The sequence below is a fragment of the Toxorhynchites rutilus genome, chromosome 3 (genome assembly GCF_029784135.1).
Source record: "Toxorhynchites rutilus septentrionalis strain SRP chromosome 3, ASM2978413v1, whole genome shotgun sequence".
NCBI classification, from domain to species: domain Eukaryota; kingdom Metazoa; phylum Arthropoda; class Insecta; order Diptera; family Culicidae; genus Toxorhynchites; species Toxorhynchites rutilus.
In genome coordinates, this window is record NC_073746.1 from 177,997,982 (window position 1) to 178,142,160 (window position 144,179).

The window sequence follows — 144,179 nt, forward strand, 5'->3', positions numbered from 1 at the left end:
TATGTTCTTCTCTTTCAATCCCATTTCTTCTCTGCCACCGTACTGAACAGAGGTTATCCCATTACTTTTCTGCCATCGGACTGAATAGTGGAAATCCCATTTCTTCTCTACCACCGGACTGAACCGTGGCAGTCCCATTTATTTTCTGCCGTTGGACTGAACCGTGGCAATCCCATTTATTTTCTGCCACCGGACTGAACAGAGGCAATCCCATTACTTTTCTGCCATCGGACTGAACAGTGGTTTATTAGCCGGTGCCTGCTCGAAAATTAATTTAGTTGCATTTGCAATGTGATAGGAAAATAGTTTCTCTCGCTCGCTCGCCTAAATACTATGTTCTTCTCTCTCAATCCCATTTCTTCTGTGCCACCGGACTGAACAGTGGCAATCCCATTTATTTTCTGCCACCGGACTGAACAGCGCATCGCATCGCATCGCATCGCATCGCATCGCATCGCATCGCATCGCATCGCATCGCATCGCATCGCATCGCATCGCATCGCATCGCATCGCATCGCATCGCATCGCATTCCCCAGGCAGCCTGGTTTTGATGGCTATGTTGGGGAAACCGTGCCAATCAAAACGGGGTTGATAGGGCGTTTATATAACTATATTTTCTCTTTCAATCCCATTTCATCTCTGCCACCGGACTGAACAGTGGCAATCCCATTTATTTTCTGCCACCGGACTGAACAGAGGCAATCCCATTTCTTTTCTGCCATCAGACTAAACAGTGGTTTATTAGCCGGTGCCCGCTCGGAAATTAATTTAGTTGCATTTGCTATGTTATAGGAAAATAGTTTCTCTCGCTCGCTCGCTCGCCTAAATACTATGTTCTTCTCTCTCAATCCCATTTCTTCTCTGCCACCGGACTGAACAGTGGCAATCCCATTTATTTTCTGCCATCGGACTAAACAGTGGTTTATTAGCCGGTGCCCGCTCGGAAATTAATTTAGTTGCATTTGCAATGTGATAGGAAAATAGTTTCTCTCGCTCGCTCGCCTAAATACTATGTTCTTCTCTTTCAATCCCATTTCTTCTCTGCCACCGGACTGAACAGTGGCAATCCCATTTATTTTCTGCAACCGGACTGAACAGAGGCAATCCCATTTTTTTCTGCCATCGGACTGAACAGTGGTTTATTAGCCGGTGCCCGCTCGGAAATTAATTTAATAGCATTTGCAATGTGATAGGAAAATAGTTTCTCTCGCTCGCTCACCTAAATACTATGTTCTTCTCTTTCAATCCCATTTCTTCTCTGCCAACGGACTGAACAGTGGCAATCCCATTTATTTTCTGCAACCGGATTGAACAGAGGCAATCCCATTTTTTTTCTGCCATCGGACTGAACAGTGGTTTATTAGCCGGTGCGCGAGTTAGCAACGATCCCGATCACCTACATTCTTACACCAGCGGCATGACGTACCACATGTTGAAAACATCAACAACCCGGACCACCAACATGCACCGAGTCACCAACCACCACCGAGCCAGCGACACGACGCACCACATGCTGATGTTAGCATTACTGATTTTGGGCAGCATGTGTTTACAAACATGTGTTGTTTTGACGTAGGACTACGTCTTTCATTTCTATACCGGGGTGTAAAATCAAAGTTTCGAAAACGAAAGCGTTACGCCGGAGACCGAGATTTTGAGCGTTAATAACTCCTAAACAACTGAACGAAATGGTATGATAAACACTTCATTCGAAAGATAAAATGTCTACGCGTTATATACTTGTTACTTTTTGATCCAAAAACTTGTTTCAATAGTCTTAAAATTGCTTTCAAAACAGGCTATTGAAATCACCAATCGGTATATAAGCGAGCGGCGCTCGGAAATCCACTCAGTTCTAATTGAACAGCGATTGGAGCATGTTGTTTTATTTATCATGAAAGCGCGGATGAACGGTGTCATCAAGAGCCTATTTGTGCACCCTAGGCCAGTAGGGAATCTATCAGGAGGAGAGTGATGCCACAAACAGTTCCCTTGGAAGACATCGCTACACACACATACACGCGCGGCTATTAACAGGTGGTTATCGAGTTGGCATTAACCACTGGTGGGCTTCCAGTATCGAGGAAAATGTGGAAATATCTAATCGTTACTGAAAATAATCTGCCAGTTCCTTTGGGAATTTTCAAAATATATTCATGTGAAAGAGTTTAATTGAATGTTTTCTATCCATAAAATATCCATATAATACATTTGGGTTTGTGATTTGTCAATCAAGTACAGTTAGCAGGTTAGCTTCTGAATCGTATTTCGTATCCTATATTGGATGCATAAAACCTTGTGCCTCCAACGTAACGCTCTCGTTTTCGAAGTCTCCCAAATATTCATTTATTCATTCATTCAGAATGGATTTAGATTCAACTTCAAACAAATGATCTCTAAATCAACGATAGTCCTACGTCACCCTTGCGGTTATACCATAGATATAACCCACTTCCTGTTTTTCATTCTCAGACCGATCCAGGACAATAGGCCACTTTTTTGAGCATAAATAATCTACATTTGAAAACGAACTGTACCTTTTTAAACTCAGACGAGAAATAAAGAATCAGAGTTGTTCTGTGACCCGAACTGCATAGATGTTTAACTCGCGCTCGGAAATTAATTTAATAGCAATTGCAATGTAATAGGAGCACAGTTTCTCTCACTCACTCCCCTAAATACTATGTTCTTCTCTTTCAATCCCATTTCTTCTCTGCCACCGGACTGAACAGTGGAAATCCCATTTATTTTCTGCCGTCGGACTGAACAGAGGCAATCCCATTTCTTTTCTGCCATCGGACTGAACAGTGGAAATCCCATTTCTTCTCTACCACCGGACTGAACCGTGGCAATCCCATTTATTTTCTGCCGTCGGACTGAACAGAGGCAATCCCATTTCTTTTCTGCCATCGAACTGAACAGTGGTTTATTAGCCGGTGCCTGCTCGGAAATTAATTTAGTTGCATTTGCAATGTGATAGGAAAATAGTTTCTCTCGCTCGCTCCCCTAAATACTATATTCTTCTCTTTCAATCCCATTTCTTCTCTGCCACCGGACTGAACAGAGGCAATCCCATTACTTTTCTGCCATCGGACTGAACAGTGGTTTATTAGCCGGTGCCTGCTCGGAAATTAATTTAGTTGCATTTGCAATGTGATAGGAAAATAGTTTCTCTCGCTCGCTCGCCTAAATACTATGTTCTTCTCTCTCAATCCCATTTCTTCTCTGCCACCGGACTGAACAGTGGCAATCCCATTTATTTTCTGCCATCGGACTAAACAGTGGTTTATTAGCCGGTGCCCGCTCGGAAATTAATTTAGTTGCATTTGCAATGTGATAGGAAAATAGTTTCTCTCGCTCGCTCCCCTAAATACTATATTCTTCTCTTTCAATCCCATTTCTTCTCTGCCACCGGACTGAACAGAGGCAATCCCATTTATTTTCTGCCGTCGGACTGAACAGAGGCAATCCCATTTCTTTTCTGCCATCGAACTGAACAGTGGTTTATTAGCCGGTGCCTGCTCGGAAATTAATTTAGTTGCATTTGCAATGTGATAGGAAAATAGTTTCTCTCGCTCGCTCCCCTAAATACTATATTCTTCTCTTTCAATCCCATTTCTTCTCTGCCACCGGACTGAACAGAGGCAATCCCATTACTTTTCTGCCATCGGACTGAACAGTGGTTTATTAGCCGGTGCCTGCTCGGAAATTAATTTAGTTGCATTTGCAATGTGATAGGAAAATAGTTTCTCTCGCTCGCTCGCCTAAATACTATGTTCTTCTCTTTCAATCCCATTTCTTCTCTGCCACCGGACTGAACCGTGGCAATCCCATTTATTTTCTGCCGTCGGACTGAACAGAGGCAATCCCATTTCTTTTCTGCCATCGAACTGAACAGTGGTTTATTAGCCGGTGCCTGCTCGGAAATTAATTTAGTTGCATTTGCAATGTGATAGGAAAATAGTTTCTCTCGCTCGCTCCCCTAAATACTATATTCTTCTCTTTCAATCCCATTTCTTCTCTGCCACCGGACTGAACAGAGGCAATCCCATTACTTTTCTGCCATCGGACTGAACAGTGGTTTATTAGCCGGTGCCTGCTCGGAAATTAATTTAGTTGCATTTGCAATGTGATAGGAAAATAGTTTCTCTCGCTCGCTCGCCTAAATACTATGTTCTTCTCTTTCAATCCCATTTCTTCTCTGCCACCGGACTGAACAGTGGCAATCCCATTTATTTTCTGCAACCGGACTGAACAGAGGCAATCCCATTTTTTTCTGCCATCGGACTGAACAGTGGTTTATTAGCCGGTGCCCGCTCGGAAATTAATTTAATAGCAATTGCAATGTGATAGGAGCACAGTTTCTCTCACTCGCTCCCCTAAATACTATGTTCTTTTCTTTCAATCCCATTTCTTCTCTGCCAACGGACTGAACAGTGGCAATCCCATTTATTTTCTGCAACCGGACTGAACAGAGGCAATCCCATTTTTTTTTTCTGCCATCGGACTGAACAGTGGTTTATTAGCCGGTGCCCGCTCGGAAATTAATTTAATAGCATTTGCAATGTGATAGGAAAATAGTTTCTCTCACTCGCTCACCTAAATACTATGTTCTTCTCTTTCAATTCCATTTCTTCTCTGCCAACGGACTGAACAGTGGCAATCCCATTTATTTTCTGCAACCGGACTGAACAGAGGCAATCCCATTTTTTTTCTGCCATCGGACTGAACAGTGGTTTATTAGCCGGTGCGCGAGTTAGCAACGATCCCGATCACCTACATTCTTACACCAGCGGCATGACGTACCACATGTTGAAAACATCAACAACCCGGACCACCAACATGCACCGAGTCACCAACCACCACCGAGCCAGCGACACGACGCACCACATGCTGATGTTAGCATTACTGATTTTGGGCAGCATGTGTTTACAAACATGTGTTGTTTTTCATTCTCAGACCGATCCAGGACAATAGGCCACTTTGTTTAGCATAAATAATCTACATTTGAAAACGAACTGTACCTTTTTAAACTCAGACGAGAAATAAAGAATCAGAGTTGTTCTGTGACCCGAACTGCATAGATGTTTAACTCGCGCTCGGAAATTAATTTAATAGCAATTGCAATGTGATATGAGCACAGTTTCTCTCACTCACTCCCCTAAATACTATGTTCTTATTTTCTGCCACCGTACTGAACAGTGGCAATCCCATTTATTTTCTGCAACCGGACTGAACAGAGGCAATCCCATTTCTTTTCTGTCATCGAACTGAACAGTGGTTTATTACGCGGTGCCCGCTCGGAAATTAATTAAGTTGCATTTGCAATGTGATAGGAAAATAGTTTCTCTCGCTCGCTCGCCTAAATACTATGTTCTTCTCTTTCAATCCCATTTCTTCTCTGCCACCGGACTGAACAGTGGCAATCCCATTTATTTTCTGCAACCGGACTGAACAGAGGCAATCCCATTTTTTTTTCTGCCATCGGACTGAACAGTGGTTTATTAGCCGGTGCCCGCTCGGAAATTAATTCAATAGCAATTGCAATGTGATAAGAAAACAGTTTATCTCACTCGCTCGCCTAAATACTATGTTCTTCTCTTTCAATCCCATTTCTTCTCTGCCACCGGACTGAACAGTGGCAATCCCATTCATTTTCTGCCACCGGACTGAACAGTGGAAATCCCATTTATTTTCTGCCGTCGGACTGAACAGAGGCAATCCCATTTCTTTTCTGCCATCGGACTGACAGTGGTTTATTAGCCGGTGCCCGCTCGGAAATTAATTTAATAGCAATTGCAATGTGATAAGAAAACAGTTTCTCTCACTGGCTCGCCTAAATACTATGTTCTTCTCTTTTAATCCCAATTCTACTCTGCCACCGGACTGAACAGTGGCAATCCCATTTATTTTCTGCCACCGGACTGAACAGAGGCAATCCCATTACTTTTCTGCCATCGGACTGAACAGTGGTTTATTAGCCGGTGCCCGCTCGGAAATTAATTTAGTTGCATTTGCAATGTGATAGGAAAATAGTGTCTCTCGCTAGCTCCCCTAAATACTATGTTCTTCTCTTTCAATCCCATTTCTTCTCTGCCACCGGACTGAACAGAGGCAATCCCATTACTTTTCTGCCATCGGACTGAACAGTGGTTTATTAGCCGGTGCCCGCTCGGAAATTAATTTAGTTGCATTTGCAATGTGATAGGAAAATAGTTTCTCTCGCTCGCTCGCCTAAATACTATGTTCTTCTCTTTCAATCCCATTTCTTCTCTGCCACCGGACTGAACAGTGGAAATCCCATTTATTTTCTAATAATAATTTAATAGCAATTGCAATGTGATAAGAAAACAGTTTATCTCACTCGCTCGCCTAAATACTATGTTCTTCTCTTTCAATCCCATTTCTTCTCTGCCACCGCTCGCTAGCTCCCCTAAATACTATGTTCTTCTCTTTCAATCCCATTTCTTCTCAGCCACCGGACTGAACAGTGGCAATCCCATTTATTTTCTGCCACCGTACTGAACAGAGGCAATCCCATTTCTTTTCTGCCATCGGACTGAACAGTGGAAATCCCATTTCTTCTCTACCACCGGACTGAACAGTGGTTTATTAGCCGGTGCCTGCTCGAAAATTAATTTAGTTGCATTTGCAATGTGATAGGAAAATAGTTTCTCTCGCTAGCTCCCCTAAATACTATGTTCTTCTCTTTCAATCCCATTTCTTCTCTGCCACCGGACTGAACAGTGGCAATCCCATTTATTTTCTGCCACCGTACTGAACAGAGGCAATCCCATTTCGTTTCTGCCATCGGACTGAACAGTGGAAATCCCATTTCTTCTCTACCACCGGACTGAACAGTGGTTTATTAGCCGGTGCCTGCTCGAAAATTAATTTAGTTGCATTTGCAATGTGATAGGAAAATAGTTTCTCTCGCTCGCTCGCCTAAATACTATGTTCTTCTCTTTCAATCCCATTTCTTCTCTGCCACCGGACTGAACAGTGGAAATCCCATTTATTTTCTAATAATAATTCAATAGCAATTGCAATGTGATAAGAAAACAGTTTATCTCACTCGCTCGCCTAAATACTATGTTCTTCTCTTTCAATCCCATTTCTTCTCTGCCACCGCTCGCTAGCTCCCCTAAATACTATGTTCTTCTCTTTCAATCCCATTTCTTCTCAGCCACCGGACTGAACAGTGGCAATCCCATTTATTTTCTGCCACCGTACTGAACAGAGGCAATCCCATTTCTTTTCTGCCATCGGACTGAACAGTGGAAATCCCATTTCTTCTCTACCACCGGACTGAACAGTGGTTTATTAGCCGGTGCCTGCTCGAAAATTAATTTAGTTGCATTTGCAATGTGATAGGAAAATAGTTTCTCTCGCTAGCTCCCCTAAATACTATGTTCTTCTCTTTCAATCCCATTTCTTCTCTGCCACCGGACTGAACAGTGGCAATCCCATTTATTTTCTGCCACCGTACTGAACAGAGGCAATCCCATTTCTTTTCTGCCATCGGACTGAACAGTGGAAATCCCATTTCTTCTCTACCACCGGACTGAACAGTGGTTTATTAGCCGGTGCCTGCTCGAAAATGAATTTAGTTGCATTTGCAATGTGATAGGAAAATAGTTTCTCTCGCTCGCTCGCCTAAATACTATGTTCTTCTCTTTCAATCCCATTTCTTCTCTGCCACCGGACTGAACAGTGGCAATCCCATTTATTTTCTGCAACCGGACTGAACAGAGGCAATCCCATTTCTTTTCTGTCATCGAACTGAACAGTTAGCCGGTGCCCGCTCGGAAATTAATTAAGTTGCATTTGCAATGTGATAGGAAAATAGTTTCTCTCGCTCGCTCGCCTAAATACTATGTTCTTCTCTTTCAATCCCATTTCTTCTCTGCCACCGGACTGAACAGTGGCAATACCATTTATTTGCTGCCACCGGACTGAACAGAGGCAATCCCATTACTTTTCTGCCATCGGACTGAACAGTGGTTTATTAGCCGGTGCCCGCTCGGAAATTAATTTAGTTGCATTTGCAATGTGATAGGAAAATAGTTTCTCTCGCTAGCTCCCCTAAATACTATGTTCTTCTCTTTCAATCCCATTTCTTCTCTGCCACCGGACTGAACAGTGGCAATCCCATTTATTTTCTGCCACCGTACTGAACAGAGGCAATCCCATTTCTTTTCTGCCATCGGACTGAACAGTGGTTTATTAGCCGGTGCCCGCTCGGAAATTAATTTAATAGCAATTGCAATGTGATAAGAAAACAGTTTATCTCACTGGCTCGCCTAAATACTATGTTCTTCTCTTTCAATCCCATTTCTTCTCTGCCACCGCTCGCTAGCTCCCCTAAATACTATGTTCTTCTCTTTCAATCCCATTTCTTCTCAGCCACCGGACTGAACAGTGGCAATCCCATTTATTTTCTGCCACCGTACTGAACAGAGGCAATCCCATTTCTTTTCTGCCATCGGACTGAACAGAGGCAATCCCATTACTTTTCTGCCATCGGACTGAACAGTGGTTTATTAGCCGGTGCCCGCTCGGAAATTAATTTAGTTGCATTTGCAATGTGATAGGAAAATAGTTTCTCTCGCTAGCTCCCCTAAATACTATGTTCTTCTCTTTCAATCCCATTTCTTCTCTGCCACCGGACTGAACAGAGGCAATCCCATTTATTTTCTGCAACCGGACTGAACAGAGGCAATCCCATTTTTTTTCTGCCATCGAACTGAACAGTGGTTTATTATCCGGTGCCCGCTCGGAAATTAATTTCATAGCAATTGCAATGTGATAAGAAAACAGTTTATCTCACTCGCTCGCCTAAATACTATGTTCTTCTCTTTCAATCCCATTTCTTCTCTGCCACCGGACTGAACAATGGCAAACCCATTCATTTTCTGCCACCGGACTGAACAGTGGAAATCCCATTTAATTTCTGCCGTCGGACTGAACAGAGGCAATCCCATTTCTTTTCTGCCATCGGACTGAACAGTGGAAATCCCATTTCTTCTCTACCACTGGACTGAACCGTGGCAATCCCATTTATTTTCTGCCGTCGGACTGAACAGAGGCAATCCCATTTCTTTTCTGCCATCGGACTGAACAGCCCATTTCTTCTCTGCCACCGGACTGAACAGTGGCATTCCCATTTATTTTCTGCCACCGGACTGAACAGAGCATCGCATCGCATCGCATCGCATCGCATCGCATCGCATCGCTTCGCATCGCATCGCATCGCATCGCGTCGCATCGCATTTCTTTTCTGCCATCGGACTGAACTGTGGTTTATTAGCCGGTTCCCGCTCGGAAATTAATTTAATAGCAATTGCAATGTGATAAGAAAACAGTTTCTCTCACTCGCTCGCCTAATACTATGTTCTTCTTTTTCAATCCCATTTCTTCTCTGCCACCGGACTGAACAGTGGCAATCCCATTTATTTTCTGCCACCGGACTGAACAGCGCATCGCATCGCATCGCATCGCATCGAATCGCATCGCATCGCATCGCATCGCATCGCATCGCATCGCATCGCATCGCATCGCATCGCATCGCATCGCATCGCATCGCATCGCATTCCCCAGGTAGCTTGGTTTTGATGGCTATGTTGGGGAAACCGTGCCAATCAAAACGGGGTTGATAGGGCGTTTAGATAACTATATTTTCTCTTTCAATCCCATTTCTTCTCTGCCACCGGACTGAACAGTGGCAATCCCATTTATTTTCTGCCACCGTACTGAACAGAGACAATCCCATTTCTTTTCTGCCATCGGACTGAACAGTGGAAATCCCATTTCTTCTCTTCCACCGGACTGAACAGTGGTTTATTAGCCGGTGCCTGCTCGAAAATTAATTTAGTTGCATTTGCAATGTGATAGGAAAATAGTTTCTCTCGCTCGCTCGCCTAAATACTACGTTCTTCTCTCTCAATACCATTTCTTCTCTGCCACCGGACTGAACAGTGGCAATCCAAATTATTTTCTGCCACCGTACTGAACAGTAGCAATCCCATTTCTTTTCTGCCATCGGACTGAACAGTGGAAATCACACTTCTTCTCTACCACCGGACTGAACCGTGGCAATCCCATTTATTTTCTGCCGTCGGACTGAACATAGGCAATCCCATTTATTTTCTGCCACCGGACTGAACAGAGGCAATCCCATTACTTTTCTGCTATCGGACTGAACAGTGGTTTATTAGCCGGTGCCCGCTCGGAAATTAATTTAGTTGCATTTGCAATGTGATAGGAAAATAGTTTCTCTCGCTAGCTCCCCTAAATACTATGTTCTTCTCTTTCAATCCCATTTCTTCTCTGCCACCGGACTGAACAGTGGCAATCCCACTTATTTTTTGCCACCGTACTGAACAGAGGCAATCCCATTTCTTTTCTGCCATCGGACTGAACAGTGGAAATCCCATTTCTTCTCTACCACCGGACTGAACAGTGGATTATTAGCCGGTGCCTGCTCGAAAATTAATTTAGTTGCATTTGCAATGTGATAGGAAAATAGTTTCTCTCGCTCGCTCGCCTAAATACTATGTTCTTCTCTTTCAATCCCATTTCTTCTCTGCCACCGGACTGAACAGAGGCAATCCCATTTATTTTCTGCAACCGGACTGAACAGAGGCAATCCCATTTTGACGTAGGACTACGTCTTTCATTTCTATACCGGGGTGTAAAATCAAAGTTTCGAAAACGAAAGCGTTACGCCGGAGACCGAGATTTTGATCGTTAATAGCTCCTAAACAACTGAACGAAATGGTATGATAAACACTTCATTCGATAGATAAAATGTCTACGCGTTCTATACTTGTTACCTTCTGATCCAAAAACTTGTTTCAATAGTCTTAAAATTGCTTTCAAAACAGGCTATTGAAATCACCAATCGGTATATAAGCGAGCGCCGCTCGGAAATCCACTCAGTTCTAATTGAACAGCGATTGGAGCATGTTGTCGCTGTTGCGGTGAAGCTCTTTATTTATCATGAAAGCGCGGATGAACGGTGTCACCAAGAGCCTGTTTGTGCACCCTAGGCCAGAAGGGAATCTATCAGGAGGAGAGTGATGCCACAAACGGTTCCCTGGGAAGACATCGCTACACACACATACACGCGCGGCTATTAACAGGTGGTTATCGAGTTGGCATTAACCACTGGTGGGCTTCCAGTATCGAGGAAAATGTGGAAATATCTAATCGTTACTGAGAATAATCTGCCAGTTCCTCTGGGAATTTTCAAAATATATTCATGTGAAAGAGTTTAATTGAATGTTTTCTATCCATGTAACACTGTGACCAAATACATTTGGTTTTGTGGTTTTTCAATCAATCGCAATTAACAGGATAGCTTCAGAAGATTATTCTTCCCCATCAGTAGGATATTTCCGTATCCAATATTGTATGCGCCCGCAATCGATTATTGCTCAGTCGCCGAAAGTTCCGAGCTCAGAGAGTTCATTCCCCTCTAGTTTGCCTTCCAAATTGCCATCGTAAACCACACCTTCTCTCGATTCAATCACACACAAAAAGCATACTTAAGCGATATTCTGGTGGTGAGACACATTCATTTTTCGTGAGGACATCGACAAGACAACATCGTTGCCTAACGTGCTGGAGGAGGTGGACGGCGAAGGATCGACACATACACGCGCAGAACTCTTTCCGTTAGGATGCCATTCAGCATCGAGAAAGTTCCGGAAAGATCTAATCATTGCTGGAAAATAATCTGCCAGTTCCTTTGGGAATTTTCGAAATATATTCATGTGAAAGAGTTTAATTGAATGTTTTCTATCAATGTTACACTGTGACCAAATATGTTTCAACCAAGTGCTATTAACAGGTGGTTATCGAGTTGGCATTAACCACTGGTGGGCTTCCAGTATCGAGGAAAATGTGGAAATATCTAATCGTTACTGAAAATAATCTGCCAGTTCCTCTGGGAATTTTCAAAATATATTCATGTGAAAGAGTTTAATTGAATGTTTTCTATCCATGTAACACTGTGACCAAATATGTTTCAATCAAGTGCTATTAACAGGTGGTTATCGAGTTGGCATTAACCACTGGTGGGCTTCCAGTATCGAGGAAAATGTGGAAATATCTAATCGTTACTGAAAATAATCTGCCAGTTCCTCTGGGAATTTTCAAAATATATTCATGTGAAAGAATTTAATTGAATGTTTTCTATCCATGTAACACTGTGACCAAATATGTTTCAATCAAGTGCTATTAACAGGTGGTTATCGAGTTGGCATTAACCACTGGTGGGCTTCCAGTATCGAGGAAAATGTGGAAATAACTAATCGTTACTGAAAATAATCTGCCAGTTCCTCTGGGAATTTTCAAAATATATTCATGTGAAAGAGTTTAATTGAATGTTTTCTATCCATGTACACTGTGACCAAATATGTTTCAATCAAGTGCTATTAACAGGTGGTTATCGAGTTGGTATTAACCACTGGTGGGCTTCCAGTATCGAGGAAAATGTGGAAATAACTAATCGTTACTGAAAATAATCTGCCAATCTCTGGGAATTTTCAAAATATATTCATGTGAAAGAGTTTAATTGAATATTTTCTATCCATGTAACACTGTGACCAAATACATTTGGTTTTGTGGTTTTTCAATCAATCGCAATCAACAGGATAGCTTCTGAAGATTATTCTTCCCCATCAGTAGGATATTTCCGTATCCAATATTGGATGCATAAAACCTTGTGCCTCCAACGTAACGCTCTCGTTTTCGAAGTTCTCCAAATATTCATTCATTCAGAATGAATTCAGATTCAACTTCATACAAATGATCTCTATATCAACGAGAGTCCTACGTCATCCTTGCGGTTATACCATAGATATAACCCACTTCCTGTTTTTTTTCTGCCATCGGACTGAACAGTGGTTTATTATCCGGTGCCCGCTCGGAAATTAATTTAATAGCAATTGCAATGTGATAAGAAAACAGTTTATCTCACTCGCTCGCCTAAATACTATGTTCTTCTCTTTCAATCCCATTTCTTCTCTGCCACCGGACTGAACAGTGGCAATCCCATTCATTTTCTGCCACCGGACTGAACAGTGGAAATCCCATTTATTTTCTGCCGTCGGACTGAACAGAGGCAATCCCATTTCTTTTCTGCCATCGGACTGAACAGTGGAAATCCCATTTCTTCTCTACCACTGGACTGAACCGTGGCAATCCCATTTATTTTCTGCCGTCGGACTGAACAGAGGCAATCCCATTTCTTTTCTGCCATCGGACTGAACAGCCCATTTCTTCTCTGCCACCGGACTGAACAGTGGCAATCCCATTTATTTTCTGCCACCGGACTGAACAGAGCATCGCATCGCATCGCATCGCATCGCATCGCATCGCTTCGCATCGCATCGCATCGCATCGCATCGCATCGCATCGCATCGCATCGTATCGCATCGTATCGCATCGCATCGCATCGCATCGCATCGCATCGCATCGCATCGCATCGCATCGCATCGCATCGCATCGCATCGCATCGCATCGCATCGCATCGCATCGCATTCCCCAGGTAGCTTGGTTTTGATGGCTATGTTGGGGAAACCGTGCCAATCAAAACGGGGTTGATAGGGCGTTTAGATAACTATATTTTCTCTTTCAATCCCATTTCTTCTCTGCCACCGGACTGAACAGTGGCAATCCCATTTATTTTCTGCCACCGTACTGAACAGTAGCAATCCCATTTATTTTCTGCCGTCGGACTGAACAGAGGCAATCCCATTTCTTTTCTGCCATCGGACTGAACAGAGGCAATCCCATTACTTTTCTGCTATCGGACTGAACAGTGGTTTATTAGCCGGTGCCCGCTCGGAAATTAATTTTGTTGCATTTGCAATGTGATAGGAAAATAGTTTCTCTCGCTAGCTCCCCTAAATACTATGTTCTTCTCTTTCAATCCCATTTCTTCTCTGCCACCGGACTGAACAGTGGCAATCCCATTTATTTTTTGCCACCGTACTGAACAGAGGCAATCCCATTTCTTTTCTGCCATCGGACTGAACAGTGGAAATCCCATTTCTTCTCTACCACCGGACTGAACAGTGGATTATTATCCGGTGCCTGCTCGAAAATTAATTTAGTTGCATTTGCAATGTGATAGGAAAATAGTTTCTCTCGCTCGCTCGCCTAAATACTATGTTCTTCTCTTTCAATCCCATTTCTTCTCTGCCACCGGACTGAACAGAGGCAATCCCATTTATTTTCTGCAACCGGACTGAACAGAGGCAATCCCATTTTTTTTCTGCCATCGGACTGAACAGTGGTTTATTATCCGGTGCCCGCTCGGAAATTAATTTAATAGCAATTGCAATGTGATAAGAAAACAGTTTATCTCACTCGCTCGCCTAAATACTATGTTCTTCTCTTTCAATCCCATTTCTTCTCTGCCACCGGACTGAACAGTGGCAATCCCATTCATTTTCTGCCACCGGACTGAACAGTGGAAATCCCATTTATTTTCTGCCGTCGGACTGAACAGAGACAATCCCATTTCTTTTCTGCCATCGGACTGAACAGTGGAAATCCCATTTCTTCTCTTCCACCGGACTGAACAGTGGTTTATTAGCCGGTGCCTGCTCGAAAATTAATTTAGTTGCATTTGCAATGTGATAGGAAAATAGTTTCTCTCGCTCGCTCGCCTAAATACTACGTTCTTCTCTCTCAATACCATTTCTTCTCTGCCACCGGACTGAACAGTGGCAATCCAATTTATTTTCTGCCACCGTACTGAACAGTAGCAATCCCATTTATTTTCTGCCGTCGGACTGAACAGAGGCAATCCCATTTCTTTTCTGCCATCGGACTGAACAGAGGCAATCCCATTACTTTTCTGCTATCGGACTGAACAGTGGTTTATTAGCCGGTGCCCGCTCGGAAATTAATTTAGTTGCATTTGCAATGTGATAGGAAAATAGTTTCTCTCGCTAGCTCCCCTAAATACTATGTTCTTCTCTTTCAATCCCATTTCTTCTCTGCCACCGGACTGAACAGTGGCAATCCCATTTATTTTTTGCCACCGTACTGAACAGAGGCAATCCCATTTCTTTTCTGCCATCGGACTGAACAGAGGCAATCCCATTACTTTTCTGCCATCGGACTGAACAGTGGTTTATTAGCCGGTGCCTGCTCGAAAATTAATTTAGTTGCATTTGCAATGTGATAGGAAAATAGTTTCTCTCGCTCGCTCGCTTAAATACTACGTTCTTCTCTCTCAATCCCATTTCTTCTCTGCCACCGGACTGAACAGTGGAAATCCCATTTCTTCTCTACCACCGGACTGAACAGTGGATTATTATCCGGTGCCTGCTCGAAAATTAATTTAGTTGCATTTGCAATGTGATAGGAAAATAGTTTCTCTCGCTCGCTCGCCTAAATACTATGTTCTTCTCTTTCAATCCCATTTCTTCTCTGCCACCGGACTGAACAGAGGCAATCCCATTTATTTTCTGCAACCGGACTGAACAGAGGCAATCCCATTTTTTTTCTGCCATCGGACTGAACAGTGGTTTATTATCCGGTGCCCGCTCGGAAATTAATTTAATAGCAATTGCAATGTGATAAGAAAACAGTTTATCTCACTCGCTCGCCTAAATACTATGTTCTTCTCTTTCAATCCCATTTCTTCTCTGCCACCGGACTGAACAGTGGCAATCCCATTCATTTTCTGCCACCGGACTGAACAGTGGAAATCCCATTTATTTTCTGCCGTCGGACTGAACAGAGGCAATCCCATTTCTTTTCTGCCATCGGACTGAACAGTGGAAATCCCATTTCTTCTCTACCACTGGACTGAACCGTGGCAATCCCATTTATTTTCTGCCGTCGGACTGAACAGAGGCAATCCCATTTCTTTTCTGCCATCGGACTGAACAGCCCATTTCTTCTCTGCCACCGGACTGAACAGTGGCAATCCCATTTATTTTCTGCCACCGGACTGAACAGAGCATCGCATCGCATCGCATCGCATCGCATCGCTTCGCATCGCATCGCATCGCATCGCGTCGCATCGCATTTCTTTTCTGCCATCGGACTGAACAGTGGTTTATTAGCCGGTGCCCGCTCGGAAATTAATTTAATAGCAATTGCAATGTGATAAGAAAACAGTTTCTCTCACTCGCTCGCCTAATACTATGTTCTTCTTTTTCAATCCCATTTCTTCTCTGCCACCGGACTGAACAGTGGCAATCCCATTTATTTTCTGCCACCGGACTGAACAGAGGCAATCCCATTTCTTTTCTGCCATCGGACTGCCATCGGACTGCGGGGGAAACCGTGCCAATCAAAACGGGGTTGATAGGGCGTTTAGATAACTATATTTTCTCTTTCAATCCCATTTCTTCTCTGCCACCGGACTGAACAGTGGCAATCCCATTTATTTTCTGTCACCGTACCGAACAGAGGCAATCCCATTTATTTTCTGCCACCGTACTGAACAGAGGCAATCCCATTTCTTTTCTGCCACCGTACTGAACAGTGGTAATCCCATTTATTTTCTGCCACCGGACTGAACAGAGCATCGCATCGCATCGCATCGCATCGAATCGCATCGCATCGCATCGCATCGCATCGCATCGCATCGCATCGCATCGCATCGCATCGCATCGCATCCCATCCCATTTCTTTTCTGCCATCGGACTGAACAGTGGTTTATTAGCCGGTGCCCGCTCGGAAAATAATTTAGTTGCATTTGTAATGTGATAGGAAAATAGCTTCTCTCGCTCGCTCGCCTAAATACTATGTTCTTCTCTCTCAATCCCATTTCTTCTCTGCCACCGGACTGAACAGTGGCAATCCCATTTATTTTCTGCCACCGGACTGAACAGCGCATCACATCGCATCGAATCGCATCGCATCGCATCGCATCGCATCGCATCGCATCGCATCGCATCGCATCGCATCGCATCGCATCGCATCGCATCGCATCGCATTCCCCAGGCAGCTTGGTTTTGATGGCTATGTTGGGGAAACCGTGCCAATCAAAACGGGGTTGATAGGGCGTTTAGATAACTATATTTTCTCTTTCAATCCCCTTTCTTCTCTGCCACCGGACTGAACAGTGGCAATCCCATTTATTTTCTGCCACCGTACTGAACAGTGGCAATCCCATTTATTTTCTGCCACCGGACTGAACAGCGCATCGCATCGCATCGCTTCGCATCGAATCGCATCGCATCGCATCGCATCGCATCGCATCGCATCGCATCGCATCGCATCGCATCGCATCGCATCGCATCCCATTTCTTTTCTGCCATCGGACTGAACAGTGGTTTATTAGCCGATGCCCGCTCGGAAAATAATTTAGTTGCATTTGCAATGTGATAGGAAAATAGTTTCTCTCGCTCGCTCACCTAAATACTTTGTTCTTCTCTCTCAATCCCATTTCTTCTCTGCCACCGGACTGAACAGTGGCAATCCCATTTATTTTCTGCCACCGTACTGAACAGTGGCAATCCCATTTATTTTCTGCAACCGGACTGAACAGTGTCAATCATATTTATTTTCTGCCACCGGACTGAACAGCGCATCGCATCGCATCGCATCGCATCGCATCGCTTCGCATCGCATCGCATCGCATCGCATCGCATCGCATCGCATCGCATCGCATCGCATCGCATCGCATCGCATCGCATCGCATCGCATCGCATCGCAGCGCATCGCATCGCATCGCATTCCCCAGGCAGCCTGGTTTTGATGGCTATGTTGGGGAAACCGTGCCAATCAAAACGGGGTTGATAGGGCGTTTATATAACTATATTTTCTCTTTCAATCCCATTTCATCTCTGCCACCGGACTGAACAGTGGCAATCCCATTTATTTTCTGCCACCGGACTGAACAGAGGCAATCCCATTTCTTTTCTGCCATCGGACTAAACAGTGGTTTATTAGCCGGTGCCCGCTCGGAAATTAATTTAGTTGCATTTGCTATGTTATAGGAAAATAGTTTCTCTCGCTCGCTCGCTCGCCTAAATACTATGTTCTTCTCTCTCAATCCCATTTCTTCTCTGCCACCGGACTGAACAGTGGCAATCCCATTTATTTTCTGCCATCGGACTAAACAGTGGTTTATTAGCCGGTGCCCGCTCGGAAATTAATTTAGTTGCATTTGCAATGTGATAGGAAAATAGTTTCTCTCGCTCGCTCGCCTAAATACTATGTTCTTCTCTCTCAATCCCATTTCTTCTCTGCCACCGGACTAAACAGTGGCAATCCCATTTATTTTCTGCCATCGGACTAAACAGTGGTTTATTAGCCGGTGCCCGCTCGGAAATTAATTTAGTTGCATTTGCAATGTGATAGGAAAATAGTTTCTCTCGCTCGCTCGCCTAAATACTATGTTCTTCTCTTTCAATCCCATTTCTTCTCTGCCACCGGACTGAACAGTGGCAATCCCATTTATTTTCTGCAACCGGACTGAACAGAGGCAATCCCATTTTTTTCTGCCATCGGACTGAACAGTGGTTTATTAGCCGGTGCCCGCTCGGAAATTAATTTAATAGCATTTGCAATGTGATAGGAAAATAGTTTCTCTCGCTCGCTCACCTAAATACTATGTTCTTCTCTTTCAATCGCATTTCTTCTCTGCCAACGGACTGAACAGTGGCAATCCCATTTATTTTCTGCAACCGGACTGAACAGAGGCAATCCCATTTTTTTCTGCCATCGGACTGAACAGTGTCAATCCCATTTATTTTCTGCCACCGGACTGAACAGCGCATCGCATCGCATCGCATCGCATCGCATCGCTTCGCATCGCATCGCATCGCATCGCATCGCATCGCATCGCATCGCATCGCATCGCATCGCATCGCATCGCATTCCCCAGGCAGCCTGGTTTTGATGGCTATGTTGGGGAAACCGTGCCAATCAAAACGGGGTTGATAGGGCGTTTATATAACTATATTTTCTCTTTCAATCCCATTTCATCTCTGCCACCGGACTGAACAGTGGCAATCCCATTTATTTTCTGCCACCGGACTGAACAGAGGCAATCCCATTTCTTTTCTGCCATCGGACTAAACAGTGGTTTATTAGCCGGTGCCCGCTCGGAAATTAATTTAGTTGCATTTGCTATGTTATAGGAAAATAGTTTCTCTCGCTCGCTCGCTCGCCTAAATACTATGTTCTTCTCTCTCAATCCCATTTCTTCTCTGCCACCGGACTGAACAGTGGCAATCCCATTTATTTTCTGCCATCGGACTAAACAGTGGTTTATTAGCCGGTGCCCGCTCGGAAATTAATTTAGTTGCATTTGCAATGTGATAGGAAAATAGTTTCTCTCGCTCGCTCGCCTAAATACTATGTTCTTCTCTTTCAATCCCATTTCTTCTCTGCCACCGGACTGAACAGAGGCAATCCCATTTATTTTCTGCCATCGGACTAAACAGTGGTTTATTAGCCGGTGCCCGCTCGGAAATTAATTTAGTTGCATTTGCAATGTGATAGGAAAATAGTTTCTCTCGCTCGCTCGCCTAAATACTATGTTCTTCTCTTTCAATCCCATTTCTTCTCTGCCAACGGACTGAACAGTGGCAATCCCATTTATTTTCTGCAACCGGACTGAACAGAGGCAATCCCATTTTTTTCTGCCATCTGACTGAACAGTGGTTTATTAGCCGGTGCCCGCTCGGAAATTAATTTAATAGCATTTGCAATGTGATAGGAAAATAGTTTCTCTCGCTCGCTCACCTAAATACTATGTTCTTCTCTTTCAATCCCATTTCTTCTCTGCCAACGGACTGAACAGTGGCAATCCCATTTATTTTCTGCAACCGGACTGAACAGAGGCAATCCCATTTTTTTTCTGCCATCGGACTGAACAGTGGTTTATTAGCCGGTGCGCGAGTTAGCAACGATCCCGATCACCTACATTCTTACACCAGCGGCATGACGTACCACATGTTGAAAACATCAACAACCCGGACCACCAACATGCACCGAGTCACCAACCACCACCGAGCCAGCGACACGACGCACCACATGCTGATGTTAGCATTACTGATTTTGGGCAGCATGTGTTTACAAACATGTGTTGTTTTTCATTCTCAGACCGATCCAGGACAATAGGCCACTTTGTTTAGCATAAATAATCTACATTTGAAAACGAACTGTACCTTTTTAAACTCAGACGAGAAATAAAGAATCAGAGTTGTTCTGTGACCCGAACTGCATAGATGTTTAACTCGCGCTCGGAAATTAATTTAATAGCAATTGCAATGTGATAGGAGCACAGTTTCTCTCACTCACTCCCCTAAATACTATGTTCTTCTCTTTCAATCCCATTTCTTCTCTGCCACCGGACTGAACAGTGGAAATCCCATTTATTTTCTGCCGTCGGACTGAACAGAGGCAATTCCATTTCTTTTCTGCCATCGGACTGAACAGTGGAAATCCCATTTCTTCTCTACCACCGGACTGAACCGTGGCAATCCCATTTATTTTCTGCCGTCGGACTGAACAGAGGCAATCCCATTTCTTTTCTGCCATCGAACTGAACAGTGGTTTATTAGCCGGTGCCTGCTCGGAAATTAATTTAGTTGCATTTGCAATGTGATAGGAAAATAGTTTCTCTCGCTCGCTCCCCTAAATACTATATTCTTCTCTTTCAATCCCATTTCTTCTCTGCCACCGGACTGAACAGAGGCAATCCCATTACTTTTCTGCCATCGGACTGAACAGTGGTTTATTAGCCGGTGCCTGCTCGGAAATTAATTTAGTTGCATTTGCAATGTGATAGGAAAATAGTTTCTCTCGCTCGCTCGCCTAAATACTATGTTCTTCTCTCTCAATCCCATTTCTTCTCTGCCACCGGACTGAACAGTGGCAATCCCATTTATTTTCTGCCATCGGACTAAACAGTGGTTTATTAGCCGGTGCCCGCTCGGAAATTAATTTAGTTACATTTGCAATGTGATAGGAAAATAGTTTCTCTCGCTCGCTCGCCTAAATACTATGTTCTTCTCTTTCAATCCCATTTCTTCTCTGCCACCGGACTGAACAGTGGCAATCCCATTTATTTTCTGCAACCGGACTGAACAGAGGCAATCCCATTTTTTTCTGCCATCGGACTGAACAGTGGTTTATTAGCCGGTGCGCGAGTTAGCAACGATCCCGATCACCTACATTCTTACACCAGCGGCATGACGTACCACATGTTGAAAACATCAACAACCCGGACCACCAACATGCACCGAGTCACCAACCACCACCGAGCCAGCGACACGACGCACCACATGCTGATGTTAGCATTACTGATTTTGGGCAGCATGTGTTTACAAACATGTGTTGTTTTTCATTCTCAGACCGATCCAGGACAATAGGCCACTTTGTTTAGCATAAATAATCTACATTTGAAAACGAACTGTACCTTTTTAAACTCAGACGAGAAATAAAGAATCAGAGTTGTTCTGTGACCCGAACTGCATAGATGTTTAACTCGCGCTCGGAAATTAATTTAATAGCAATTGCAATGTGATAGGAGCACAGTTTCTCTCACTCACTCCCCTAAATACTATGTTCTTCTCTTTCAATCCCATTTCTTCTCTGCCACCGGACTGAACAGTGGAAATCCCATTTATTTTCTGCCGTCGGACTGAACAGAGGCAATCCCATTTCTTTTCTGCCATCGGACTGAACAGTGGAAATCCCATTTCTTCTCTACCACCGGACTGAACCGTGGCAATCCCATTTATTTTCTGCCGTCGGACTGAACAGAGGCAATCCCATTTCTTTTCTGCCATCGAACTGAACAGTGGTTTATTAGCCGGTGCCTGCTCGGAAATTAATTTAGTTGCATTTGCAATGTGATAGGAAAATAGTTTCTCTCGCTCGCTCCCCTAAATACTATATTCTTCTCTTTCAATCCCATTTCTTCTCTGCCACCGGACTGAACAGAGGCAATCCCATTACTTTTCTGCCATCGGACTGAACAGTGGTTTATTAGCCGGTGCCTGCTCGGAAATTAATTTAGTTGCATTTGCAATGTGATAGGAAAATAGTTTCTCTCGCTCGCTCGCCTAAATACTATGTTCTTCTCTCTCAATCCCATTTCTTCTCTGCCACCGGACTGAACAGTGGCAATCCCATTTATTTTCTGCAACCGGACTGAACAGAGGCAATCCCATTTTTTTCTGCCATCGGACTGAACAGTGGTTTATTAGCCGGTGCCCGCTCGGAAATTAATTTAATAGCAATTGCAATGTGATAGGAGCACAGTTTCTCTCACTCGCTCCCCTAAATACTATGTTCTTCTCTTTCAATCCCATTTCTTCTCTGCCAACGGACTGAACAGTGGCAATCCCATTTATTTTCTGCAACCGGACTGAACAGAGGCAATCCCATTTTTTTTCTGCCATCGGACTGAACAGTGGTTTATTAGCCGGTGCGCGAGTTAGCAACGATCCCGATCACCTACATTCTTACACCAGCGGCATGACGTACCACATGTTGAAAACATCAACAACCCGGACCACCAACATGCACCGAGTCACCAACCACCACCGAGCCAGCGACACGACGCACCACATGCTGATGTTAGCATTACTGATTTTGGGCAGCATGTGTTTACAAACATGTGTTGTTTTTCATTCTCAGACCGATCCAGGACAATAGGCCACTTTGTTTAGCATAAATAATCTACATTTGAAAACGAACTGTACCTTTTTAAACTCAGACGAGAAATAAAGAATCAGAGTTGTTCTGTGACCCGAACTGCATAGATGTTTAACTCGCGCTCGGAAATTAATTTAATAGCAATTGCAATGTGATAGGAGCACAGTTTCTCTCACTCACTCCCCTAAATACTATGTTCTTATTTTCTGCCACCGTACTGAACAGTGGCAATCCCATTTATTTTCTGCAACCGGACTGAACAGAGGCAATCCCATTTCTTTTCTGTCATCGAACTGAACAGTGGTTTATTACCCGGTGCCCGCTCGGAAATTAATTAAGTTGCATTTGCAATGTGATAGGAAAATAGTTTCTCTCGCTCGCTCGCCTAAATACTATGTTCTTCTCTTTCAATCCCATTTCTTCTCTGCCACCGGACTGAACAGTGGCAATCCCATTTATTTTCTGCAACCGGACTGAACAGAGGCAATCCCATTTTTTTTTCTGCCATCGGACTGAACAGTGGTTTATTAGCCGGTGCCCGCTCGGAAATTAATTTAATAGCAATTGCAATGTGATAAGAAAACAGTTTATCTCACTCGCTCGCCTAAATACTATGTTCTTCTCTTTCAATCCCATTTCTTCTCTGCCACCGGACTGAACAGTGGCAATCCCATTCATTTTCTGCCACCGGACTGAACAGTGGAAATCCCATTTATTTTCTGCCGTCGGACTGAACAGAGGCAATCCCATTTCTTTTCTGCCATCGGACTGAACAGTGGAAATCACATTTCTTCTCTACCACCGGACTGAACCGTGGCAATCCCATTTATTTTCTGCCGTCGGACTGAACAGAGGCAATCCCATTTCTTTTCTGCCATCGGACTGACAGTGGTTTATTAGCCGGTGCCCGCTCGGAAATTAATTTAATAGCAATTGCAATGTGATAAGAAAACAGTTTCTCTCACTCGCTCGCCTAAATACTATGTTCTTCTCTTTTAATCCCAATTCTACTCTGCCACCGGACTGAACAGTGGCAATCCCATTTATTTTCTGCCACCGGACTGAACAGAGGCAATCCCATTACTTTTCTGCCATCGGACTGAACAGTGGTTTATTAGCCGGTGCCCGCTCGGAAATTAATTTAGTTGCATTTGCAATGTGATAGGAAAATAGTTTCTCTCGCTAGCTCCCCTAAATACTATGTTCTTCTCTTTCAATCCCATTTCTTCTCTGCCACCGGACTGAACAGTGGCAATCCCATTTATTTTCTGCCACCGTACTGAACAGAGGCAATCCCATTTCTTTTCTGCCATCGGACTGAACAGTGGAAATCCCATTTCTTCTCTACCACCGGACTGAACAGTGGTTTATTAGCCGGTGCCTGCTCGAAAATTAATTTAGTTGCATTTGCAATGTGATAGGAAAATAGTTTCTCTCGCTCGCTCGCCTAAATACTATGTTCTTCTCTTTCAATCCCATTTCTTCTCTGCCACCGGACTGAACAGTGGCAATCCCATTTATTTTCTGCAACCGGACTGAACAGAGGCAATCCCATTTTTTTTCTGCCATCGGACTGAACAGTGGTTTATTAGCCGGTGCCCGCTCGGAAATTAATTTAATAGCAATTGCAATGTGATAAGAAAACAGTTTATCTCACTCGCTCGCCTAAATACTATGTTCTTCTCTTTCAATCCCATTTCTTCTCTGCCACCGGACTGAACAGTGGCAATCCCAATCATTTTCTGCCACCGGACTGAACAGTGGAAATCCCATTTATTTTCTGCCGTCGGACTGAACAGAGGCAATCCCATTTCTTTTCTGCCATCGGACTGAACAGTGGAAATCCCATTTCTTCTCTACCACTGGACTGAACCGTGGCAATCCCATTTATTTTCTGCCGTCGGACTGAACAGAGGCAATCCCATTTCTTTTCTGCCATCGGACTGAACAGCCCATTTCTTCTCTGCCACCGGACTGAACAGTGGCAATCCCATTTATTTTCTGCCACCGGACTGAACAGAGCATCGCATCGCATCGCTTCGCATCGCATCGCATCGCATCGCATCGCATCGCGTCGCATCGCATCGCATCGCATTGCATCGCATCGCATCGCATCGCATCGCATCGCATCGCATCGCATCGCATCGCATCGCATCGCATCGCATCGCATCGCATCGCATCGCATCGCATCGTATCACATCGCATCGCCTCCCATTTCTTTTCTGCCATCGGACTGAACAGTGGTTTATTAGCCGGTGCCCGCTCGGAAAATAATTTAGTTGCATTTGTAATGTGATAGGAAAATAGTTTCTCTCGCTCGCTCGCCTAAATACTATGTTCTTCTCTCTCAATCCCATTTCTTCTCTGCCACCAGACTGAACAGTGGCAATCCCATTTATTTTCTGCCACCGTACTGAACAGTGGCAATCCCATTTATTTTCTGCCACCGGACTGAACAGCGCATCGCATCGCATCGCATCGCATCGAATCGCATCGCATCGCATCGCATCGCATCGCATCGCATCGCATCGCATCGCATCGCATCGCATTCCCCAGGCAGCTTGGTTTTGATGGCTATGTTGGGGAAACCGTGCCAATCAAAACGGGGTTGATAGGGCGTTTAGATAACTATATTTTCTATTTCAATCCCATTTCTTCTCTTCCACCGGACTGAACAGTGGCAATCCCATTTATTTTCTGCCACCGTACTGAACAGTGGCAATCCCATTTATTTTCTGCCATCGTACTGAACAGTGGTTTATTGGCCGGTGCCCGCTCGGAAATTAATTTAGTTGCATTTGCAATGTGATAGGAAAATAGTTTCGCTCGCTAGCTCCCCTAAATACTATGTTCTTCTCTTTCAATCCCATTTCTTCTCTGCCACCGGACTGAACAGTGGCAATCCCATTTATTTTCTGCCACCGTACTGAACAGAGGCAATCCCATTTCTTTTCTGCCATCGGACTGAACAGAGGCAATCCCATTTCTTTTCTGTCATCGAACTGAACAGTTAGCCGGTGCCCGCTCGGAAATTAATTAAGTTGCATTTGCAATGTGATAGGAAAATAGTTTCTCTCGCTCGCTCGCCTAAATACTATGTTCTTCTCTTTCAATCCCATTTCTTCTCTGCCACCGGACTGAACAGTGGCAATCCCATTTATTTTCTGCCACCGGACTGAACAGAGGCAATCCCATTTCTTTTCTGCCATCGGACTGAACAGAGGCAATCCCATTTCTTTTCTGTCATCGAACTGAACAGTTAGCCGGTGCCCGCTCGGAAATTAATTAAGTTGCATTTGCAATGTGATAGGAAAATAGTTTCTCTCGCTCGCTCGCCTAAATACTATGTTCTTCTCTTTCAATCCCATTTCTTCTCTACCACCGGACTGAACAGTGGTTTATTAGCCGGTGCCTGCTCGAAAATTAATTTAGTTGCATTTGCAATGTGATAGGAAAATAGTTTCTCTCGCTCGCTCGCTCAAATACTACGTTCTTCTCTCTCAATACCATTTCTTCTCTGCCACCGGACTGAACAGTGGCAATCCAATTTATTTTCTGCCACCGTACTGAACAGTGGCAATCCCATTTATTTTCTGCAACCGGACTGAACAGAGGCAATCCCATTTCTTTTCTGTCATCGAACTGAACAGTTAGCCGGTGCCCGCTCGGAAATTAATTAAGTTGCATTTGCAATGTGATAGGAAAATAGTTTCTCTCGCTCGCTCGCCTAAATACTATGTTCTTCTCTTTCAATCCCATTTCTTCTCTGCCACCGGACTGAACAGTGGCAATCCCATTTATTTTCTGCCACCGGACTGAACAGAGGCAATCCCATTACTTTTCTGCCATCGGAATGAACAGTGGTTTATTAGCCGGTGCCCGCTCGGAAATTAATTTAGTTGCATTTGCAATGTGATTGGAAAATAGTTTCTCTCGCTCGCTCCCCTAAATACTATGTTCTTCTCTTTCAATCCCATTTCTTCTCTGCCACCGGACTGAACAGTGGCAATCCCATTTATTTTCTGCCACCGTACTGAACAGAGGCAATCCCATTTCTTTTCTGCCATCGGACTGAACAGTGGTTTATTAGCCGGTGCCCGCTCGGAAATTAATTTAATAGCAATTGCAATGTGATAAGAAAACAGTTTCTCTCACTCGCTCGCCTAAATACTATGTTCTTCTCTTTTAATCCCAATTCTACTCTGCCACCGGACTGAACAGTGGCAATCCCATTTATTTTCTGCCACCGGACTGAACAGAGGCAATCCCATTACTTTTCTGCCATCGGACTGAACAGTGGTTTATTAGCCGGTGCCCGCTCGGAAATTAATTTAGTTGCATTTGCAATGTGATAGGAAAATAGTTTCTCTCGCTAGCTCCCCTAAATACTATGTTCTTCTCTTTCAATCCCATTTCTTCTCTGCCACCGGACTGAACAGAGGCAATCCCATTTATTTTCTGCAACCGGACTGAACAGAGGCAATCCCATTTTTTTTCTGCCATCGGACTGAACAGTGGTTTATTATCCGGTGCCCGCTCGGAAATTAATTTCATAGCAATTGCAATGTGATAAGAAAACAGTTTATCTCACTCGCTCGCCTAAATACTATGTTCTTCTCTTTCAATCCCATTTCTTCTCTGCCACCGGACTGAACAATGGCAAACCCATTCATTTTCTGCCACCGGACTGAACAGTGGAAATCCCATTTAATTTCTGCCGTCGGACTGAACAGAGGCAATCCCATTTCTTTTCTGCCATCGGACTGAACAGTGGAAATCCCATTTCTTCTCTACCACTGGACTGAACCGTGGCAATCCCATTTATTTTCTGCCGTCGGACTGAACAGAGGCAATCCCATTTCTTTTCTGCCATCGGACTGAACAGCCCATTTCTTCTCTGCCACCGGACTGAACAGTGGCAATCCCATTTATTTTCTGCCACCGGACTGAACAGAGCATCGCATCGCATCGCATCGCATCGCATCGCATCGCTTCGCATCGCATCGCATCGCATCGCATCGCATCGCGTCGCATCGCATTTCTTTTCTGCCATCGGACTGAACAGTGGTTTATTAGCCGGTGCCCGCTCGGAAATTAATTTAGTTGCATTTGCAATGTGATAAGAAAACAGTTTCTCTCACTCGCTCGCCTAATACTATGTTCTTCTTTTGACGTAGGACTACGTCTTTCATTTCTATACCGGGGTGTAAAACCAAAGTTTCGAGAACGAAAGCGTTACGCTGGAGACCGAGATTTTGAGCGTTAATAGCTCTTAAACAACTGAACGAAATGGTATGATAAACACATCATTTGAAAGATAAAATGTCTACGCGTCATATACTTGTTACTTTTTGATCCAAAAACTTGTTTCAATAGTCTTAAAATTGCTTTCAAAACAGGCTATTGAAATCACCAATCGGTATATAAGCGAGCGTCGCTCGTAAACCCACTCAGTTATGATTGAACAGCGATTGGAGCATGTTGTCGCTGTTGTTGTGAAGCTAATTTCGTTTATCATGAAAACGCTGATGAACGGTGTCACCAAGAGCCTGTTTGTGCACCTAAGGCCAAAAGGGAATGCATCAGGAGAAGAGTGATGCCACGGTTCCGCTTGAAACATCGGAGCAGCCGCCACACACACACACACACACACATACACGCGCGGAATTCTCGTTGCTATCTACGTTGCTGAAAAATAATCTGCCAGTTCCCCTGGGAATTGAAAAATACATTCATGCGAAAGAGTTTATTTTAATGTTTTCTATCCATATAACACTGCAACCAAATACATTTGGTTTTGTTATTTTTCAATCAATCGCAATTAACAGGAAAGCTTCTGAATATTTTTTTTCCCTATCAGTGGAAATTTTCGTATCCAATATTGGATGCATAACATGAAAAATGGAAAATGTTTCACATCGCGAAAATCAAGTCATTTTCGAGCGATTATTTGCTTTCTAATCATATAATGCTGCGACCAAATACATTTCGTTTTGGATTTTTTCAATCAAGTGCGATCAACGTAAGACCATGTCTTTCGGCAATTTATTAGAGGTGCAATGAATCTGTAGGAATTCCCGCTCTACGCGCACTGGCAAACAATGTTTACTCAACAATTTCTCAAACGAGAAATGGGTGTTGTGAGAAAGGATTAGCGAACGCGAAAACGACAAACGGGAGAAAGATACGTTTGGAGGTTGAAGGAAATTGGCAGAAAACTTCTTCATTCTATCATTCAAATAATGTGATTCATACCACATCGTTTTGCCAGAAAGAGATTATTAATGTTCAAAGGAGGAATCGAGTCCTCCGAGGAAATTACTCAGCGCAAATTAGAGTCGACTATCGATTGCGGCATTCGTACACAAATAATTTTATAATGCAGTTTCAGTGATTTCTTCGGATATATTCACTACATCATGTCATGTATTTCATATTCTTCATTAAGAAATCCATATCCATGGCACCTATCGGTAACGAATTATTATCGAAACCACGATTTTCGCTAAATGCTCCTTTCAGTTCGGCCTGTAAAAAACTTTTCTGTACTCTAATCCATCAAATTTGGAGCCCTGAAAAGGGCCGTTGATTATATGCTAAGCTAATATAGCACGCTCTCCTCGGATACGATGGACCAGCTGGATGTCCTTGGGCATGATGTGACGCGTTTTGCATGGATAGCACACAAATTGGTATCTTCGAATAAGCCTCCTGCAGCGTCATAGCCGCGGAACTTTGGAAGCGCAAGTCGGTTTTGAAGTCCTGAGCAATTCCACGATCCAAATGCTGCAAAGGTAGCTGCGGATCAGCAATTCGGTCGACTTCTGATAGCGATGAATTTCACGCAAAGTTCCCGGTCGATAGCGATGTGGCTTCTCCACCTATCCTGCTACTGGTGCGCTTATCCGAGCTGACTTCGTGTGCCTTACCACCGAATGTCTAACGAGCTGTCTGCGAAAGACTAACGAGCTCGAGTCCTCACGGTGCGAGAGTAGAGTAAGAAATGAACGAAAGCAAAGGAAGCGTCATTTTATAAACCATAAAAGTATAGAATCTAAATCCCACCCTTATTATATTCGTGAGTATACAGTAAGCTTATATAATAAAGAGGGTGGGGTTTACATTCGATTCTTTTATGTTTTATAAACTGACACTTCCCTTGCTTTCGTTCATTTCTTACTCTACTCTCGCACCGTGAGGACTCGTTTCATCGGGACTAAGCAGACAGCTCGTTATTCCTTCGGTGGTAAGGCACCACGAAAGCAGCTCGGATAAGCGCACCAGCCGCAGTATAGGTGAAGAAGCCACATCGCTATCGACCGGGAACTTTGCGTGAAATTCATCGCTATCGGAAGTCGGCCGAATTGCTGATCCGCAAGCTACCTTTGCAGCTTTTGGTTCGTGGAATTGCTCAGGACTTCAAAACCGACTTGCGCTTCCAAAGTTCCGCGGTTATGACACTGCAGGAGGCTTATTCGAAGATACAAATTTGTGTGCTATCCACGTAAAACGCGTCACATAATGCCCAAGGACATTCAGCTGGCCCGTCGAATCCAAGGAGAGGGTGCATATAATCAACGGCCCTTTTCAGGGCTCCAAATTTGATGGATTAGAGTTCAGAAAAGTTTTTTGCAGGCCAAACTGAAATGAGAATTTTCGTTTGGATGCCATACAGCATCGAGAAAATTCCGGAAAGATCTAATCGATGCTGAAAAATAATCTGCCAGTTCCCTGGGAATTGAAGAATACATCCATGCGAAAGAGTTTATTTTAATGTTTTCTAATTATATGGCGAACACAGCGACCAAATACATTTGATTTCGTAATTTTTCAATCAAGTGTAATTAGCTGGAAAGCTTCTGAAGATTATTCTTTCCCATCAGTAGGATATTTTCGTATCCAATAATGGATGCATAACATGAAAAACGGAAAATGTTTCGTATCGCCAAAATTATATAATTTTCAATCGATTATTGCTCAGTCGCCGAAATTTTCATACTCAGAGAGTTCATTCCCCTCTAGTTTGCCTTCCAAATTGCCATCGTAAACCACACCTTCTATCGATTCAATCACACACAAAAAGCATACTTAAGCGATATTCTGGTGGTGAGACACATTCATTTTTCGTGAGGACATCGACAAGACAACATCGTTGCCTAACGTGCTGGAGGAGGTGGACGGCGAAGGATCGACACATACACGCGCAGAACTCTTTCCGTTTGGATGCCATTCAGCATCGAGAAAGTTCCGGAAAGATCTAATCATTGCTGGAAAATAATCTGCCAGTTCCTTTGGGAATTTTCAAAATATATTCATGTGAAAGAGTTTAATTGAATGTTTTCTATCCATGTAACACTGTGACCAAATACATTTGGTTTTGTGGTTTTTCAATCAATCGCAATTAACAGGATAGCTTCAGAAGATTATTCTTCCCCATCAGTAGGATATTTCCGTATCCAATATTGTATGCGCCCGCAATCGATTATTGCTCAGTCGCCGAAAGTTCCGAGCTCAGAGAGTTCATTCCCCTCTAGTTTGCCTTCCAAATTGCCATCGTAAACCACACCTTCTCTCGATTCAATCACACACAAAAAGCATACTTAAGCGATATTCTGGTGGTGAGACACATTCATTTTTCGTGAGGACATCGACAAGACAACATCGTTGCCTAACTGGCTGGAGGAGGTGGACGGCGAAGGATCGACACATACACGCGCAGAACTCTTTCCGTTAGGATGCCATTCAGCATCGAGAAAGTTCCGGAAAGATCTAATCATTGCTGGAAAATAATCTGCCAGTTCCTTTGGGAATTTTCAAAATATATTCATGTGAAAGAGTTTAATTGAATGTTTTCTATCCATGTAACACTGTGACCAAATATGTTTCAATCAAGTGCTATTAACAGGTGGCTATCGAGTTGGCATTAACCACTGGTGGGCTTCGAGTATCGAGGAAAATGTGGAAATAACTAATCGTTACTGAAAATAATCTGCCAGTTCCTCTGGGAATTTTCAAAATATATTCATGTGAAAGAGTTTAATTGAATGTTTTCTATCCATGTAACACTGTGACCAAATATGTTTCAATCAAGTGCTATTAACAGGTGGCTATCGAGTTGGCATTAACCACTGGTGGGCTTCGAGTATCGAGGAAAATGTGGAAATAACTAATCGTTACTGAAAATAATCTGCCAGTTCCTCTGGGAATTTTCAAAATATATTCATATGAAAGAGTTTAATTGAATGTTTTCTATCCATGTAACACTGTGAACAAATATGTTTCAATCATGTGCTATTAACAGGTGGTTATCGAGTTGGCATTAACCACTGGTGGGCTTCCAGTATCGAGGAAAATGTTGAAATAACTAATCGTTACTGAAAATAATCTGCCAGTTCCTCTGGGAATTTTCAAAATATATTCATGTGAAAGAGTTTAATTGAATGTTTTCTATCCATGTAACACTGTGACCAAATACATTTGGTTTTGTGGTTTTTCAATCAATCGCAATTAACAGGATAGCTTCAGAAGATTATTCTTCCCCATCAGTAGGATATTTCCGTATCCAATATTGTATGCGCCCGCAATCGATTATTGCTCAGTCGCCGAAAGTTCCGAGCTCAGAGAGTTCATTCCCCTCTAGTTTGCCTTCCAAATTGCCATCGTAAACCACACCTTCTCTCGATTCAATCACACACAAAAAGCATACTTAAGCGATATTCTGGTGGTGAGACACATTCATTTTTCGTGAGGACATCGACAAGACAACATCGTTGCCTAACGTGCTGGAGGAGGTGGACGGCGAAGCATCGACACATACACGCGCAGAACTCTTTCCTTTTGGATGCCATTCAGCATCGAGAAAGTTCCGGAAAGATCTAATCATTGCTGGAAAATAATCTGCCAGTTCCTTTGGGAATTTTCAAAATATATTCATGTGAAAGAGTTTAATTGAATGTTTTCTATCCATGTAACACTGTGACCAAATATGTTTCAATCAAGTGCTATTAACAGGTGGCTATCGAGTTGGCATTAACCACTGGTGGGCTTCGAGTATCGAGGAAAATGTGGAAATAACTAATCGTTACTGAAAATAATCTGCCAGTTCCTCTGGGAATTTTCAAAATATATTCATATGAAAGAGTTTAATTGAATGTTTTCTATCCATGTAACACTGTGAACAAATATGTTTCAATCATGTGCTATTAACAGGTGGTTATCGAGTTGGCATTAACCACTGGTGGGCTTCCAGTATCGAGGAAAATGTTGAAATAACTAATCGTTACTGAAAATAATCTGCCAGTTCCTCTGGGAATTTTCAAAATATATTCATGTGAAAGAGTTTAATTGAATGTTTTCTATCCATGTAACACTGTGACCAAATACATTTGGTTTTGTGGTTTTTCAATCAATCGCAATTAACAGGATAGCTTCAGAAGATTATTCTTCCCCATCAGTAGGATATTTCCGTATCCAATATTGTATGCGCCCGCAATCGATTATTGCTCAGTCGCCGAAAGTTTCGAGCTCAGAGAGTTCATTCCCCTCTAGTTTGCCTTCCAAATTGCCATCGTAAACCACACCTTCTCTCGATTCAATCACACACAAAAAGCATACTTAAGCGATATTCTGGTGGTGAGACACATTCATTTTTCGTGAGGACATCGACAAGACAACATCGTTGCCTAACGTGCTGGAGGAGGTGGACGGCGAAGCATCGACACATACACGCGCAGAACTCTTTCCTTTTGGATGCCATTCAGCATCGAGAAAGTTCCGGAAAGATCTAATCATTGCTGGAAAATAATCTGCCAGTTCCTTTGGGAATTTTCAAAATATATTCATGTGAAAGAGTTTAATTGAATGTTTTCTATCCATGTAACACTGTGACCAAATATGTTTCAATCAAGTGCTATTAACAGGTGGCTATCGAGTTGGCATTAACCACTGGTGGGCTTCGAGTATCGAGGAAAATGTGGAAATAACTAATCGTTACTGAAAATAATCTGCCAGTTCCTCTGGGAATTTTCAAAATATATTCATATGAAAGAGTTTAATTGAATGTTTTCTATCCATGTAACACTGTGAACAAATATGTTTCAATCATGTGCTATTAACAGGTGGTTATCGAGTTGGCATTAACCACTGGTGGGCTTCCAGTATCGAGGAAAATGTTGAAATAACTAATCGTTACTGAAAATAATCTGCCAGTTCCTCTGGGAATTTTCAAAATATATTCATGTGAAAGAGTTTAATTGAATGTTTTCTATCCATGTAACACTGTGACCAAATACATTTGGTTTTGTGGTTTTTCAATCAATCGCAATTAACAGGATAGCTTCAGAAGATTATTCTTCCCCATCAGTAGGATATTTCCGTATCCAATATTGTATGCGCCCGCAATCGATTATTGCTCAGTCGCCGAAAGTTTCGAGCTCAGAGAGTTCATTCCCCTCTAGTTTGCCTTCCAAATTGCCATCGTAAACCACACCTTCTCTCGATTCAATCACACACAAAAAGCATACTTAAGCGATATTCTGGTGGTGAGACACATTCATTTTTCGTGAGGACATCGACAAGACAACATCGTTGCCTAACGTGCTGGAGGAGGTGGACGGCGAAGCATCGACACATACACGCGCAGAACTCTTTCCTTTTGGATGCCATTCAGCATCGAGAAAGTTCCGGAAAGATCTAATCATTGCTGGAAAATAATCTGCCAGTTCCTTTGGGAATTTTCAAAATATATTCATGTGAAAGAGTTTAATTGAATGTTTTCTATCCATGTAACACTGTGACCAAATACATTTGGTTTTGTGGTTTTTCAATCAATCGCAATTAACAGGATAGCTTCAGAAGATTATTCTTCCCCATCAGTAGGATATTTCCGTATCCAATATTGTATGCGCCCGCAATCGATTATTGCTCAGTCGCCGAAAGTTCCGAGCTCAGAGAGTTCATTCCCCTCTAGTTTGCCTTCCAAATTGCCATCGTAAACCACACCTTCTCTCGATTCAATCACACACAAAAAGCATACTTAAGCGATATTCTGGTGGTGAGACACATTCATTTTTCGTGAGGACATCGACAAGACAACATCGTTGCCTAACGTGCTGGAGGAGGTGGACGGCGAAGGATCGACACATACACGCGCAGAACTCTTTCCGTTAGGATGCCATTCAGCATCGAGAAAGTTCCGGAAAGATCTAATCATTGCTGGAAAATAATCTGCCAGTTCCTTTGGGAATTTTCAAAATATATTCATGTGAAAGAGTTTAATTGAATGTTTTCTATCCATGTAACACTGTGACCAAATATGTTTCAATCAAGTGCTATTAACAGGTGGTTATCGAGTTGGCATTAACCACTGGTGGGCTTCGAGTATCGAGGAAAATCTGAAAAGAATTAATCATTGCTGAAAAATACTCTGCCAGTTCCCCTGGGAATTGAAAAATACATTGATGCGAAATAGTTAATTCTAATGTTTTCTATCCATATAACACTGCAATCAAATACATTTGGTTTTGTGATTTTTCAATCAATCGCAATTAACAGGAAAGCTTCTGAAAATTATTCTTCTCCATCAGTAGAAAATTTTCGTATCCAATATTGGATGCATAACATGAAAAACGGAAAATGTTTATATCGCGAAAATCCTATTATTTTCCAGCAATTATTTGCTTGCTGCTCATATAATGCTGTGACCAAATACATTTCGTTTTGAATTTTTCAATCAAGTGCGACCAACGTAAGATCATGTCTTTGGCAATTTATTAGAGGTGCAATGAATCTTAAGGAATTCCCGCTCTACGCGCACTGGCAAACGATGTTTACTCAACAATTTCTCAAACGAGAAATGTGTGTTGTGAGAGAGGATTAGCGAACGCAAAAAATTATGTAGACTGATTTGATGCAACAGATATTTTGTCTATTGGAAATGGAAAACAAATCATATCACAATACAAGCAATGTATCATGTATTATACAACTTTTGCGTTATTGCTTCTTGTGCTGAATATTGTGCCTCCAAAGTAACGCTCTCGTTTTCGAAACGCCCTCTCCAAAAAAAAGTATGCATGCAATGTCGTTCGGATCTCTCTGTCTAGGAATCATAGAAAAAAAGGCGGCGCTTACGTTGCATTGACATTTGCATAAAAAGAGCCCGTGCAGAGTTTTAGTTGCCTTTTTGACTTCCGAGTTTATACAGGTTACACGGTTATAGTGAAAATGTCCCAGCATTTGCAAGCGAAATACGATGCAAACTACCGCAAGCGGAAGCGGGAACGAGAAGCGGAGGATAAGCGAAATAACGGTACAAGCGAAGTACCGAGGCCTGCCATGCCCAATGCTGACCGCATGAGGCTGTACAGGCAGAGAAAGCGACTAGCGACATCAACCAGCGTGGCAGATGCTTGCACGGCTGCGGGTGTGGATTGTGTTGAAAGCATGCTACAGGGTACCCAATCGCTTAACGGTAAATAATCGCAAAAGTGTGAAAAAAGTATGATCACGGAATGAACTAGTGGTGTTTTATTTCTTACATGTTACAGGAAATACTCCAGCTTCATCTGGAAGTCAAAAAGACTGCACAGAGGAACAATGTCATTATGGTAAGTACTGCGATGCAAATGCATATTGTATTTTTGTGAAATTAATTGAATTACGTCACTCGAGTTTAGTGATTTTTTGATTTTTTTTTCGAATTCGATTGAATTCAATGTTTTTTATTCACTCAAAGCGTAGAAAAAAGGTTAATGTAATCACATGTATAGATGGGGCATTTAACAATTATTGATTTATTCAAATAATTGTTTTTAAGTAATTTGATACTTACACGCTAATAAAAAACATTTTTTTACTTCTCTTGCACTACTTGTATATTTATTCATTGATATCGTAAGACTAAGCATACAATCGATTTGCGCTACTATTCATAATAGACGTAATATTCGCGTTTCGTCCTGATCGAATTGTTTAGGCTTTCGTGATGAACCGTGAGATTGATTATCCAGAATCGGGAATCGTTTATCGGGAACTCTACATCATCTCACTAAGCTAGCTTATTTATTGTCGTGTTGTTTATCCATCGGGTTGGGTAAGTGGATTTGTGTTTACATCAAGGAACGAAGTAATGATGTGGGTGGTTCTGTGTTTATATTCACGTATCAAATTCGATCAATCGAGCGAATATTTGTTGAAGAAGCATCGATAATGAAAAGGGTTATGATGTCATATTTTTAAAAGTTACATCAAATATAATTACAAAATAAAATCGAAGTACACAATAATAGTTTTTGGATGAAATCGTATTTCAGTTTGCTGGAAATTTAAACAATTTATGATTTTGCGACGACGGATCAATGAACACATTGTGTACGAAAAAACATACGATTTTTCCTGTTCGTCGAATGCTCTTGGGATAGCATATTTGTTTGAAAATTTCTATCTGACACTTATAATTACTACTCCGAAGTAATATGTACATTTAATCGAACGATTAACCGACATCTCTAATCACATGTTACGTCAATTCAAGTTCTTCGTTGCAATGAATAATGTTGGATGTAATTTTTCATGTATGGCTTCTTGGGTTTATTCATTCATGCACAGTAGTTTCATAGCGTTGTGCTCGCGAAGAAGTTCCTGAATTTGTTCTAAATAAACGTTGCATAATGCTGAATTTTCGTTTCAAAATTGGCAACGAAATAAATTTGAAGAAATTTATACTCTTTGTAATTTGTAATTTTGTGTTTTTGTTAAATCGTTATAAATAAGATTTATCAATTTGTATCATTTATCTATTAAAAGCGAAACGTTTTTTTTATGTCCGCTGAAGATGAGTGTGAAAATATGATAAATATGATAAAAATGATCAATTTTATTCATGATTCCACGGAATTTAGGCTCAAATATCATGAAACTATTCTTTGTTTCTTTCATATAAACTTCATATTCAAGGCAATTAATGACGGCACTATATCTTTTTTATAAACTTTGCCTACTATAAGTACTTCACTCTGGTAGGTATCACATTGGTTTCACAATGACTCTCGAAGACGGATGTACAGTGTTGACATCCGTTTGTGTGGAACAATTTGCTCTCTGAAGAAATCCAGGAAGGCAGTTTGTTCCAATAAACATTTTTGTTAAATTGGTAAAATTCGAAATAAAATGATTACTTAATGCTATTCAAATACATTTTGACAAAAACATTTTGTGCGGGAAATGGGGACCGCGTGGCTGTGTTGTGCTCTTAGTATCATGTTGAAACTTGTTGCTATTAAGAACCATGTCATGCGCAACTAAGAGCATTTGATGGAAGGATGGGCATGTTTTGAGAAGTGGATAAATTAAACGCAAATACGTCTTTTTCGCCCTGAAACGCATATAACACATCGAACAAAATGGAAGATAACTTCGTCAAATATACTTCTTTTCATACACCGCACAAGAACAGAAATTCGCACAGAAAAGGTTTGACCGTACATGAAACTTGCAGTCTTGACCCTTACTCAAATATTTCTATGATTTTTCTAATGTTTGTGGTAAAAGTTCATCATTCTTATGTATAATCGCTATCATACCAAAGTTTTTCACGATTTCTTCCTACTTGTAGAAAATGTGTTTCATAGAGTACATACTCGGTATGGAAAAGTTGATTTTAATCCACATTTTTTTACGCAATTTTTACAATAATGGCGCACAAAGCTTACTGTCGTCAACGCGAATCATAATCGGGGATAAATTTCTCACTACAGATTACTACAAAATCTGAAGTAATCACTAAATCTCAACTTTTGGTTCATGTTTACAGAAATTGTTCCACTTGGTTATGTGGAGAATGAGTGTACCCAAATTCCTCCCAACAGACAGGGTGAGTCTGTTGCATTCTTATGTGACCAACGAATGTGTACTAAATAATGTAAATATGATTTTACAGAAAGTAGCCCATCTCGCCCTACTCAAGACGGTCAACGTTTTGAAAGAGCTGACTCTGAATTTTCCAAACGTTTCATTCAGAACGAATTTGGTGTTGCATGTAGCGTGTGTGATAGACTTTGGTTCACCAACGATCTAAAGCCGATCACCGCAAACGCCGGGAGATTTCTCCTGGAGTCAGGTCATTTCGAGTCAGTTGAGGGATTTATGATTTGTCAAACATGTCGATGCAGCTTGCAGCGTGGTACGGTGCCGAATCTGTCCACTTCAAATGGATTCAGGTATCCTAGTTATCCACCGGATCTTCCGCCTCTTAATCCGATTTGCGAAAGACTGATTTCACCACGACTGCCGTTCATGCAGATTCGCCGTCTGCGCCGCGCTCAAGGTCTGTTCAATATAATTTTTTTGATTCTTTATTTTTTAAAAAATGAATAAAATTTTAGGTAGTTACACGATTATTGGTCAGGTGATCAATATACCAGTAGATGTAGATGAGATGGTTCGGGAACTTCCCCGCGAGCTGGAAGATGATCACGCTTTTAATGTGTGTATCAAGAAACATTTGGTCCATAAATCACATTATTTGTCTGGATTCGTCAAGAAGTCAGATGTTAAGAAGTGGCTTGAATTTCTAATTACCAAGCCTTTGTACCGGCGGGAGGGTATAGTTCTCAATCAGCAACGCTTAGAAGCACTCCACACAGAGCCTAGAGCTGCTATACCTCAGAATGGAGAAGCGATCCAACTTGAAGTCATTGAAGCAAGCAATGATACAGAGTTGTTCGCTGGTCAGCAACAAACACTTATATGGAACGAGGACAAGTACTTAGAACTTGCACCTGCTCAGAACAGGAGACCAGTGTCTATCATTTATGATGAGTATGCTGAGGAGCTTTCTTTTCCGGATATTTATCTTGGATATCCTAGGAAATACAGAGACGGCACTCACGTGACACGATTTATGCAGGCTACCAGTGAACTGAGACGACGCGACAGACGTGGAGCTAAGCCAAACCATTTGTTATATATGGCTATGAAAATTCTCCGTCTTCGTGTTGCTGAAGGGTTGCAGCATTCCTTCAAGTGTATGAGAACTGCAAACATAACCCGAGGTCAGCTCAGCGACAAAAGCTTTGTAGAAAGCCTCATGGAACGAAATCTGTCCTTTATGAAGTCGATTCCAAACTCTGTGCAGTATTGGTTTCAACGAAAACAGGACCTTTTCGCCATGATACGACAACTGGGTAAGCCAACAATGTTCCTGACATTAAGTGCTAGTGAAACTCAATGGCCACTTCTATTGAAACAACTGCACAAGCTGTCGAATGAATATAGAGGCATTGAGCTGACTGACCCGTTGCAGGAGCTCAGTGCACTGCAGCGAGCGACGCTCGTCAACGATGACGCCGTGACATGCTGCTTATATTTCAACAAACTCGTAGATGTTCTCATGACCATTCTGTCTTCATCGAGATACAGTCCGTTTGGAGAGCATTACGTTGTTGACTTCTTCAAGCGCATCGAATTCCAACATCGGGGTAGCCCACATGCACACATTATGCTATGGCTTGCAAACGATCCATGTGAAACTGTTTCCGAGCATATGCCTGCTACAATGGAACTTATTAGAAAAGTTTGTTCCATTAGATCTGTGCACTTGCCAGAAACTATTCACAAGCAGATTCATAAGCATACGCCTACTTGCTATAAACGCAATGAAAAGCGATGCCGCTTCAATATACCGTACTGGCCAATGAACGAAGAGCGGTCATTAATTCCTCTTACGGCTGAGGACGGTCGCCGTGTTCGATTAAGGAAACGTGCCTCAGAAATGCGTCAGACTTTGGAAACCAAAGCTTTTGACACTCTAGAGGAATTTCTTGTTGACTGTGGATGCACTTATGAATATTATCTTGATGTGCTCCGGTCTTCCATTCAACGACCAACAATTTTCTTGAAGCGAGCGATGAATGAACTCTGGACGAATCCTTTCAACCCTTGGATTGCTCAGAAACTTCGCTCCAACACGGATCTACAGCTTATACTCGATGTGTACTCTTGTGCATGTTACTTGGTTGATTATGTCAATAAGTCAAATCGAGGCATAAGTGGTTTGCATCGGGAGCTTATCTCTCTTCAGGAACAGTACCCTGACCAGGACTATACGGCCCTGTTGAAGAAAGTCAGCTTGAAGATGTTGAACTCTGTAGAGATGTGTGGACAAGAAGCTGCATGGTACCTCCTTCGCCTGCCAATGTCTGAGGCCAGCAGGAAAGTGGAATTTCTTCCAACAATGTGGCCTCATGAGCGAATCAGGTCCAGAAAGCACATCAAGCAAATGGACGAAGAAGGTATTGCTGAAGACTCAACAGATGTCTGGACCAAGAACATCATCCAGAAATATGAAGAGCGCAATGGCCTGGAAGATGTTTGTTTGGCTGATTTCGCAGCGCAATATACTCCAAGTAGAGGTACGAATAATTACAACAAACGAAAAGTTCCACGAATACTGAAGTGGCGCGGCTACAGCATGAATGAACTGGTTGAGTACAAGCGAGAGTCTGTACTTCTATTCTTACCGTTCAGAAATGAGCTGTGTGACATTGTCGATGGTAACAAGTTCCTTCAGCTTTATGATACGCATGAATCAAATCTCCTGAGAAAACGAAGGGAATATGATTGCGATCTGAATCTGGAACAAACTGTCGAAGAATATCTTCGTACCTGTGAAAACGAAGAAGCTGGTGAGCAAGAGAGCGCTGCAGCTAGAAAACATGATGAGTTTGTGCGGGCGATTTCCATGGAGCCCAACGACGATGATATTGAACAAATACCAACAGGAGCCCTAAGAGCAGTAATCAGACAGCGAACGAATGTCATGTCGAAGCAAGATTACTGTGCTATGATGCGGACTACAAATGAGGAGCAGCGTAACTTGATCTTGCATGTGATCGATGTATTACATAGCTATAGCGAAAATAACAAGTCGTTGCAAATTTTCTTCACTGGTCCTGCTGGGTGCGGTAAAACGTTCACGTTGCGTATACTCATGGAGACGATCAACCGTTACTGCCAGACTCATATTTCCCAGAAGAACGCATATGTTGCTTGTGCTTCTACAGGGAAGGCAGCTGTCGCTATTGGAGGGACTACAGTGCATTCGGCATTTCGGATCACTATGTCGCGACGGAGCAACTCCAAGCTCAGCTTTGAAATGCTTCAAATGTACCGTAATGCGTTCAAAGATGTAAAAGCGGTTATCATAGATGAGGTCAGCATGATTGGTGCGGATATTTTAAACACTATACATGCGCGCCTCCAAGATATAACCGGAAATTATGAAGATCCATTCGGTGGAATAAATATTATATTCTGCGGTGATCTGCGGCAACTCCCGCCAGTCAATGCAAGATCCGTCTATAAGCCAACTGGTAATTCCTTCCACGGTGCTGTTCTATGGCAATCGCTTAAATTCTTCCCACTGGTTAGAGTTATGCGTCAGACCGATGTGGAATTTTCCAGCATACTCACCAAGATTGGTAACGGAGAGCAATTTACGGTCGAAGAAACCAAGCTGATTGAAAGTCGATTTCGAACAGCCGAATGGTGCAAACAAAATGCACCAAGAGCAATAAGACTTTATCATCGCAATATGGATGTTGAGCAGTACAACAACGAAGCGTTGAATGGTCAGGATGCATTAGACTGTATTGCCGACGATATTTTTGCGGGATATAAGGACGCTGGTCAGCTCGCAAGTTCTCGAATCAAACTTTACAAAATGAGCTGTGTGGAAACCGGCGGGTTACCATACTTGCTACGCCTTTCCATTGGTATGCCGTACATGGTAACTACCAATGTTGATGTTGAGGATGGCATTGTGAACGGGGCCATAGGAGAACTTAAATACGTCGAGCAAGACGAAGATGATTCTGGGCAGCAATTTGTGAAGCTCTGGTTTAAATTCGAGTCTGACGCAATTGGTGCTGCTGCTAGAATTAAGTCGAGACCAGCCGTTTATTCGAGACCTGATATTCTGCAATCCGATTGGACTCCAATATCCAAACGATCTGCAAACATCAAACTGAGCGGCATCATTAAATGTAAGCGTATTCAGTTTCCAGTGGTTAGTGCCTGTGCTTTAACTGTACATAAGTCACAAGGTGGTACTTTCTCTGAGATTGTATATGACTACGACAAGAGTCAGGATCAACAGTTGGTGTACGTTGGTTTGTCACGCGTATCGTCGCTTCAGGGGCTTTATTTGACAAACTCCAAAAATTCATTTAGGTTCTATCATGCTAAAGGAAGTAACTCGCCTAAGATGGTAGACCTAAGGAATGAATTGCAGCGCTTAGGCAACCACAAATTACGTACGCTTGGAGATGAATTATGGGATGTTGTGAACAGCAGTGGCTCTGCAAGCACATTGATGAGCATCAATGTACAGAGTTTAAACGCTCACGCATTGGACATCTCCACAGACAAAATTCTGACCAGCGTAGAGTTATTCGCGCTAAGCGAGACTTGGCAAGATAATCATACTACAGTCGAGATCGAAGGTTATAGCTGCATCATACAGTTCAAACGTACCGATACGAGAGCTGGAGGTGTAGCAATCTACCAAAAAACCACGGCATCCACTTTGGCTATACCTCACACGATCCAACAGTTAAGTGAGGAACGTGATGAAATGCTCGGTGTAGCTGACGGATTTGGAGACATTTGTGCTGCTAAGGTTATAGTAATGAATACCGAAGTACTGCTAGTGTCGGTATATATTCCACCAGGTACTAGCACTAATAATATAAAGTGGTTTATGACGCGCAACCTGTTTTGTTATGCTAAACAGGTTATACCAATGGTGGTCACTGGTGACTTCAACATTGACGTTTCCAAGCCAGAAAACATAGAGTTTCTCGACTTCATGGAGAACTACTTAAATTTGAGGCTAGCAAATAATCGAAATGAGGCTACCACGCTTGGTAGTTCTTGCATCGATCTGACGTTTGCTAAACACATCAGCGTGGAATGTAAACGATATTGTGCATACTTTTCGTATCACAGACCAATGTTGTCTATGCTCGCAATCGAAGCACCTGAACCATCAAACATTTAATCTACTGATGGAGCGCGGTTTAGCGGCCCAGGAAGACCCCTCATCAAAGAAAAATATCCTTGCGATACCCGAGTCAGAAAAACATCATAAAACCTTGGCCAGAAGAAAACAACTACTCGGAATGTACCGACAGGTAAGAAAACTAGAACACACACACATACACACACATTTCACATAAATTTTGTTATGACTTTATTTATACCAATTGTTTCTTTTCAGATCCGCACATGGGCTCACCAATCAAACCATCCGGCAATCACTCATTTCAAGTCCACATAACACCAAACCGGTTCTTTTTAGGACCACTTCACAACTTTGAAAGAGTTCAAATTTAAGTTTTCTAAATATATATGATAATTTCATACATATACTCATCCGCTCACAGATTTACAAGAACTTTCACCATTCTCGTAATTTATTCCTTCATCCATTCATTGAGAACTGATTCAGATACAACTAAAAACTAAAAACAAATGATTACTAAATCAAAGATAGTCCTACGTCACCCTTGCGGTTATACCACATATATAACCCACTTCCTGTTTTTCAATCCCATTTCTTCTCTGCCACCGGACTGAACAGTGGCAATCCCATTTATTTTCTGCCACCGGACTGAACAGCGCATCGCATCGCATCGCATCGAATCGCATCGCATCGAATCGCATCGCATCGCATCGCATCGCATCGCATCGCATCGCATCGCATCGCATCGCATCGCATCGCATTCCCCAGGCAGCTTGGTTTTGATGGCTATGTTGGGAAAACCGTGGCAATCAAAACGGGGTTGATAGGGCGTTTAGATAACTATATTTTCTCTTTCAATCCCATTTCTTCTCTTCCACCGGACTGAACAGTGGCAATCCCATTTATTTTCTGCCACCGGACTGAACAGAGGCAATCCCATTACTTTTCTGCCATCGGACTGAACAGTGGTTTATTAGCCGGTGCCTGCTCGAGAATTAATTTAGTTGCATTTGCAATGTGATAGGAAAATAGTTTCTCTCGCTCGCTCGCCTAAATACTACGTTCTTCTCTCTCAATCCCATTTCTTCTCTGCCACCGGACTGAACAGTGGCAATCCCATTTATTTTCTGCCACCGGACTGAACAGAGCATCGCATCGCATCGCATCGCATCGCATCGCATCGCATCGCATCGCAATCCCCAGGCAGCTTGGTTTTAATGGCTATGTTGGGGAAACCGTGCCAATCAAAACGGGGTTGATAGGGCGTTTAGATAACTATATTTTCTCTTTCAATCCCATTTCTTCTCTGCCACCGGACTGAACAGTGGCCATCCCATTTATTTTCTGTCACCGTACCGAACAGAGGCAATCCCATTTATTTTCTGCCACCGTACTGAACAGAGGCAATCCCATTTCTTTTCTGCCACCGTACTGAACAGTGGTAATCCCATTTATTTTCTGCCACCGGACTGAACAGAGCATCGCATCGCATCGCATCGCATCGAATCGCATCGCATCGCATCGCATCGCATCGCATCGCATCGCATCGCATCGCATCGCATCGCATCGCATCCCATCCCATTTCTTTTCTGCCATCGGACTGAACAGTGGTTTATTAGCCGGTGCCCGCTCGGAAAATAATTTAGTTGCATTTGTAATGTGATAGGAAAATAGCTTCTCTCGCTCGCTCGCCTAAATACTATGTTCTTCTCTCTCAATCCCATTTCTTCTCTGCCACCGGACTGAACAGTGGCAATCCCATTTATTTTCTGCCACCGGACTGAACAGCGCATCGCATCGCATCGAATCGCATCGCATCGCATCGCATCGCATCGCATCGCATTCCCCAGGCAGCTTGGTTTTGATGGCTATGTTGGGGAAACCGTGCCAATCAAAACGGGGTTGATAGGGCGTTTAGATAACTATATTTTCTCTTTCAATCCCATTTCTTCTCTGCCACCGGACTGAACAATGGCAATCCCATTTATTTTCTGCCACCGTACTGAACAGTGGCAATCCCATTTATTTTCTGCCACCGGACTGAACAGCGCATCGCATCGCATCGCATCGAATCGCATCGCATCGCATCGCATCGCATCGCATCGCATCGCATCGCATCGCATCGCATCGCATCCCATCCCATTTCTTTTCTGCCATCGGACTGAACAGTGGTTTATTAGCCGGTGCCCGCTCGGAAAATAATTTAGTTGCATTTGCAATGTGATAGGAAAATAGTTTCTCTCGCTCGCTCGCCTAAATACTATGTTCTTCTCTCTCAATCCCATTTCTTCTCTGCCACCGGACTGAACAGTGGCAATCCCATTTATTTTCTGCCACCGTACTGAACAGTGGTAATCCCATTTATTTTCTGCAACCGGACTGAACAGTGTCAACCCCATTTATTTTCTGCCACCGGACTGAACAGCGCATCGCATCGCATCGCTTCGCATCGCATCGCATCGCATCGCATCGCATCGCATCGCATCGGATCGCACCGCATCGCATCGCATCGCATCACATCGCATCGCATCGCATCGCATCGCATCGCATCGCATCGCATCGCATCGCATCGCATCGCATCGCATCGCATCGCATCGCATCGCATCGCATCGCATCGCATCGTATCGCATCGCATCGCCTCCCATTTCTTTTCTGCCATCGGACTGAACAGTGGTTTATTAGCCGGTGCCCGCTCTGAAAATAATTTAGTTGCATTTGGAATGTGATAGGAAAATAGTTTCTCTCGCTCGCTCGCCTAAATACTATGTTCTTCTCTCTCAATCCCATTTCTTCTCTGCCACCAGACTGAACAGTGGCAATCCCATTTATTTTCTGCCACCGTACTGAACAGTGGCAATCCCATTTATTTTCTGCCACCGGACTGAACAGCGCATCGCATCGCATCGCATCGCATCGCATCGCATCGAATCGCATCGAATCGCATCGCATCGCATCGCATCGCATCGCATCGCATCGCATCGCATCGCATCGCATCGCATCGCATCGCATTCCCCAGGCAGCTTGGTTTTGATGGCTATGTTGGGGAAACCGTGCCAATCAAAACGGGGTTGATAGGGCGTTTAGATAACTATATTTTCTATTTCAATCCCATTTCTTCTCTTCCACCGGACTGAACAGTGGCAATCCCATTTATTTTCTGCCACCGTACTGAACAGTGGCAATCCCATTTATTTTCTGCCATCGTAATGAACAGTGGTTTATTGGCCGGTGCCCGCTCGGAAATTAATTTAGTTGCATTTGCAATGTGATAGGAAAATAGTTTCGCTCGCTAGCTCCCCTAAATACTATGTTCTTCTCTTTCAATCCCATTTCTTCTCTGCCACCGGACTGAACAGTGGCAATCCCATTTATTTTCTGCCACCGTACTGAACAGAGGCAATCCCATTTCTTTTCTGCCATCGGACTGAACAGAGGCAATCCCATTTCTTTTCTGTCATCGAACTGAACAGTTAGCCGGTGCCCGCTCGGAAATTAATTAAGTTGCATTTGCAATGTGATAGGAAAATAGTTTCTCTCGCTCGCTCGCCTAAATACTATGTTCTTTTCTTTCAATCCCATTTCTTCTCTGCCACCGGACTGAACAGTGGCAATCCCATTTATTTTCTGCCACCGGACTGAACAGAGGCAATCCCATTACTTTTCTGCCATCGGACTGAACAGTGGTTTATTAGCCGGTGCCCGCTCGGAAATTAATTTAGTTGCATTTGCAATGTGATAGGAAAATAGTTTCTCTCGCTAGCTCCCCTAACTACTATGTTCTTCTCTTTCAATCCCATTTCTTCTCTGCCACCGGACTGAACAGTGGCAATCCCATTTATTTTCTGCCACCGTACTGAACAGAGGCAATCCCATTTCTTTTCTGCCATCGGACTGAACAGTGGAAATCCCATTTCTTCTCTACCACCGGACTGAACAGTGGTTTATTAGCCGGTGCCTGCTCGAAAATTAATTTAGTTGCATTTGCAATGTGATAGGAAAATAGTTTCTCTCGCTCGCTCGCCTAAATACTATGTTCTTCTCTTTCAATCCCATTTCTTCTCTGCCACCGGACTGAACAGAGGCAATCCCATTTATTTTCTGCAACCGGACTGAACAGAGGCAATCCCATTTTTTTTCTGCCATCGGACTGAACAGTGGTTTATTATCCGGTGCCCGCTCGGAAATTAATTTCATAGCAATTGCAATGTGATAAGAAAACAGTTTATCTCACTCGCTCGCCTAAATACTATGTTCTTCTCTTTCAATCCCATTTCTTCTCTGCCACCGGACTGAACAATGGCAAACCCATTCATTTTCTGCCACCGGACTGAACAGTGGAAATCCCATTTAATTTCTGCCGTCGGACTGAACAGAGGCAATCCCATTTCTTTTCTGCCATCGGACTGAACAGTGGAAATCCCATTTCTTCTCTACCACTGGACTGAACCGTGGCAATCCCATTTATTTTCTGCCGTCGGACTGAACAGAGGCAATCCCATTTCTTTTCTGCCATCGGACTGAACAGCCCATTTCTTCTCTGCCACCGGACTGAACAGTGGCAATCCCATTTATTTTCTGCCACCGGACTGAACAGAGCATCGCATCGCATCGCATCGCATCGCATCGCATCGCTTCGCATCGCATCGCATCGCATCGCGTCGCATCGCATTTCTTTTCTGCCATCGGACTGAACAGTGGTTTATTAGCCGGTGCCCGCTCGGAAATTAATTTAATAGCAATTGCAATGTGATAAGACAACAGTTTCTCTCACTCGCTCGCCTAATACTATGTTCTTCTTTTTCAATCCCATTTCTTCTCTGCCACCGGACTGAACAGTGGCAATCCCATTTATTTTCTGCCACCGGACTGAACAGCGCATCGCATCGCATCGAATCGCATCGCATCGCATCGCATCGCATCGCATCGCATCGCATCGCATCGCATCGCATCGCATCGCATCGCATCGCATCGCATCGCATCGAATCGCATCACATCGCATCGCATCGCATCGCATCGCATCGCATCGCATTCCCCAGGCAGCTTGGTTTTGATGGCTATGTTGGGGAAACCGTGGCAATCAAAACGGGGTTGATAGGGCGTTTAGATAACTATATTTTCTCTTTCAATCCCATTTCTTCTCTTCCACCGGACTGAACAGTGGCAATCCCATTTATTTTCTGCCACCGGACTGAACAGAGGCAATCCCATTACTTTTCTGCCATCGGACTGAACAGTGGAAATCACATTTCTTCTCTACCACCGGACTGAACCGTGGCAATCCCATTTATTTTCTGCCGTCGGACTGAACATAGGCAATCCCATTTATTTTCTGCCACCGGACTGAACAGAGGCAATCCCATTACTTTTCTGCTATCGGACTGAACAGTGGTTTATTAGCCGGTGCCCGCTCGGAAATTAATATAGTTGCATTTGCAATGTGATAGGAAAATAGTTTCTCTCGCTAGCTCCCCTAAATACTATGTTCATCTCTTTCAATCCCATTTCTTCTCTGCCACCGGACTGAACAGTGGCAATCCCATTTATTTTCTGCCACCGTACTGAACAGAGGCAATCCCATTTCTTTTCTGCCATCGGACTGAACAGTGGAAATCCCATTTTTTCTCTACCACCGGACTGAACAGTGGATTATTAGCCGGTGCCTGCTCGAAAATTAATTTTGTTGCATTTGCAATGTGATAGGAAAATAGTTTCTCTCGCTCGCTCGCCTAAATACTATGTTCTTCTCTTTCAATCCCATTTCTTCTCTGCCACCGGACTGAACAGAGGCAATCCCATTTATTTTCTGCAACCGGACTGAACAGAGGCAATCCCATTTTTTTTCTGCCATCGGACTGAACAGTGGTTTATTATCCGGTGCCCGCTCGGAAATTAATTTAATAGCAATTGCAATGTGATAAGAAAACAGTTTATCTCACTCGCTCGCCTAAATACTATGTTCTTCTCTTTCAATCCCATTTCTTCTCTGCCACCGGACTGAACAGTGGCAATCCCATTCATTTTCTGCCACCGGACTGAACAGCGCATCGCATCGCATCGCATCGAATCGCATCGCATCGAATCGCATCGCATCGCATCGCATCGCATCGCATCGCATCGCATTCCCCAGGCAGCTTGGTTTTGATGGCTATGTTGGGGAAACCGTGGCAATCAAAACGGGGTTGATAGGGCGTTTAGATAACTATATTTTCTCTTTCAATCCCATTTCTTCTCTGCCACCGGACTGAACAGTGGCAATCCCATTTATTTTCAGCCACCGGACTGAACAGAGGCAATCCCATTACTTTTCTGCCATCGGACTGAACAGTGGTTTATTAGCCGGTGCCTGCTCGAGAATTAATTTAGTTGCATTTGCAATGTGATAGGAAAATAGTTTCTCTCGCTCGCTCGCCTAAATACTACGTTCTTCTCTCTCAATCCCATTTCTTCTCTGCCACCGGACTGAACAGTGGCAATCCCATTTATTTTCTGCCACCGGACTGAACAGAGCATCGCATCGCATCGCATCGCATCGCATCGCATCGCATCGCATCGCAATCCCCAGGCAGCTTGGTTTTAATGGCTATGTTGGGGAAACCGTGCCAATCAAAACGGGGTTGATAGGGCGTTTAGATAACTATATTTTCTCTTTCAATCCCATTTCTTCTCTGCCACCGGACTGAACAGTGGCAATCCCATTTATTTTCTGTCACCGTACCGAACAGAGGCAATCCCATTTATTTTCTGCCACCGTACTGAACAGAGGCAATCCCATTTCTTTTCTGCCACCGTACTGAACAGTGGTAATCCCATTTATTTTCTGCCACCGGACTGAACAGAGCATCGCATCGCATCGCATCGCATCGCATCGAATCGCATCGCATCGCATCGCATCGCATCGCATCGCATCGCATCGCATCGCATCGCATCGCATCGCATCCCATCCCATTTCTTTTCTGCCATCGGACTGAACAGTGGTTTATTAGCCGGTGCCCGCTCGGAAAATAATTTAGTTGCATTTGTAATGTGATAGGAAAATAGCTTCTCTCGCTCGCTCGCCTAAATACTATGTTCTTCTCTCTCAATCCCATTTCTTCTCTGCCACCGGACTGAACAGTGGCAATCCCATTTATTTTCTGCCACCGGACTGAACAGCGCATCGCAACGCATCGAATCGAATCGCATCGCATCGCATCGCATCGCATCGCATCGCATCGCATCGCATCGCATCGCATCGCATCGCATCGCATCGCATCGCATCGCATCGCATCGCATCGCATCGCATCGCATCGCATCGCATCGCATCGCATCGCATCGCATCGCATCGCATCGCATCGCATCGCATCGCATCGCATCGCATCGCATCGCATCGCATCGCATCGCATCGCATCGCATCGCATCGCATCGCATCGCATCGCATCGCATCGCATCGCATCGCATCGCATCGCATCGCATCGCATCGCATCGCATCGCATCGCATCGCATCGCATCGCATCGCATCGCATCGCATCGCATCGCATCGCATCGCATCGCATCGCATCGCATCGCATCGCATCGCATCGCATCGCATCGCATCGCATCGCATCGCATCGCATCGCATCGCATCGCATCGCATCGCATCGCATCGCATCGCATCGCATCGCATCGCATCGCATCGCATCGCATCGCATCGCATCGCATCGCATCGCATCGCATCGCATCGCATCGCATCGCATCGCATCGCATCGCATCGCATCGCATCGCATCGCATCGCATCGCATCGCATCGCATCGCATCGCATCGCATCGCATCGCATCGCATCGCATCGCATCGCATCGCATCGCATCGCATCGCATCGCATCGCATCGCATCGCATCGCATCGCATCGCATCGCATCGCATCGCATCGCATCGCATCGCATCGCATCGCATCGCATCGCATCGCATCGCATCGCATCGCATCGCATCGCATCGCATCGCATCGCATCGCATCGCATCGCATCGCATCGCATCGCATCGCATCGCATCGCATCGCATCGCATCGCATCGCATCGCATCGCATCGCATCGCATCGCATCGCATCGCATCGCATCGCATCGCATCGCATCGCATCGCATCGCATCGCATCGCATCGCATCGCATCGCATCGCATCGCATTCCCCAGGCAGCTTGGTTTTGATGGCTATGTTGGGGAAACCGTGCCAATCAAAACGGGGTTGATAGGGCGTTTAGATAACTATATTTTCTCTTTCAATCCCATTTCTTCTCTGCCACCGGACTGAACAGTGGCAATCCCATTTATTTTCTGCCACCGTACTGAACAGTGGCAATCCCATTTATTTTCTGCCACCGGACTGAACAGCGCATCGCATCGCATCGCATCGCATCGAATCGCATCGCATCGCATCCCATCCCATTTCTTTTCTGCCATCGGACTGAACAGTGGTTTATTAGCCGGTGGCCGCTCGGAAAATAATTTAGTTGCATTTGCAATGTGATAGGAAAATAGTTTCTCTCGCTCGCTCGCCTAAATACTATGTTCTTCTCTCCCAATCCCATTTCTTCTCTGCCACCGGACTGAACAGTGGCAATCCCATTTATTTTCTGCCATCGGACTGAACAGAGGCAATCCCATTTCTTTTCTGCTATCGGACTGAACAGTGGTTTATTAGCCGGTGCCCGCTCGGAAATTAATTTAATAGCAATTGCAATGTGATAGGAGCACAGTTTCTCTCACTCGCTCCCCTAAATACTATGTTCTTCTCTTTCAATCCCATTTCTTCTCTGCCACCGGACTGAACAGTGGCAATCCCATTTATTTTCTGCCACCGGACTGAACAGAGCATCGCATCGCATCGCATCGCATCGCATTGAGATTTCCACCTTGAATTATAGTTAACCACTATAATTAATACACAAGAGTAAATTGGTTTTCAACTGATTATATTTTATTCGTCTAAATTATCCTAAGTGGTCGAAAGACAACATGTTGTTGTAGTGATACATTATTACTAATCATACTAATAGTTTACAATTATTTAATCTGGCCGCACTGCCAATACGATATAGAACTATGCAAATGTTCAAGTATACACTGAGAGAAATAATTAGTAAATATAACGAATTTTTTGGTAAATACTACCAATCTATAGTCATTTTCGACCGTACTAATAAACACATATGTCAAGCAGAACAATGATTCGGAAGCCCAATATCGGCTACATTTTCTCGCCGAAAATGCACGTATCAGAATTATATCATTATTATACCTCCGTATTGCCTTATAGGAACAATGAAAATGGTTAATACGCGCTTTTCTCACCAATTTTCAGATATGACAATATCCAAGCTTACTAATGTTATCGAGTAAAATATACTAATCTCTGGTAGGGATGCGGGTTTGTTGACAATATGTACAAAAAATTTGTACATTCTACTAATTTTGCATTACTAAATGTATTTAGTAGTTTTCGACCGAGGATTTTTATAAGGGTAGAAATAATGAGCCAAATCATGTGCCACAGTTGATTTCTACTTCTACACACTTGTGTTCTCACAAGGAACGGTTGAAAATGGAATTGTTTACAAACACATCGTGATGGCCTCACAATATTTATTAGATATAGTGTTTCTTCGAAAGTGAGATGTGTTTTTCAACAGGTTTGTCCGGTTTTAAAAATCACCATTTTGGAATGAAAAAAATCGAATTTTCAAGTAGCATTTATCATTGCTTGGGTTTACTGTCATCATATTGACCCATTCATAGTTTAGTCTTTCTTCAGAATATTGCCTTTTCTTGGGAATTTTAAAAGTGTTCACCACACACTCAACACAGAGAAAACTTTATTTCTGCTATGCGCGAAGGACACAATAAACAAACTGCAGCGCGCCAAGCGGTTGCCATAGAAATCATGTGGACAAAACAACATTAATGAATTGTCATTATCAGAATCGATTTCATGAAAATGCGTTAATTCAATGGTTTAGCTATGTTAATCTGATACAAATGGTATGCAAGCATGATCTTTACAATATTTGTAAGTGTTATAATCCAAAAAAGGTCTGAATACGTGCCAAAACATCATATGGTTTGATTGATTAAAAGTTAGCTCAAATGAGGGGCGCATTGACATCAATAGAAAGTGTATTTTATCATCCATTAAAACATGTGAATCCATAAAAATATACTATAAAACTACTGTAAATATTTTATAACATAATCTTCTTTTCGAAATGGTCTGACCTTATGGTCAATGGATGAACATTGATACTTGAGGAAAAAATCTTGAAATATTTTCTCTTTTCATTCCCGGTTACGATGCAAAAACGATTTTCTTTTGCAAATGGCGAGTAAAATTTCGCAAATACTTCAATTTTGAACGGAAGACTACTCACCTATATACACCAATAAGAAGGATGCACACTTCCGTCGAACGTACCTTAAACGACAATCCTTTATTTGCACAACCGTCCCATATGAACCTTATCCATTCATTGAAGTGGAAGCAGCTAGTTGAAGGCGTCGGAACAAACGCCATATTTATCAGCAAAGGAAACGATTCGTCCCTTTGGGAGCGGGCACTCAAGCGAATTGAGCTGTGCCATCGAATACTGCTGGTGCAATTTCAAAATAATGTTTTGATTTTTAGAATTGCTTCCCACAAACCGAAAGAAGGAGCTCTTTTCGTTTCACACATGTTCGCAAGATGCGGTTCGGCCAAGTTTGGTTGTAGAGAGCAAGTCAAGCAAGCGAGAAACGGGAATGTAATACAATTACTGATAGCACTGCGGTAAAAGCTTTTATCGCTTCCGAAACAGCAACTAAAAGCATTGTCACTTTCCAGAATATAGCTATTGATTTACGACATGCTGTAAAGGTGAGGTTAATGAAGGTGGCAAACAAATCGCGGTCACCATGAATGAAGGTCGTTCGTGTTCTTTAGCTTTCTATGATTGTGGCTCACTATTTTCCGATCAGAAAGATAATTTCGATGTTTGGAAAAATACGAAATAATTACAAACCAGTTAAAACGGGAATACGATACTAATACTAACTGATCTCAGATAAAATACAGAATGCAGAATACAATGGATTCCTTATTTATTAGTTTTTCTTCCATAATTAAACGATGTTCTTGTTTTATTTATTTATAGACAAAAGAGAAAGATAATGATTTTCATACACAAATTGCGACAATATATCTCAACATTGAATAATCACCGTTGAAAGTTGTTCTCATTGGTTACTTGCACAAAAAATAAAGCGATCACAAAGTGTATTGTACGGCACATTCATAAAAAACTCTCTATTCGGACACAATCATTTATTCAACGGAATCGTTCTCCATTTGCAGCCTGATCTGTGCTAGTAATGCTAGCAAATGCGAATTCGCTACCCGGTAGAACCATTCGATACAGCTATCAGTATGATGACACAGCAATCAGAAAAAAGTGACTTGTGCAATAGTTAGGAAAAGTCAGATGGCATATTGAATATTGGTTCTCATATGTTAACGGCATGGCTTCCTATGATTTCTTTTTGTGATAAGGCATTTTCGAAAGGGTAAGAAAACTGTTGATAATGTCTACCAAATGTATATTGTATATGAGTTTTCATAGTGCTGTTTTGTTAATGTTGTCTATATTATAATTATCATTAATGCCATTTGCGTTGGTACGATTTCATTAATTTTTGTAATTTTACAATACACATTTCAAACACCTCGTAAGTTCATCACAGGTGATACAATTTTTATGAAAAAACGAAGCACTTTGAAGCATTCTTCAAAGTCACTAGTGTTCCATATTTCGAATTAAAAACAACTAGAGCGATACAACTAGATTATTCCCATTTATTTCTAAAAGTGCTCATATATATTTAACTAGCTGACCCGGCAAACTTCGTCCCGCCCAAAATTCTTTTTTTGTTATCAATACATCCAAACATTCACGTTTTCTTACTTACGATCATGGGTCCAATCGCAGAACTGTATATTGATTCATCTTCTAATTGACCCTTTCCAATTTACTTCTAATATAATTTTTTTCTAATATAAACGTTACATTTTTCATTTGGTTTTTTTTCAGAACTTTTAGAGTGTTTTTCGCGGTACAAAAAAAAATATTTTCAGGCATTTCGAAATTTTGAAGATAATTACTTTGAGGCCCAATTTTGCTCTAATTTTTATTCAAATGCGATCGCATGTGTTGTTTTTTTCCACATGTAGGGTAATTTTTTCTAGAATTTTTAATAGGATTGCGTGAAAAAAGAATAATTTTCTGGCCTTTGGGTATTTTAAATTTAGTTTGAATTTTATTTATTTAGAGACCCAATACAGCTCTTATATTTATTTAAAAATTGTTTTTATATGACTAAATTTTGTCGGTATATTTAGAGCATTGCGCTATACAAAGATTTACATTGTATTTTGATTTTTTTTTTCCAAAATATATATTTTTATAAAGGCTCATATGGCGTTAGCCTCACGGGGCCGGGAGTTCAATACAATTTTTCTTATTACCTATGTTAGTAATATGTAACCGATTACTCGCGGTTGGCTCGAGGTTAGTATTACAAGTGTTTTCGTAATTCGGATGTTGCTGTCTCCAATGCTCTGTACGTGTGCCCGACACGGGATACTTCCTATTGGGATGCAGCTGACCATTAATCAGCAACGCCCCCCTAGTCTGTACCTCATATCTAGCGCGGTGCGTCTTTCTCGACTCGAGGAATCCAGGATAGAATGGTCACTAGCCGGCGCAATCATCAGTTCGTGTAGAGTTGTCATGAGCGGTACAACCTTTGGCTCTTGTTGAATGATCAGTGGACTGCACAACCTTTGGCCCGTGTGTCTGTAAAGAGTGTGTGTATGTATTGCCGCGACTAAGTAAAAGTTTATCGATCGGATAGGAGGGATATGAAACGGGGACACAACGAAGGAAACATCATTAAACGTTGACATCGGCGTTTCTGAGGAACAGGTATAGATGAAGCAGAAGATCAGGATCACGGCTACCTAAGATATCCCGGACGGGGATATCCGATTGTCTGCCTTGTGCTCTTAGTGCTCTAGAGAGCTGAGAGCGAGCAGCATGGAACCGGATACACGACCAGACAACATGCTCGATGTCGTGGTAGCCATCGCCACAATCACAAAGATTGTTTGCTGCGAGTCCAATGCGATAGAGATGCGCGTTTAGGTTGTAGTGATTGGACATAAGCCGAGATATCACGCGAATGAAATCACGACCTACATTCAATCCCTTGAACCATGCCCTCGTCGAGACCTTAGGGATAATCGTGTGTAACAAACGACCGAACTCATCTCCACTCCAAATGCGCTGCCAACTTACGAGCGTATACTGACGAGGAATGTGGAAAAATTCATTATAAGCAATTTGCCTTTCAAAAAGAGTGGCTTCTAAAGCGCCCACCTTAGCTAGCGAGTCCGCTTTCTCATTCCCCGGAATCGAGCAATGAGAGGGAACCCATGCTAAGGTAATCTTGAATAATTTTTCGACCAAAACACTCAATAGTTGTCTTATTCTTGTTAGGAAATAAGATGAGCGTTTATCAACCTTCATTGAGCGGATTGCCTCTAATGAGCTGAGACTGTCTGAAAAAATAAAATAGTTGTCGATGGGCAATGTTTCAATGATCCCCAGTGCGTAGTATATCGCACCCAGTTCAGCAACATACACGGAACAAGGATCTTTGAGTTTGAAAGAGGCACTGGAATTTTCATTGAAGATGCCAAAGCCAGTGGACCCGTTTATGAATGAACCGTCAGTAAAGGACATTTTATCAGATCTAACTATGCCCCCATATTCTGCCGAAAATATCGGCGGAATAGAATCGGAGCGTAGGTGATCTGGGATTCCATGAATTTTTTGTCGCATAGACTGATCAAAAATGACAGAGGAATTGCAGAAGTAAGGGAAGCAAACTTAGTTGGAGATGCCTGGTGAAGGGTGCACGTCGTGGATAAGGTACTCATGGTATAAAGACATAAAACTTGACTGAGGAGTCAGTTGGAGTAGATTTTCGAAGTTATCAATCACCAATGGATTCATGATCTTGCAACGGATGAGAAATCTGTAGGATAATTCTGTGAACCGAAGAGTAAGCGGGGGTACTCCTGCCAAAACTTCGAGACTCATCGTATGTGTCGAATGCAAACACCCCATGGCTATACGCAAGCAACGATATTGTATTCTCTCCAGCTTGAGAATATGAATCCTGGCAGCTGATCGGAAGCAAAAACTGCCATATTCTAACACTGATAATATCGTTGTTTTGTATAACTGAATGAGGTCTCCTGGATGGGCACCCCACCATGTTCCGGTTATTGTTTGGAGAAAATTGATTCTTTGCTGGCATTTCTGTTTCAAATACGCAATGTGTATTCCCCAGGTACAAAATATACTCCAAGGTATTTGAAAAACATCGAGTGCTTGATCGTTTTGCCGGATAGGTGAAGCTGGAATTGGGCGGGTTCGTGCTTCCTAGAAAAAACGACCATTTCGGTTTTCTCCGTAGAGAATTCGATACCCAGCTTGAGAGCCCACGTGAACAGGTTGTTCAGGGTATCTTGCAAGGATTTTTGCAGAACGGCGGGATTAGTACCCGTGATGGAAATAACTCCATCGTCTGCAAGTTGTCTCAACGTGCAGTCTCTAGTTAGACAATCATCTATATCATTGACGTAAAAACTGTACAAGAGGGGGCTTAGGCAGGAGCCTTGTGGTAGGCCCATAAAACTGTATCGAGAAGATTTCAAGTTGCCATGATTGAAAAACATGTGCTTTTCTGACAGTAAATTGTACAGGAAATTATTCAGAATTGGTGAAAGTCCACGATTATGAAGTTTCTCTGAGAGAATTTCCATGGAAACTGAATCAAATGCCCCTTTGATATCGAGAAAAACGGAAGCCATTTGTTCTTTGCGAGCAAATGCGATTTGGATTTCAGAAGATAGCAGCGCGAGACAATCATTTGTCCCTTTACCTCGGCGGAAGCCAAACTGCGTATTTGACAGCAAATTGTTCGCTTCAACCCACTTGTCCAAACGAAGTAGAATCATTTTCTCTAACAATTTACGAATACAGGATTGAATTGTATTTTGATGGTTTACCAAATTAATAGGAGTCAGCAGTACCATAGAGCTCTGTGAGAAAAAAAAGTTCTTAAGGAAAGATCATTCGGATTAATGAGAAGAACACTTTAAAAAAATCCAAATTATTATATTTTTTTATATTAATCTCACAATTGAAAACCACGAATACAATAAAATAATCTATTCCAAAAAAATAAAAATAATAATGCAGACGATGAAGAAAATAATTTTTGTGTCCCGCAATGCGCTCATAAAAGACACATACAAACGCATTTTAATAAAAATTAGAGCAGAAGTGGGTCTCAAAGTTATATTTCTTTTCAAAGTTTGGAAATGCCAGAAAATATATAAAAACATTTTGTTCCGCGTATCTAAATTTTTTTTATTGGATTTTTTGATGAAAAAATTGTTGAAGATATTTATAGATACACCTTAGTTAGATGTACTTTCAGCATTTTTTCTTATTTTTGTCTCAAAGCTATTGAGAATGGCGTGTGAAAAACGAAAAAGTGATTTTTTCACCGTATATGCTATGGTGTACCATATAAGGACTCAAATATATGGTACTTTTGCCTAAATGTTTTATTTAGTACTCTATACAATATTTTCCATACAGCTGGTGATTTGGTTAGGGGACACTTTTTACTCCCTTACCCAGCCAGACCCTTTGAAAATATACAATATATTTTTTTGTACCGAACAACACTGAAAAAAATCTGAAAAAAATCACACATATCTAGAAAAGCCGTAAAAACACATTTAAATATAAATTAGAGTAGTACTGAATCTCTGGATCCAAAAAAAAAATTCAAAATCTCAATATTTTTTATTTTTACTTCAATTTTTGATGAAATATTTTTTTTGATAATTTTTCTAGATACATCGTAGTGATTTTTTTTCAAATTTTTATCTCGAAGCTTTTGAGGATGGCGTGAAATAAACGAAAAAAGTGCGTTTTTCTCTATAGAACCTTTGTTAAACCACATAGGAGCTCGAAAAAAAAACTGCCGAAATTTTTTATTTAATATCCTATACAATATTTGCTATCTTGAACTTCTTGAATGGCGTTAACGTTCCCTGTGGAACTTTTGCCGTCTCAGCGTATGCATTAACCAGCGTCATTTATTAATACTTTAGTTGAGATTTCTTAAGCCAAATAACACGCCTTGAACGTATTCCGTGGGGCAAGCTCTAGAATACGCGTGACCACAGTGCAAGCCGAAGGAAATTTCTTTGACGAAAAAATCCCCCGGCCAGGACGGGAATCGAACCCGAGCACCCGGCATGATAATATCCTATACAATATTTGCCATTAGTGATTTGGTTTGGGGGCACTTTTTACTCCCTTACCCGGCCAAGCGCTTTTATGAGGGGTCCATAATAGTTTGTATCAATCGGTTCGATACTCCCTAACGATCTATTGTGATATAATAAGAAACCCCATTGAGACTTATGTCAGATGAATGTATCTTTTAATAAAATAAAATAAAATAAAATAAAATAATACAATTTCCGAGAGGCAATATGTGAAAACAACGTGAAAATAGAACTTTTAACTTTCCATAATTTCAACCGACCAAACAACTACGACCGAACCGAATTTTGAATCAAATGAACGACTCGATGACCAAACCTGTGTAGACAGTACAGATCTGAATTCATTGTTTGGTCATAATGAAGCAACTCATAATAAATTATTCCTTCCAAATCCCAGCAAATACACAGTAGAACCTTCCTAGACGTGAGTCCGGGTTCGGTCACCGTTTGAGCTGCTTCACCATGCCTCGATCACATTCGTTTTCGCACAATATTATCGTATGTGACCAGTTTCTCATCCCCAGTCACTATCCGTTTAAGAAATGGGTCGATTTCATTCCGTTTCGCCAAGGCATCGCAAGGAAATTGGTTCCATAATGTTTTTTGGTGTTAATTGGTGTGGCACCCAAACATCGAACTTCTTTTTGAATTCGGCTTCTATGAGAGAGGCATTATTATGCTCCCGTGACCGAGTGGTTAGCGTCCCACATTATCATGTTGGGGGTTCGGGTTCGATTCCCGTTCTGGCCGGGTGATTTTTCGTCGAAAAAAATTCTTCCGGCTTGCACTGTGGTCACGCGTATTCTAGAGCTTGCCACTTCAGAGTAAATTCAAGGCGTGTTATTCGGCATAGAAATCTCAACCAAGTACTACTAATAAAAATGACGCAAGCAATGCTACGTTGAGAAGACGAATGTACCACTGGAACGTTAGTGCTATCCAAGAAGAAGAAGAGAGAGGCAATATAAAGCCACATTTAACATGGCAGCAAATTATACAACAAAACGGTGCATTTTTTACCCAAATCGGACAATCCGAAACATCTTATTTTTTGCTTTGAATTTCACACAATAATAATGGATTTTTTCCCCAACTTAATATTACAACTAGTGGAAGCCAATTGTATCGATGGAGACCTCGATGTACTGTTGTAGTTGTAGTGTTGTAATGATGTAGTTTGACAGTATGTTATGCGACAGAGAAAGTTGGAACTGATGCGACCGCAGATTGCTGTTGATGTCCGTAGAGTAGTCTCCACAGATACGGACTGCGCCACTTGCCTTGAGAAGAATGGCGATTGGTGCTGCCTTCTACGAGAAGTCGACCTCGTTGTTCTTGCACTTCGGTTTTCAAATAGTTCTATCACGATGAATAATACGCACCTGTCAAAGTTTTATCGTTTTCTAGATGTTCGATGAGGATTATTCCCTACCTAAAGACAGTCGTCATAATCTTTCCGGCCAAAAAAAAAAACGTTTTTTTGTACTAGCATTAGCATTAGCATTAGCATTGAGCAAGTTGCACAATATCGTAGGTGGTACGAATTCAGAACTGTTCAGTTAAAAGCTTGCCTCCACCCGTTGCTGATGATTAGTAGTATCTCTTAAATGAAGGCAAGTTTTCTCCAACAGTCAAGAATTGTCCTGGCCACGTCCTTGCAACTGCTGAGGAAAGGGAAGGAATGTTATTCCGATATTTACTTAAGAGAGATGCACAGAACTCTACGACCTCTCATAAATATCTCGGGAATTTAGGAAGTGTTAGTAGGGAAGGATTATTCCCTACCTAAAGACAGTCGTCATAATCTTTCCGGCCAAAAAAAAACGTTTTTTTTGTACTAAGAAGCAAATAGGTCTGAGTTCATAACAAATTTTCAAAATTTAAGGACCGCTCAGCGAAGGTTACCTGTGAATCGAATAATTGTGTATATAAAAATGGTGATCATTTTCAAAGTACGAGGTCGTTCAAAACATAATTTTCAGTGCCTCAGAAATCACGGAAAAATAAAGTTAGGACAAAAAATAAGATGATTTTCGTAATCTACGTTTTATGTTCTATTTTTCTACATAATCGCCGTAACGTTCGAGGCATTTTTCATAGCGTGGCACGAGTTTTTCTATTCCGAGCGCGAAGTGCGTTGCGTCCAACTTTTTGAAGTTTTGAACGCCTGTTTGATCACCGGGAATAAGTGATAGTCGCTAGGGGCGAGATCTGGGGAGTAAGGACGATGCTCGAACACAGTCCATTTGAATATTTTCAATTGCTCTTGAATTACGCGAGCAGAATGGGGTCGCCCATTATCATGGATGAGGAACACTCCTTTCGTCAATAAATCTGGCCTTTTGTTCTTAATCGCGGTTCTCAATCGGTCCAAAACTTCATAATAGTAGGGTGATGAAACAGGCGTTCGGCGGTCAACGATTCGATAACACTGAAGAAATTCGTGACGCAGTTACATCGTACTTCAAAAAGTTGGACGCTACGCACTTCGCGCTCGGAATAGAAAAACTCGTGCCACGCTATGAAAAATGCCTCGAACGTTACGGCGATTATGTAGAAAAATAGAACATAAAACGTAGATTACGAAAATCACTTTGTTTTTTGAGAGAAGAAGTAACTTTCACAGAAAGGCGGATGAAATAAGAATATCTCATATCCTCCACGAACTTCACAAAATTCGCTCTATTTCAAAGGGATAAATGTTGATGCCATATCAAACGTGCAACAACCCTTGCAGAATTTAACAGAAACTGTATTTCACACATTCAAGCTGTACTTTCCTAACAGTTGACTAACTTTTACTTCAATGTTATGACAATGATTATGACTGACAAAGTATAACGGGAACGGATCTTAATGTTTTTTATTATTATTTTCGATAGATGTTGCACCTGACGAAGTATATTATAATCGTATTATATGATGTAAACATTTTTTAAATTTTGTCTTTATCTTTTTTATGTCTGTCGTGTTGGTGATGATGGACTATTTTTTGTTTGTTTTTATTTTGTATTAGTTGAGTGGTCTAAAATAGTTTGAGCGTTGCTCAATACGGTTAAATGAAAAACTGTCTAGATTTCGTGGCAGATATAACTTGGTATCGGCTTGTCTTGTAATATTGCAATGCTATATACAAACTCATCAAAAACTCATAAATAAACTCAGTCCGTTTTTTTTTTTGCTAAACTGATATCAATGCTGATAAATTCAATATCTCTAAGATAACTTGTCTTGCTCAAACATCATTATTGAAAAGAGCTTGACACATAATATTGATATCAAGTTGAAGGAAGTTTTAGTTTTAGAATTAATTTTTGAAATTCAGTTTTGAGTGTAGTGTAGTGTAGTGTAGTGTATTTTCTCTGCATATCTCATGATTTTTTCAACTGGACATATCGAAGTATTACAAAACGGCCAACAAATCGTTCAACGATGTTGGCCATTACTAACATCTGGAATGGCCAAATGATTCGATGCTCGCATTCAATGTTCACATCAGTTCGATGCCACACTGTCAATCAAGTTTCCACGCTTCGTTTGTGTCTGATTCGCGAAAGTCAGAACGATGAAATTGGTCTTTGGGAGCTATGCCTTCTGGCTGCGAATGATGGGTGCAATCGTCCGTGCACTCATTTGAAACTGTCATTGTCTTGCCGCCTCGAAACATTGTTCGATCTAGGACAAAGAGTTCCCTTTCAGTTCGATGGAAACGCAAGAGAGGTCACTAGCAGATCTGCGAACCAAGATTGCATGAATGAATATGAGTATTTTTGTGGGATACAGAGACAAACCTACGGATAACACGGCTGAAAATCTCTTACAGTCAAAAACAAATAAGGGAATGCAAGAATTTTTGTACGCAGAAATTCAAGTTCCAATTTTAAAACAAATTTTATTGATTGAATTATTTTATACAAGCGACAATTCCTATCTACGAAAATAAATACTTCCTCTTGCTGAACAAAGATTAAACACATAGCATCGTCTACAAGACCTATGAATAACCGCTTGGTAGCGAAAGCTTTGGATTAGTCGAAAGAAAAGCTTATATGTAATAGCAATTCAGATCGTTCGATTACGATATAGAACATTATACATCGGAACCGCAGCTTCGTTTATCATTACATACAAACTTTTATGCATTGTAATATTTACGGGGTACAAACTAGTCAGAAAATGTGTAATTAAATCGTACATGACAACCAATTCATAAACAGTTATCCGTAGCGTTTTGATTTATGCAGAGTTGTCTATTGTTGTTGAGATATAACATAGTGTCGTTCGCTGTAAGAGGAGGACATCATAAAATTGTCAATTGAAAAGGACAAAAATGCTTGACTTGCCTGTTGAAGCAACCATAAATCTCCCCCGTGAAGATTGACAGGGAGACCTAGATTATTCATGATAACCGCGTGAAAGGTGCAGAAAAGCGTTATCAACTTTCTTTTTTATCGAACAAACGATGAAGGTATATCACTCAGAATAGCCCTTCGGCACTTCAGATGGGGCGAAAGATAAATGCCTCAACAGCCAAAACAGATGGTATCCAGGGATATTTACCGAGGGGAGGTTTATTTTATCGCTGTGGAGAATATCGCAAAGCTAATAAAATTTAAATCCAATTTTAATTAATTGGGGCGCTATGAAGGTGCTCATTATGTAAGCCCAACTGAATTGTTGTCTAAGCTGCTGAGATAGGATAACAAGAAAGCTGAAGATTGATGTAGATCTCAACAATCGGTCCGAACAGAATTAAAAGCTAGAAATGATGAATTTACATCAGCATAGCAAACAGTGTTGATAATTATTGCCGATGGCAAACAATTTGTTTGAACAAAAATATTAATTGAGAGCATCGCAACGGACATTGGGTCATAAACAGTATCCGCGTTTTTTTCTTGTGTTGTTGATAGTCAATTGAACTAATCCAATCGTACCGAAGAGCGCGCATCTGAAAAATTTCATTTTGAGTTAGATTTGTGTAAACAAAGTTTGACAATCAATCGTACCAATAGTTATATTTATTTGAAAATGAGAGAAATGTCTGTAGGCATATGCTATATGATGCTCTCTTACTACATGAAAGGTGCGCATTCGCATCACAAACATGCATAAAAACTTGTGAAGTTTACGGCACGGATACTAATTCGTTAAGAATCACATGATGCGTATATACAATCAGCACTGCGGAGTAATTAATACAACAATTGATAAAAATGAAACAACAAAAAAGAAACATGTACTGTAAAAAAAATTAATTGGGTCAAAAATGAAGAAAGCTAATACAGTCATACCTCGATATAAAGCAACCTCGATATAATGTAACTCGATATAACGTAACTTTTTAAGATGTAAAAATAAACAATACAGAAATAGATTTTGGAGTATAGATTATTTCGAATAAATATTTCTAGTTAGTTTTCAAACAAATAAGTACCGTAAAATGGGGTAGCATTGGTAGTTTTCATTTTGGATCTCAATTTTATTTTTTGATGAAAAGGAGCATATGGAAAAGCAATGTACGGATTGTTTACAGTAATGTACGCAGTGTATTACAGTCCACAACAATTTCCTTTATGAAATACGCATTCAACCTGATATTCTTGAGCGGCCTTTTCATTTGGTATTGTTATGGCATTTTATGAACTTTTAGCATAACTTTGAACATGTTTCAAGAACAAAATTCAGAGGAATTTCCATTTGGAGATAAAGTAAGTCACACATAGAAACTATGAAAGTAAACACTGATACTAGAGATGAAACGGATATCCGGTCTATCCGGCTGGATACGGGATATTGAAAAAAAATCCAAAACTTCTCATTAACACACCATAAATAACGGACGGCACCAGTGTTTGTGTGGTTAGCGTAACATCCTCACAATCCGATCGGCCTGTGTTCCCAGCTGGCGTCGTTGGGATTTTCTGAGGCGAAAGATCTCTGGTTACGTCTTCCTTCGGAAGGGAAGTAAAAGAAGTTGGCCCGGCTCATGAGTTGTTGAGTCTGATAGGTAGGAACAGCAAAACCATTTATTCATGATTAAAAAAAAGGTTTGATTACTGAATTGCCAGATTTTTTAAAATTAAATCAATATTTACTCATAACATTGATTTATTAACTGTATTCAAAATTACCCAGTAATTATTATTATGATGAATAAATAATAAATTTTCGGAGGTTGCTGATGACAACCGATTACGCTTTGCTTCGTAAACTAGGTTAACTTCAGAGAACAGTTTTCGCTGTAAAACTACTGCGAGGAGCTGAAAGATAAACTCTAGCAATTGCCCTCAATTGACTGCTTAGATTTTAATGACCACCAAATGTAAGGATCGTGATTGCGATCGATTCTAAATGTTTTCCTATTTCATCGATTTCGTTGACAACGGGTTTTTTTTCCTGGACGCGACGCTAACAATTCTATTCATTTGTCACTTCGTTGAAACAGTCCCAATAGGTGTGTTGTGAGTTTCGGGTACAAGGTTTGATTCAGTTTCGTCTTTTTGTTTCATTTACAGGTCTTGAAGACGACGATGAGCTGTTACTCTCAGAAGATTCGTCGCAAGATATTTTATGTACTCCAATAACATTACCAGCAAGACTGTTTACGTTTCAAGAACTCCTAAATAGTCTGACTAGATCTTCGGGTCTAAAAAGGTTGCAATTGAGTAATTCTGATCCTCTCCTAAGTAGTTGAATCCTTATCAGAAAAAAACCTGTTAAAGATTACTTCCAGAAAACTTGAATCTCTATTGAAGTAAATCGACGGAAACGGAAAATTTATTCATAGTTCATCATTTTTATTTAAAAAATGTGTATTTCTTTTAAAATGTAATAGTTTATTCGCTTCATGCACAAATGCAGTGTCATCCAGTTTCGTATTCGCAAAAAAAAGCCGAATATCCGACTGCCGGATATCCGACTATCAGGCCTTGAAACTCTCCGGTATCCAACCAACCTACTATCCGTTCCAACACTAATTAATACCAATTTCACTTCAATTTTTGTAGACCTTTGCTCTACCTAAAATTGATCATGTTTGTCTACGAAAATTATCTTAAATGGGCAAAAGAAAGGTATATAAATACTGCTGGGTGATATAAAATTAGTTTTTCCGCATTTTTGAGTAATCATAAACAATTTCGCATCAATCAAAAAAAAAAATTTTTTTTTGCTTCGATATAACGTAACGAGAAAAAAAATAAAGTTGCCTTATATCGAGGTATAACTGTATTAGTAATATCTTGATTAATATTGCGAATATTTTTGAAAGCTGTGAGGGAACATATTTCCACAACTTCAAATCCATAATACTTAACAGTAGTACAAATAGTTATTATTTAATAATTCATCAAAGTTTTATTTGTTAATAGCCATCAAATAACACATCAGAAAAAAATCTCATACCCAGCATTATACAGAACTCCTAAAATTGTAAATATTGGATAGAATTATTCTTTAAAGTCTTGCCAGATGAGTCATAACTGAATTTGAACATCATTTTTTTTTCCATTCTAATTTCAATATTCTCGAAATAATGTCTTATTTACACTGAGTAGAGGAGAGAATGGATCAAGCACAAAATTGAATTTCATGAATTCCATGCGATATATTGATTGATAGATTTTCATGGAAATTTGTAGTTTTATTCCTCATCGTAAAATATTACACCCGTATCTATTATTTTTTCCCATCATGGTGGCCATTTCCATTTTATGGTGGTCCGAAACATCAACTTTTCCCCTTTTCTCCTAAAATGACCTTTTTCAAAAAGTCATGCCTTATGAACTACTGGACCGATTTAGATGATCCATATATCAAATTAAAGCCAATGAGCTAGTTTTTAGTTTTGTTCGAAAAACATCACACTTCAAAAAACAGACTTTGTTTTCGTAATTATTGATTGTAATTGTTGATCATAGCTTAAATGGTTTCGGAACTAAGATCACTATATTTTTTTATATTTCTTCTTGAATTCTCAGATTTTCTTACATAACATATCCGTATATCAGAGAGCTGTTTTGACGTTGAACTACGTCTTTCAGGAAGGGTGCCAAATCAGAAAACATGTCACGTTTTTATGAAATAAAGTTAACGTTAAGTTAATTTGCACTGTGATCGAATTCTCATGATTTGCATACCAATCGAATCGGAAATTCTCTAAGATTTGTTTGATATGCTATATATTACAGTTCGCTAAACTCTAAACGGTTTAAATTCATGAAAACTAGAAGAATTTCCTTTTTCCCATACATTTGTTCTGCTGATTTGTGTGCTAACCCTATCCGTATGTCGAATGCTTATAACTCGAGCATTTCTTAATTGATCGGAAAGATGTTTGCATCAATTGATAGGAGATATTCCTACGCGTCTATCACAAATAATAAAATGTTATTTTCATGAGATGAACAATTGAATAACTGTAAAATGTCGAGCGTTATCTAAACGCCCTAACTGCCATGTTTTGATTGTCCCGATTTTCGGCTTCCCCAACACAGACTTCAAAATCGATGTATCTGTGGAAATCGGCTTTGCAAATATACATGCAAGTCGGGAGCATTTTTTGTTCCCACCGAGCTGTGTTTTCCTAACACGGACCAAAGCACTGTAACCATATATTGTTACAAATTAGAATATCGAATAAAACTTTAACAAAAATTTTATTTTCACCATTTGGATTCCGGGGGAGGTGGTCGAATGTGGAAAAAACAACGTTCGACGACAGCAAAATGTGTGGATCCCAAACCAACGGGAAAACCCTATTATATTTTGAATCTCTCCCATGGTGGGTGGTTGGGTGAGAATAACCACTAGATGGCATCGATGAGCAGGACTGGATGACAGGTTGGAATGGTAGGAAAGTGGAACGGTTGGAACGGAAGAATTCGGGAAGAAGGAAAGGAGGAGGTTCGAGAAAGGAATTGAGCCCTCTTGGGTTTCGACCGCAGAAACGTGTACATCGATCGAAGTGATCAAAGTTTTTACAAGTTTTCGTTTTGGTAATACCACGTGGTGTCAAACGAGCGGTAGCACCGTCTGGAATAGCCCTGGTCGCTGGCCGCAGAGGTGTCCAGCTAAGCATCAAGGACCAGCGATAAGAGTGTGCCTGCCTCGCCCTCATCAGCCCCGTGTTGGTACGGCTCACCGTAAAGGAGCTACACAGGCCAGTTGTCACGAGTTTCTCGTCACGCTCCACTCGTTCATCGTCAAGTACGACACGGAGGTTGCGACCTTCTGCCGAAGTCAAGATCCTGGAGAAATCACCACGTCAGTCCAGTTGCCCGTTCACCATTGCCGCCCGCCACCTCGCCGATGCCATTTCCGACCACGCCGTAGCCGATCACCACCCGCCAGTACCCGCTAGTACCCGCCAGTACCCGCCACCACTCGAGTAAAAGACCGATACCAAGTAGAGACAGTAGAAGGATCCGTGAGTCAATAAAACAATTGTTTATTAACCTGAAGACTATTTCTTCTCACTAACCCAAATCCGAAAGCCCCCCCCCCACACAGCTCACGCGACGACCCTGAGACCCGAGGACCCAAAAGAGACTTTTCGCGTTCACCCCTGCACGGTCAATGATAAGGCCTGGGGGCTTAGACTGCGTTCCCTCCTGGAACCAGTGAATCGTTTCCTCAGGGGCTGGGAGCAGCCGCACCAGAAAGTAAATCGTAACAGTACGTAGAATAGAAGGTAAGGAATATTTCCTGTGTATACACACGGATAGCGCATGTTGAACACACACAACGAAGTTAGTAATAAAAAATACTCAATTTGTTTGAAGTTCTAAAGTTTTTTTTCAATATTTCTCGATTTTAAAAGTTCTAAAAATCATAAAAACTGACAAAATCGCATGTCGAAACGACGGTAAACGAAAGTGTACCACTCTTCCACTGCAAGTAAGGTTTTATGTGATTTTTTTATCGATTTCATACTGAACAGTTTTTGTTTACTTCAGCAAAATGTTGGAGTACTGCGTCCCGCGATGCCGGAACAGAATAACTTCGAATGAGATAAACTAATCGGAGATGTTTTCAGCTATCCCATGCATTCGCTCCTTGGATCGGGAACGAGAACGACACTGCTATGATATAACCTCTCCACACATTTGTTTATCGGATTTGCATTATTTTTATTGGCGATCTAACGTACAAATCTACACCTAGGCGGCGCTGCGGTGAAAGTGATGATGGTTTTAAATTTTGCAATGTGAGTTTATGGAAGATTTGTAGTTCTTCCCATAAATTACATTGTTATAATCATAAAAGAGTATTTGATTGCAATGAGTTTGGAAGAAATTTAATTCTGCGCAACTTTATACATAATATGTTATTTTCTTATCTCTTTCAGTGGTGAAAATTGTATAAATATTGACAATGGTTGAATCAAAAAAGAAAATTCGAGAGCACAATCAAAACAAGTTGAAAAATGCATTGTTCCTGCATGTGTGAACTATCTTGGAAAGCCCGGAAGTAAAATATACGTGATTTATTTTTGAGTTTTAGATTACATTAGCATCATTTTCTTAGTTCAAAAACAAAATTCAGATGTCTCACCGATCGTTTACGTTTTGCGTTAGATCGCCAATAGTACATATGCGGTAGTTCTACTGTTTTATATTTTCAAACAATTAAGTAAACTGCTATTGACGTAGGGCTACGTCTATCATTTCTATACCGGAGTGTAAAATAAAAGTTTCGAAAACGAAAGCGTTACGCCGGAGACCGAGATTTTGAGCGTTAATAGCTCCTAAACAACTGAACGAAATGGTATTATAAACACTTCATTCGAAAGATAAAATGTCTACGCGTTATTTACTTGTTACTTTTTGATCCAAAATTGCTTTGAAAACAAGCTATTGAAATCACCAATTGGTATACAAGCGATTTTGCAAAGTGAACATGTTTTCAGTTTTCGTTCAATATTCCTATGCGATTGGACAAATCTTTGCGACTAGAATCCAATTTTTATGCATATGTGGTATTCCATGTGGCTTCAAACTGGTATATCGATCATCTGAATCGGCCCGGTAGTTTAAAAGCTATGAATTTAAAAAAATCATTTTTGGAAAAAAAAGACCATCAATTAATTTTGAAAAATCATAGCTCAATAACACAAAATAACGCATCTCTGAACTTTGGATAATTATCTAAAAAAAATCTTAGCTTTCAAGAAAAAATATAAAAAAATATAGCGCCCTTGGTCCCGTTGCAAAATTTCTGCAAGTATCATATTTTGCAAAAAGAGACTAATGATAATTGGCTTTAATTTGGAATGTCGATCATCTGAACCGGTGCAGTAGTTCAAAAGTTATGAATTTAAAAAGGCATTTCTGGAAAAAATGGAAAAAAAATGATTTTTTGGCAACCCTAAAATGGAAATGATCACCCTAATGATAAAAAATACGGGTCTAACGTTTTGCGATAAAGAACAAAACTACCACTTTTCACAAAAATTTGAGAACCACTATATCGGTTTGACATGGAATGGGTGTGTATAAACATGTCCATCGCACTTCTAGGTGGATTGACACTATTTTCGTAACTCAAATAACCATTCAAGACACTTACATGTTGTTAAATTATCTCTTCCTTACTTCCAAACACAATTCTCAATAGAAAGTAATATTCACTACGTTGACCTATTGTCATCCCCATCGACGGTACGAAAAACGTTTTTATCAGTTAAGGACACTGTGAACCAAACTCTCCACACAAAACCAACCGTATCCCGCTAACCATTTGGTCCGTTTGTTTTCCAAGTGTAAATATGTTAGTCGGCCAGGTGTCACAAAAATTCCTCCGGATTACCATATGTGGGTTCGGGTTTTGGAAGCGAGTAGGAAGCGAAGTTTAATTAATTTTTGGAAAACACAATTTTTACCTTGGCACTGGGGGGTGAAAACTTCGTTCAAAGCCCGAAGGTGTGTTGTGTTTGCAAACACGGTTAATTTTAATGGAAACTGCCACACGTGAGGCCCTTGATTTACCCCTTTTGGCGTACGGTGGGAACATATTCAGCACACGGTTACCCCGTTTATGGAGCGCGGGGCTGTTGTTTGCTGTTGAGCTTATTGAAATTTGTTCTAGATTTTCCGGATTGAATGTGTTTCGTTTTACATCACGTATTTTTGAACAACAACACTGATCTCGCTTTCTTATGCGTGTTCAAAATTTCATCACACTTTAGCAGTATCTCTGAACAATTATCGTAAACTGTGACAGAATCGTGCTATACTTTACTAATATAGCTTCACATGTGTCAATTTGTTGTTTCGCAACATCGTTTCATCGTTCACATAATCAAATTATTATTTTCGAATATTTCGAATGGTAAATAAAATCGCATGTGTGAGGCGACTATAAAATATTATTTTTCAATTTCCTTCTCGAATCGCCATCTGTCTCGAGCCACTTCGCGGTCCCAAATGCGTTTCGTTTTTCAATTCAAAGGACGACAAATAGCAGTGGAAAAAAATTACACACGCTCGCTATTCACAACGATTCGTATCATAAATTTACCCATATCAGGATCTATTTTCTGTTTTTGACATTTGAAATTTACGCCAAATCTTTACAAAGATTTTCCTTCGCTGCTTATTCTGAAAATTGAAGCATGAGAAAAGATTTTATTGGGTTTCTCTCGAATTCAGTGACCTTCAGGCCCGAGAAAAAAAATCCAATCCACTCCATTTCTGTTGAATTTAATGGAGTCCTCCTCTAGTGAATATAGGAACACATTCAAAAGTCATGTAAAAATTTGAACTTTAATCAAGGGAACAATCCCTACATGGCAACGAATTTTCCCCGTTATTGCAGCAGTTAAAGAGTATTTTAATACACTCCATATTTCGGTCGCTATCTTCACCACACAACATTAACGCCAACCTTGGAAACAAAATCGGCGAATAAAGATAAATATTTAATTCAATTCAAGGTTGAAATCTTTTTGCCCTTCGAAACGTAAACATCCGAAAACTTCATCGTGTTCATCGAGAGTTACCTCTCCATTAATTCGCGGTCAGACATTAATTTGTAATGAGGTTGTACCACGGTGGAGGTTGAATTGTTTCCGGGAACCGATAACTTGTTGAATTGTTGAACACCGGAAGGAAATTTCGTTGGGTAAAGTACCATGTCATTATATCAGCTTGAAATAAACATCAGCAGCAAACTCTGCGCGAAGCGAGATACAAATTTCCACATGCCCTAACTTGATCGAAAGCACACCGAATAGGTTGTTTGAATTGGTTGAGAACTGACCTACGAATCAATCACTTATTGCTGGTTATTTGTAAAGCAGTGATAGTTTTCCATCTCGTTTCATAGTCATGAAACACTGGCATTTCCGTTTTTTAAATGTTTTGCACCTGAACAGAACAATAAAGTTTAAATGACCAGTCGTATAACCGAAGGTAGTTACTATATCCTACACTATATACATCTTTTCAATCGAGTCCTAACACATCTTTGAAGCTCAGAAAGTGGTTTTAACGTTATGACAAGTAGTGTATATTAAGTCGTACAATTAGTAAACATAGTTCGTGATAGGCGCAGCCATTTGTCCTTCAGATAATAAACATACTGACAAACAATGAATCCTAAGATACTTGATAACATACTCGAAGAAGCAATGAAAATGTTTTAATTGGTATGAAAATATTCATGTTGTGCCAAAACTCATGTAATACATGAAAAAGGTTCCTCATTGGTTGCACAATTATAGTCTGTGGAAACACTTGCTGCTACACAGAACATACATCCCAGTCTATTATGATTCTGAAGAGAAACATATGAGCTGTGAAAACCCAATAATGTTTCCATCGGTAGCAATTATAAAAACAAACTGAGCGCACAAAGGCTTGAAACACATTTCCATGTCTTCGGCCGGGAGTTTTTACTAAGAATATGTATATGGGAGCAATAATACTTCTTCCGCCTATATATTCGCTAAACCATTGCATAATAAACATTGTCCAGTCCCCAGAGAATACCGCGTCATCGAAGCATGAAGATGAATCTTGTTCGTGACAATAAAAACATACATTTACATGTCGCATTCAATTCAAATATATTCCCTTTTCAGTGTTAGTTGTTTTTTAGGAAATCGCGGGGCATATGATGAAACAACTAACAGTGGATAATGAAAATCCGACGTGACTCACGATTTTATTTTAGTCTCATCAAAGCCCTAGACTCATGAAGGAAGGGGTGTGATAACTACTAACTGCTGGATCTTGCCTTATTATTTTATAGTTTTTAGTACATTATCTGTATTATTGTTATGTTTAATCACAATGAAACCGACTACCTTAAAAAAAATTCTTACTTATTTTATTTTCTAGTTTTAAGTACGTTATCTGTATCATTAGTATATTTCTGTACAATAAAACGAATCAACAATGTTTTTTAAAAAAATTTTTCCTTACCTTATTTTTTTGGAATATTTCCCTGATATTCTGTATTCTATTAGTCAAACCATTTCATATGTAGGGGATTGCAAAGGGGACATAGTCGTCCATTTTGTGGAAGCCATCCAGCTATTTTTTAGCGGCGGCCACAATGAATTTTTCAATATCATGGAATACGTTCTTTTATAAAATAAAGATAAAGCTGTTTTCCAAATTTAAGATCAATTAGGCAACAGGAACGAGATCGAATTTCTTGTAATGTCGGACAACCCTACTGACATTCAAACATACATACAAACAGGTCAGGCTGAATGAAACTAACGAAATAATAATGAAAAGTAATTGGTTATTTGGGGACTGCTGCCATCTTGGATTTACATTTTTCATGAATAACTGTGTTCTACTAAGGACCGTATCGTTATTTATGGGTACGCCTTAGAGTCTCCGTCTGAAAAAGACTATAGCTTGTTTTGACAGCTGTTTATTTTTCTCCTGTTGTTGACACAGTTAGCGTTCAGTTAGCATTGTTAAAAGATCGTTTTTTCCTAAAAGTGCAATCATGAGAGGGCTAACAGAAGAAAAACGAAAATCCATTGTGACCAGATACTGCTCCGAAACAGGAATATCAATGAGAAAATTGGCGAAGGCGGAAGGAGTAAGCGTCCATGCGGTCCAAAACGCTATCAAGCGATTTGGTATGTATAATACATTGAAGGATCTACCCGGTCGCGGCAGAAAACCTGGGCCATCCAAGCCAAACTTGGATAAAAAGATTTGCAGGCAATTTGAAAGAAAAAAGGAATTATCGATACGGGATTGCGCAAAAAAGTGTGGAACATCAATCGGTATGGTTCAACGTGCCAAAGAACGTAACTCACTGAAGGCATATAGAAAGCAAAAATGTCCCAAACGCAGCCAAATTCAGGCAAGTTCCGTGAAAACCCGTGCCCGTAAGCTTTACGATGGGATTTTAAGCAAACGCGAACTGTGCATCGTCATGGATGATGAAACCTACGTCAAACTGGACTACAAAACTCTTCCTGGGGCACAGTTTTACACTGTAAAGCAAGGAACAGATGTCCCGAACGCGGAGAAGTCAATTTTTTGCGAAAAATTCGGTAAGAAAGTGCTGGTTTGGCAAGCTGTTTGTCAATGTGGCATGAAATCATCTCCTTTCTTCACTCTCGGGAATATGAATGGTGAAATTTACCGGAAAGAATGTCTCCAAAAGCGTGTGTTACCGCTCATCCGAAAGCACACTGGTCCGACACTATTTTGGCCTGATTTGGCATCATGCCACTATGCACGTTTGACCTTGGATTGGTATCGCGAGAATAATGTCGATTTTGTGGAAAAGGAGATGAATCCTCCAAATTGTCCGCAAATAAGACCTATTGAAAAATTTTGGGCTTTGATGAAGGGACGACTGCGGAAGAAGGACAAGGCAGCCGATGACCTTGAGCAGTTCAAAAAGGATTGGATAAATGTGAGCAAACAAGTCGATGAGACGGTTGTCCAGAACCTAATGAGGGACATCAAGAAGCAGGTGCGATCATTGGCGCGAAAATCAGAATCTTGATTATTTTTTACTGTTACTCCTTTCTTTCATTCATAAGATACAATATTTTGATATCAGAACTGAAAAATAAATGCAATATTTGAAATAAAGCTGTGTTTTGAGCGTACCCATAATTAACGATACGGTCCTTAGTCACGCCCTTTCATTTGATACCCATATTGATGGAGGTTTGACAAAATATTGGGTTGGGGAAAAAGAAATGTCGTATATTGTCAATATAAGGCAACATTTCAACATATCTTGTTTTGTACTTATCGCATCGGGTCATATTATACGGCTATTTAAAGCAGGAGTACGACTAAAACGTCAAATCCCTCATATTGCCAGTGTACCGAATATTGCTGCGGTTCACTGACATTTTGGTTCTATTAATTACTGTTGTTTACAACTCGGTCCGATTATATAGTCGAATAGTGGCTAACTTTAAACTCCATGTTAAATGTGAACACCTCCATGTGAAACCGAAATATAAAAATCGCTCATGCAGTTAGAATAAAGCAGCGCATTTTTCGTTTTCAATCCTCGTAAATGATATGTTGGTAAACAAATGACGCCATATTGATTTTGATTTTGGGTAGCCTATATTCAATTGATGTCTAACCCCTGATTTAAAGACGACAATCTGTGCTACAAGTGTCGTTTTGACAGTGTTGTGATTGTCCTTTTCAGTCTCAAGTTATAGCGCGTCAAAGATGAAGTCCACCAAGCAAAGAAATATTTTACGTTTTTACTACCTGCGAGGTAAAACTGTGACGAAGGCGGCCGAAAAAAAATCCGTGTAGTTTATGGACCCGATATTGGAACGATTCGCACATCACAGCGTTGGTTTGATCGATTTCGTTTAGGAGTAGCGGCTGTCGAAGATACATCCCGTACTGGTAGGCCAATCGTCGTGGAAACCGATAAAATCGTTGAAATCATCCAAGTAGACCGGCATGTGAGCACTCGCTCGATTGGCCAGGAACTGGGTATAGACCATAAAACCGTTTGGAACCGTTTTCATAAGATTGGATTCCAAAAAAAAGCTGGATGTATGGGTGCCACACGAGTTGACGCAAAAAAATCTTTTAGACCGAATCAACGCCTGCGATGCACTGCTGAAACGGAACGAACTCGACCCATTTTTGAAGAAGATGGTGACTGGTGATGAACAGTGGATCACGTACGACAACCTGAAGCGAAAAAAGTCGTGGTCGAAGCGCGGTGAGCCGGCCCAAACCATCGCCAAGCCCGGATTGACGGCCAGGAAGGTTTTGCTGTGTGTTTGGTGGGATTGAAAGGGAATCATCCACTATGAGCTGCTCAACTACGGCCAGACCCTCGACTCGGTTCTCTACTGTGAGCAGCCTGACCGTTTGAAGCTGGCGATTGACCAGAAACGGGCAGAAATGATCAATAGGAATGGTGTTGTTTTCACCAGGACAACACTTGGCCTCACACATCTTTGATGACCCGCCAAAAGCTACGGGAGCTCGGATGGGATGTCCTATTGCACCCACCGTATAGTTCGGACCTGGCTCCAAGTGATTATCATCTCTTCCGGTCCATGCAAAACGCTCTTGGTGATACTAAGTTAGCCACAAAAGAGGCTAGTGAAAACTGACTGTCTGAGTTTTTTTTTGCAAATAAGGAGGGGGGTTTTATAAGGGGGGGATAATGAAGTTGCCTTCTAAATGGCAACAAGTTTACGAAACGGTGCATATTTGACATAAATTGGATAATTTTAAGTATGTTAAATAAAGCGTCAAATTTCGATCAGAAATACGACATTTCTTTTTCCCCGACGCTATATGTAATCCGCCATTTTGTAGCGGCCGTCATCTTGGATTTTCAAGATTAAGAATATGCAGTTTTATAATGACTGCAGAGATAAAGGTGTTACAAAGTTACAAAGTTACAAAGTTACAAAGTTACAAAGTTACAAAGTTACAAAGTTACAAAGTTACAAAGTTACAAAGTTACAAAGTTACAAAGTTACAAAGTTACAAAGTTACAAAGTTACAAAGTTACAAAGTTACAAAGTTACAAAGTTACAAAGTTACAAAGTTACAAAGTTACAAAGTTACAAAGTTACAAAGTTACAAAGTTACAAAGTTACAAAGTTACAAAGTTACAAAGTTACAAAGTTACAAAGTTACAAAGTTACAAAGTTACAAAGTTACAAAGTTACAAAGTTACAAAGTTACAAAGTTACAAAGTTACAAAGTTACAAAGTTACAAAGTTACAAAGTTACAAAGTTACAAAGTTACAAAGTTACAAAGTTACAAAGTTACAAAGTTACAAAGTTACAAAGTTACAAAGTTACAAAGTTACAAAGTTACAAAGTTACAAAGTTACAAAGTTACAAAGTTACAAAGATACAAAGTTACAAAGTTACAAAGATACAAAGTTACAAAGTTACAAAGTTACAAAGTTACAAATGGGTCAAGCAAAATAAATCCAATTAAAAACATTATTCGTCTGCTTTATGTTATGTCCACCCTGTGGGCCGGAATCCATGCGGATAAATGTAAGATAATATAAGAAGGAAGCATCTTCCAACAAAATTATTACGGCACTTAACATTACAACAATCATGAAGGTTTTTCCAAACTTTCGTGTGACACATAATTTACGCGTAAACCGTTTATGGCTACACATTAGCGAATGAACTAATATTACGCTGCAGAGTACAATTAAATTTCTGGTGGTAAGATTATGACGTGGCTCATTCGACCATTTTCAACTGGGAAAATTCAATGTTACATAACATTTCGTTGGTGCGTTTGTTTGTTTATTAGTTACATAACATTGAGACTCCTAGTTGATACTCAGAGAATTTTGTAAACCCTTTGTAAATGTCGTTATCATCTATATAATATGGACGATACAAAAAATGGATAATACATCTTCAAATATACCTTAAACAATAACCAAAATGCCCGAACATTACATTTTATTCCTAACAACCAAAAAAAAAATCACGAACAATCATTATTTTTCGAAGCCATCAATTGGCCAGATAAAATTTCAGGAAAACAAGAGTTAGATAACATTTGTTAGAAATTGGAACACCCCAATTTGGATTGTTCTTTTCATCGAATAATTATTGCTTATCGAAATTGTGTTCCTCCACTCTTCCTGGAAGAATAAACATACCTATATATACAGTTGTGTTCAAAATAATGGCAGTGCTGATTTAAAATCTGAAATAAGATAATAATTTGTAATTAACGCTTTGCTCCGAATTTTCTTCATAGTGTATTTTGAACAGAATTTCAATAGAAGAAGTGTATGGTATTGGTGGCAAGATTTCATTTTATTATTCAATAAAATAATCATTTGTTCAAAAAAGTTAGTGTTCAAAAAAATAGCAGTACTTCAGTCAACACCAGGAAAACATGATTAAAATGATGAAAGATTTCTAAGTTGCTCTGTAACATGATTATCCACCTTAGTACTTTGTAGCGTAGCCATTATTCTTAATAACAGCAGCACGCCGTTTCGGCATAGAGTCCACAAGTGCTTGGCAGCGAGAATCAGGTATTGCAGCCCACGAATCACGAATTACAGACCATAATTCTACCACATTTTTTGGTCTGGCTTCAGACTGTAACAGTGCTCACAGTTAAATATAGTTCATCTTTGATCTTATTAGAAGACAAAGTTGGATCAGTCCGTGGCATCTTGATGATTCTTCGATCAATTCTTTCAGAAGTGCAACGTTTCCGGCCACGAGTTTCCAACTTGTCTTATCATTTTGGCCGAGCACCCCACTGTTTGCTGTACTTGTCTGTAAGTTTTGCCTTGATTTATCAACGTTTTGATAAAATTGCGCTGCTCCTCAGAGCAATGTTTTCCGCGACCCATTTTCTGCAATACAAACAAAACAAACATATTTTCTTGTACATATATTTTTTTTTATTTATTTATTTATCCAGTCTTCGCCAAGAAATTGTCGGACAGACTAAAATTCAATTATTGAATCCTTATAATAAACGCATTTCTGGACATATCGAATTCAAACAAGTAATACACTTCATTGAACCGTTGGCAACAAACATCCAAAGGATTATTTTTTCCATACAGAGTACGATGCGCTGCTTGCCGGAAGAAAACAAATTGTCTGGCTGGAGCGTTGATTCGAAGCTTCCCCAGAACTTCTGCACAGTCAAGATTGTTGCTAAGAAAATCGAAAACCAGCAGTCTCTGGAGAAACTCAAGTCGTTGTTGCAGTGTCGGTAAATGAATCAGTGCGTAGCGTTCTTCATATGAGGTCAGATGTTGGTCGCTGCGCCACGGGAGATGACGAAGAGCATATCGGATGAAAGTTTTCTGCACACGTTCCAGGCGAGCAATGTGAACAGCGTGGTATGGGGCCCAAACAGTTACACCGTATTCTAATATACTGCGTACGAGAAACACGTGCAACGCTTTGAGGCAATAAACATCTGTAAATGCCTGAGTGTGGCGTCAAATGAATCCGAGAACGGTAAAAGCCTTAGCGGTAACGGTTACAATATGCTCCGTAAATTTTAGTTTGTTGTCAAGCACGATACCTAGATCTTTGACGGCTGCAACTCTGTCCACTTCGATCGATCCCATCGTATATTCAAAAGTAATTGGTGAGCAAAGCCGCGAAAATGTTATCGCGTGACATTTTCTGATGTTCACTTCCATGCCATTTATTAAGCACCAGTCCAGCAGAGCATCTAGATCCATTTGAAGAGCACAACAGTCCATAAATGATGTTACTACTCGAAACAATTTCAGGTCATCTGCATACATCAACTTAGGCGATTTAAGAACAGCGCAAATATCGTGAATGAAGAGTACGAATAAAAGTGGACCTAAGTGACTGCCTTGCGGCACGCCAGAGGTAACATAAAAGGGCGATGAAACAGACGAGCCAATCCGTACGTGTGCACTACGATCAGTCAGATACGAATTTATCCAATTGGTTAACCAAAGTGGAAACCCGTAGCGCTTCAGCTTTTCCACCGCAAGGGCGTGAGGAACGCGGTCGAAAGCTTTCGAAAAGTCAACGTAAATGGCGTCAAACTGCTGTCTTTTCTCAATTTTTTCAATCAGCAGAGACACGTAGCTAATGAGGTTTGTCGAAGTAGACCGTTTTTTAACAAACCCATGTTGTTTGCGATAATGTGCTGAACAGATGGGTAAATGAGATCCAGTAGCATACTTTCAAAAATTTTCGGCATGCAGAAATTTTGGCGTTCAAGTCAACGAAGTTACATTGCCTGAAGTCGTAATATTGTTCCTCCTCATCTATATCCACACGTGTCAGATTGTAAACGGCTAGCTTGACAGTAAAAGACTTGTGGTGGCGATCTACATTCATTAACGGCATGAGGAGGCTCGAAGATTTCGCAGCGCGTTATGTCATTAATAAAAACCAGGTCTAATATTCTCCCATTGTCATTCATCAGTTGGTTTACTTGTTGTAGCCCGGCTGAAAGAATCGATTCAACCAGTGTAATCTCCTGCTCAGATGATGCATTTGCAGGAATGAAACTTCCAATATCCTCATCGAAGCCCCCGTGTAGCAGTGGCAAATTATAATCGCCGAATACCACTATCCTGTCTTTGTCCCTTATACGGTTGCAAATGCGTGAACACAGGCACTGTGTCGTTCATAATCTATCGGTTCAATATTAGGAGGCAGATATATTGCACACACTAATAACGGGTGTTAAATAAAAATTTGAATTTTTTCAATACCTTTCAGTAACTCAAATAAAGAGCGTAAAATTTTCTTTCTCCAAGAAAATTACTCTTTGGGCTCCCTAAAAACAGTAGGTGTGATTGGTTTTGCTAGTTTGAATTTAGTCAAAGCAAAGATGGCGTCGAAACAGCACGTGCTCCGCGAACGCATTGTACGGTTCTACGAAACGCATTTCCAGCAAGGAAAAAAGTTCACGGTGACAAATTTTAAGGAAATAAAATGTACCTGTCAGTACGGTATATCGTATCCTGGGTTCCCTGAACGTAGAGCGGAAGGTCGGAAGTGGTCGTCTGGTGACGATAATGACGAAGAAGAGGAAGACATCGTTAGAGAAGCTGTTTGACAACAAGGACGCAACCAGCCTGCGTGACGCCGGTCGGAAATATGGCTTCTCCCACGTATTGATCCATCGGACCCTCAAGATGGGAGGAATCGTCTGCAGGAAGAAGACGAGGTCGCCGGAGTACACGGAGGAGCAGATTGAGACGGTTAAATCACAGTGTCGGCGGATGACTAAAAAATACCGCGGGACGTCTTTCGTTCTGGACGACGAAAGTCATTTTCCGCTGTCCAAAACGCATATTCCAGGAAATGATAATTACTACTCCAGCGACAAGTCATCCACACCGCCTGAAGTGAAATACAAGTTCAAGCACAAGTTTGAAAAAAAGGTTATGTTGTACATCGCCATTTCCGACCGGGGCATTTCAAAGCCTTGGTTTAAGCCGAGCGGTCTGGCAATCAACCAACAAATCTATCGAGAAGAGTGCCTCGATAAAATCCTGCTGCCGTTCCTGAACGAGCATCACACGGATGGGAAGTACGTCTTCTGGCCGGACAAGGCGTCTTCCCATTACGCCAAGAAGACGCTGGCGTATCTTGAGGAGAAAAAGATACCGTTCGTGCCGAAAGCTCGTAACCCAACAAACATGCCCCAGTGCCGCCCAATAGAGGATTTCTTTGGCTCACTCAGTGCCATAGTGTATAAAAACAATTGGCGGGCCAAGGACACGAAGCAACTGACTACAAGAATCCGGAATTGTATCCGGAAAATGGACGTAAGTGCCGTACAACGTTCTTGTGAGAGCATCGCAACAAAGTTGCGTCGAACAGCAGACCACGGCCCTTACTCAAACGTTCACTGATATTTTTTTGAAGAAAATACATTATGTTATTAATAAAAAAATACTGAAATCGATGAAAAAAACAGGAGGTGGGTTATATCTATGGTATAACCGCAAGGGTGACGTAGGACTATCGTTGATTTAGAGATCATTTGTATGAAGTTGAATCTGAATTCATTCTGAATGAATGAATATTTGGAGAACTTCGAAAACGGGAGCGTTACGTTGGAGGCACAAGGTTTTATGCATCCAATATTGGATACGGAAATATCCTACTGATGGGGAAGAATAATCTTCAGAAGCTATCCTGTTGATTGCGATTGATTGAAAAATCACAAAGCCTAATGTATTTGGTCACAGTGTTACATGGATAGAAAACATTAAAATAAACTCTTTCATATGAATGTAATTTTAAATTCCCAGAGGAACTGGCAGATTATTTTCAGTAACGATTAGATATTTCCACATTTTCCTCGATACTGGAAGCCCACCAGTGGTTAATGCTAACTCGAAAACCATCTGTTAATAGCACTTGATAGAAACAGATTTGGTCACAGTGTTACATGGATAGAAAACATTCAAATAAACTCTTTCACATGAATGTATTTTTAAATTCCTAGAGGAACTGGCAGATTATTTTCCGGATCTTTCTCGATCCAAACGGAAAGAATTCCGTGTGTGTGTGTAGCGGCTGCTTCGAGATCTTCCCGGGGAACCGTATGTAGCATCACTCTGCTCCTGATGGATTCCCTTCTGGCCTAAGGTGCACAAACAGGCTCTTGGTGACACCGTTCATCCGCGCTTTCATGATAAATGAAGAGCTTCACCACAACAGCGACAACATGCTCCAATCGCTGTTCAATTAGAACTGAGTGGATTTCCGAGCGGCACTCGCTTATATACCGATTGATGATTTCAATAGCCTATTTTGAAAGCAAATTTAAGACTATTGAAACAAGTTTTTGGATCAGAAAGTAACAAGTATAGAACGCGTAGACATTTTATCTTTCGAATGAAGTGTTTATCATACCATTTCGTTCAGTTGTTTAGGAGCTATTAACACTCAAAATCTCGGTCTCCGGCGTAACCCTTTCGTTTTCGAAACTTTGATTTTACACCCCGGTATAGAAATGAAAGACGTAGTCCTACGTCAAAAATTTTTTTTTATATGTGATTGAAAAAATTCTCATTTTTTATTTAACGCCCGTTAGATCACTGTTGTCATCAGTAACACGAACAATGATTTGCTCTAGCTGACTGCCATCATCGACGTGCACAACATGCAAGTGCCTTTTTACTCCGATCAATACTCCACCACCACGTCGAAAGCGACTTGTGGCAGGGGAACGATCGCAACGATATATCACATAATCATCGGCAGCGTTGCCAATGTTCCAGTTTAAACTGGATTCTTCCTGTTTTTTTACTCGATCCAGTCAAACAGTTAAACCCTAAAATCTTCCAGTTTTTTCAAATATTATCCAGTTTTATCCAGTTTTTTATATGTGTGCTTCAGTCTTACCCATTTTATGTAAAATCAATTCAAAATGTATAAACAATATCCCTCACTCACCCTTCCTATCCATGGCCCAACTTAGTTTTTTTTTTACATTTATCGTTCGTTCGATCCAATTTGCGTTTACCTTGGATTGGTCTTTCTTTTATTTTACACTCAACCCAGTATTATTGTTTTCTTGTTTACACTTCTAAATTTCTAGGTCCTCCTAGTTGAGACTAATTGAACTACAATTTCAACTAGCAATGTTCATAGTCTTACCCAAATAGGTCCACAGAGCCCGTGTGCTATGCTGGCTTTGATTTTATATAATCATCAAATGTTATAGGCCCTCCATATCATTTTAAATTTCAGAAGACCTTAGTGTCAATGAGTTCCATTGACTTTGATTGATATGAACATAAAACCCAAGTAATCTTGTCCCCGTTTACATCAATGGAATATTAGTTTTTAATGGTCTCTCAAAGGATTTTTAATTCTAAATAGCATTAATATTACGCATGATCTAAACTCTCCTATTTGATGTATTTTTCCAAAAAAATGCAGGCTTTGCATAAAATACATAAGCACTATAGTGTTTATTTAGCAAGTATGTATACTACGGATATTTTTCCAAAAGTATATTCTCGACCAGGAGGAAATACTTAAGGATATCTCATTTTGATCTTGATACCCAAATTTAGTTTGGACAAGTCTGATATTAAAGTAAAATATTAAAGAATAATATCAAAATTGGAATTTTATAATTTCAATACCACAGTAACACTCGAGCAGTGTTGCTTGGTATTGAATGTGCTCTTTTTAGAATTGAAATAATATTATGGAACCCAATGAAAAAATATTCTAGAATTTTTATACATAGATCATACATTAGTGCAGAAAAATGAACAGGATTTGTGTTAAATTCCGTATCCCTATGCACCTCAATTAATCTGGACATGACATGTCATGAAGAACATGATGGACATGAAGCGAAAAATACGATATTTTTCAAGTTTTACCCAAATGAAACCGTATTTTCTAGAAAGAAAGATCCTCAAATATTGTTTTACAGTTACTTATATGATTAATAAATTTTGTATTTCGTCGTTTTATGAACTGCATATGAATACGACACGAAGCTTCAAAGAAGATGATATTTCTCAATCATGGGAATGGGTTAAAAATCGTTAAAATGCAATCTTTTGAAAATAAAACGGTTTTACAGGATCCAGTTTTCTTCCAGTTTTTTAAATAGCGATCTTCCAGTTTTTTGAAAATTATTATTGGCAACCCTAATCATCGGTCAACTCTGTATCCAATGTAAGTTCGTTAAGCCAAGTTTCAGTAAATACTAAAGGTTGTGTCACATCAAATTGCATCACGGGAAAAACGCTGTAGAAATTCGCCCAGTAGACCGATCCTTTTGAAAATTTTAGACAGTAAAATAAAAACTATTAAACAACTTTTGGCATTTTCTTATTATTCATACTTCGAGCCCAAGCCCGTATGCTCGCACCTTCCTCTTTACCCCGTCCATAAGGTTCTGTACAACGTCAGGTTGTAGTTTTTTTGAACAGAAATCCATTTTCTCTTGAAGTCCGCCTCCGATTTGACAACTTTTGGGTTCTTCCGGAGGGCCTGCTTCATAATCGCCCAATATTTCTCTATTGGGCGAAGCTCCGGCCCGTTGGGCGGGTTCATTTCCTTTGGCACGAAGGTGACCCCGTTGGCTTCGTACCACTCCAACACGTCCTTTGAATAGTGGCACGAAGCGAGATCCGGCCAGAAGATGGTCGGGCCCTCGTGCTGCTTCAATAGTGGTAGTAAGCGCTTCTGTAGGCACTCCTTAAGGTAAACCTGCCCGTTTACCGTGCCGGTCATCACGAAGGGGGCGCTCCGCTTTCCGCAAGAGCAGATCGCTTGCCACACCATGCACTTTTTGGCAAACTTGGATAGTTTCTGCTTGCGAATCTCCTCCGGAACGCTGAATTTGTCCTCTGCGGAGAAGAACAACAGGCCCGGCAGCTGACGAAAGTCCGCTTTGACGTAGGTTTCGTCGTCCATTACCAGGCAATGCGGCTTCGTCAGCATTTCGGTGTACAGCTTCCGGGCTCGCGTCTTCCCCACCATGTTTTGCCTTTCGTCGCGGTAAGGAGCCTTCTGAACCTTGTATGTACGCAGGACCTCCCGCTGCTTGGTCCGCTGGACGAATGAACTTGACAAATTCAGCTTATTGGCGACATCCCGGACCGAACTTCTCGGATCACGTCTAAACTGCTTAACTACGCGCTTGTGATCTTTTTCACTGACGGAGCATCCATTTTTGCCGTTCTTCACCTTCCGGTCGATGGTTAGGTTCTCGAAGTATCGTTTTAGTACTCTGCTGACCGTGGATTGGACGATTCCCAGCATCTTACCGATGTACCGATGTGACAACTCCGGATTCTCGAAATGAGTGCAAAGGATTAATTCACGACGCTCTTTTTCGTTCGACGACATTTTTCCAAATTTACGAAAATTGACAGTGAAGCATGGCCAACGTGATCTATACACTCTTATCTGATTAAAAGCGAAAGCTGAAGATATAATTCCTAAAAATGAAATTTCTACAGCGTTTTTTCCGTGATGCAATTTGATGTGACACACCCTTTACGATGTCGTAGTCGCAAATAGAGAGAGCCTTGTGAAGTTCGCTGAGTTTGGTGCGAAGGCCACGCACATTTTGGTAGTACAGCGTGAATGAAAATAGTACGGGTCGATTCGGTGGGCAGTTTGGAACGTAAACAGATAGATCGGTACGTGATGACGAATTTTTCATAACAATCTCGTCATCTTTCGGGAGTGCGGATAAGTGTGGACAGCGTAGTAAAAGAAAATCATCACTGTCGGAATTGAAATGGACTTCGACTTTGGAGACCAAACTCCCGGAAGGTGATTCCTTTTTGCCATTTTTTTTTATCCCATCCATTTATTAGGCTCATTTAGCAATTCAGCTGTCACAGAGCCGAATTTATTCGTATACATTTTTATGTTAAGATAAGTATTGTTGTATATTACACAGTAGCCATTTTTTTTGGCTTATGATTCCTATCCATCGATAAACATTTGTTTTTTTTATCTATAACACAGTAGCTGTTTAGGCCTAAGAATATTCCATCGATCGATACACAACACATGCCGAGTATTCCAATTCTATCGATACACAACACATGCCGCCTTTTTCAGCGTTAGAATATTCCTATTGTTCGAATGTTCACAGTTGGACTATTCACAACGGGACTGTTGATATGAGGCTTCCATTGCTGTGTTAGAATTAGCACCAAATATCGATGCAGCAGATCGTAATGTGAGCGGTAAGGGACTGGGATTACCGACATATGATGATTGTTGCGTGGACGTCGTAGCTAGAATAACACACAAAGATGGTCAGTTGAGGGGCCCTGAGTTATTAGCTCATGATCGTTCGCTTAGTAGCGGACACGCAACCAATTAGGCTACGAAGACCCCCTCCTTTTTGCCATGATGCGGGCGATAATGCGGCGTCTTGCGAACTCGAAACAACACCGACCTTGAACGAAACAAAAGTAAGTTCGTCAAGATTTTTACCTTTAGGAACTAACTTTCGAACGCAGTGTTTGGATTTCGATCAAAATCGAATGATACACAATGTGTCATGCAAGTAAACTCTCACGAACATATAACCAAATATGAGAGGATCATTCAGATACTTGTATGAATGTCAGCAATCACTTTTGTAACATTTAGTGATTAAACTAAGAGAGGAACGAAGACTGTTGTTTGCATATTCGAGCTGTATCAAACATGGCACACTATTTTCGAAGCCTGCATGCAAGTTTGAACCGCATATATCGTCCCATTTTACTATAGCGAAACCCACTGCACAGACAAGTGCAAAGCAATAAATGATACAAGAAAAATTACGTCATCATTACGTCGCCATTTGCGGAGAGCAGCGAATGGGAAAAGAGATAAAACGCGAGAGTTTTTGCTTCTCACTGGAGCGGTGTTGCTAGTAAAACTATGCGGTCTATATGAATATACACATTTCAAGGGATAGCGGCGTTAAAAATGGAAAATATATTCTGACTGCCCTTCCCAAAGCCTCTATCGAGCTAAATAATCATATAGTTTGCACTCTCTGAGACTTAAAAATTAGGATCTGCTACATTAGCTGAATATGAATCTTTCGCTTTGCGTTGTCCGTACGATCCTGCTGTTTCATGATGCATGGAGAGGTCGGTATGCATATGTTAGAGGCAAAGAAGAAAATAAGCTTTCTGCACCGAAAGCGTATGTGATAGCTTTGCTTGCATGCTGGTGTGCCATGAAGTGCGAGCCGATGCAGAGTTGCCTCGTTCTCTTTTGTGTCGTGATTTGCAGCACATAACAACAATAGAATAACGCTGGGGGAAATGTTTCCTGAAAGATCATATTTGAACGAACGAAAGCGATTTTGACGTAGGACTACGTCTTTCATTTCTATACCGGGGTGTAAAATCAAAGTTTCGAAAACGAAAGCGTTACGCCGGAGACCGAGATTTTGAGCGTTAATAGCTCCTAAACAACTGAACGAAATGGTATGATAAACACTTCATTCGAAAGATAAAATGTCCACGCGTTCTATACTTGTTACTTTCTGATCCAAAAACTTGTTTCAATAGTCTTAAATTTGCTTTCAAAACAAGCTATTGAAATCACTAATCGGTATATAAGCGAGCGCCGCTCGAAAATCCACTCAGTTCTAATTGAACAGCGATTGGAGCATGTTGTCGCTGTTGTGGTGAAGCTCTTCATTTATCATGAAAGCGCGGATGAACGGTGTCACCAAGAGCCTGTTTGTGCACCTTAGGCCAGAAGGGAATCCATCAGGAGGAGAGTGATGCCACAAACGGTTCCCCGGGAAGATCTCGAAGCAGCCGCTACACACACACACACACACACACACACATACACGCGCGGAATTCTTTCCGTTTGGATGCCATTCAGCATCGAGAAATATCCGGAAAATAATCTTCCAGTTCCTCTGGGGATTTAAAAATACATTCATTTGAAAGAGTTTATTTGAATGTTTTCTATCCATGTAACACTGTGACCAAATATGTTTCAATCAAGTGCTATTAACAGATGGTTATCGAGTTAGCATAAACCACTGGTGGGCTTCCAGTATCGAGGAAAATGTGGAAATATCCAATCGTTACTGAAAATAATCTGCCAGTTCCTCTGGGAATTTATAATTACATTCATGTGAAAGAGTTTATTTCAATGTTTTCTATCCATGTAACACTGTGACCAAATACATTTGGTTTTGTGATTTTTCAATCAATCGCAATTAACAGGATAGCTTCTGAAGATTATTCTTCCCCATCAGTAGGATATTTCCGTATCCAATATTGGATGCATAAAACCTTGTGCCTCCAACGTAACGCTCTCGTTTTCGAAGTTCTCCAAATATACATTCATTCAGAATGAATTCAGATTCAACTTCAAACAAATGATCTCTAAATCAACGATAGTCCTACGTCACCCTTGCGGTTATACCATAGATATAACCCACTTCCTGTTTTTTTCAATGAGTGGATCATTTGGCAAACACTGTTCGAACGTCAACGGTCTCGTTTGTGTTCAAGTTGTTTTTCACAAGCTCACGAATATTATCCTCTGTTGCTTTGGGGTCGAAACCAGATAAGTACAGCCAAAACAAATCAGCTCTCTCCGGGCGCACCGCTAGTGGTACTATCACAGCAGAATCTGGTCTGGTTCCAGCAATGACTTCATTTCTTGGCTCGCCGTCGATTCTGGGACGTTTCCTCGAATTGTCAAGCGGGCCTGTTTTCAATGGTGGCCCTTCTATTACTTGCCGATTCAATACGGTGGGGAACTGTTCCAAAACCAAGTTTATTTTGGTCGAGTTTTGCTCGATTTCAGTTCGCAGCTCGGTGAGAGCTTTGTTGTGATCATCATAGGAAGCCTCAATGGCTTTGTAGGTAGATGAAATGACCTGACGAAATGTGGCATTTTTCATCATTTTTGTGCAAGCATTACACAGCCAGAATATCTGTGCACAGTTTTTTATTGTATCACGAGTAGCAACAGGCAATTTTACACATTTCAAGTGGAAGGTTGGATTCGTCTTCCTAAGCTCGAAGCCGCCGGACGGTTTTATATCGTTATCGTCCATCGTTGAAGTGATACCGTTATTTTCGTGGCTGGTGAAGTGAGTGTTGGACACTAACGGGATTCCCTGTGAATTCATTGAAGCAGACACAACAAGCGAGAGGAAGAAACCCTGCACGCGAGCGCTGAGTGCTGGTGTGTTATCGCCGTAGCACCGTCTTCGACATCATCACCGCGTGGTGCGATACACGGGTTCAGCTGTACCGAACGATCAACACGCAGCACCGTTATAAATAATCCGCACTGGTGTGCATAATAAGTATACTGAAATTAATAGGTTAAGGTTATTAGGTTAAGGAATTATAAAAAAAAATTGCAAAAATTATACGAAAGTGTACATCTGCCATTTTAAATGGCAGAAGGGGAAGAAAGCGTTGACATGGATATCGAATCCACTGTCTCCCCCTCCCCAGCTACGGGTGCTGGGAAGTCGCTTAAACGCGTTCCCCCCTCAGAAGATGTCTCTTCACAGGAAGAGTTAACTCACCTCAACAAGCCTCCCTCAAGAAAATTTGCAAACCTTTCCTCTTCACCCCCTCATTCTCCCGCTCCCGTTTCCGCTCAACTCCCGAACTTGCCTCCCAGCCCTACTGATCCCGCTACCGCTCAACAATCGACCACGACCTCCCCCTTAGTTGCTTCCTCTCCCCGTGTCAAGGTCTATCCAGAAGATTCACCTAGAGCTGGCCCATGGGTTGTTTTTTTCCGGCCCAATCCGAACGGAAAATCCATCAATGTCATTCATGTTTCGAAAGATCTGGCAAGATATTATTCCTCCGTGGTCGAAATCTCTAAGGTTAGACCGAACAAACTGCGTGTTGTCGTGAGTGATCGGAAACACGCAAATGCAGTTGTGATCGACGAGAGATTCTCCTTAGAGTATCGTGTCTACGTGCCGTCCCATGACGTAGAAATCTCGGGGGTGATAACTGAAACGGGTCTGACGTGTGAAATGATAAAGGAAGGAGTTGGTAAATTTAAAAGACTCCCGTTGGTGGGCGTTAAAATTTTGGACAGCCGCCAACTAGGGAAAGTATCACAAGAAAAGGGAAAAACTAAATTCACGCCGTCAAACTCGTTTCGAGTAACTTTTGCTGGTTCCGCTCTCCCTGATTACGTCATGGTGGGCAAATTGAGACTACCTATGCGACTCTTCGTGCCAAAGCCTATGACTTGCCAAAAATGCAAGTCAGTTGATCACACTTCAGATTATTGTGCCAACAAGGAGCGCTGTGTCACTTGCGGAGAGCAACGTGAGGGGAAATCCTGCAGTGCGACTGAGCATAAATGTTCATATTGCGGGGGATACCCACACGAGCTCTCAGTTTGTGAAACTTACAAGAGTCGCTGGGAGAAACAGAAGCGCTGTTTGAAGGAATGCTCGAAACGCACTTTTGCGGATACTTTAAAGGGCGCTTCTCCACTGGCTCAACAACAACAACCAATCAACACACAAAATGTCTTCGCCACGTTGCCCGTTGACGAAATGGAAGCGGACACAGCTAACGGGGGCACATCGTTCATTTTCCAAGGGAATCCCCGGCGCAAAAATGTGACCACTCCCAAAGTTCAAGGACAAGTCCCTCCGGTTATACCCCCTGTTAGCATGCTTAAAAAATCGAGTGCAGCGGACAAGCAAAATCAGGTTCCTCCTGGCTTCCGTGTGTAGTATAGTTCACCTTGGAACGACCCAGCACTTGAGTGGACATCAAAAATCCCAAGTGTCCCTGTTTTTCCGTCCAGTTCAACTTCCCAATCGGGATTTATAAAGTTAACTGACCTTGTGGATCAAATCTTCACGTGTTTTAACGTTTCCGACTCCAGCAGAACCATTGTCATCTCAATGCTTCCAGTATTAAAGACAATTTTGCAACAATTGATGCAAACATGGCCCCTCCTTGCAATGATTATCTCTCTTGATGTCTAATTCAAATAGAGAGGTCGGAGATATCACTGTTTTACAGTGGAATTGTCGTAGTCTTATCCCTAAATTGGATACATTCAAATTTTTAATTCATAACTTCAATTGTGATGTATTTGCTCTGTCCGAAACTTGGCTTTCTTCGCGAGATGATATCTCTTTCCACGATTTTAATATTATACGCTTGGACCGTGATGATAGATACGGAGGGGTGCTATTGGGGATCAATAAGTGCCACTCATTTTTTAGAATTGACCTTCCAACTATTGGAGGGATCGAAGCTGTTGCTTGTCATGCAAACATCAGAGGCAAAGACCTCTGTATTGTCAGCTTGTATTGGCCTCCGAGAGCTGCGGTTAGCCGCAAGCAACTTGTTGACATGTGCTCACTCCTTCCTGAGCCACGATTGATCTTGGGAGACTTCAACTCTCACGGAACTGCCTGGGGGAACAGTACGACGACAATCGTTCATCGATGATATATGACCTTTGTAACAGCTTCAATATGACCGTTTTGAATACTGGGGAAACAACACGTGTTCCTAAACCTCCTGCTAACCCAAGTGCTCTTGACCTCTCGCTTTGCTCGAATTCATTATCGTTAGATTGCAAGTGGAATGTAATCCAGGACCCCAACGGTAGTGATCACTTGCCAATCAAAATTTCCATCACCATTGGTTCGAATTCTTCTGAATCTATAAACATGGCATATGACCTCACAAGACACATTGACTGGAAAAAATATGCGGACGCAATTGCTCTAGCCATCAATTCCAGAGATGGTTTGCCTCCATTGGAGGAGTATAACTTCCTTTCTCGTTTGATATATGACAGCGCGGTTCGCGCTCAAACGAAACCCATCCCAGGCTCCACTTTTTGTCAAAGGCCTCCCAATCCATGGTGGGATAGCCAATGTTCCATGCTTTATCAGGATAAATCGAACGCATTTAAAGCTTTTCGGAAACGTGGAACCATTGAGAATTTTCAAACGTATTTTGACCTTGAAAATCAATTTAAAAACTTGATCAAAGGGAAAAAACGTGCTTATTGGCGAAATTTCGTGGGAGGTTTGTCACGAGAAACGTCAATGAAAAAATTATGGAAAGTGGCTCGAAACATGAGAAATCGCTCTTCATCGAATGAAAGCGAAGAATATTCACATCGATGGATTTTTAATTTTTCACGGAAGGTTTGTCCCGATTCCGTTCCTGTGCAAAAAATTGTTCGAGATATACCACAAGATAGGTGCGATCTTGATTCCGAGTTTTCGATGGTAGAATTCTCTCTTGCTCTCCTTTCTTGTAACAATTCGGCTCCAGGAACGGATAGAATTAAGTTCAACTTGTTAAAAAGCCTCCCTGATGTGGCGAAACATCGCTTGTTGAATTTATTCAATCGGTTTCTGGAGCATAATATTGTTCCAGATGATTGGAGACAAGTGCGAATTATAGCTATTCAAAAACCCGGAAAACCCGCGTCCGACTTCAATTCGTACCGCCCAATAGCAATGCTGTCTTGTATACGGAAATTGATGGAGAAAATGATCTTGTTTCGCCTTGATCGATGGGTTGAAACGAATGGCCTACTCTCAGATACACAATATGGGTTCCGCAGGGGCAAGGGGGCGAATGATTGTCTTGCGTTGCTTTCTTCAGAAATTCAAATGGCTTACGCCGAAAAAAAACAAATGGCTTCAGTATTCTTGGACATAAAGGGGGCCTTTGATTCTGTTTCAATAGAGGTTTTGTCAGACAAATTACACTCTCGGGGTCTGCCGCCTCTGTTGAATAATATGTTATATAACTTGCTTTGTGAGAAACAGTTGAACTTTTCTCACGGGGATTCGACAGTAAATCGGGTCTCCTACATGGGCCTCCCCCAGGGCTCATGTTTAAGCCCCCTTTTGTACAACTTCTATGTAAGCGACATCGACAATTGTCTTACACAAAATTGCAGCCTAAGACAACTTGCAGATGACGGAGTGGTGTCTGTCGTAGGATCAAACGAATCTGACCTGCAAGGACCCTTACAAGATACTTTGAACAATTTTTCAACCTGGGCCATTGGGCTAGGGATCGAATTCTCCACGGAGAAAACAGAGATGGTGGTTTTTTCTAGGAAGCATAGACCAGCAAAACCAAAGCTTCAACTTTTGGGTAAACCGATCACTCATGCTATGTCATTCAAGTATCTTGGGGTCTGGTTCGACTCCAAATGTACTTGGGGGGCCCATATTAGGTATCTGAGTAAAAAATGCCAACAAAGAATAAACTTTCTCCGTACAATTACCGGCACCTGGTGGGGAGCCCATCCCGAAGATCTTATAATGTTGTATCGAACAACTATTCTCTCAGTGATGGAGTATGGCAGTTTCTGTTTTCAATCAGCTGCCAAAACACATCTCATTAAACTCGAGCGAACTCAGTATCTTTGTCTCCGTATTGCGTTGGGATGTATGCCCTCAACGCATACCATGAGTCTCGAGGTTTTGGCAGGCCTACTCCCACTAAAAGATCGCTTCAATTTATTATCGCTTCGGTTCCTCATCCGGTGTAAGGTTATGAACCCATTGGTGATCGGAAATTTTGAGCAGCTTATCGAGCTAAATTTTCATTCAGGATTCATGAGCTCATATCATGAATTCATCTCCATGCAGGTTGATCCTTCTTCGTATACTCCCAACCGTGTTTGTTTTCCTGACTACATCAATTCCTCTGTACATTTTGATCTGTTCATGAAGGAGAAAATCCATGGAATTCCAGATTATCATCGATCGGGGATCGTTCCTACGATCTTCAATGCAAAGTATGGGCGTATCAATTGTGATAATATGTACTTCACTGATGGGTCCTCTATGAATGAGTCCACAGGATTTGGAGTGTTCAACGAATTTTTTAGCACCTCCCACAGTCTTCAGAATCCTTGCTCTGTGTATATTGCTGAATTGGCAGCAATACATTGGGCGCTGGACAGCGTCGCCTCACGACCTGTTGAACACTATTACATTGTAACGGATAGTCTTAGCTCTGTCGAAGCTATCCGTTCAGTGAGGCCGGAAAAGCACTCGCCGTACTTCCTTGAGAGAATACGAGAAAATTTGAGTGCTTTAACCAGACGCTGTTATGTCATTACCTTTGTCTGGGTCCCTTCACATTGCTCAATTCCGGGTAATGAGAGGGCTGACTCATTAGCAAAGGTAGGTGCAATTGAAGGCGATATTTATCAGCGTCAAATCGCTTTCAATGAATTTTATTCTTTAGTCCGTAAAAATACCATCGCTAACTGGCAACGTAAGTGGAACGAAGATGAATTGGGTCGGTGGTTCCACTCGATTATCCCTAAGGTTAGCCTCAAACCATGGTTCAAAAGTCTGGACTTAAGTCGGGACTTTATTCGCACCTTCTCTCGACTCATGTCCAATCACTGTTCGTTAGACGCGCTACTCTTTCGTTTTAATCTTGCCTATAGCAATATCTGTGCTTGTGGCCAAGGTTACCACGACATCGAACACGTTGTTTGGTCGCGCGAGGAGTATCTTGTTGCCAGATCGAATTTAGAAAACTCTCTTCGGGCTAGAGGAAGGCAGCCCAATGTGCCGGTGAGAGATGTGTTGGCTCGGTTAGACCTTGATTACATGTCCCAAATATATGTCTTCCTAAAAGCTATCGATCTTCGTGTGTGATTGTCCTTATATCCTTATATTCTCCTTTTCCTTTTCCTTCGCGAGAAATCAAATCCCTTCTTACTAACAATAGAATAAGGTGAAATGTAAATACATGTTAGATATAAGATAGGCTTAAGAATTGAGTATGATGAATGTGAGTGCGAATGTGAGTGTGAACATTGTCAACATATCCTTATATCCCATCCTTTTCCTGAAACAAAATGTCACCCTTCTAAACTCGAGCAAGCCGCGAGTAATCGGTTCTCTACCTCATTAACATTAGAATTAATAAAAAATGTTTATGTATACTTGTAGCTATACAGATAGGAGTTTGGCTCCTTTAAACTTATGTAACTGAGCCTGTAAAAATAAACGATTTAATAAAAAAAAAAAAGTGGAAGGTTGAATTACAAAAGCCATCACCAGTAATCATCTCCACTACATTTACCTCCAAAGCGCAAGTGTGGCAAAATGAAGTGCTAGCCATTGTTTATATTTCACGGGACGATAGCTTTTTTGATCTCAAATAATTCGGTATCCGAGGCAGTTGAACTCGAGGTGATTCCGATGCAGCGATGGTTTGTTGATTCGTTGACACCAAAATCGTTGTACAGGATAGTTAAAAACAGTAAAAAAAAACTTAGTTTTTATACACTTACCGACTAACAAAATAGCAAAACTTGTATAAAACTCCGAATGGAAACAAACTTTGTTTGAAATCGTTTTTCGCTGCTATTATTTTGAACAACGCGAAACGGACTCAGCCGGAAGTGTCAAATGAAATATACACTGAACGAAATTGTATTGCTATGACCAATATGGGTCTTGAACGGGTGATGACATCTTTATATATTCATATGATTAGTTGATAACATCAATCATCCATACATAAAGGGTGTGTCACGTCAAATTGCATCACGGAAAAAACGCTGTAGAAATTCGCCCAGTAGACCGATCCTTTTGAAAATTTTAGACAGTAAAATAAAAACTATTAAACAACTTTTGGCATTTTCCATTTTTCATACTTCGAGCCCAAGCCCGTATGCTCGTACCTTCCTCTTTACCCCGTCCATAAGGTTCTGTACAACGTCAGGTTGAAGTTTTTTTTGAACAGAAATCCATTTTCTCTTGAAGTCCGCCTCCGATTTGACAACTTTTGGGTTCTTCCGGAGGGCCTGCTTCATAATCGCCCAATATTTCTCTATTGGGTGAAGCTCCGGCGCGTTGGGCGGGTTCATTTCCTTTGACACGAAGGTGACCCCGTTGGCTTCGTACCACTCCAACACGTCCTTTGAATAGTGGCACGAAGCGAGATCCGGCCAGAAAATGGTCGGGCCCTCGTGCTGCTTCAATAGTGGTAGTAAGCGCTTCTGTAGGCACTCCTTAAGGTAAACCTGCCCGTTTACCGTGCCGGTCATCACGAAGGGGGCGCTCCGCTTTCCGCAAGAGCAGATCGCTTGCCACATCATGTACTTTTTGGCAAACTTGGATAGTTTCTGCTTGCGAATCTCCTCCGGAACGCTGAATTTGTCCTCTGCGGAGAAGAACAACAGGCCCGGCAGCTGACGAAAGTCCGCTTTGACGTAGTTTTCGTCGTCCATTACCAGGCAATGCGGCTTCGTCAGCATTTCGGTGTACAACTTCCGGGCTCGCGTCTTCCCCACCATGTTTTGCCTTTCGTCGCGGTTAGGAGCCTTCTGAACCTTGTATGTACGCAGGCCCTCCCGCTGCTTGGTCCGCTGGACGAATGAACTTGACAAATTCAGCTTATTGGCGACATCCCGGACCGAACTTCTCGGATCACGTCTAAACTGCTTAACTACGCGCTTGTGATCTTTTTCACTGACGGAGCATCCATTTTTGCCGTTCTTCACCTTCCGGTCGATGGTTAGGTTCTCGAATATCGTTTTAGTACTCTGCTGACCGTGGATTGGACGATTCCCAGCATCTTAGCGATGTCCCGATGTGACAACTCCGGATTCTCGAAATGAGTGTACAGGATTAATTCACGACGCTCTTTTTCGTTCGACGACATTTTTCCAAATTTACGAAAAATTGACAGTGAAGCATGGCCAACGTGATCTATACACTCTTATCTGATTATAAGCGAAAGCTGAAGATATAATTCCTAAAAAATAAATTTCTACAGCGTTTTTTCCGTGATGCAATTTGATGTGACACACCCTTTAATAATATAGAAATAGCATTAGGCGCTGCTATTATTTTGAACACAACTGTATGTCATCGTCGTTTTGCATGAACGTTGAAAAGGTAATGCTTATCAACAGAAGAGCATCCACTGATAAGCAACGATATCACCAGGAACTCATGTACATAAATCCCACATTGTTTGTTTTTCGGTCAGTTCTTATGGTGTTTGAGCGGATAAAGGAAAAAGAAACGGAACAACCTGACAGTCCTATGCTTTCCTACTCGCACAGTGCGGCTAACGTTTTTCCATTTCCATTCTTTGGACTACGGCTTAATCCTCTCGTCGGCAATGCTTTTCCACATCAGGAAGATGGTTTCGCAACGTTTTATTTCGATGGCATGCAAGCACCATCACGATATGTGCGGAAATGTGCACTTTCAGAATCCGACCGAGGATGACACACTAGACCTGTGGAACTGGGACTAGCCATGCATACGAATTCGTTCCATGCCATTTGAAGCTTAAAAAAATCATTTCTGGCAAAAAAGAAAGCACAGTAACGTAGTTTTATAACATTTTCGTTTCTAATGCGCAAAGTAATTTGAATATGGATTCTTTTCTAACATCAAACTGCATCTTCGCAGCCTTTTTATAGTAATAAAGAAATATAACCAGATGGAACAAGTCTTTCTAATGATGATTTGTATTTCATGTGAGGTATCAGGAAGCAAAATTCGAATATTCTCAAGGCGAAAAAAACGAGAACGAAAACGAATGATGACGATTTTGGTTCACTGCATTTTAATGAACTCGAAAGACAGCAATTTGTGCCATTGCACATTCCATCGGAATTCGATTCTAGTTCACTCAAATAAATAAAAAGCTCGATGTTCGCAAAATACACTAATAAAATACATTGTGTTTTCTCTAGTTGGATGTCTCCTATTAAAATAAGACAGATCCCATAAAACGATTTCGGATACTACATCAACAACATTCTATTCTAGCGAGAGTAATAAAACTGTGAACTTAAATTGGGATCACTTCTTGGTGCAGAATTCATGTTCCGTAACGAACTCATTCGAAGACGGCGATTGGCGTTCTGTTGGGACTGAGTCGTCAATCGTGACCGTTTGTCTTTGTTCCCCCAGAGAAATTACAATTTTAGTTAGACGGAGTTATTTTATTTCACTTTTATTTGTGTTCGCTGCGAGTCTTGACTTGATAATTTGGAATTCCTTCATGCGAATTAAATGGCTCGAAACGTGTCTTCTGTGCCATTTGAGAGTTAAATGGTTTCCATAATTCTAAGCATAAACGATTTAGACATTATTCGCAAAAAATGTTACTTTGAGAATGATAAAAAATCCAAAACCAAACCAAAGAATGATAAAAAATCCAAATGTGGCGATTCATGGCTGATTGAAATGATCACCAATATGCACGAGTTCGTAAACGAATGTTAAATCAATTAATCCTTAGATATGTTAAAAGTTATGTTAAAAAATACTTTACACTGGCAGCATTGGCAAAGTGCACATTCAGTTTCTGGATATACAGAACAATATAATCTAAATTTTCAGTGAAAGAAAAATACATTCAACCGAGATTTTTGAGGATACCGAAATCATACACAATATTGATGATGAAAATGATATTATTCAACAGAAACCTTAAAATGTTTAATTCTTTGTGGTCGTTTGTCTGCTCTCAGCCACCACAAGAAACCATGCTAATTTTACTCAACCAAGTATCAGTTTATGCTTTTCCTAAACGTAGCTTGATGTCTAGTGAGCCTGTTCACGAATCAATACGGTGCTCCTATGAGTAATAGATAACGGTACTCAGTATCGAATAAAGTAGTCATCCACACAATACAACGCACAGTGCGTTGAATGCGTAGGAATTTGGGACAAAAAACATAACTGCAGAATTTAGCCATTAGGTCGTATGAATAAAAATAAAATTCAGCTTTTCTTTACTTGAATCACGCATTCGAGTAGTGACATTAAGTATTTACTACGTTTGGTATGAATAAAACTGGCAACTGAGTATGAACTTTTCGAAAGTGGAAGTTTACTTGATTTCGTATGAATAAAACAGCATTTATCAAGTATTTACTTTGTCATTATCAAGTATGCTCATGAGCGTACTTTGCTTCTGAAAACTCTTTTGTTTATCTTACGCGATAAATATTTAGTGCTGCTATATAACATTTAAACAAGTGAAAAATGTATTATGATGCGCCAAATATTCCTTTTCCGCTAGTTTGTGACAACGGTCCTTCATTTGAGAAAAATCGGGCTCTTTATTAATTTAACAATAATTTAAAAAATATATACAAAAAAATATATACACTTTCAGATGACCATGTTCTCTTTGAGTTTTTTGATTTTCAGGACAGCAATTTCCTTTTTCAGAACCAACAGCTCCATTTCTTTTTGGTGTCGCTCTTCTTGGTTTGCTTTCAATACATCCGTATAATCTTGTTGCTTTTTCAGGAACTTAGGTTGCTCCTCACACACTGTTTGTTGTGTTCTGCCACGTGTCTGGAATAAGAAAAAAAGAATTAAAAAACTATAAAAGTTATTTGAAGAACAATTTTAGGAGAGAAATGGGAATAAAAATACCATTTTAATCACTGAGAGCGCATGAAAAGCAAAAGTAGAATTAAAATAAAACACATACCGATTTTTGATTTGTTTTTAGTGTTTGACACGCTTGACTCGGCGCCAGAAACTCGTTCTGCAAGCTGATGTAATCGTAATCATCAGAAGAATCATGCTCCTCCTTCGGTGGATCCTTCCCCATTGCAATATTTTTGCCAGACCATCTGTAAAAATTATGATAAATGATAACATTTCATAAGTTTCAATATAATTGAAATAATTGAATAATTTTTAACTTACACGGAACGCTGATGATGCTGGGATTGTCAACACCCCCCAGCAGTCCATAAAACTTTTCTTGCGGTTGGTTGAGCACAATTTTAACGTTCTCTGTTTTTTTTTTTTGATATCCGTTTTTTCTTTAACAGCGGTCTTCATGTTATTGATTTTCTTCAATATTTGGTCGCCAGAGAACTCCAATCCACATCGGATGAGCAACTGGTGTCGCATCGCCGCCAACGCTGTTTTTTTCTTCTCCCGCACAGGTGGTGTTTGCGATTTGGAAAGTAAAATTTTTCCTACTCTCTCCAGTACATCCACAAACACAGCATCCATTTGTTCCTGATTAGATTGATTCTTCCTCTTTCTTCCGCTACCGCTGCTGATTGATTTTTCGACAGATCCTTCGACTGTAAATTTATGTTTGGAAACTAGTATTTTTAAGTAACAATTAAAAAACTCAACTTACCATCATCTACCAGAACAATCTCTTCGAGTACCTCGATGTTTTCGTGGCCAAAAATCATTGTTATCGATTTTTTTTTTCAATGAAAGGATTACAACACGGGCGAGAAAAGTGACGTTTTGAAACCAAACAAAAACAATCAGTTGACAGATGTTAAGTAAGAACTCTGTTCGAATTCGAACATACGTTAAAATGAAATTAGTAAAGTAAACTTTTAATCATACGGATTCAAGTAAATACTAGGAAAGTTTACTTTACTTGGAAACGGGCGGAATAAGTAAATACTTTTTTTTATTCATACGGCCTATTGTAACACTTTGATGTGATGGAAAAGATTGTTCATAACTATCAGAACTACTGTTTGCATAAATGTCTCATGTTATTTGAATAATCACATAAGTGTGTCAAGCGACAAAATATTTTTTATATGAAGACATCACATTAAAATACATTTTTAAGTTTATACATATACAGCGCGGACTCGATTATACAGTGATAGACATTCATTTAGCCGCAACCTATTTTTCCTCAATATTTTTAAAAATAAGTCAATTCTGTGTACAGTTTTGCTCATAAAAGACAATTATTGTTTATTTTCATCGAATTCATTCTAAAAAAAAGTATAAATTTACTTTTTGTTTTCTAAGTAATTTAAATATCTGGAATCAGGGAGGACATTCCTTTAGCCGCATCCTAAAATTTCAATAAAAGAACATTTGTGCGGCAAATTTCGAGTCCAATCGGTAGCTAATATTTAATATGTTCACCTCCATTTCGGATCACTTTGAAAACTCGATTTGGCATCGAGTCAGACAGCTTTTGAAGTGTTGCCATATTGATTATAGCCCAACATTCCTGAATAACTGCATTGAGAGTGGAAATGTTGTCAAATTGTCATCCGCTTGCATAGACCATCTCGGCCAAGATTCTCCATATGTTCTCTATGAGATTGGAATCGACTGCCAGCAGGTCATTCAAGAAGCGGAATGTCCTTCTCGGCAAACCAAGCCTTCGATTGCTTGGAAACGTGGATCTATACATAATCCTGCTGAAAAAACGACATCCTCGGTATCGTTATTCTCATTATGACCAATCAAAACGTCGTCCAGTAATTGAAGATACTTTTCGGATTTCATTCGGGTGAAAATGAAACAAATGAGAAGCTTGCTGTGATAGGAAAGGGCCCCCACACTATTAAACTTCCGCCCCCAAAGTTTCGCTTCGATCTCACGACATGCCGTTGACTTAAATTGTACCAATAGCAAATGTAACAGTCCGGATCATCCAAATTGAAATTTTTTCGCCGAAAAATAGAACATTTCTCCATTCTAGTTTCCATTCCATGTATTGCCGGGCAAAAATTAGATGGTTCTGTTTATGGGTGGCGGTCAGTTTCGGCTTCCCTTGAGGTTTCTTCCACATGATGTTTGGTGACTCATTCAAGATGCGCGTAATATGCCTCTTCGTTACTGGAACAACCGATTCTGCTTTAATGTATGAGCAGGACATCGTTTCCTGGTTGCTTCGTGTCTTATTCGACCTATAAGACGCAAAGTAACTTTGGTGTTCCCATTTGTTGGTCGTTATATCCCATATTTCTGGCACTATTTAAAGAAATTTCGTAACACTCTCTACGATAGACTACGACACTCTACGAAAAATGTAACGATTTATTAAGAACTTTCAAACACATATTACTCAAAATGGTTATTGCGACATATGTTGTGTTATATATCATTAGACAGGAAATTTATCCAGAATAATTTTTGCTTGAAACATAAACAGTGAATATAGTAAAAAAGCTAACAATTTGACCATTTAATTGGGTATGTTTTCTTTCGATTGCACTATCCACTCGCTTCCTCCCCGACGCAACGAGCAATCTGTTTGCCTAAATTCGGGCGTTAACTCATAATGTGAGTTGATGCGTAAAATGAATTATTCTCCATTTACCGATAACAGACATTAACTTCATATTATATTGTATGTTGTCCAATCAATTTGTGCTCAATTCATGTTTTTATCGTGTAGATCTCACTACTAAGAATTTGTGTTATTGTGGTCAGGATGTCATAATGTCGAGTATGTTGTTTGGTTATGTGAAAATGCAAAAAATTAATTTAAATGGCTGCTGATTAAGTAGGTCGAAAGGGTATACCCACGTAAATCAGATTATGATAGCTTGAGTAGTCGCGATCTTACAGGGCTATAAAGTTATTACAATGTTCCGGACAACGTGGCAACGAAGGAGATAATGCTATTTTTATCTATAATATATTTTTGTAGTCATAGATTGATTTGACTCTGGCTTATATTTATGTAGATCTTAACTATTTAAACTTTTGTTTAAAAATGATACATGATGACTCTTTGTCTTCTTCTGCATGATTGAATAAACAGAAGAAAAGGGTAGTAATGGCTTTAATGGTATTTTTGTGTACATTTTTGAACAGAATGTGGTACCGAATTCTACCACGTTATCTCATCTAACCCATTTAAAGGATACAAGTACATACAGGAAACGGTTTTTCCAGGGCATCCATTTGATGTATCAAAAGAGAAAAAAAAATCAGATTTTGAACAATGGAAAACTTAATTTAAATGCAATTACTACACACAATCACAGTCCTATGCCAAGATCCCGTCCGTGCCCCTAGGCTCAGACCCATTAACTTTTGTTCACTGAATATCTTTATTATTTTCCGCCCCTCTTCCGTCAATAGAATACCTTTCGCCATTCCGTTAAATTCTACGTAAATCACTAATCTGACCAACTTCTTACGTTGCACATCTAATATTTATCTTGTAAATTGAACATTCCCAATTTTTTTTTTTCAAAAAACACAGATAACGGCTTGGTGATTATGCGAAAACTCGATTTTTATGCCCTGCGGCTAAACGCATGTCTCGGGAAAAAACGACGTTTGAATGTGACGCACGTTCTTTCAATAAAAGTGACTTAAATATACTATCACTACAGCAAATAAGTATCCCGATAAAAAGAACATTCGAAGTTGTTTTGTAAGTGTTTCAAGTTTTTTTTTCAAGTGCGGCTAAACGAATGTCTATCACTGTATACAGTCTCCAATTTCTTTTCACTGTATATATTCGAATCCTGTTTATAATCTAGTCAAAAAAAATTTTCTATTCGTTTTTTATGTATATATCTTTCCTTCATTGAAAATAAAAGAAGAATTTAATTTTTGATTCATACTCTTAATGTCAGGAAAAAACTTTCTCAAATGAAAAAAATATGTTTTTCCAGAATCTCCCGGGGTGATAGATGATCATATTTGAGGAAAAAAATCCTTCTACGCATATGTTCGAATTTCAACAATGACAGAGTTGTAGAACTTTTGTTTTTGTTTTGGACTCTGTTGTCTCTAACTGGCTCTACACTAAAAATTACGCTACATAAGTCAATTCTGTTGCTTTCATTTGACAGATGAGCAAATTTAGTACAGGATATAGTAGAAAAACATCTAAGATAGTGGGTTTAAATAACATTTTGGAAGTAACAAATTTAAAGGCTAGTAATTTTTAATGTGTAATTATTAATTTTATTCCGAGAAAAATAATATTAAACTTAATTGTTTCTACCAATCAAATTAAAGCTTTCAAATCTCTCCACAATTTGTTCTTTGACATCCAACTTCTATCTTTGTTAATTTCGCTGCAATATCGATATAAACAATTCCTGGTGAAAATTTAAGCAAAATCTTCAAAAATCGCGATTTTTACCCCCCTGGATTTAATTTTATAGGCACCTAAATTTCACCTTAACGTTAAAAGGTTTAATTTTTTTCTTGAAATAAGTAATAATTGAACTACAAATAATATGTAACTGTATATAATGGAGTCCAAAATTGTATACAATCGAATCATATATAATCGAGTCTGTATATAATCGAGTCCGACCTGTATATAGTTAAAAAAAATAAAAAAAAATATTTTCCATAATCTTGCAGTACGACACCCATACCCAAATTTAATACGACCGCAAAGGTTTGATAGTATCTGTAACTAGAACAAAATTTATGAAAACAAAAACACCATTCTTCCACTTGATTCTTATCCTGTGGGAACAAGTAACCTTGCGATTCTTTACCATCGTAATTCATAAAATATTTCGTGATGCCATTAAAAACTAATTTGATTTCCAATACACAGATCATCGGTCGTGTGCTGCCGTTCACCTAAAAATAACACAACCATAAAATATGATTCGGCAGCTGTTTCAAGCGCGCCTAAGGGTCTCTGAATCTCTTGCTTTCACGCCAGCATAAAGCATCAAGCGATAACAATTTCCATTGGCTACCGTCAGCAGAAAAATATCTTGCGGTAATAAAGGAGCATCCGTTAAATTCCCGAGAATGGCTATATGCCACGAATCAATTGAAATAACTGGTTAACAATGAGCTCCCGCACGAAAACAAATAAAAGAAACAGGTGCGCACCCTTCGGCGGGATTGAGTGGAAAATGAAGCAATACCCAATTTCCCCACCGCGTTAGCGCGCGCCTTTTCTCTCAGCATTATCGTCACGTAACGGAGGAAATACAGAACATCCGTTGGAACAACGTGCCTCGGCGGTTCATTTTCTTCGAACAATTTCCGATCGTGGTAACGGGACGTAAACCCATTAGGTGTTGTTCGGGATGAGTTCTGTCCGTTATCTGAAGAGAAATGGTCTCAACGTTCCTTTTCCGCGGGTGTGCAAAAAATAGGAGCTGGTGGAAACCAATATGGTAACCAATATGAATAAAAGAAGCAAAGAAGGAAAAATCAGACTCTTGTTTTCCAATCTTGAGCAAAGTAACAAATAATAATATTCGATTCATTATAATATTATTGGAGCTTGAAATTCATCTGATGCTAGACTGTAAAATTAACAATGCAATAAGGATGATCCATTGCTAAATCAGCCTACGGTTATGCATCTTTTTTGCATCGATTTTTCTTTCTCGTCAAAGGAAAAAAAACCTCTTCTCATGGCTCCAATAATATTATAATTAAATCTGAGCCCGACGATGCGACTGCCCTCAAATCAAATTTCATTTCACTTTTTGTCATGTTCAATCAACCATAAAAATATTTTCCAGTCGAAATCTTCACTTCAAGTCGCAAATCGATTGGCTGAAATGAAAGAACATTAGTTGACAGCTAGAATAATAGCATTCAGCGAACAATGTGGACCACTGATCAATCCCTACTCCAATCACCACAAACCAGGAAGCATTTTGAGACGGGTTGTAAACGACAGAGCAAATTCCCAGCTTGCTCCCTTGAAAAACAGCAGTAATTTGGCAAGATTGATGATGCTGATAATGGAACTATATATTGAACAATAGTGTCGGTGTGATTTCGGAGTGCTTTAGTGGCCGAAAATCGTCGATTTCCTCATTTTACTGGAGTTGTATGTTCAACGTGTCGAATCTGTTACGTTAGACTGGAATTCAGTTTGGAATAAAGTGATAGACATTTATTTTTATGCATTGCCGCAAAACACAAGTTCATAACACTGATTGAAAATATTAAGGGGTTGTATATAGGACACGACCGCATATTTTCGACGTAGAACTACGCAATTATATTATGAAATTCACTTGTTTACCCCTTCGAATATTATTTTAGGATTCATCGATTTTTTTGTAATAGATTATGTTCTTCGTTACAAATAAATTTGATGAACGTCCTTTTACGTTTGATATGATGCCTAGGACTACCAAAATATGTGAACGGAAGAATTGTCAAACGATTATTGTATTTTACATTTCCCTCTGGAGTTATTGCATATCTTATTGTATTTTACATATATTATTGTATTTTACATTTCCCTCTGGAATTATTGCATATCTCATGTTTACGTAGTCCTCGAACTGCGAAAGTTCATTCACCTTTAGTATCTAGAATGACGATTTTCCCAGGTTTCTCAGTTTAAAAGTACGTTTCAGGGAAACATATTCCGGTCTGCACAATGACAATCGAGTATAAAAGCACTCAACACCAAAAAATACCCCCGACTTGCATGTATTTGCAAAACCGTTTCCCCCAGGCACAATGGTTTTGAAGTCCGTGTTAGGGAAACACAGCTTGTATGTATATTTGCAAAGCGGATTTCCACAGGTACATCGATTTTGAAGTCTGTGTTGGGAAAACCGTAAATCGGGCCAATCAAAGCTTGGCAGCTAGGGCGTTTAGATAACGCTTGACATTTTACAGTTATTCAATAGTTCATCGCATGAAAAACAACATTTTATTAATTGTATAGACGCGTAGAAATAGTTCCTATCAATTGATGCAAACATCTTTCCGATTTGTTAAGAAATGCACGAGTTATAAGCATTCGAAATACGGGTAGGATTAGCACACAAATCGGCAGAACAAATGTATGGGAAAAAAAGGAGGTTCTTCTAGTTTCAATGAATTTAAACTGTTTAGAGATTAGCGAATTGTAATGTATAGCATATCAAACAAATCTTAGAGAATTTCCGATTCGATTGGTATACAAATCATGAGAATTCGTTCACAGTGAAAATAGTTATTAACGTTCACTTTATTTCATAAAATTGTGACCTGTTTTCTGATTTGGCACCCTTCCTGAAAGACGTAGTTCTACGTCAAAAAGTTTTTGATTCAATGATTCATTCAATTGAAATGACGTTACTCGTCAAAATCATGGGAGCATTCCAACGGGGTAAAATAGTAAAAAATGTTTTGGAGTGGAGACGAACGATTGAAATGTCATTGGTTTCGACTCTCGATGGATCGATAGCTATTTTCAAAAATCCAAACAACCGCAGCTCGAATCCCTTCGGTGCAACTTTCTTAATATTTTTCACCCCCACCACCATTTATTTTAAACATTTATATCCCTCTTTTACTAGAAGTCAATTGAATAATTCATATTTTTACAAGCATAAATGTTCTCAAATATACAAAGGACGAAACAGGCGAAGCATGTAATGTATGTATTTTCCGCCTATTGCTTGATTCCTATGACTATAATTAATCGACAATAGTCGTATTGGATGCATATGAGGGGCTTAGAATGAAAGGGGTGTAAGTGATTTGATCGATTTCTCTACATCGACTTTCTCTTTTGGTCATAACTTAGCTGCAAATACATTCCCAGCTGTATTTGACAATGCGGAAAATAGGTCAAAACCTCATCTATCGGATTCTATAGCAAACTCAAATTGGAACGTTTTTGCAGTTGAGTTATTAACTGAAAAAAAAGTTGATGAAGAGAAATCTATCAAGTCACTTACACCCCTTGCATTCTATGCTCCTCATATATAAGTTGTAGATTCATCGAAACTAATTCGCAAGTATGTGCCATATATGTACACTAGGATGGCAATGGATGTATGGGAGAAATTTCATCATCGAATTTCAAAAACCGACCATCTACATTTTGTTTATTGGCCCAAAAAAATGATCTGTGCAAAGTTTCAGCTCGATCGGACATGATTTAGGGGTGCCTCAAAGCGCTCAAAGTTTTGATTTTTTGACCATTTTCGCTGCCACCCTAATGTACACCCAAAGTTAATTTTTCGAACATGTTATGGCATCCCAATTTATTACATTAAATGAGCTGAAAAATAACAGAAAATGTTGTACTCCCCAATACATGTATATCATTTGTATAATATATATGCTAGAGCCAATATGAGCGAGCGAAACAGGAGACATATTTAAATGAAAGCATATTTTAGCTTCAGCTTTTCGTATAGTTTGCCAACTGCACGGCCCAGACGAAGAAGGATATATTCTCGTTCATGTTATTCTTTATCCTCTTAGAAAACACTTTCCAACTTCATGTTATGATGAGGTGTAACATTATCACGCTTCTTTATAAGAGCACTGGCAGTTATATGAATAGCGTGGTCGTGTGAAACAGCTTCGCATTCCAGTCGACCATGGTTCGATCCCCATTGACATCGTATGGACGTTTTTTAGCACAATCCCAAATGAAATGAGAAAATAAAACAGAAAGAGATGTCTGCTCGCATACATACAAACCAATTTAAGCTTTTAAAACAGCTTATTATTTGCGCATTTGATCCTCCAGCACAAATCCGTGTTGAAAGGTACCCGATTTCTGTCCGTAGAAGAGGCGAAGAAAAAAGCGACGCGGCTTTTGAACGCAATCACAAAAGAAGAGTTTCAGCACTGCTTCGAACAATGGAAAAAACGAATGGAAAGGTGTGTGAGGAGTCAAGGGGAGTATATTGAAGAGGAGCATATCGTTGTACCGTATTTTTTAAAATATAACCCTTTTTGGTAACCAGTCTCATTATTTAATAGCCATACCTCGTAATTATGAAAGTATATATTTTCTAAAATATTTAAAAAAAAGCAGAGTACACTTATCCCCCTATTTACACGGTACCTGCTTTACACGATTTCGCTTTTGCACGGTATGTGAAATAATAAATTTTGAAAAATTTGAAGAATGTATATATGTAGTTCATATAAAAACAAGTAAAATAATTTTGACTACGATTGCGATTTTATGTTCCAGAATTGGCAAGTTATCAATTTACTAGCATTTTTGGAGTCTTGCTGTGTGGTTTTGGTAAATTTTTCAAACTCTTAGAATGCCAGGAATATCTACAAAAATGAAAAGTAAAAGAAAGTTATATCTTCGGCTTTCTGATGAAAATCTCTTTAATAAATTTAATGATGAATAAAGCAAAACAAATCTACGCAGCTGTTAATTGAATCTTTTATCACTAAGTCTGAAGTCGAATCTGAGATCTTCCTGAATTCGTCGACTGTTACTTTTTATTTTGATTTGTTGTGCAACGTAAGAACTTCATGACATTTACTAAGACGCGACGCGAGACAAGACAAACACTTATTGTTCTTACTATTTGAACGGTTTAAAAATTACCTTAAATGTCGACCGGTTTCGGGCGCGAAGCTGCCCATCTATGGGACAATGTCCGACTGATTAAGGCCGTTTTATATTATCAGGCACGTAGCGAAAACGGCACGTACCAACACCGGCAGACAAATACACGATGTATTCATATCATCAGGCATAGCAACTCCTCTGTACGGACCGGCAGCGCAGACGGAGCGGAGAAATGCTACTGGTGATTGAACCGATGTTGTACCGAAGAGCGACGAACGCACCCACACCACGAACTTCGACGTTGGGTTTGTATGTATGGTGCTACTCGCCCATGTAGTTCGTGCCCGGCACCGGCAAAATATTCTTTTCGAGAATTCCTTCATGCATTTGTCTGAAGCGTGCTGTGTATGCCCGGAGCCGTTCCGCTATATATACGCATACACATTTGAAACACACGCAATAATATTTGTCTTGCATGAAACGTGCCGTGCCGGTTACGCTACGTGCCTGATAATATAATATTACCTTTACTCGTTGTCTTCGTGCGTGTTGTGCAGTCATCCGAAGGTTGAAGAGTTAAATTACTGAATTCTCGGCGCCGTTAAGTTGAACAAACATGATGTGATGTGAGGATCATCTTCATTCATCAGCGGCTTCTGGGAGTTACTGATGAACATTGATTCCCATGCGTTAAATTGTGTTAACTTTCGGACGTATTTTATCAGCTTTGCTTTCGTCCAATCGATGTTGTGGTCAAGGCTAGTGGTGTGTACCGCTACTGCTGAGTCATTTGGTTTGCTGTTATCTACTGCCGTTCTATGCTCCCTTATGCGTACCTTAACTTTCGACGAGTTTGCCTGATATATACAGCAGGGAAATCTCGGCACGGTATTTCATAAATCCCGGATTGCTCATCGGGAGAAATCTTGTCCTTCAGGTTACATAGCAAATCACGAAGGGTATTTTCGCTTTTATACACTATGCTTGTCTTTTAAGTGGGATCTAATCTCTCAATGGGATGTAGTATCATTATAAATAAATAAAAAAAAGAAAACATTTTAGTGTATTGAATTACCCTATATCGTGTATACTAATTTTAGCGTGTTTCACCTATACAAACCGTCATGATAAACAACAAAAATATTTTTTTCTGATGACAACGAGCACTGATTTATTCCCCTTTATTCCGCGCGGCGAATAACTTGTCACTAGGTGAGATTTGAAGTGTTATCCTCATATGTTATCGACTAAGGTATCAAATAAGGGCTGAAAAATAAAATGGCCTCCAGTATGGAACAAGAAACACTGCTATCTCAAGTCACTCACGGTACAGAATAAAGCGGGTTATTTTGCTTGCTAAAAATTTTATGTTTTATTGGCGAATAAGTACATGTCCAGTGAAACCAATGTTCTAATAATGAACACACAGGTCTGTTAGTTGTGCTTATATGATGAGTACCGGTTAGTTTCTTCATTTTTGACGTAGAAATACGTCTTTCATTAAGGGTGCCAAATCAGAAAACAGGTCACGTTTTTGTGAAATAAAGTTAACGTTAATAACTATTATTGCCGCTAACGGATTTTGGCGATTTACATACCAAACGAATCGGAAATTCCCTAAGATTTGTTAGATATGCTATACATTACAATCCCATAGTCCGTATATGGTTTAAATTGATGAAAATTGGAAGCGTTCCCATTTCCTCATACATTCGTTCGGACCTTTGTGTGATTTCCTGAACAGAGCTATCAATAACGAGCAAACGTATAACGAAGAGGAAATCGTAAGATGTATAGTCTTTGTGAACAAAGGAAAAGAAGAAGAACGAAGGGGAATATTTGCCTAGAGTATAAACAGTGGATCTCGCTGAGTCAAACATTCATTCTTCGTGAGGAAATCGACTGAACAACAGCGTTGCTGGATGGCGAGGGATCGAATGCCTTTCTCAAGGTAATGAGGGTGGAGGAGTAATATTATGGATAAAGTAAAGTTTTCCAAGGGCCAAGAGACGAATGAAGTGAAGAAGTTTAAAGTCTCAAGCAAGGAAGGAAGGCAAACTTTCTGTTTTCAAAGCAATGAATATCGCTTGTTCTTCCTTGTTTCGCGTCATCACATGTCTTCGTTTCGGATTGAGCTGTGGACGCGACCAAATTACTCACTCGCTGATGTATCTGGCATTGCAATCATTGCATCAAACTGACGCCATTGCATTAAGGTTTTGAGCTATACAATTGTGTGGGGAATCATCAAGCTAGGCTATCGTCAGCTCACCAAGAAAATAAATGTTCTGGAATTTTGTCAATGATTTGTTTTCGCATGACGGTAGGAAAATTTTCTCCACAAAGGATAGCTAAGCTAATCTAGACTGGCAATTTTAATAGAAAGGGCTTCTGTTGAGAAAAGCGCAAAACGGAGATAAGTGTATATTTGGTTGCTTCAAGCCATCGATATATGGATATTTATGTGCGTACGTGTGTGTTTCATAACCCGTACGTAAAAATAGTGCATCTTCGCTACGCTGAAACCTCATTTGTATTTGTTCCCGTATGCATTGGCCATGTAACGATGCAACAATCGCCTATTTTTTTATACTATGATTGACGATTTTTTGGTGTTGCAAATTATGCAGTCGTAATGATACATATAAACAAGGAAGGGAGATAGCGGGAGGGAAATATTAATAGTATTAGTATTGAATCTCTGCTGAGGCAAATATTCAGCCTTTTTCCAAGCAGTTGACATTGATTGTTATCTGTCATCAATACATTGAACTGATGCTATGGAGAAGCAGGTGTTAATATTGTGTACAGAAAAATTGTTTGGGGAATACCAAGTTATTCAATAAGTTACAATAAGTTAATAATTTATTTGGGCTCGCGTGCCAATCGCAAAACTGCTTTCAACTAGGATTGGATTTGCGCTAATCTTGATCATAATGAAGCAGTGCTACTCTTTTCGAGGTTATTGAGATTAACAGATCGAGTTTATTTCGTTTATTTAGTCACCAAGAAAGTAAATGTCGTTCTGGTATTTTGTATGTGATTTTATTTCGCTTGCCAGTAGCAAAACTTTCTCCACTAAGGATGACAGCTGCGCTTATCTCGAGCATGTATTGTTCTGCGAGCACAAGAATGAATCATCAAACAATTATCTTCAAATGATTTTACAATAAAAAAAACATTTCAGGGCGACCAAACTAGTAGAATGGTTATTTCAAAATTTTCTTAGCATTATAAAATAATATCTGCAGTTATAAACAAGCGACTTGAATTAAACTACAGCGTAGTTCTACGTCAACAATGCGGTCGTGTCTTGAACGCAACCTCCTATAATTTTTTTTTCTCAACATCGTGTTTCATCGAGTTAATCGATTTGGCAATTGAAGCATCTATATATCACACCACTTGTATTGTTGGTTGCATAACTCAAGGTGCATTCATGACCGTGATAAGTTATTGGTCGTCAGAATTGCTGTTGAGGAAAAATAGAGATTTTATTTCGTATAAATCTTGTCAGCAACGATCTCTGTAGTCGAGGTTATCACAACATCGAGAATGTTGTTTGGTCGTGAGAAATGTATCTTGTAGCCAGATCGAATTTAAAAAACTTTCTTCAGGCCCGAGGTAAACAACCCAATGTCCCAGTGCGGGGTGTGTTGGCTCAGTCAGGCCTTGATTACATGTCCCAAATTGATCTTTTCCTCAAAACTATCGATCTCCGCGTTTATTCATCAGTATTGTCCAAACCTCCTTTTTGACCCTTCCTATCTCTGATAAAAAAATGTCACCCTACTAACCTCGAGGCGTCCGCGAGTAATCTTTTCCCCATCACCGCAAAATTAGAATAACCAAATTTTAAATAAAATTTACAACCAAATTAGATTTATAGAATTTGGCTTCTTTAAACTTATGTAACTGAGTCTGTACAATTAAACGATTTATAAAAAAAATAAGATTATTATAGTAGCCAGTTTTATGTACAGGACAGAAAGTTGAATTGGTTTCTCGTTCACATAAAATAGAAGAATATATTGAGAATTATTCTATGTTATCAAACCAAGTGGGAAACGTTGACAAACTTTCTCATTTGTTGTGTAGGTGTGCGGTGAATGCATTAGTTCGATATCATGCAGCTTCCACTCTTACGATGCAGTTTGCTTTCCTTTTCCAGAATGCTTCCACCTGTCAACGGTGGTTTCAAATTATTTTCGGATCCAACTTCGGCCAAACGGATGCAAGCTGCAAAATATATGTGACAACGGTGACCTCCGTCCAGCTCTCCACCACAGAAAGGACCAAATGTGTTCCTAACCGTGACAATTTTTATAGAAGAGTTTCCACAGTTTGATCATTTTTTCATTCCTCTTTTTCATTCACGTGACCAATGTGGTTTGGGAATTTGAGATAACACGGTGCAGCAGTGGGACCAGCAGTAAATCGAGTGAACAAACACAGCGTGATGTATGGTTGTGGATATTGACCGAGTCAATACAAAAAGACTTGCCATTAATAATGTGCTTGTGCACAAATCAAATTTCGTTCCCGGCTACCTGTAATAAACTCGGAACCCCATAACCCTAAGCTACCGCGGGTGAAATTTATTGACTTTGGTTCGTTACGTTTCGCCACCGATGTTTATTTTTCGAATAATGTTTTCCCTATTGATTGCATTGGAAATGTTTGGGCTTAGCGGCTTTCAACTCCCGCTGGTGAGTGCCTGCAAATTGTCGAAAGCTTTGTGACAGTGGAAATTAATTTCAGATTCTATTGAAATAATTTAGATCATGATTCAAGATGTCATTGAAATAAAATTATATTTTGATTTTGATTAGATTTCATGCCACATCTTGCTTCACTTAAACCAACATATAAGGATTGTTACTTTCAGTTGACAACACTTTTGGATATATGTATGTGCCATTTTTGACAGCCGTCACTTGTTTTGTATTTAATACTGCTGATTTGCCCTCTGTATTTCTTTTTTACTACTCACATGACCCATATTAACTGGAAGAAAAACAATAAAAGAGTCTTACTATACAATTTAATGCTGAAGTCCAAAAATTATTATTTTATATAATAGGAGTACCGGTAAGTTCCTTGGTTTTTGTTTTCAAAAACTAATGCTTTATTCTGCAAAAATGGTAACAAATTTAATACTCAAAGTATTGCTCATCACAAGTTTTTCCCATCTTTCTGGCAATTCACGGATCCATTTGTAGAAATAATCGGCTAACCACGAATCGATCCAATTTTTGACTTCATCAAAATTGGAGAAATGCTGGTCAACCAGGCCATGTTACATCGATCGAAAAAGGTAGTAATCGGATTGATCAAAGTCTGGAGAATAGGGCGGTGGGATAGGACCTCCCATTTCTGCGTTTCCAAGTATGTTTTGACCGGTTTCTTGACATGCGGACGAGTATTATCATGCAGCAAAATAACTTTATCGTGTCGTTGCTCGTATTGTGACCGTTTTTCCTTCAGTGCACGGCTCAAACGCATCGTCGGTAGAGTTCCTCCGTAATGGTTTCATTCGGTTTTAGCAGCTCATAGTACACCACTCCCAGCTGGTCCCACCAAATAGACAGAATAACCTTCTGGCCGTGAATATTCCGCGAGGCCGTTGATGTTAATGCATGGCCACCCCCATACGTTATCCGACGATTAGGATTGTCGTAATGGACCCACTTTTTATCGCCAGTAACGATTCGATGCAAAAAACCCTTTCTTTTATGCCGTTGGGGCAGTTGTTCGCACGTGAAAAAACGGCATTCGACGTCTCGTGGCTTCAATTCATACTGCACCCAATGTCCTATCTTTCGGATCATTCCCATTGCTTTTAAACGATCGAATATGGTTTGCCGAGCTACTCCAAGTGTATCTGCAAGTTCTTGTTGCGTTTGTGACGGATCTTGATCGAGTAAAGCCTCCAATTCTTCATCTTCAAACTTTTATGGCGGTCCGGAACGTTATTCGTCTTCTATGTCAAAATTACCACTTTTAAACTGTGCAAACCACGTCTGACAAGTTCGCTCAGTTGGAGCATGATCACCATAAACTGCCCCCCATATGCGATGACTTTCCGCAGCTTTTTTCTTCATATTGAAGTAATGAAGTAACACTCCCCGCCGAAACACTCTCGTTAGTACGAAATTCGACATATTAGAAGTGGCAAAAAACTATTGTTTACGCTTCCACTTTTTGACATATCCTGAGAAAGACGCGCAATGACAGTAGTTTTCCAACGAATGTCTGGAAATTTGATTCACTGGAATAGTAATCAAGTTACGTCGCTTTTTGACAGATAATGTTTAGTTTGAAATTTGTACAAACATTATTTTGTTTACCACTCTTCAATAATCATCATTGGCAAACAATGTCGAACATCGAACATGGAAAAAAATCAACTGAATTTTCAAGGTAACCTAATGATGTACCGAGAGTCTCGAAGAATAGACCAAAAGAATATTTTAGGCATCCAATAACAGAATGTTTACTCGTGTATTGTGTCGAATATATTTGATCAGTACACGTTGATAAAATTTTATCTGTCCAAAAAAGTGTCAAATGTTTGGCTTTGGCCAAGCGGTGTATAAGCACTCTAAGTAGATGCAAGTGGACTTTGGATTCCGTGGTACGGGTAATCTAGATAATGGCTAACGAGCAAACGTGAAAATTATACGCTCGGCTGCTCCGCTCGGCGGAAAATCATATCCTGATATCATTCTGCAAATTGAAATCCCCAGCTCATGAACATTTTGCCAATGTCAGTCGGCATACCTCAGCAGGATTGAGGTTCTGTTCCCTCACGAGGGAATTAATCATCATGGCAAGTGGCATGGTGGAACGATAACCCGGGTCTATTCTGAATTACGGTGGTATATATGTTCGCATCTTATGTGGCTGCGGAGATTGAAATTTAGTACAGACAAGACAGACAGCGACAATCAGATGAACACACGTATAGTCTGTTTATCACACTTATCGAAGGTGATGATATATATTACAACGAAAACTTTAAGTGTAAAGTGCATTAAAATTCCAAAATTGTTTTGACGTAGGACTACGTCTTTCATTTCTATACCGGGGTGTAAAATCAAAGTTTCGAAAACGAAAGCGTTACGCCGGAGACCGAGATTTTGAGTGTTAATAGCTCCTAAACAACTGAACGAAATGGTATGATAAACACTTCATTCGAAAGATAAAATGTCTAGGCGTTCTATACTTGTTACTTTCTGATCCAAAAACTTGTTTCAATAGTCTTAAATTTGCTTTCAAAATAGGCTATTGAAATCACCAATCGGTATATAAGCGAGCGCCGCTCGGAAATCCACTCAGTTCTAATTGAACAGCGATTGGAGCATGTTGTCGCTGTTGTGGTGAGGCTCTTCATTTATCATGAAAGCGCGGATGAACGGTGTCACCAAGAGCCTGTTTGGCCAGGCCTTAGGCCAGAAGGGAATCCATCAGGAGGAGAGTGATGCTACAAACGGTTCCCCGGGAAGATCTCGAAGCCGCTACACACACACACACACATACACGCACGGAATTCTTTCCGTTTGGATCGAGAAAGATCCGGAAAATAATCTGCCAGTTCCTCTAGGAATTTAAAAATACATTCATGTGAAAGAGTTTATTTTAATGTTTTCTATCCATGTAACACTGTGACCAAATACATTAGGTTTTGTGATTTTTCAATCAATCGCAATCAACAGGATAGCTTCTGAAGATTATTCTTCCCCATCAGTAGGATATTTCCGTATCCAATATTGGATGCATAAAACCTTGTGCCTCCAACGTAACGCTCTCGTTTTCGAAGTTCTCCAAATATTCATTCATTCAGAATGAATTCAGATTCAACTTCATACAAATGATCTCTAAATCAACGATAGTCCTACCACCATACCATAGATATAACCCACTTCCTGTTTTTGTACGCATATTTACATGCACAGTTTCGGAACTATCTCTATGCATAGAAAACTAAACGTAACATTAATTATATTCAATATTATGAAAAACAAATAGCATATTACACAACACAAATTAACATCGTATTTATTTACTTCAAATTTCTCCTAGATTAACATCATTAAATTCGATCGATATTCCGTTAACAAATAACTCATATGTGCTGCTCCATCAAATTCAATAATTAGCAGGATGTTCATCACAGCATCAAACATGCATATATTCATCACCACTGTTGTCTTTAGACTAATGAAAGCATTAACACATGTGACATAATCACTCTAATGGGAGTGTGATGGAAGCACAGATTTTATTATTTTTCGCCGAATGCATTGTGACACATGTTTGCGAGAATCGATATAGTTGAACGTTGATTCATTTGGCTTATTATTCTACCCAACGTAAGCACACAAAACATACAATGTAATAAAGCATGTTGCCATGGGTATTTTGATAGTTGAGGTGTAATCTAAAATACGGTGCAACTGCTGATCCCTCGTTAGGTAAGCCCTGAGCGGATGAAGTGAATTTCCAGTTGATTGTTACAGGAATGCACAAACAAAGGTATGTTAAACTACTGAAGATACTTATGTATACAAACATTTCACATGTGCTCTACCAGAGCACTCGTGAACAACTGAGTCCTTCCATGTTTTACATTTCCGGAAAGTGTCCACAGAGTGAAGCGGTGTGGGTGTTCACTCGCTCCACCGTGTTCATCGCTTCGGATCGCATCGGCTTCATTTTGATGCAAGCTTCGACAACGTTCGACAACGAAGTCATACTTTGGGGTAGGTTGAATGAATTACACATGCCTTTAAAATCCACATATTGGTTGAAAATGAGCTATATGAATCTTACGTACAATAGTTTATTTGATTTGTGACGTAGAATTACGTCTTTCGGGGACATATTGGGGGTACAAATTGGAAAACGAAATTCGATCACATCGTGAAAAATGTCCAATTTCAAATGCTTATTGCTCAGTCATTTAATGACGGATTGATAAGATTTTTGCGTCAATCGTTTTTGGCACTACATGATTTTTTTTTACATTGAATAAAATAATACATGTCATGTCAACTATCGAATAATTAAGAAATCTCAACCGTAATCCAAACCGAAATACCTCATTCTGATTGGTCAAAATCGAATATTCAAGCTTCCTCTTGTACTCTCATTTATTTCTCAGTCATTTCGATCATCAGGCATCAAACATTTCGGGCACTCCCTAACAATTCATTACAGTGAAAAGGAATAAAATTTTATATACACTCTGTCCAACTTCTATAAGATAACCCTGATTTTATTTCGTTGCAACACAAACAGTTAGAATTTCAACAAAATACATTCATACAGGGTTTTCCAACTTTAAATTCCGAAAGTAAATTGAAATAAAACACACTTAGAATTCGAATTTCGATGAAACTTTTATTTCAAATTAAAGTTTGGTTTATGCCATTATGTGTGAAATACAACATCATTCAAATGTCCACCTCGGACTTCCTCGCACACCTTGATCCGGAACAGGTAATTTTCGATGACTTTTCGGCACATATGGGGCGGTATCTCGGTCATAACTTCACGAATGTTGTCTTTCAAATGTTCAAGAGTTTGCGGAGAGTTGGCATAGACACGGTCTTTCGCATAACCCCACAAAAAAAGTCTAGCGGGTTCAAATCGCATGATCTGGGCGGCCAATTGGCATCACCAAAACGCGAAATTATGCGTCCCTCAAATTTCGTTCGCAATATGGCACATGTCATCCGTATCCATATCTTCAATTTGTGGCGAAAAAAATCGGTTAACATGCGGCCATAGCGCTCACCATTCACAGTTACCGTCTCGCCGTCCTCATTTTCAAAGAAATACGACCCGATGACTCTACCAGACCATAATGCGCACCAAACAGTGACTTTTGGCGTATGCAATGGCCTCTCAACAATCACGTGTGGATTTTCTGAGCCCCATATACGGAAATTTTGGGTGTTCATATAGCTACCGAGCTCGAAATGTGCCTCATCGCTGAAGAAAACTTGATGCGAAAATTCAGCATTTTGCTGCTGTTGTTCGTTCACCCAATCGACGTATGCCCGACGCATTCCATGGTCACCACGCTCTAAATTTTGTACCAGTTGGACTTTATATGGATGTAGGTGCAAGTCCAAATGCAAAATTCGCCACAATGATATGTTTGACAAGCCCAATTGCTGAGCACGCCGTGGAATCGAAACATTCGGGCCATCCTCCACACTGGCAGCAACAGCAGCAATATTTTCGGCCGAACGCACATTACGATGATGCACAGGTTTCACAATATCCGCTACGGATCCAGTTTGTTCGAATTTACGCACTAAATTAGCGATTGTGTGCTCTGTAGGCCGTCCATGACGACCAAAATCCGTCCGTAATGCTCAAAAAACATTTGCCGGTTTTTCATCATTTTTATAGTATAATTTAACAAAATTAACACGTTGTGCGATGCTAAAACGATCCATATTGTAAAATGGCAGACATTCAACTAACGATATGACGCTTTGGTTGACAGCTATGTCAAACGGTTGTCAGCGCAGGGCTGTATATTTTCGGAAGCCCAAAATGGAAAACCCTGTACATTGTTGAATGCACAGAATAAAATATATTTAACGTCAATTTCGTTCAATAGAGTTGTTTGTTTATTTCTTTTGCTTAAATATGCTAATTTCAACTGTCCAGTTTCTATAAGACCATTTTATAATTCATAAATATTATCATGGAAAAATTCTAAGCGATCGGCTGATTTACATGCAATAATTGGCAACCTTGCCATTTCGGCTAATAAACTGGAAAATAATAATAATTATTATTATATGTTTTATTTCATCCAACGTTATATAGTCTAAATGAAGAGTACTTAATTCTAATTTCTTCGTAGCCTTGTGCGAAACTGAGCTGAGTTCTCATTAAAATCAAACAGATAAAGCACGGCATTAAAATGACGCATGATTGCTCGTATTGGTTCATTATCACTGTAGTCCTGTCTCCATCGTGGCAGGCGAAAGAATTCGAAGGTCCTAAGTGGTCCGTATTGGTTCATTATCACTGTAGTCCTGTCTCCATCGTGGCAGGCGAAAGAATTCGAAGGTCCTAAGTGCGTATCCAGGAACGTTTATGTCCGCTAGCTCCAGGAGGTTAGGAGCGTCAAGTTCGGCGTTCAGCAGCTTAGCGGCAAAAACAACTTTCGCATTCTTTCTCCTTTGTTCTAATGTTTCCAGTCCTAGTAACTGGCATCTGTCTTGGTAGGGCGGCAGATTGACCGGATCGTTCCACGGCAGGTTGCGAAGCGCAAATCTCACGCTGAATGGCCTCTATGCGATCGGTTACGGTACTGTGAAACGGATCCCAGATGATCGAGGGATCTTTGAACTGTTCCGTTACCTTTCGAATAAAACCAAGCTGTCGTCGTGCCTTCGAAATTATTTCTGAATGATGGTTTTGAGTGTTGAGCGTCTGCACGCGTGTTAAGGGTGTTCCATTGATAACGTATTCGAACAGCAGGGGAACTTTCTTGCGATGGAAGCTGATGATGTTGCACTTTGGAACGCTGAGGGTCACGTTGTTGGCACGGCACCATAGTGCAAACTTGTCCTGAAGCCGGCGACAATCATCTTCGTTATCAACGATCACGAAAATTTGTTGTGTCGTCAGCGTATATCAGATAGCACCCGTTCTCCAGAAGTAAAGTTGCGTCATTCATGTAGAGCGAGAATAGCAGAGGGCCAAGATTGCTTCCCTGAGGCACTCCTGAGAGATTACAGAACCAGTCTGAAGTTGATGATCCAACCTTGGCCGCAAGAGCTCTATTACAGAGATACGACTCCAGCCATTGTACAAAATTTTCAGACAATCCCATTTTACGCAATTTACGTAGAAGAATTGAGTGGTCAACCAGATCAAAAGCTGCTTTCAAGTCGATGTAGATTGTGTCCACTTGTTTGCGCTGACCAATATATTAGGCTGTCAAAAAAGTCCTGCGGTATTTTTTTTGAATTTTCATTTGTTCATAAAATTAGTTACAATCATCTGTTATAAGTCAAATATGCGCCGTTTTGTTCGATGACTTGTTCCCAACGAGATGCCAACTTCATAATACCCCTGTTATAGAAGCTCGCTTCCTTATTGGCAAAAAACTCGGATAGCCAATTTTCACAGGCCTCTTTTGTGGCTAACTTCTGACTACCTAGCTCGTTCGCCATGGACAAAAACAGGTGTTAGTCACTTGGTGCAAGGTCCGAACTATACGACGGATGCAAAAGAACCTCCCATCCGAGCTCCCGGAGCTTCTGGCGCGTCACCAAAGATGTGTGTGGCCTGGCGTTGTCCTGATGGAGGACAATGCGGCCTCTGTTTATCAAAGATGGCCTCTTCTTCCTGAGTGCTATCTTCAAGCGGTCCAGTTGTTGGCAGTACAGGTCCGAATTGAGCGTTCATAATAGATTATTCCTTGACAATCCCACCAAACACACAGCAGGCCGTTAATGAGGGCTTGGCCACCGTTTGAGCCGCTTCGGGCTTCGACCACGACCGTTTGCGCTTCACGTTGTCGTAAGTGACCCACTTTTCATCGCCAGTCACCATCCGCTTCAGAAACGGGTCGATTTTGTTGCGATTCAGCAGCGATTCACATGCGTCGATACGGTCAAAGATGTTTTTTAGCTCTTGGCCGATGCTACGGCTGCTACTATGCCGGTCTTTCTCGGCTAATTCAGCGATTTTGTCGTAATTTTCGACGACAGGCCTTCCGGAGCGTGGCGCATCTTCGACGACCTCTACACCAGAACGAAAACGTTGAAACCATTGTTGTACGGCGGAAATGGAAACTGTATCGGGTCCATAAACTGCACAAATTTTATTGGCAGCTTGAGATGCATTTTTGCCTTTGTCATAGTAGTACTGTAAAATATGTCGGATTTTCTCTTTATTTTGTACCATATTTGCGACACTATAACTCACGAACGACTTAACCACACAAAACACTGTCAAGGACTATATTATAGCGCGCAAAAATACCTTTCCAACAAGCTATAGTATGACTCGATACAATGAATACAACTAGAACTACGCGCTTACAACGACACCTCGCGGAAATACCGCAGGACTTTTTTGACAGCCTAATATCAGAGACAGATCGAGGTAAACTCAGTACCATTTGTGGTTACACTCCTTCCGGGATAGAAACCATGCTGGTTTGTAGAAATGTGTCCTTTTATTCTGTTAAACATTAAGTTGGAAACAATGATCTCCAGCAATTTTGAACATGCACAAAGAGACGTGAATTCCACGGTAACATCTGACATCCGTTTTGACTCCCTTCTTGTGGACAGGAAACATGCAAGAAGATTTCCAGTCAGTCGGGAATTTGGCCAACGACATGGACAAGTTGAATATGCGCAGCAGTGTTTTCAAAAGTTGGACAGAACATTTTTTAATAACACATGCAGGTATCCCATCTGGGCCGGGACTATTCTACGATTTTAGTTTCTTTACAGCTTTTAAGAATTCTTCAGTTGACCTCAAAAGTATCCAGTTCAATCACGTCATATGGAGTGAAGTGGAGTGGGTCTGCGGAATCTTCATTCGATGGCGCAACTTCAAAAATAGAGCGGAAGAATTCGGCGAAAAGTTCACACTTCTCAGAACTAGTGTTTGCAACTTTTTGGTTCAGAGATAAGGAGATTGGAAGTCCGATCTCCCTTCGTTTTGAATTTATAAAACTCCAGAATGATTTTGGATTTCGTTTGAGGTTCCTTTCGATTGATCTAGAGTATTTGCGGTAGAGTTGGTCGTTCAAATGCCTGTAACGGCGGCTAGCTATATGGAATACAATTTTATCTGGAAGAGAGCAAGATCTGCGGAAGGTCCTATGAGCGAGTTTACTGCGTCTCTTCATTTTGGGGTGGCCGGTTCAACGGAACACATTGAGCAATTGCTAGCCGAACAGATGTGGTGAATGTGTGGACCGCAGTATCAATATCGAGGCAGTGCAGGACAGAGGACCAGTCGATTTGATTTAATACAATAGTCAACTGTGTGAAATCGGTTTTTGCGAAGTTATACCCCTGAAGGTCGAAGACATCATTAGTATAACGCGTGGGAGGCATTGATCGATTGCAATGAGCGGGTCATGCATACTGTCAAGCGTAAAAGCACCGTCTATTACTTCACTGACCAGTGAAAGGTCCAAAATGTTTTGTAGCGGTAAGCAATTAAATGTTCTAGGGCAAAACATACTCTATATGTATTTGCCCTAAGGTAGATAATGGGTATATGGGCTGAGCTGATCTTCAAGCGGCGTAAAGCTTATTCGTTTCCTGCGTGAGAATTCAGATCAGAGAGCCTGGAAGAGATTTCCTCGAGAGCTTTCGAGTAAGTTACTTCTTGGTCGCGAAAGCTGGAATACGGTATTTCAAAACTAGAATGAGACGGCCAGTTTTAGTCTTGGATTTCTGAGTGCGGCCGTTAAGTTTTCGGGAAAAGTGACTTACTTAGGTTAGTACGCCTGATTTCACTTTCCCTGATCAGAGGAGTTCCGGGCTCGCATATTCGTCTGCTGATAGTGATTAGTTTGTTCGTGATAGAAGGTTTGAAGTAAGCATTTTTGTAAGTTAACGTTTTGTTTCCAGATATTAAATTTTATAATTATAGTAGGATAGTTTTGTGTGGCGCGTAGAATAAAATTAAGAAAAAGCGTGACAGTGCTACAAGTGTAAACAGGTAACAGAACTTGAACAAATTGTTAAGAGAAAGTCGATCAAAGTGCTAATGTGCATGTTCGATGTTTGCCAGCGATATTCTCCACAGGCACCGTTGAATTGGGACAGAATAGTTGTCCACCCACAGCAGCGAAAATCAGTTTTATCTCCACGCAGCGAGCCACGAGAGAGCTACTATCAAAAGCACCAGATCAGCAGCAACAAATTCACCATCAGCAACAAGATTCAAACGGTGAGTCCGTTCCAATTGCTTCTTCTGTAGAGGGTGGCGTCCGGTGAGGACGCCACGGAGATTTTTGCCTTGAATCGCCTAAAGTCGGGAAATTTGGTTAGCAAGACAAAGACGCTTCCAACAAAAGCCATTGTTCCATGGCGTAATTCGTGGACAATGAGATACCCATAAAAGTCCCGGCACAAAGCACAAAACACTAACATATTGAACAAAGCACAACGAAACTTAACAAAGTCATGACTGAGAAACACGCGCACACAGACAGTAGAAAAGTAAGAGAAGAAATAGATAGGCCTAAGAATAAAACATATGTAACCAAATGTTAAATGTTAATTTGTTGTTCCTCGATTAAAATTAGAAAACTAAATTATTAAAATTTAATGTTTGGGAATCCGTTAATTTCGCGAGTTCTTTTTGGTTGTAATCCGTCTTCCGCTTCGCGGAATTTGAATTATATGTTCGTTCAATTCCATTGGGGTACGCTCTCTGGCGGAGAATAGCGACCTGGCCTGTGATGAGATTCACTCAGGCACCGGTGAAAGCTACCGTTTTCTTTTAGGTTCGTATGAAGATTGATGAGGCTTTAGTTGGTTGTTGAGGTCTAGCTAGAGCAAGCATCGTAGCCTGGCTGGAACGATCCGTGCTTCTATCACGGAAGTAACAGTACTGGAACACGCCCTTAAAGGGAGTCTCAACCGGGCAATCGATCTTGGCGGGCAGTCTCCTTCGGGAGTGGCGCTTAAGCTGCTCGCTTTCAAAGGATCGGCCAGCCCACGGCTACAGTTTCCGTATCGGTTAGGAAGACTATTAATTTGCCGCATATTGCAAGAATTAATATCATCGAGTAGCACTGCTCCTGATCGACTAATTGTCGAGATAGCAACATCTAGTGTGCAAAATTCGCTATCCGAACTGATCCATTTTAATCCTGGCAAGTTATAGTAACCAAAAACAATTATTATACCGTCTGCGTCTCCTGGATGCGACTGACTCCAAACAATCAGTATGACGCCTCATAACCTGCACGTCGCTCGATTTATCCGGGGGGATGTATATGACACCAACAACAATTTTGCGATTTCCTATGGAAATACAAGCCCACGCATGTTCTAGTAGAAGTTCGTTCACCGCGAAGGATGATAAAGGAATGTTCTTCCTGACTGCGATGAGAGCTCCACCGGAACGTTTCTTATCGCTAGTGAGCGTAGTATGGTCCCCTCGATATACGACGGATTTGTCGCCAAACAACATCCGGGATGGAATGACATCGTCGAGCCATGTTTCGGTGATTACAATAACGTCATATGGGGAAACAGTAACGGCAGTCATGAAGTCCTTGTTTTTAGTAGTCCGCGAGCGTTTCCGAATTTTCCGAATTGTTAACGACGTTAGTTGTTGCAGGAGTAGATCTGGAAACGTTGAAAAAATCAAGAGACGAAGTATTCCTATTGCGTGCATATTTGCATGCATAAGGATTGATGGGAGATCCCGTCACCAACCACGACTGAAGGGCCAGGACGACTTTGAAAGCAGAAACTATGAGAGGAAGAACATCCTGGAAGCTTGGTCGGATGGCTCAGGGACTCCCTTAGTGCTGTAGACAATGCGTCCTGGATAAACATGACTACTGCTAGCAATAACGTCGTCTCCATCATGATTACTGTCGTGAAACTCAGTGTAAGCAATTTGTACGTTGGCGACGTCGTTGAGATTTGGTGGATAATCGGAATTTTAGTCTGTCAAATGGTACCATGTTTGCACTGTTACACGAAGAGGGATCAAGCAGATGGATGTTACAGGAATATGCATACTTGCCTGAGAGAGGTTGGAAGAAGATCCCTTCACCGACCACGACCGAAGGGCCAGGACGACTTTGGAAGCAGAAATTTTGATGGTGAGAACTACCTGGAAGCACGACTTGGTCGGGTGGTTCAGGGACTCCCTTAGTGCTATGGGCAATGCATCCTGGGTTTAACCAATGACAGCTGATGGTGGTTTCTTTGCGGCAATTAATGGTGAGTCTGAATTCACAGTTGACAGCCTCCGAAATTTTTGGGGGCCATAATCTTTGAACTGACGGAACATTATTCCCTCAGGTCACGTCGACGCATCAAGCGCCTTGCTTTTCAAAGCAGGATCGAGAACAACTTTGAATGAGACGAAAGACATGTTGCTGGTATCCGTCCCTCTGGCTACCGACTTCATCACGACAGGATCGCTGTCCATCTCCAAATTTGCTTTCACCATAGCAGAAATTGCGTCATTAGTGACTACCGGTCGAATGCGCGACAAATAAAGCCAGAACTTGGTAGTCGGTTTTTCGCTGACAGGTACGGATATAATATCCGAGGTTAGCTGCTTCAAACCGGATTGGCACACAGATGATGGACGTACTGATTCAAATTCGCGGGGTCGCTTGGCAGTACGTACCGATTCACTAGCGGTTGATGAAAACTTGCACGCAACAATGCTTCGAAAGCGTAACAATAGGCCCAAAAGCTGCTGGCGAGGCGGTAGCGAGGAAGTTGTTTTGGAGGCACACACGATCAATGTTCAGATTGGATCGAACTTCACTGAAGACGCGACAATAAAAACTCTAACAACGTACTCGAATTATAAATTAAAAGGAGTATTGAAACGGTAAAAAAGTGAATGAAAATTTGCTCGATACAGCATACGATTACGACATAGCAGTGATACCAAACGCTGAATCTATTATGAAACTACAGACCTCAAAACCAAGGTGTCTGAGGAAATTGGCATTGCAAATACATGAAAGTTGGGGGCATTTTCGTGTTGCAAGTAAGGTGAGCGGTACGATTAATTTTTGCAAATAAAATTTAAATTTGGAACTTCAATGTTGGTTGCTTCGTGAAATTTCATATCAATGACCGATCATGCATTGTAAATTGTTGTAAGCACAAGTGGAAGTAGAGATGCCAACCTATCTGATTTTTTGATTTTATTTTGTTTTGTTTTAGATAACCAGAAGAGCTGGAATCGTATACGCCATGGCACACCTTTTTTTTGAACACCCTCGCTTCATCAGCTTGTAACTATTCTAACTATGAATATTTTTTCTCCGTTCAATTTTTGTTTTATTGTTAAAAGATAGATGAACAAATAATGATATAATAGATCGGGAAAATACTCTTTGTTTTATTCATACGGAGTTCGAAAAAACGTCCGAAATTCGTGTCTCTACACTAGAATACCCCCTTAAGAAATCACAACTAAGTATTAATAAATGACGCTAGTCAATGCAGAGGTTGAGATGACAAAAGTTCCACAGGGAACGTTAACGCCATTCAACATAATAGCTCTCCGGTTCGCATATGTACAATGCTTACATTAAATTGAGTTCTTCTGGTGCTAGCTGTACTAAACTTTTTTAACAAAATGTACATCCAAAAATATTTTTAGCACATGCTTTGGCTCCAGATTTATCACATTGAATCAGCCAAAAACCACAGAAAATGTGCTATTCTCAAATACTGGTATGGCATTTGTATAGTATATATGGTACAGGTCGGACTCGATTATATACAGACTCAATTATATGTGATTCGATTATATACAATTTTGGACTCGATTATATACAGTTTGAAAAAAAAAGGTTTTAAGTTTCAAATACGACTTATTTCAAGAAGAAATCTAACATTTCAACGTTAAGGTGTAATTTAAGTGGCTAATTCATGTACAGCGGGGTGAGAATCGAGATTTTTGGAGATTTTGCTAGAATTTTCACCAGGAACTGCTTTTATCGATATTGCATCCAAATTAAGATAGAAAGAAGTTGGGTGTCAAATAACAAATTGTAGAGCGGTTAGAGAGCTTCAATTTCATTGATAGAAACAACCTAGTTTAATAAAAAAAATCAGGATGACATTAATAATAACACATGAAAAATGACTAACTTTCAAGTTTTTCACTTTCAAAAGGTTATTAAAATCCATTGATTCAGATGTTCCACTATTATATCCTGTACTAAATTCTCTCATCTTTCAAATGAAAGGAACAAATTCGTCTTCCATAACGTACTTTGTAATGTAGAGCCAGTTTGAGACAACAGAGTCCGAAACAAAAAAAAAGTTCTATAACTCTGTCATTATTGGAATTCGAACATATTTACATAGAAGGATTTTTTCATCAAATATTATCGTCTATCACCCCCTGAGATAATCTTGATAATTTTTTTTCATTTGAAAAAGGTATTTTCTATATTCAAAAAACGAATAGAAAAACATTTTTTTACAGGATTCGATTATATACAGTGAAAAGAAATCAGAAACTGTATATAATCGAGTCCGTGCTGTATAGCAATATAAGATCAGTATGAGCGAGCGAAACAAGAGACACATTGCAAATGAGCCGCATTAGAGCTTTTTGCGTACTTTGCCACATACACGGACCAGACCGAGAAGAACATAGATTCACGTTTATGCTCTCCTTTCTACCCTTAAAAAACACTTTCCAACTTCATTTTATAATGAGGTGTAATATGCAAGTTGTATTATCACACTTTTATGCAACAGTACCAGTGGCTATGTAGATAGCGCGGTCGTGTAAAACAGCCTTGCATTCCAGCCGGGCTTGGTTCGATCCCCGTTGACATCGCTTGGACTTTTGAGGTGGGACTACGTTCAAGTTGGGAGAATTTTTGTTCCCATCGAAGTATGTTCCCTAACACAGCCATCAACTGTGGATTTGTCTGATTGGTAGGCGAACTGGTTTTTACATAGTGGGCATTTAGACATGGATACAGACTTTATGTATTCATATATTACTTTTTCCCCATAGTTTTCAACAGCATTGATGATAAACTAATTGGCCTGAATGCCTTTGGGAGTGATTTGTCACGTTTTTCCGTTTTTTGAATCAAAACTACTCAAACAAGTCTCCATATCGAAGGAATGTGCTCTAGCATCAGCCTTGCCTTAAAGATCTCGATAAGAGGAGGAATTAGCTTTGATTATCCACTTTGAATTAGGGCTGGAAAAATCCCATCCTGCAGATTTGTAGTGTAGAGAGGATCTCCCTGCGTTTACTACTCTGGCCCTCGTGAAAACTTATTACTTATGTTTGTAATATCCTTTGCTTTTTCAGGTAATGTGAGGCACCTTCGAGAGCATTTTGTATCGAGAGGGGTTTGAGTCTTATGAAGTTCAATCCGCTTTTCGAGTTTAGAATTTTTGACTCTAGTTCAAGGGAATACCGATCCTAGTTGTTTGTTTTTTAGGATCTCGGTACTCTCTCTCTCTCTCTCTTTCTCTCTCTCTATCTTTATCTCTCTCTCTTCACTCTGAACTGTCATGCCAACATCCCATTCAAAGATAATGTGTCTATGATCAGACAGAGACGTTGTTCTGCCATATAAATTATTACTAGTGGATATGTTGTTCGTTAAATAAAAAAATAATCAATATATTGATGATGGGTTTAAATGTTTTAACGATCTATAAAATCGATCGAATGTGATCGAAAGAAGAGATCGAATGTAATGATTCGAACGGAAGTGTGTCTGATGTTTATGCTGCCGTAATTGACGGTGCGTATCGTCATCCGATAAACAAAGTGAAACGTTCATGACTCATGAGTTCATAGTTGTGTTTGACATACCGAGGAATTGAGTGCCAAAACGATGACTGCTGACGATAAAAAATATTGAATACAAATCATTACTTTTCTTAATTCAATGTATTTTTTAACGTAACGGACATGTTTGATCTCTTAAAAATTAAATGTAAAGTGAAAATATAATATATTTTTTGTGGCGAAATTAAAAAAAATCTAAAATCATTATTAATATCTTTCAACTGCAGTCTCGTTGGTGCAAAATAATATTTATCAGATTATCAGACCCGAAAGCAGTTTCAAATTGTTGAAATTCGATTGAAAAATATTACTCGAAGTTTTTTGAAGACTTAGAAGACATAGCTCTGACCTAACTTAACTATCTTTCTATAAATTTCGTTGCATTTCCGCCAAAACTTTATCCATTATATAAAATCATTATCAAAGACAATTTTTGTTCAAGAACACATATCAGGGTCTATTTTCATTTATAATGATTGTTTTAAAAGCGTCCTTATTTCACCCGAAAAATCATTACAATTTTCCCTTCACAGAAATGAAACATGAAGCTTTATGAAGTCTATGTCGAATTGTGTGGCAAGAATGCACCATTTATTTATTTATTTATTTATTTTGTGTTCAGTCTTCGATGGACTCGTACAGACTAATCATAACTTAAGCTAATAATTTAAGTCTACATATAAAACATTGTCGGGTGATATGAAAATCGAATTGATCACAAACAACACTAAAGGCCTTAAGACAGGAACAGAAAGAGCTGTTGAATCCATAATTAGTCCTGTGTCTAGGAATGGCGATCAAAGCAGAGTGTCGCAGCTGTCGCGGGGGTACGGTAAATGATATTTCTTGTAGAAGATCAGGACAGTCAATGTTATTCGTCAGGACGTCAAATATGAAGAGCCGCTGTAGTCTCAACCTTCTTACCGACAGGAGCTCAAGATTGATCAGACGGCAACGATCTTGGTAATCAGGAAGGTTTAAGGGATCATTCCATGGCAGGTTCCGAAGTGCGAATCGTAAAAACAGCTTTTGGATACGCTCGATTCGTATTATCTGGTACGCGTGGTAAGGTGCCCAAACCGGAACAGCGTATTCTAAGATGCTACGTACTAATGCGCAAAAAAGCGATTTGAGTGCATACACATCAGTTAGCTGAGCAGCATTACGGCGAATAAAACCAAGCACGGAGAAGGCTTTTGCCGTAGTAATGGAAACGTGCTCGTGAGATCGAAGTTTACAATCCATTATCACTCCCAAGTCGCGAATAGACTGTACGCGTTCCACAGAAGCACTGTCGATCCGATATTGGTGTGAGGATGAAGATCGACTGCGGCTAAAAGTGATCGCTTTGCATTTATTTATGTTCACACTCATACCATTCTCGTTGCACCAGTTCAGGACGATGTTGATGTCGGTTTGCAATAAAAAAGAGTCAATTGGAGATGCGATGACACGAAAAATCTTGAGGTCATCGGCAAAAAGCAGCTTTTCGGAGGATGTACGAAGACAGACATCGTTGATGAAGTGGACAAATATCAAAGGGCCCAGCACACTCCCTTGCGGTACGCCAGACGGTATGTTGAATGTGCTGGATCGTGATGAGTTGAGCTGTACAAATGCCTTTCGATCCGTTAGATACGACAATAGCCAGTCCGCAATCCAAGTCGGAAAACCTATGTGTTGCAATTTATGCACTGCGTAAGCGTGTGGTACCGTGTCGAAGGCTTTCGAAAAGTCGATATAAACAGAGTCTACTTGATTTCGCCGTTCGATCTCACGAAACAGAAACTTGGAGTAGCACATTAAGTTGGACACAGTGGAACGATGTGGTATGAATCCGTGTTGATGATCTGAGATAAACGGCAGTGTTGCGTTTAGTATGACGTTATGCATCAGAGATTCAAAAACCTTTCCCAAGCAACTGAGAATCGAAATTCCACGATAGTTGACGACATTGTACAAACTGCCAGATTTGTGAACTGGAATCATAGAAGCGGTTTTCCATAAACTCGGGAAGCATCTCTGTTCAATTGAGCTGTTGAATAGCATCGTCAAAGGAACCACCAACGATGCCGCACATTTTTTAACTAACAACGGCGGCAGAGCATCCACCCCGGCTCCTTTTGAAGCATCCAGTTTAACCAGTGCACCGAGTACTTCTTCGTTGGAAAAGCTGAAGATCGGAAGGTGGATATTATGAGTTGGTACGTTGTTGAAACATCCCGGCCGAGGTACAAGTGAAGTAGAACAAAACACACTTTGGAAGAAGTCAGAAAAAAGATTGGCGGCTTCGTCAGCTGTACTGGCTGTGGAGTCATTGTAGACCACATTGATTGGCACGAGGTTGGTAGCCCTTTGTCCTTTAACGTACCTCCAGAACATCGATGGGTTTTGTTTCAAGTTAGATTCCAGTCTGCATATATATTGTTGATAACTGGAAGTGTGTAATTCGTTGTATGATGATTCAATTTGACGCAACCAGTCTCTATTCACATCTGATCTGAGAGCAAAGAATCGTTTACGTGCTTTCCTTAGTCGGTTACGCAAGTTGCGCAGCTCAGCTGTCCACCAAGGTTTCCTGCTAACGCTGCTTAAGTTACGACGACGGCGCGGGACATTTGAGCGAATAATTTCGTTAAGTTTGTCGTAGAACAGAAAAACATTTGCGTCAACAGACCGTTTGTTAAGAAAATGCTGCCAGTCGATGGACGAAAACGCGACGTTCAGCGAATCAAAATTGCATCGCCTGAAGTCCATGTCGTTCTCATTCGAAGCTGGGAAGATTTGGTGGCAAGTGACCGAGCTTTGTAAGTCCACGAGCAGGATGAATGGAGGGTGATGTGCGTCAATGGGCAGCAGTGGTAGTGGTGGCTGAAATACCTCAGTGATATCCGGAGAACTCGTGAAGGCTAAATCCAAAAGCCTGTTGTTCGAATTGACATGCGAATTCACTTGAACCAAGCCACACGACGAGATGGGATCAGCTAGATTTGTCTCTTGTTCACTGGACGCGTTTGATGGTAAGTATCCGTTGATGTCCTCCTCGAAACACCATTGTAGATGAGGAAGATTATAATCACCAATAAGCACGATAACGTCGTTCGGTGATGAACGATCCAATAAATATTGAGCAGTCACGGCGTGAGCTGAATATAGCCCAACATCTGAGCCCGGAGGAATATAGACAGCAGAGATAAACAGCGATCGGTGAGGAAGTAATATTTTTACAGCAACCTGTTCTAGCTGATTGCAATCAACTATGGACACCACCGTGCAGTGCAGTGTCGGTTTCACAGCAACAAGGACGCCACCTCCTCTCGAGTGGTTACTAGTAGCCTCGTTGCGATCGCACCGGAATACGGTGTAGTCCGATGTAAGCTCTGTGTTGCAGATATCGGATTTGAGCCACGTTTCGGTAAACACGATTATATCGTAGTCACAGCACGATAGTTTCAGCTTTAGTTGTGTCGTTTTAGTGCGAAGGCCTCTGACGTTCTGATAGTATATAGATAAAGAGCTGTGATCAGGTTGAGGCACTCCGTTGCTGACGCTGATTGTTGTCATGGTACGTGAACAATCGAACCCACCGGCGTGGCAGTTGGACATAACGTTGCCGGGAACTGCAGGTTTGTTGCGTCCTGGAGTTGAAACACGTTTTGTAGAGAAACTCGAGGGTTGACGATTAAACGGAATAGTACTGAAACCAAACAACGAATCAGGGGTTGTACTGATCGGTGAATTAACGTACTTGCCTGATGAGACAGGCTGGACAGCCCCATCACCATGTTCGAACACAGGGCCGGGACGACTGCGGCAGGAACCGATGAAATATGGCTCGACTGTGCTGAAAGGATAAGGGCTGTCCATAGAGCCTGTTTGTGCGCGTCCCGGGTTGACCACATTGACAGATTTACGTGCTGGTTGATCGTTCTTTACAAGTTCTAAGTCGAGTTTTGACGAGATGAAATATGACCGTTTTTTTGGTCGTGATCGAAAACACGAATGTTAACTCCTTCTGGCCAGTACCAACCATCGCCGACCACGTTGGATATAGCTTTATTAACGGTCACTTTGAATGATACAAACGATAGATCATCCAAACATTTTCCACGAGGAACCAGCTTGACCACCTTGACCAGCGTTGAGTCCACGTTTGTGATGTCATGAATGTGTTGTTTGATGTCACTTTCTTTCTGGTCTGGGGTGAATGGTGTCACGTAGTAATCTATTATATCGTCAGTAGTCTGCCTAACTTTGGCAACGCTTAGAGTTCCAGTTCTGTGCCGATTAACATTGTCAGTGTTTTGATTGTCGTTGATGGGCATTGATGGGAATAGCAAAGGCTGTGTTGGTTTTGCTCATGATTTACACGACCCAATTGTATTTGAGCCCAGAACGGATTACAGAATCTAATATTGCGATTCGTTTAGGTAATTCTGACTCGATCGGATTTCAAAACATAGGAGGGTAAATGATCAGTTGACGGATCTAGAATTTTAGAGGAAATAACGCTACCGATTTCCTCAGAGCGTATTTTGTCGACTAACCAAAGTAAAAATGTGCGTATGGCGTAATTCTCGCATTTGCCATTCAATCTCATACATCTAGCAACGTCTGGGACCGAATACGTGTAATGTGGTAATGGAGCTCAATAAAGACTTAATTTCTTGTTTGAATACACGTGCTGTAATGTCATGAAAATGCATGTGTTTTGGCCCCAACAATAGCAAAGGCTGTGTTGGTTTTGCTCATGATAGCGTCTCGCAAGTGAACGTATTTTCTTCACGCCGCTTCTGTTGATACTGTTGAATGAATCGCAGTCGTTCGCTCTCTACCTTTGCATATATATCGACCATGAATTGTTGGCATAGCTCACATCATCGTAAAATGACGTTGTCCTGATCACTTCGAATCATCAGACGATACATATAAAAATCCACCGATTGTTTGATTCCAACGATTTAACCATATTTTTATAAATATTAATTCAAAATGAGTAATGATATTCATAATGTATGAAGTGTCTGTGGCTGGATCTCGTTTTTTATAGTTTGTGCAATATCCGTGTTGTCCCTTCAGAATGGCCAGAGGATTTTCGTCAGAGATTCCTTGTGACTTGCACTGTGGTCACACGTATTATACAGCTCGTCACTACGTTGAGACGGCAAACGTTAGGAGCGTTGGTACCATCGAAGAAGAAGATAGAAAGCATCGTATGAACGATGTGACGATGATGAACTCCATATTATTGTTTCATCTTCGAATAACAATTTCTTGCGTCGCTGTGCAGTCACCAGCAATGTCTTCAACAGCATTCACTTTGTCTCAACAACATTCACATTGGAGATACACACGTACTTTTCAGCTGGTGTTTTTTTCAATAATTCATTGCGCACACTCAAAGCTTTGGTTTACCAGAAATCCTGCTGACGACTTTTTGAGCATTTTGTGGCATGTTTAATGTTGATAATTTTTAGTTTGGAGTCACTGGTCTCTGAAGACTTCAGATTATCTGGGTTTTTGGAGTTTTGAGGTTCCTCGTTTTTTGGCCTCCTTTGAATACACTGGAGTTTTTCTGAGGTGTGATTTGTGATTTGGAGTTTTTTTGATAGCTAGCGTTCAGTCCGCGTAGGTTTCAATGGGATTGGATCTTTTGAGTATACGCCATTTATCGGTGGAGAGATTTTCATTTTGGCTCTCTATGAGACATTTGAGTCTCTCGTTGCTGAATGATGCGTTTTGTGGGAAAAAGGCATGAAGAATTTCTGGACGCGGTATATACATTTCGTGTCATTTTCTAGGGTTATCCTGGGAACCACTTTCTTCAACCATTCCGAAGTCTGATGGTCTTTACGAGAAAGGATTAGATAACCTTATTTATACGAGCAGTTGAAAAAGTTGGTTTTCACCGGTTCTTTTCTTTGTTGCTCTATTGCAGTGAGAAGAGCATTCTGGATGGAATCCAACTGAGCCGTAGTTAGGTTAGTGTTGGGATAGTCCTCCGGGAGTATTTCAACTTTGGTTTGCCCCAGGCTTCCCAGAACGAGATTCCAGATTCGACAGTTTTTGTGATGTTGTTGTTTTGAAGAGTGTTATGAGCATCTTTTTTTTTGCTCATTCAACCTCGTTATTTTACGGGGGCAGATATTTTGCTTCGATTTTTTAAGGATAGGTTTTTCGTCGCTACGATCCTCGGAGGCGTTTAGTTGGCCCTGAGATATGCTGACTCAATGCTTGCAGTCGATCTTCCTTTGCAGGGATCTCAGTTACGACCAAGTTGTTCAGCTTCCTTCTCTGACTCTTGGTGAGGTTTTTCTTCCACGAAGAAAGGACCCCGGCTGAATTTACCACTTTAGATTCAGTTTTTGTAGTGACGTTACATGCGTCACTTTCATCCTTTTATAAGTTTACTAGCTGACCCGGCAAACTTCGTCCCGCCCAAAATTTATTTTTCGTTATCACATCCACGTTTTCTTACTAAGCGCACGTTCGCAAAATTGTTGATTGATTGATCTTCTAATCTACCCTTTAAAATTATTTTTTTACTATAAAATTTCAGTACTTCTACCAAAACTCGACATCATAATATCAAATTATTTTCAGACACAATTCTCGTGCAGGATTTTTCATCCACTTGCAAACAACATGTTTCTCCGTTACATGGAATAAATGTTTGATACAGAGAATATGATAGAATGAAGACAGACCTAGATCGGACAATTCCTTTCTCGAGTTTTGCTCTTATCAACACATTCGGCGATCCATTTTTTATATAGATAGAAGACGATACAGGAGTGCGTTTTATCACAATAAAATCCATTTCCACTTTCGAACGAAGATCAATTTCGTTACCGCAAACATCAAATAGACTAACAACGCTCGTCAATATGGATTGGAGAACAAATGCGAATTGAATTTTTCTAATTTTATCAATTTCCTGTATTATTGTATTATATTATTACAATTTCCTGTATCATTGTGTATTATTTTTACGGAACCCCCTCTCCATTCCAGAGAAGAGAGGGGTGTCATGTCATCATAGAAAGATTTCTCGTACCCAAAAACCCTCACATCCCTAATTTGGCTCAATTTGCTTTATTAGTTCTCGAGTTATGCAGAATTTTGTGTTTCATTTGTATGACAGCCTCCCATTAGAGAGAGGGGAAGCGTGTCGAACCACCATAGAAACGTTTATCGATCCCTAAAGCCTCTATATGCCAAGTTTGATTCCATTTGCTTGATTAGTTCTCGAGTTATTCAGCGCAACCCATGTAGAAGGGGAGGAATGTCAAACCACTTAAGAAACGTTTCTTGATTCCTGAAACCTCCACATGCCTAATTTGGTTTTGTTTGCTCGATGAGTTCTCGAGTTATGCAGACATTTACGCTTCATTTGTATGGTAGCCCCCCATAGAGAGGGGGAGGAATATCTAACTACCGTTAAAACATTTATTGCACCCTAAAACCTCCACTTGCTTAATTTGGGTTCATTTGCTTGATTATTTCTCGATTAATGCAGAAATTTGTGTTTCATTTGTATGGCAGCTCTCCCTAAGAGAGAGGGGAGGAGTATCTAACCACCATAGAATCATTTATTGCACCCTAAAACCTCCATATGCCAAATTTCGTTTCATTTGCTTGATTAATTCTCGAGTAATGTATAAATTGGTGTTTCATTTGTATGGCAGCCCCACCTTAGAGAGGGGGGAGAGGTCTCGAACTACCATAAGGACCTTCCCCGAACCCAAAAACCAAAATTTTCATGTCGATCGGTTCAGTAGTTTTCGAGTCCATAATAATGAGGCGACAGACAGACAGAAATCCATTTTTTTATATATAGATGTACACCAGTGATCAGACAATTTGGAAACCATGCCCAAAAAAAAAGCAAGAGCTTATCACTCACTGACAAAATATGGTGAAGGCATATAATCACCCGCTCGCGGATAATCGAGGTTCTAATGTATTCGAAGTTTGTTTGAAATAAGTTTAAGTTTGAAACAGTATAAGTAACATTCACAGGGTATAGGTCTCACCACTAAAACTAATTGATATCCTTTTGACAGTAGAGTAACAGTTTAAGTGTAGATTAAATTGTGGCAAAATTGTAGACAAACTTTCATCGCCGCAACAAAAATGAAAATGGTAGTCTTTCTGATCAAGTTTCATCTTCTGGGTACTGTCCTGGGAGCAACAATACTTACCATCAGGATACGATACGTTCACTCGCGGAATCGAAGATACTTTTTGCGTTGCTCTAAACGTGCACACAAAAGTAGTCTTCGCAAAAAATACTACAAATACTCTCCCGTTGAAAACGCTTTGGTACGTGCAGCTTATTCTAGTTTCGATTTTTCGATTTTTGTTTGACTGAACGAGAAAAGATGCATAAGCCGGTGGTGATGCATATGTGCCACAGTGCCAAGCCAAGAGACCAAAACACAACAGAGAAAAAAGGGATTTGCATACAAAAGATGGAGTAGCTATCATTCGCCGGTTCCCCACTGCAGATGCCGAGGGAGATGGTTCTCCCGCATAGCAGAGATAGGTCTTATAATCCGATTGCCGATTCATAAGCTTGCACGTTAAGCTGCACTCATTTTTAATTCATCCATTGAACTGATTTCTGTCAATTTTCGACGTAATCGGTTTTTCATTTACGAATTCAGTTGAATGTTTTATCGAAATGCTTACACTAAAAAGATTAATATCTCATGAAAAATAATAACCTTCGGACATGATTCATTTCCGAAAAAGTCGATTCTAACACAACTAACACATTTGACGGATGAACATTATCTGACCTTACAGATGTGTATACGACCTTACAAATGGAAAGTTCAATGATTTCTGTATTGATAGAACATAGATTTTATGCTGAAATATCTTTTTATCGTGGGTGCACTTCATTTTTAGTTCTCGTCACTCGATTCGGCAGATAGTTGGGGTTCTACTGTATCAACAAATTTTTTTTTTTTTTTTTTTATCCAAAATATATATTTTTATTAAGGCTCATATGGCGTCAGCCTAACGGGGCCGGGAGTTCAATTTTTCTACAATGTTTGCTTACAACTATGTTAGTAATATGTAACCGATTACTCGCGGTTGGCTCGAGGTTAGTATTACAAGTGTTCTCATAATTGGTATGTTGCAGTCTTCGATGCTCTGTACGTGTGCCCGACACGGGATACCTGCTATTGGGATGCAGCTGACCATTAATCAGCAACGCCCCCCCTAGTCTGTACCCCATATCTAGCGTGGTGCGTCTTTCTCAAAAACAAAATTTGAATAAGCTTTAAATGCCTCGAGTGTAATTGAACACTCTGCTCACTTCCCCATGTAACATTTATAGGACTCCAAATGCTATGCCGATGTAATATCGTTTTACGATTCGAAAATAAAACTTATGAACTATGTTAGCTGATATACACAAGAACTAAATACAGGGTATTTGAGATTAAACGCTCACGCAAAAAAACGAATAGCTCCCTTTAAAAAAAATTTTTTTCGCTCGGTCGATGGTAACACTGCATTCCCTTCTTCGGGACGATAATATTCGGCTACTCGTTCAGTCTGATCGGATGGTTTTCAGTGTCAAGATGTACAATTTACAAGAATGTGTATTTTTAGTGAAATCGAATTACTCGAGCAACCGAAGCCCTAATGAAACTTTGATCTCTTATGGTAAGAATTTCAACATTTCTCGTCGTCGATTACTTCCTTTGGGGGTACGTGAACGTCCGTTGCTATGTTACTAAGCCACCATATTTGGAGGAACTCAACCCTCTAAAACCCATTTTTTTCATTTGCGTACAAAACTATAGTAGATCATATTTTTGATGAGAAAATCGAAAAACATAACGGCGAAAGTCACGGAATTTTTATTTATACCACAAAACTAGTAATCCGCCTTAAGGCGGGGTTGGGTATCTAGTCGAAAAAAAAAATTTTTCGTTTGAACTGCTCGTAGTAGTTATTCCTTATTATGGAAAGCATTAGAACCATTCTGGTATGGCTGCAGATGTAAATTGATGTCGCATTTAAGGTATATGACTTGCGTTTCCGATGTACATTTCGGGTTTTTATAAGTCATCTTTCCGGAGTATCTGAAAAATGATCCATTTTATCATGCCTAACATCAGAGGGTGGAACAAAAAAGTTCGGTAAATGAATATTTAAATGAGGATTCCAAAAAAACTGATATTTTTTTTGTTTTTGAACTCAGTAGACTTTGGATCAGTTGTGTCAGCGGATCCAGTGGACTTTCCGGGTCCTATAAGTAGGCCTGACACATTTGATTGCTTTTCAGTGGTATCTTTTTTTTTGTTCTTCAATTTACTGGTCATTGTAGTATTCACCATTGCTCCCGAAGTCGTCTTCAGGATCTACTTCGTCATGACCCCATACCGTGCTGGGAAACAAACCTAAGAAAAACACAAAAATGGACTCAATTTTTGCAAAACAACTGTATACGATGTTAATTCAGTAGAATACACTTCAGTTTCAAGGCGGGTTATGGTTTTTATCGAAAAACTGTAATTTTTTGTTACCATAACAACAAAACTTGATGTCGAACGTGAAATACTATTCAAAATAAACTTACCGACCAATTTTCCCACCATTGAAATGTCCAAAAAATGTGTTTGTTTTTCGTTTGGAGTGCGCGACCGAAGTCGATTTTTTTTCCTCTTTTATCTCGAATTTCCGACTTTAGACAGAAAATACTCCTAGCAGAAACCAGCCACCATAAAACCAATATGTTTGTATGATAGAAGAAAGTATTTTGAAGACGTGTTAGTGTGGGTGAACATTGAAAATAATGTCTGAATAATTAAAAAAAAAATATCCGTAAAGCCCGTCTAAGGGCGGAATTGGGTTGTAGAGGGTTATAGAAGAAATAACTCGGATTTTCAACAGCATCAAAGTCGTAACGTTAGAGTTGTGCATGAAGAATTTAGTTCACCGTTTAAATCGCGTTGTCGAACAAAGGGGTGGTCACATCAAAAATGTCCTAAAAATAAGCTTTATTTTCGTTTTTTAAAAATAAAAATCGGTTCACTTTTTTAGAAGGTAATTGAAATTTGTTGCGTAAACGTTTAATCTGAAAGACCCTGTTATGGTAGTTGATGGTTAGTCAAAATTTATAGGGAATGAACTTACAATACAAAATGATGATATAAAAAAATATACAAAAACAGAAAAGAATTATAATAGGAGTACCGGTAAGTTCCTTGGTTTTTTTTTCAAAAATTAATGCTTTATTCTGCAAAAATGGTTACAAATTTAATATTCAAGTATTGCCCATCGCTAGTCACAACTTCTTCCCATCTTTCTGGCAATTCACGGATTCCTTTATGGAAATAATCAACCGGTTTGTCGGCTAACCACGAATCTATCCAAGTTTTGACTTCATCAAAATTGGAGAAATGCTGGTCAACCAAGCCATGTTACATCGATCGAAAAAGGTAGTAATCGGATGGATCAATGTCTGGAGAATAGGGCGGGTGGGATAGGATCTCCCATTTCAGCATTTCCAAGTATGTTTTGACCGGTTTCGCGACAAGCGGCCGAGCATTGTCGTGCTGCAAAATAACTTTATCGTGTCTTTGCTCGTATTGTGGCCGTTTTTACTTCAGCGCACGGCTCAAACGCATCAATTGTCATCGGTAGAGGTCCCCTGTAATGGTTTGCATTCGGTTTTAGCAGCTCATAGTACACCACACCCAGCTGGTCTCACCAAATAGACAGCATAACCTTCTGGTCGTGAATATTCCGCACGGCCGTCGATGTTGATGCATGGCCGCGGTATCCATGCGTTGCCGGACGTTTAGGATTGTCGTAATGGACCCACTTTTCAGCGCCAGTAACGATTTGATGCAAAAAATCCTTTCTTTTATACCGTTGGAGCAGTTGTTCGACGTTTCGTGGCTTCAATTCATACTGCACCCAATGTCCTATCTTTCGGATCATTCCCATTGCTTTTAAACGATCGAATATGGTTTGCCGAGCTACTCCAAGTGTATCTGCAGTTCTTGTTGCGTTTGTGACGGATCTTGATCGAGTAAAGCCTCCAATTATTCATCTTTAAACTTTTTTGGCGGTCCGGAACGTTCTTCGTCTTCTATGTCAAAATTACCACTTTTAAACTGTGCAAACCACGTCTGACAAGTTCGCTCAGTTGGAGCATGATCACCATAAACTTCCCCCATATGCGATGACTTTCCGCAGATTTTTTCTTCATATTGAAGTAATGAAGTAACACTCCCCGCCGAAACACTCTCGTTGGTACGAAATTCGAGGTGGCAAAAAATTATGTTGTTCACGCTTCAACTTTTTGATATATACTGAAAAAACGCGAAATGACAGTAGCTTTCGAATGAACGACTGTAAATTTGATTCACTGGGATAATAATCAAGTTACGCCATCTGTTGTAAAACCGTAGAAGCTTACCGGTACACCTAATAGTATCCTGAATAGTATCGGAATGTTCATCAACGAAACATCAATTTTAAAACAGAACAAAATTCGAAATTGAACCAAATGTAGATACCTGGCAGAATACAAAAAAGTACATTTTCACTCATGGTCAAGGTGTGAAGGTAGCCGGCTAATCCATCAGTCGTTTCATCTTCACTAACATGGTACCAGTTTGTTGTTTACATCCTGATTGTTTTCACCTGCCGATAATAGTTTCTATGGTGTTTTCTATTATCGGATGAATTTGCGGCTCAAAGCACTTTCCCGCCACAATACGGCACGTTCTCCATCCCACACGGATGATGATGGCTCCACTTCGACTAGCCACCAAAATTGTGAGGTATTGTGTATATTCCTAACGGTTTAATTTTTTTCGGAGAGGCCTTCCACAGTATGATCAACTTTGTTGTTCCCTCCAATTTACGACCGTCGTGGTTTGGGAATAATAGCATAACAGAGCAAAAGTTCAGCATATCAGTAGTAAAACGAGTCAACACAAACATACAGGGTGATGTATTGTTGGATGTTGACCAAGACAGTACAAAAGACCTGCCATTAATAAAGTGCTGGCAAACGAATCCATTT

At 40.6% G+C, this 144,179-nt stretch overlaps 2 protein-coding genes across 2 annotated transcripts; one reads left to right on the forward strand and one right to left on the reverse strand.

Moving 5' to 3' along the window:
- The first annotated feature begins 35,875 nt into the window (after positions 1 to 35,875).
- On the forward strand, positions 35,876 to 69,476 carry LOC129773682 (uncharacterized). Its single transcript, XM_055777328.1, has 7 exons — positions 35,876 to 36,122; positions 36,199 to 36,258; positions 38,463 to 38,522; positions 38,589 to 38,975; positions 39,034 to 43,623; positions 43,929 to 43,998; positions 69,206 to 69,476. The coding sequence occupies exons 1-7, from the start codon at positions 35,876 to 35,878 to the stop codon at positions 69,474 to 69,476; spliced, it is 5,685 nt and encodes a 1,894-aa protein (XP_055633303.1).
- A 31,231-nt stretch (positions 69,477 to 100,707) lies between these two features.
- Positions 100,708 to 101,347, reverse strand: LOC129773683 (uncharacterized). Its single transcript, XM_055777329.1, has 3 exons — positions 101,257 to 101,347; positions 101,036 to 101,180; positions 100,708 to 100,896 (listed from the first exon to the last, which is right to left on the reverse strand). Exons 2-3 carry the CDS (start codon positions 101,156 to 101,158, stop codon positions 100,708 to 100,710), a joined length of 312 nt encoding a protein of 103 aa, XP_055633304.1. The 5' UTR covers positions 101,159 to 101,180; positions 101,257 to 101,347.
- Positions 101,348 to 144,179: the final 42,832 nt, after the last annotated feature.

What these genes read in the sequence shown, in the direction of transcription:
- LOC129773682 (XM_055777328.1), top strand. Translation starts at nt 35,876, where the DNA reads ATGTCCCAGCATTTGCAAGCGAAATACGATGCAAACTACCGCAAGCGG. An exon ending in GGGTACCCAATCGCTTAACG is followed by an intron (nt 36,123 to 36,198) that starts GTAAATAATCGC and finishes TACATGTTACAG; the next exon opens with GAAATACTCCAGCTTCATCT. An exon ending in CCGTCTGCGCCGCGCTCAAG is followed by an intron (nt 38,976 to 39,033) that starts GTCTGTTCAATA and finishes ATAAAATTTTAG; the next exon opens with GTAGTTACACGATTATTGGT.
- LOC129773683 (XM_055777329.1), bottom strand. Translation starts at nt 101,158, where the DNA reads ATGGGGAAGGATCCACCGAAGGAGGAGCATGATTCTTCTGATGATTAC. An exon ending in TAAAAACAAATCAAAAATCG is followed by an intron (nt 100,897 to 101,035) that starts GTATGTGTTTTA and finishes TTCTTATTCCAG; the next exon opens with ACACGTGGCAGAACACAACA.